The 144179-nt window shown below is 43.6% G+C and overlaps 1 protein-coding gene across 1 annotated transcript; it reads left to right on the top strand.

The window, feature by feature from the left end:
- Nucleotides 1–32426: 32426 nt before the first annotated feature.
- Nucleotides 32427–111440, top strand: HTR7 (5-hydroxytryptamine receptor 7). The gene is made up of 3 exons (XM_083149031.1): nt 32427–33511; nt 98104–98853; nt 111215–111440. The coding sequence occupies exons 1-3, from the start codon at nt 32985–32987 to the stop codon at nt 111273–111275; spliced, it is 1338 nt and encodes a 445-aa protein (XP_083005157.1). The 5' UTR covers nt 32427–32984; the 3' UTR covers nt 111276–111440.
- The last annotated feature ends 32739 nt before the right edge of the window (nt 111441–144179 follow it).

Consider the following 144179-nt stretch of genomic DNA (forward strand, 5'->3'; position numbering starts at 1 on the left):
TACCTTCTTGATTTTATAACGGTATCCGGTATGTGTATGTGTAAAGGTGTCCCCCTGCTCAAAGTAGCCACAGGTCACACATCCTATGCAACGACAATTGCCCGGTTTTCTCGTCAGAAAATTACCTTTTTTTGCTGGCCCAAGTTGGTTACATCAGTTTTAACCAATTTGCATATATACATATATATATATATATATATATATATATATATATATATGGAAGGGGGGTGTCCAGAGTGCGCTCAAGTGATACCACTTAGCCACAAAACTAAACTAAAAGTCCCAATTAGATGTGATCCTGGAGTCACTTTTATTCAAACGGAGTATTCATGAACTTCAGAAATGAAACCGAAGACCTCGAGTATAAAAACCAATTCTTTATTGGAAGCCCAACGCGTTTCGTCTACACGACTTCATCAGGGGCATGGCATGGCCTAGTACGGCCAGAAATCCAGAGAGTAATGGCAGTAATGGACAATTTTCCTTTTACACGTATAGTCAATTAAAATCAGAATAGGTAGGAACGAAGAATGAAACCCAAGGATAAAAGTCCAAGACCAGGTATCCAAAAGACACTTCCCAGAGCATGAGATCCAGAAATATGGAAATGACCTACAAGTTTGGAGGTAGGGACTTCCGTTCTCACAATCAATTAAAAATAATGGTAAAATCCGCAGTAGAGGAGTGTAGATGCTTACTCCACTGCAGCTAGGGTATATATATATATATAGAGAGAGTAGAATGTTGCGGCACTAAGCTGTGCAAAGAAATAGACGACAAATACTGTGTCGGTTTTCAAATCAACGTTTCAGTGCTCGTTTATTGTGGCACTATCATCAGGATATAACAGAATACAATACTTACAAAACTTATATAGCATCACCCGTGCATGGAAGGGGAGGAGACGCCCTGCACTCTGGACCATCCGGCGGCTGCTGATGACCTAATGGGGTATTCACTCACACATGTGCACCCATCACCAAAATAACAAAAATACAATATACAAAAATGCAATATACCAAAAATATATAAAGTATATATAACAGTGTAAAGTGCAATAGTGCATAATTGAAGAATAATTATAAGGAAGGAACAATGTAACACAAGGCATGCGGATATATATGATCAGCTCAAGTTTTAAAAAGATGCGAATTATAAATATTAATTTAATCCTTTTGGAGAAATTAAATCAAGTCGATGAATCCATTCTGCCTCCCTTTTAACAATAATCTGCCACGGTCGCCGCCACGGTTTGGCAACCTGGTCAATCATACGGTATATTAAACTTCTGAGGGGGTTGATTTTTCTCAAAAAAATGTCGGGCCACCGGCTGATCGCTGCGTTTATTAACTAACGTAGCTTTGATGGTAGACCGATGGCCCACCATCCTCTCCTTGAATTTGCACTGCATCTTACCAATGTAAGTAAGACCGCAGGGACAGACAATTTGGGAAATGACATAAGTACTATTGCAGGTAAGATGTTGCCTAAAGTAAATTTTGCGACCTGAATGTGGATGATGGAACACATCACGATTCAAATTTTTAATCACGATTAATGACATGAAATGTTTGCGATTAACATTGTTAGGCAATATAACTGCCACTTACTTACAATCTCATTGCTAGGGGTTCGATGCCCATTGCCAGGGGGATTACATGTTCGTTGCCATAGGGGGTTCCATACTAATTTACAGGGGTATCATGCTCGTTGTTAGGGGGAATTACATGCTTGTTGCAAAGGGGGATTTCATGTTCATTGCCATGGGGGAATACATGCTTGCTGCCATAGGGGTTTAAATACTTGTTGCCCAGGGGGATATAAATGTTTTAATTGCAGGGGAAGGGGGGCAAATCGACGCTGTGGAGGTGCAGACTCTCTGACAGCATTAGAGTCCCTGCGTCCCTCAAAAGATGCCCCTGCTACAAAGGAGACAGATACTAGAGATTCAGGAGTACTTCTAGCGTGTCTTCTCTGTGGTGGTGGCTATTTTTGTAGGGGTGCAGGGTCTCTGTAATACTGTCAGACTCTGTGCCTCTGTGACGCAGCTCCTCCCAGCCACCATGCTCCCCCTCCCCCGCGTTAACTGCATTACAATTTTTTATCTCTTTTAAAGTACTGGCTCGTTAACGCGATATTTACGCGCCCAGCACTAATCTCCTATATACTGTATTTAGCCAGATCTGTCAATCACCGGTGTGTATAACGCTGGGCAGAGTTACATGGGTGATTGACAAGCCCTCTGCTAGCGTTATACAATCAGGGGGATTGAAAGACTGCCTTAGCATATTCTGCCCCCGCCCAGCGTTATAACACAGCTGAATGACAGACTCAAGTTACGACCCCCGCCCAGCGTTATACACAAAGAGGTCCGTCCCCCCAACCTTATGCACATACACAGATCTGCCCACCCCCCGCACAGCATTACCACCCCAGCCACTGCCACTCCCCCTGTCCAGTGCCCAAGCAGCCGGAAGTCCCGCGGGAACACAGCCTGCAAAGTCCTCACCCTATGCAACATGAGCGCCGCCACCAACATCCTCCACAGCCGCCGCCACTACTCCTGGACTAACGGAGCCTGCGGGAGGAAGGACCATGCATCCTACAGGTACCAGCGAAGCCGGCTATGGGATGTGGGGAAAGCAAGGCCAGCGCTGTGTACAAAACTTGCAAACCAAAGTGATATTTAGCGCTGATTAAATTTATTCTGTACTGCAGCTGCACCAAAAAGGGGGATTACCTAAACCCCTTTGATAATTGAATAGACAAGAGAAAAAAAGAAATATGGAGCAGCGCTGTACTGAATAATAGAACATTTATTTAAAATATAAAATATAACGATAATGTGGCCAACATTAGACAAACATGACTTACAACATATAGATAGTTAGTCCAATTCTCATCCCTCAGGACTGGTTAGTAATTATTAGCATGCATGAAAAGTGATTAGTAGTAATTGTAGCGGAATTAGTATAGTAACAGTCCCAACACTTGTTGTGCACATACAAGGTTTTTAGGTTTTATACTTAAGTTATTCAGGCTTGTGAATAGTGATGGGGTTTATCAGGCTGTAGATACCGCGATGTTCTCCGACCGATGTTTCGTTTGGTTAGACGGTCATATCCGAGAATTGATCGTTGGTGGTGTCTAGTGGTAGCCACATAAGTTCCCCCTCGTTCCTCTACGCGTTTCTCCGCCTCACGATACTTGTCAGCGGCTTCCTCAGGAGTGGTTTAGACCAGGTAGATCACTTCCGCCTTTTATTGTGGTATTGGGCCGACTGCGCATGCTCCCGCTATGCACGTCAAGCCTCTTTCTCTTATCTTCCCTTACGCCGGTAATATTGCCGGCTCAGCGTGTTTGGTCACGACGGCGTTTGCGCGTCAAGCCTCGCTTTGATTTGCTTAGCGCGTCACGCGGTCGGACCAGCATATGAGTATCATTGAAGACTAGTTGTCTAGGCAACTTAGACGCTGATTCTGACAGGTCTCATTCTCTGTGACGGAAGGAAATGACAAAGTTCTTTGTGCTTATTTGTACGGGGTTATCAATGAAGGTCGGCTTCCAATGGGGATTTTGACATACAACATTTAACATGTAACGAATAACATAAAATATATTCATTTTAAAATAGTAATTCATATTTTTATATATATATAATTAATAGAGCGAGATATGTTTTCATGTGTACAGACATTCTTTGTTAATATATTAATTGTCCATATATGACACTAGATATGTATATTTTTCTCTCATCTAGAGCAAAGATATATAAAATCATAATAGATAAATAGGGAACAAATAATATAATATATATAAAATAAAATCAAAGGAAAAAAAAAACATATAAATATATATAAAAAATATATATTAAAAAAAGGAAAAAATTCATTTTTCAAGTTGGAAAGAGATTTCTTCAGTATAATTCATAGTTTATTATATTACACAGAAATTCATATTTACTATACACTAGAGGGACCAAGAGGTATATAGATAGCCCTGCATGATGATGTCATTTATAACAGTAATGAAAATACAATCCAGGGATAATTCTTATAAATGTATACAGACAGGGACCTCTAACCTTTCCAAGAAGAAAGGAGGGACCAGAGATATGTCCATATCAATCAGATGCATTTGCAAATAGAAACCCAATAACCACCCTCCTCCCCCTATCCCTCTTCCCCCGGGCAAGCAATAGCCCCCACCCGCCTCCCCCCAAAAACCCAATAACAAGATCATGGACACTGTTGACTATATAAAGGAGTCATATAGACAGCTTGATGATGGAGAGTTTTACAGTGTCCTTGGTGGCAACCCCACCACCCTATATCAAAAAGAACTTAAAATAATGCTAGATTTAGCTCTAGAAGATGGTACCATATCGAAGGATACTTTTAATTTTTTATATATTACACATCCCGTCACCCCCACTTTTTATTTTTTACCTAAAACTCACAAAACACTTCACAACCCACCTGGTCGCCCCATAATTTCTGGTGTAGGGTCCCTCACTAATAATTTATCACTTTTTGTTGATCACTATTTACAAGGCCATGTAGTGAAACTGAGATCCTACATTCGTGACACTAAACATTTTCTAAGTATGATAAACCAAATAGAATGGAAAAATGAATATATCCTCCTGTCCTGCGATGTAGAATCATTATATTCAAATATTCCACAGGACCAGGGAGTAAAAGTAATGGACCAGTATCTAAAAGGAGATGCAGACCTCTCGGATTCACTTCGTGGCTTAATTTCACAAGCTATTACTTTTATTTTGAAACACAATTATTTTTTATTTGATTCACGTTATTATTTACAGACACGGGGGACTGCCATGGGGACCAGGTTCGCCCCGAGTTTTGCCAACCTATACATGGGGTCCTTTGAGGACCAACATGTGTGGGGAGGGGGATTCGGGGCGGATCTGGTCCTCTATGGCAGATTTATTGATGATTTGTTTATTATTTGGAGAGGGGATTTAAATAGTTTAAATAATTTCACTGATTGAAATTTAAAAAAACAATTAGTACATAGCCACTTTGATAATAAACAACAAGAACCCCCCAAAAATATGAATCCCACAAATTGGTTGCCAGAAAAACCACTAGGTTTCCATAAATGTGGAAATTATAAGTGCTTGACATGTACAAATTTAAAACAAAGAAAAATCTTGGACTTTAAGTCCTTCTCAACAGGTGAAACATTTCAAGTAAAAAGCTTCCTAAATTGTAAAACTGCGTTCGTTATTTACATTATTGAATGTGGCTGCGGCCTACAATATGTGGGTCGCACCACCCGGTGCCTACACACCAGGTTTTTAGAACATAGACAAAATATTTTAGGAGGAAAAATGAACCATCCCCTGTCGAAACATATATTCAGTTGCCAAGGCGCCTCATTGAAGAACATAGAAGTAAAAGCCATTGAACAGGTTTCGAGCACCAGTAGGGGCGGTGATAGGTTCAATAGACTCTGTGGCAGAGAGGCCTATTAGATCTTCCGCCTGGAGACAATGGTGCCCAAGGGTTTGAACGACACCATCGAACTAAACAACATTTAGGTGCTAACCATCTTATCATAAATGCCATTGTTAGCCTTCTGCTATATACTCTGTTGTCTCTCTTGTTATTGGGTTTTTGGGGGGAGGTGGGTGGGGGCTATTGCTTGCCCGGGGGAAGAGAGATATGGGGAGGAGGGTGGTTATTGGGTTTCTATTTGCAAATGCATCTGATTGATATGGACATATCTCTGGTCCCTCCTTTCTTCTTGGAAAGGTTAGAGGTCCCTGTCTGTATACATTTATAAGAATTATCCCTGGATTGTATTTTCATTACTGTTATAAATGACATCATCATGCAGGGCTATCTATATACCTCTTGGTCCCTCTAGGTTATAGTAAATATGAATTTCTGTGTAATATAATAAACTATGAATTATACTGAAGAAATCTCTTTCCAACTTGAAAAATGAATTTTTTCCTTTTTTTAATATATATTTTTTATATATATTTATATGTTTTTTTTTTCCTTTGATTTTATTTTATATATATTATATTATTTGTTCCCTATTTATCTATTATGATTTTATATATCTTTGCTCTAGATGAGAGAAAAATATACATATCTAGTGTCATAAATGGACAATTAATATATTAACAAAGAATGTCTGTACACATGAAAACATATCTCGCTGTATTAATTATATATATATAAAAATATGAATTACTATTTTAAAATGAATATATTTTATGTTATTCGTTACATGTTAAATGTTGTATGTCAAAATCCCCATTGGAAGCCGACCTTCATTGATAACCCCGTACAAATAAGCACAAAGAACTTTGTCATTTCCTTCCGTCACAGAGAATGAGACCTGTCAGAATCAGCGTCTAAGTTGCCTAGACAACTAGTCTTCAATGATACTCATATGCTGGTCCAACCGCGTGACGCGCTAAGCAAATCAAAGCGAGGCTTGACGCGCAAACGCCGTCGTGACCAAACACGCTGAGCCGGCAATATTACCGGCGTAAGGGAAGATAAGAGAAAGAGGCTTGACGCGCATAGCGGGAGCATGCGCAGTCGGCCCAATACCACAATAAAAGGCGGAAGTGATCTACCTGGTCTAAACCACTTCTGAGGAAGCCGCTGACAAGTATCGTGAGGCGGAGAAACGCGTAGAAGAACGAGGGGGAACTTATGTGGCTACCACTAGACACCACCAACGATCAATTCTCGGATATGACCGTCTAACCAAACGAAACATCGGTCGGAGAACATCGCGGTATCTACAGCCTGATATACCCCATCACTATTCACAAGCCTGAATAACTTAAGTATAAAACCTAAAAACCTTGTATGTGCACAACAAGTGTTGGGACTGTTACTATACTAATTCCGCTACAATTACTACTAATCACTTTTCATGCATGCTAATAATTACTAACCAGTCCTGAGGGATGAGAATTGGACTAACTATCTATATGTTGTAAGTCATGTTTGTCTAATGTTGGCCACATTATCGTTATATTTTATATTTTAAATAAATTTTCTATTATTCAGTACAGCGCTGCTCCATATTTCTTTTTTTCAGCGCTGTGTACACACTGGAAGTGGAAAGTCCCAAGTGGGACATTTCACTTCTCAAGCATGTCTCCGCTGCCGGCCCCTGTGCTGCCTACACTGATCCCAGAGCCCCAACTGCCCCACTCCTGGATTGGGGGTAAAGTGGGTGTGCATGTCAGTGTAGAGGCCTGCCAGTGCCAGGGAAGGGGGGTGACACATGGGCTGGGCGGTGCCCCTGGGGTGCTGCTGCCTGTCACCCTCCTGCATGCAGACCGGAAAGCAGTTGTAGAATGGGTTCCACTGGGCCGCAGACCAGGGTATGGGGCACAGACACTAAGACCTGTTGCATATAGTGCCTGCCGCACTGCATCCGCCACTCCCCTACCACACTATCTGCGCACACGGACAACCTGCCGCACTGCCCCTGCAGCACCCACACTAACCTCACACATGCCCCTACCCTACCCACTGCACCCACAGCTCCCCCACCAGCACCACCCCCAGGCACCCTCCTGCACCCTTAGCATCACAGCACCCACCCATGCACCACCCGCAGCACACTTGCACATGCCACTTCCCCAGCCGCACACATTCATACTAACTGAAGAGGCTACTCCCCCTTCACAATCACATGCCCTTCACATGATCTAAAATACAGCATGTCACCTCTAACTAAAGCAGTGGCAGCTATAACCAGGTAGGAGGGTGCTGCTCCACTGCTGCTGCCCCCGCCACGATACTCACACCATCCCGGCCGCCAGTTCTCTGCACAGGGCCAGCGCTTGTGCAGTAACTTCATACATGTGCTGGCCCAAGCCTCCAGGGGCTGCCTTTGCCGGTTCCCGGGTATGACGCATGCGCAGTATCGTCTGTGGTACTACGCATGCGCATAACCCATTTTGGGGGCTGCCGCGCATTTGTGCAGAGAGAGGCATCCCGGAGGGCGGGAACACCTCCCAATGGGACTGCCTTCAGTGACTGGCAGGTCGGACTTCCAATAGGAAGTCACTGCCAGTCACAGTGAGCCAGTGCAGTCTCACAGACTGCATCTGGCTTCACTTTAGGCAGAGACAGTGGTGGATTTTACCTGGGGGTGCTGCAGCCCTGAAGCCCATAGTTAAAAATTGCCACTGAACTAAAGTATAATAACTGGTTTATTGCATGAAACCATATTTCATGCAATAAACCAGTTCACAGGTTAAGGGGGCGAAGCCCCTTATGACGGTGTGAAGAGCGCCCATAGGGCGCGATGAATCACCTAGTATATACTTTATATCTGATAATAAAAAGTGCAGCTCTACCACTGTTTGACAACCTTATGATACATCGCACACAAATATGTGTGTATGCTTAATATTGTTAACGGTGCACTCTCCCGTGCCGCAACGTTAACAACCCTCCCTGTAGTCTGTACTTGCAGCTAAATCTGACAAGATCATCAGCAACTGTATGTACGGAGCAGGGGTCCTGATGAGGCCACTGATCCATATCATTAATAGTATGCAATATGCGATTCTCTTGTGGCACCGCCCACATAGTACCCAGCTTAAAACGTGCCTGGGAAAATTACAGTACCTATACCTATGCATGCGATATATCCCATGTAATAATTCCCGGGGGCTGAGAGTATTCTCTCTCTCAGCCAATCAGTGGCCTTGCTGCCTTGCCGCTGATTGGCTGAGAGAGAAAGCACTCTTTGCCAATTAGCGGCCGACCTATCTTTTGAATTTTTTTTCTAATTCTGCCCCAGCTGTTTGCAGTGTCTGCTCAGCACTTCACAGACATTGAGTACTGCCGCCCCACCGCAATGCTGCACCCACACCTCCCGGGCACTTCACGCAGCCCGGACTTCAAGCTGCTCACCCTTGCACATAGGTGTATGCCAGCAGTGCTTCACCACTGGCACACACCTATGGATTGGACCAACACTTCGTGGCTGCTTAAAAGCACCCGCGATGTGCCGCTGATGGGTCTGACCCAACAGATTGAACCTGCAGCAGGGACCCCGCATCGGGTCATATGGGATGTCAAACACATCCGATTTGGGCCGATTTCTCAACTCGATCTGTCGGGATCGTGTGAAATTGGCCCAAATCGGATTAGTGTATGGGCACCTTAAGATTATTGATTATTAATAGCTAGATAGATGTGTACACTTGATGCCCTGAACGAAACGTTACAGTATTTCAGACAAAATCTACAACACACCATCAAGTTTAAATTGTTATATTTATTGTATGTTCTTTTAACAACTTGTTTTCAATGGGATTTATAAAACGTTCTTTCCATGGATGATTAGGGGAGGGAGGTCAAATTGCTTTTTTGTTATAACTTGATGTATCTGTGAGTGTTTGTTAGAAATTGACAGCAAGCAATTGCTCTAAGGCGCAAAATACTGCAAAAACAGTTTGTTTACTGTAATAAACTTTGGAACCTTATCTTGCTCCTGACCTGCGATTCTCTCTGTCAGATCTTTTCTCTCACTGGTAGAGAAGAATGCTGAAGTTGGAGGGCAGTGCCAGTGGGGATTATGTTAGGGCTACAGAGAGAAGAGTTGGGGAGTTTAGCTGCAGGAAGGTACTGTATGTGATTAAGCTTTATAGGAAATGGAGTGAAACCTTAGCCATTTCCTATATATGATTATATTTTTGGCCCATTGGAATACCTATAGGTGCAATACCAAAGCTACCCGGTCTTACCAGATTATGCTTTGAAGGTATTGGGGAAATTTACTAAGATGTGTATTCTACTTCACATGTGATGTTGCTATGGGCCACCAATCAAAATCGACTTCTTATTTATTTAGCACCCTCTAGAAGATAGTAGAGAGGATCTGAATGGTTACACATAGCAACATCACATGTAAAGTAGAATACACAAGTAAATTCCCCCCATTGTCTTGTGTTTTACAGAAGAGGATAAAGTTGCCTGCACGGAGGGGGTTCCATCTTATTGTTTATATAATTGTGTTTATATTGGACATTTCTCTTCTTGTGGAACTAGAGTATTGCTCGTGCACACTGGCCAATGGTGCATCAATAGATCGGCCAGTGTGTACGTACCTTAACTCTCTCTCTGTAGGTTACATCTGCCCCATCTGCAGTTAGGGTTGCCACCTCTCCTGGGTTTCCGGGATTCTCCCAGTTTTGGTGGCTTTTCCAGTCACTTGGATTCTGGGATTCTCCTGGTTTTGGTGGCTTTTCCAGAATTCAAGTGACTGGAACAGCCTGGAAAGCCTCCCGGAGTAGTTGGTGACCCTGTTAAAATGTAGTAGGGGTGGACCTCTAGTGTATGTCTCTTTCAAGACGGTGGCCATTTTTGGAGGGGCCCCCGCCGACAGAATGTGTGCGCGACTCGCTCTGCTGTGAGTTGGAGGCTGCCCCCGGAAATGGAGAGGAGTGTGGCTCCCTGGGCAATGAGCATCTAAGTCTCCCTTCCCAGTGGTGATGTGACTGCCCCTCCACATGATGTGAGTAGTGACTGGTCCCTGCCCATTGGAGCTGGTTCATTCTTCTTATAGGGGTTTAAATAAAGTATCCGTGCATTACGTTGAGTATTATGCTTAACGGCATTATGTGTAATGAGCATTATGGTGTGCAGCATTATGTCTAAAGGGCATTATGGCTAATGGACATCCCGGGTCGAGATCATAGCCCCGCCCTCTTGCTGAATTCACAGCCCACTCACTTATTGTCTGGGGGGGGAGGGGAGATTGTGTTTTGGATCTGAATTGGTTTTGCCAAAGCCACACTTTGGAATTTTTGGTTTTGGTTTTAGATCTGTTATTTATTTTTTACAAAAAAAAATTCATAAAAAAAGCTAAAATCATAGAATTTCGTTTTGTTTTTTTTTGTTTCATTTCCAGTCTATTCTGAACACCTCACAATATTGTTTTTATGCCAAAAGATTGCACCAAGGTAACACATGGCAGCACTGGAATTATACGGCATAAAAGGGTGGTACCCCTGGATTTATATGGCACACATGTTGGCACCACTGGAATTGTACAGCACACATGGCGGAACTACTGGAATTATATGGCACACATAGCGGCTCCCCTGGAATTATACGGCACACAAGGCAGCACCCCTTGAATCATATGGCACACTTAGTTAACAGCACCCTTGCAGTAAAGCAAATGTATTGGTTTTTTTTCCTGTTAATTAAAAATAAAGGCAGCTTCCCTGGATTGATACAGCACACATGGCGGCACCTCTGGACTGATACGGTGCATATGGCGGCACCTCTGGAATTATACAACACATAGCGGCACCCATGAAATTATACGGCACAAAAATTGTGAAACCCCTGGAATTATAAAGCACACTGTCACGCTAGCAGTAGCACCAGCTGGAGTGTAATGGAGGCTATGTGCCTTGATGTAAGGTTTTTGCATAGACGACAGAAGGGAGGGATGCAATTGGATAAATGAAAACCAGTTTTAATAAAGATACTGCGATACAGAAGATAAACTGTGGCACAAAGGTAATACTGAAGATATGAAATAACCAGAGTCAATGATATATAAAACTTATTGTAAAGTTCGTAGTGGATGGATAACGAGGTTGAAAACTGAAGATGACTTGAAGTGTAGATTTGAAGAATAAACGTAAACTTGAATAGTTGATTTGAAGGATTTACTTGAAGAGATGATTGAATTGAAGATTGAATGATTAAATGAAAGATTGGATGATTGAATGGTTGAACGATTGGATGATTGGACGATTGGATGATTTGATGGTTGGATGATTGGACGATTGGATGGTTGGGTGATTGTAAGATTGGATGATTGGATGGTTGATAGGATGAATCCGGGAAGTATTGCAGCAGGCCTGAGTAGCTGTGACCAGGGAGAGTTGCAGTGGAAGTAACCGTCAGGTGAGGAAAGGGTGATCCCCTTTGGGGGGCTAACCTTGTCCGGATCGTAGAGGCGGCAGCAGGGTTCTGCAGGTGGATGGTCTTCACAGCAGGCGAGCAGGAGTGGATTCAGTCTGGAGATAGCTGACAGGCAGCAGCGCTTTCAGCAGGAGTGGTAGTCAGATGCCTAGGGAAAGGACATCATTGTACTGACTGACTGTTTGGCCCAGCTGGTCAGTATTTAAAAGGAAAGCTGCACTGTAATTGGCTGAAGGTAATTGGTAGTGCAGCCTGGTTGGAGAAACCAACAAGATGGCCGCGGCCAGGGAAGGCAACAGGTTTCAGAACCAGGAAGTGTGTGCAGTACACTCCAGGCAGCGTGTCCAGCAAGGCCCAGGCAGAGTTCACAGCATCATGGCGCCTCAGTGTGGGAGGCATGGGTGGCAGACATGGTGGTCGTGACAGCACCCCCTCCTTTACGAGTGGCCCCAGGACACTCCTTAGGCTTAGCTGGACATTTCCTGTGAAAATCTTTGATCAGTTTGGGTGCGTGTACCTCTGTGGCATTGGTCCAAGATCTCTCTTCTGGGCCATATCCTTTCCAGTCGATCAGGTACTGGTGTCTCTTGTACCTTATACGAGAGTCCAGGATGCGAGCCACTTCATATTCCACGCCCCTGTGAGTAAAGACTTTAGGGGTGACATTCTATGGATTGAGATAAATGCGCATGTTTTTATATCGCACCACATCGCACTTTTGAAAATCGCAAGATTGGCCCGTTTTTTGAATATTTAATGAGATGCGAAAAACGGGCCAAATAGTGTGAATAGGTGCGAGTTGGTGCAATTTCTTTAGTCCTGAAAATGTGCGATTTTCATGTCTAAAAATCGCACGTTTGCAGGAAATCGCATTTTAAAATAAAAAAAAACCAGCGCGGGGTCCCCCGCCAGAGCATAACCAGCCCCGGGCTCATTGAGCCGGTGCTGGTGACATAAAATCAGGGTCCCCGACAAATAATGGTCCCCTTGATTTAATGAAACCAGCACCAGGCTCAAGGTCCGGCGCTGGTTCCCGAAATACGGGGGACAAAATGACTAGGGGTCCCCCGTATTTTAAGAACCAGCACCAGACCCAACCAGCCAGCAGGGTAATGCCACAGCCAGGGGACACTTATTATATAAGGTCCCGCGGCCAAAGCATTATCCCCCTGGCTGGTCAGCATGGGCAGGGGTCCTGGGGAAGTGGGGACCCCCCCAATGAAGGGGTCCCCCCCCCTCCAGGACTTACCAGCCCATGCTGAAAGTCCGGGGCTGTCCCCAATGCCCCTGGGCGGTGGGCATCGGGCTGATGCAAAGTGTAAAAAATAGAATAAAAACTATTGTTTTCTACTGTAGAACTATGAGTCCCAGCAATCCTACCCCACATGCTGGGACTTGGAGAACCACAAGTCCCAGCATGCGGGGCATTAAAGGGCCCGCTGGCACTTGTAGTTCTACAGTACAAAAAATAGTAAAATAAAACACACTGACACCCTGAAAAATAAAAGTTTAATACACACATAACACACACACTGATACTTACCTACCTTGAGCCCGTAGGTCGGTCCCTGGATCCTGGGTCCGGGGCTCCTGGACAGAAGAGTCCGGTTCTGGGGCCTTGGTCCTGGTTCCGGGGCTGGTCCGGGGTCCTGGGCTCCAGGGCTGATGTCTCCGGGGACCAGGATCCGAAGTAGTCCAAAAGGGGTTCCTAGGGAAGGAAATCCTACTCACCTGGTCCCCGGCGACGACCTCGGCATCCTCTCCGGCAGACGCGCTGCTCCCGGCTGGTACCCGCTCATGGACTGGAGAGGCGCAGAGATGTTCATCTTCCGCGCCTTTCCTCCGAATGATTCTATTGGCCGCCTAGCGGCCAATCAGGAGCCGAGAAAGTCGGCTCCTGATTGGCCGCTAGGCGGCCAATAGAATCAGTCTGAATAGAGGCGCGGAAGATGAAACATCTCTGCGCCTCTCCAGTCCGTGAGCGGGTACCAGCCGGGAGCAGCGCGTCTGCTGGAGAGGATGCCGAGGTCGTCGCTGGGGACCAGGTGAGTAGGATTTCCTTCCTTAGGAACCCCTTTTGGACTACTTCGGATCCTGGACCCTGGAGACATCAGCCCTGAAGCCCAGGACCCCGGACCAGCCCCGGAACCAGGACCAAGGCCCCGGAACCGGACTCTTCTGTCCAGGAGCCCTGGACCCCGGACCCAGGATCCAGGGACCGACCTACGGGCTCAAGGTAGGTAAATATCAGTGTGTGTGTTATGTGTGTATTAAACTTTTATTTTTCAGGGTGTCAGTGTGTTTTATTTAACTATTTTTTGTACTGTAGAACTACAAGTGCCAGCGGGCCCTTTAATGCCCCGCATGCTGGGACTTGTGGTTCTCCAAGTCCCAGCATGCGGGGTAGGCTTGCTGGGACTTATAGTTCTACAGTAGAAAACAATAGTTTTTATTCTATTTTTTACACTTTGCATCAGCCCGATGCCCACCGCCCAGGGGCATCGGGGACAGCCCCGGACTTTCAGCATGGGCTGGTAAGTCCTGGAGGGGGGGGGGGCCTTCATTGGGGGGGTCCCCACTTCCCCAGGACCCCTGCCCATGCTGACCAGCCAGGGGAATAATGCTTTGGCCGCGGGACCTTATATAATAAGTGTCCCCGGCTGTGGCATTACCCTGCTGGCTGGTTGGGTCTGGTGCTGGTTCTTAAAATACGGGGGACCCCTAGTCATTTTGTCCCCCGTATTTCGGGAACCAGCGCCGGACCTTGAGCCTGGTGCTGGTTTCATTAAATCAAGGGGACCCCTATTTGTCGGGGACCCTGATTTTATGTCACCAGCACCGGCTCAATGAGCCTGGGGCTGGTTATGCTCTGGCGGGGGACCCCGCGCTGTTTTTTTTTATTTTAACTGTTTAAACTTTTTTTTACACCAGAACCCTGCACAGATCATTGCGATCTGTGCAGGGTTTTGGCTAATTCGCCCATCAGAACCTGGTCTGATTTTTGGGCGAATTATAGACACAGTTTATACAAATCGCATACCATTAAATATGCGATTTGTATACTTTTTCATGTGAAAACATCTGGATGCGATGTGCTGCAAAAAGTAGCCATCGCATTTCCAGTGTGTCCAACTTGTTGGCCAAAATCGCACTTTTTTCACATTTTCGCAGCTCATTAAATATGCGAAAATGGAAAAAAATGCGATTTCGGACGTTTTTGCGAAAAAAATCGCCAAAGTCACATTATCTCAATCCATAGAATGTCACCCAAGGAGATTTGGGGAGAATTGCTTGATATTTGTTTAGAATCAATGGTTTGAGTAAGGAGACATGAAAAGAGTTGGGAACCCTTAAATAATTAGGTAATTTTAATTTGTAGGCAACCGGGTTGATAATATGCATGATTGGAAAAGGACAGATGAACCGCGGTGCAAACTTCATTGAGGGGACCCGAAGGCAAAGATTCCGTGTGGACAGCCATACCTTATCACCTACTTTTAAATTTGGAACTGCTCTTCTTCTTCTATCTGCAAATTATTTGTACCTTTGAGAGGTGCTGACCAAGGATTTCCTGACCTTTCTCCAATGGTGTTCTCCAGTTGCTGTAGAGTCAAGGTTACCGCTGGCACAGATGTTGAAGGAAGCCGCTGGAAATCAGGAACCTTGGGATGGAAGCCATAGTTAATAAAGAAAGGAGTAGAAGAAGCAGACGAGTGATACTGATTGTTATGGCCAAACTCGGCCCATGGCAATACCTCAACCCAATCATCTTGAGAAGAGGACACATGTAAATGTAAAAATGTTTCTACATCCTGATTGACTCTTTCCGTTTGGCCATTAGATTGTGGATGATAGGCTGTACTAAAGTTGAGTTGAATCTTGAGGACTTTACACAATGCTCTCCAGAATTTGGCCACAAACTGAACCCCTCGATCGGACACAATCTCTTCGGGTAGTCCATGGACTCTGAAGATCTCTTTTATAAACAAATCAGCAAGCTTGGGAGCTGAAGGTAACCCCTTCAGAGGTATGAAATGCGCCATTTTCGAGAATCGATCGATAACCACCCATATGGTACTATAATCATCTGAGGATGGTAGATCTGTGATGAAGTCCATCGACAAATGAGTCCACGGTCCCCGTGGGATCGAGAGTGGCCTCAATGGACCTATTGGCGCTATATTAGATGACTTATGTTGGGCACAATGAGGACAGGATGCAATATACGGTACTTGTTTCCTAGCACGGCCACAATCTGGAGTAATCGTGTCCCTTAATTAAGGGACACGATTTCCCCCGATGGACCCGATTTCTTTTGAAATCAGGTCCATTTTGCCGGCTAGGATACAATATCGGGGGCATTGCGTCGGTCGGGACCATTAACATTGGTCCCGACGCGACCGACGCGATGCCCCCGATATTTCCATAGGCTTCAATGTTAAAAAATATTTTAACATTGAAATCTTGTCGGGAAAGTTAAAATATCGGGGGCATCGCGTCGGTCGGGACCATTAACATTGGTCCCGACGCGATGCGACGCGATGCCCCCGATTTTTGCATAGGCTTCAATGTTAAAATATTTTTTAACATTGAAATGGTGAAAAATTGTGAAAAAATGTGAAATGGGCCAATATGACCCATTTCACATTATAGAAGTCCCCGTCGTCACCCCACGATAGACGCCAACCCGAAGCGTGGCGAGCGCAGCGAGCCCGCGAGGGGCGGCGGTACGCGTCCTCCGACCTTTTCATGCCCTACTATCCACTAGGGCGTGGAGTGAGAATATAATAGTGTGGCGAGCGCAGCGAGCCACCGAGCCCGAAGCGTGGCGAGCGCAGTGAGCCCCGCGAGGGGACGCGGATACCTTCACAGTTATACGCGTCCCCTTGCGGGCTTCACAGGTGTCCGTGGCGACGCGGACACCTGTGAAGCCCGCGAAGGGACGCGTTTACCTGTGAAGGTATCCGCGTCCCCTCGCGGGGCTCGCTGCGCTCGCCACGCTTCGGGCTCGGTGGCTCGCTGCGCTCGCCACACTATTCTATTCTCACTCCACGCCCTAGTGGATAGTAGGGCATGAAAAGGTCGGAGGACGCGTACCGCCGCCCCTCGCGGGCTCGCTGCGCTCGCCACGCTTCGGGTTGTCGTCTATCGTGGGCTGGAGTTTACGCACTTACATTTGGGGGGGTTGGGAATTTTTTTCATTTAATCCAATGTAAAATTGGGTCCCAGGGACCCAATTTACATTGGATTGAATGAAAAAAATCGGGTCCAAAATCGGTCGGTCGCGTCGATCGCATCGCATGCGACAAAATCGCATGCGATGCGATCGACCCGATTTTTCCGACACGACCACCCCGATCTAAATCGGTGTGGCCGTGCTAGGAAACAAGTACCCAATATACTCTTGCACATCCTTTTTTAAAGCAGGCCACCAATATTTTCAGGACAATAATTCATAGGTCTTTTGAACCCCTGGGTGCCCGGAGAATTTTTAATTGTGGGCCCACCGCAAGACTTGACTCCTTGAATTAGGTCTGACAAACATTTTACCTGGAGGCACCGATACTTGCACTGTGGTAGCAGCAAAGGCACTTGGATCCAGAATTGGACTTCCTTCAAAGGATCTGGACACCTCCTCTGTTTCCCATGACCTAGAAAGAGCATCTGCTTTGCGGTTCTTTACTCCTGGAGAGAAAGACAATTTATAATTAAATCTGGCAAAGAATAATGCCCATCTGGCCTGCCGAGGATTAAGACATTGTGCATTTTTTAGATAAAGCTAAATTTTATGATCGGTAACAACATTAATAATATGAACTGCCCCCTCCAATAAATAACGCCATTCTTCTAGTGCCATCTTGATAGCCAATAATTCCTGATCCCCTATGGCATAATTTTGTTCAGCCGATGAGAATCTTTTTGAGAAAAACCCACAGGGGTGTAACTGTCCATCACTCTTTGCCTGGGAAAGTACAGCTCCTACACTGATGGAAGAGGCGTCAGCCTCCAATGTGCTGTGATGAATTTTCTCTTGAGAGTGATAAAAGCCTTGGAATCTTCAGGATTCCATTTAGAGGGTTTGGCACCTTTACGAGTGAGCGCATTGATGGGGGCAACAATTGTAGAAAATCCTTTGATAAATTTTCTGTAATAGTTTGCAAATCCGAGGAACCTTTGGACCCCTCGGAGAGTATGAGGCTGAGGCCATGACTGAATTGCCTCTACTTTGGCTGGATCCGTTTCTAGATCAGAGCCTGACATGATATATCCCAGGAAGGGTATAGAAGGCACCTCGAAAATGCATTTCTCCAACTTACAGAAGAGAAGATTTTTTTTCTAAGGCGTGACAGTACCTCTCTGATGAGTTCTTGATGCTCCTGACGACTGTTGGAAAATATAAGAATATCATTGAGATAAACCACAACATGTTTATACAGAAGGTCTCTAAATAGCTCATTCATATAGGACTGGAAAACTGCGGGAGCATTACTCAACCCAAAAGGCATAACAAGATACTCATAATGTCCATCTCTAGTATTGAAGGCAGTTTTCCATTCATCTCCTTCCCGGATGCAGATAAGATTGTAGGCTCCGCGTAGATCTAGCTTAGTAAAGATGGTGGCTCCCTTAATACGATCAAACAATTCTGTAATAAGTGGCAGTGGGTAATGATTCTTAATGGTGATTTTATTCAGGCCATGGTAATCGATACAAGGCCGCAACCATCCATCCTTTTTCTTAAAGAAGAAAAACCCAGCCCCAGCAGGAGAGTATGAAGGACGAATGAACCCTTTGGCGAGGTTTTCTTTTATGTACTCTGACATTGCTTGTGTCTCTGGCACGGACAATGGGTACGTATGGCCTCGTGGAGGATTTTTGCCTGGTAGCAATTCAATGGGACAGTCCCATGGACGATGAGGAGGTAATTGGTCAGTAGCTTTCTTGCAGAATACGTCAGCGAAGTCTCTATATGAGGTAGGTAACCCTTCTGGGATTTGGAGGGTGACTTGACGGGATGGTGTCACCATTTTAAGGCAGGACTTGGTGCAGAATGCACCCCACGCCAAGACCTGGGACGAGGCCCAATTGATACTAGGGTTATGGGCACGTAACCAGGGGAGGCCCAAAACAATTGGGTATGTTGACTTGGGTATGACAAGAAACTATATTTTTTTATACATGCAACAGACCGATTTGTAGGGTTAAAGGTTGGGTTTGCAAAGTAACAGTCTCACCTAATATATGACTCCCATCCACAGCTGTTAGATATACTGGACGCTGAAGGGAAACAGTAGGTAATTGCCAACGTTGACGACATCAGCCGTGATGAAACTTTCCGCTGCTCCTGAGTCCAGGAGTGCTGTTAAATGTCGGAGCTGTTGTTTGACTTGTAGTGATACTTGAAAAATACAGTCTTTAGTATTTGGAGAGGTAGTAACAACTCCTAACCTGCCCTCTCTCTTACAGGTTAGGTTCTGGCGTTTCCCAGTCTCTTGGGACAAGAATCCACGGAATGCTGAGGATACGCGCAATAGAGAAAGAGATGTTCATCATGCCGACGTCTTCGTTCGGCTGAGGACAACTTGAAACGGTTAACCTGCATAGGTTCTTCCGTTGGTAGTGGCGGAGTTTTGGGTATAGGTAGATGCCGACTAGGAGATGCTTGACTTTTCTCTTGATATCTCTCTCTGAGTCTTAGGTCGATCTTAGTGCATAAGTAGATTAAATCCTCCAACTTGTAAGGCAGGTCTCTAGCCGCTAGTTCGTCTTTAATTTTGTCGGCGAGGCCATTCAGGAAGGCTGCGAGGAAAGCCTCCTCATTCCATGCTAGCTCAGCTGCCAGAATTTTAAACTGGATAAGGTATTGACCCACTGTCCTGGAACCTTGACGTAGGCATAGTATCTCAGTGGCAGCAGAACTAATTTGACCTGGCTCATCGAAGATAATTTTAAAAGTACTGATAAATCGAGCATAGTTTGACAGCAGTGGATCTGCTTTTTCCCAAAAGGGAGATGCCCAATTGAGGGCTGGGCCGGTAAGTAGCGATATCACATAGGCAACCTTGGTCCGGTCTGTAGGGAAATACGAGGATTGGAGTTCAAAATTAATTTTGCATTGATTTATGAAACCCCTACAGTTTTTGGGATTGCCGTCGAATTTGGTTGGAGTAGATAACTGGATATGAGCTGTGACTCCTATCGTTGAAACTATGGGTCTGGGCGATGGCGCTGGAGTAGGAGTTGACCCTTGATTCAAAGTGGTCTGTATATTGTCCAGTCTTTTAGACAAGTCCTGGAGGGCATGAAAGACCTGCTCCTGGGCAGCTTCCTGGTGATCCAGGCAGGCCGCAAGTTGTTGAACAGGGTCAGTTCCTCGCTCCTGACCTGATGCTGGATCCATGCATTCAGTAAAAACTGTCACGCTAGCAGTAGCACCAGCTGGAGTGTAACAGAGGCTAGGTGCCTTGATGTAAGGTTTTTGCATAGACGACAGAAGAGAGGGATGCAATTGGATAAAAGAAAACCAGTTTTAATAAAGATACTGCGATACAAAAGATGAACTGTGGCACAAAGGTAATACTGAAGATATGAAATAACCAGAGTCAATGATATATAAAACTTATTGTAAAGTTCGTAGTGGATGGATAACAAGGTTGAAAACTGAAGATGACTTGAAGTGTAGATTTGAAGAATAAAAGTAAACTTGAAAAGTTGATTTGAAGGATTTAGTTGAAGAGATGATTGAATTGAAGATTGAATGATTGAATGAAAGATTGGATGATTGAATGGTTGAACGATTGGATGATTGGATGGTTGGATGATAGGATGATTGGGTGATTGGATGGTTGGATGATTGATAGGATGAATCCGGGAAGTATTGCAGCAGGCCTGAGTAGCTGTGACCAGGGAGAGTTGCAGTGGAAGTAACCGTCAGGTGAGGAAAGGGTGATCCCCTTTGGGGGGCTAACCATGTCCGGATCGTAGAGGCGGCAGCAGGGTTCTGCATGTGTATGGTCTTCACCGCAGGCGAGCTGGAGTGGATTCAGTCTGGAGATAGCTGACAGGCAGCAGCGCTTTCAGCAGGAGTGGTAGTCAGATGCCTATGGAAAGGACATCATTGTACTGACTGACTGTTTGGCCCAGCTGGTCAGTATTTAAAAGGAGAGCTGCACTGTAATTGGCTGAAGGTAATTGGTAGTGCAGCCTGGTTGGAGACACCAACAAGATGGCCGCCGCCAGGGAAGGCGACAGGTTTCAGAACCAGGAAGTGTGTGCAGTAAACTCCAGGCAGCGTGTCCAGCAAGGCCCAGGCAGAGTTCACAGCATCATGGCGCCTCAGTGTGGGAGGCATGGGTGGCAGACATGGTGGTCGTGACACACACATGGCGGCATCCCTGGAATTTTATGGCACACATGGTGGCATCCCTGGAATTTTATGGCACCTCTTGACTGATACAGCACATTTAGCATCACCCATGGAATTATTTATCACACTTGGCAGCACCACTGCAGTAATTTTTATTTCCATTTTTTTTAATATATATATTTTTTTTAAGTTGCCCCATTGTAGTCCTCCACAGTAATCCCCATGGCAGGTTCCCCTGAGTAGTCTCCCATAGTAATCCCTCTTAGAAGTTCCCCATAGTAATCCCCTTTAGTCATCCCCCATAGTAATCTCCCTTTGTAGTCCTCCACAGTAGGTCCCCCAAAACTGCTCCCACTGCTCTCCACACCCCTTAACCCCCCCCCCCCAAAAAAAAAAAATTGGTGCGGCACTTCACACCAAAACTCAGGACTTACTCTGTGCTGCAATGAGAGGGCAAAACCATTTGATGGTAAGTACTTTTAAATGGTTTTCCCCTAATGTACACAGCTGTGATTGCATTCGTAACTGTGCTGCACATGGGAGGCAGTGCTGTGGTGAGGCAGCGTTTACCTGATCTCTGGGCTCTGAAATCCTGCAGCCCAGTGATCAGGTCTGAATCGGGTCCTTAGTCCCTGTGCTACTCAGTGTACCTGTCTAGGGTGTTGCCACTGACTGAGGAGCTATATCCTGTCTACCATTGGTCATCTGGTTTTGTATACTATCGGTCACTCGATGCTGCATACCATCAATACAATAGATACCATCACCAGCACCCATACCATCAACAATTGGTCATACTATCGATATAATCCTCACCAGTGGTCATCTGGTTTTGCATACCATAAAAAGCATTAGTAACATCAGTCATCTGAGCCATTAATAGCACTGATATTCATCGGTGTCAACTGTCATCTAATGCTGCACACCACGGCCCCTTCGATACCATCAAAACCATTCCAGCTGATTCTGCTCATACTCGGTTCCAGCCAACCCTGCTTACCATCATTCCATCTAATCCTGTTAATCATTGGTTCCAGAATATCTTCTTTATCATCGGTTCCAGCTGACCCTGCTCATTATTGGTTCCAGCCGACCCTGCTGACCATCGGTTCCAGCCAATCCTGTTCACCATTGGTTCCAACTGATCCTACTCCATCGGTTCCAATCGATCCTGCTACTCACTGGTGTCATCCACACCTCTGGACTGAAGTATATTTCCAGATTCCATGATATTTTATTTATTTGGACTTTATTTACTTTGTTTATTTCACTGCTACCCAGGGAACTCTAGCAGGTGACTGCAACCTGTCTGTCGGTGCCGCTAAGTCCAAAATCCTTTGCAGGGTTCACAGATGGCTTAGATTTTGCATCCCGCTCAGAGTACGACATCTCCTATTTTAGTTCTGATTTTCCTGCTGGCTTTGCTGTATTCAGTATTTCATTCCTACAATTGTATTATTTTCTGTATTTCTTCAACATACCACTGGTCTAGTGTCTCCGCAGCCAGTCTCCAGTGCGGAAACATCAAACACCCAGTTTCTGACAAATTGCTCATGTTGACCTGGGCTTTTTGTAACATCAGGTTCCCAGAAGAGCTAAAGCTCTAAGTGTCAGGGCTTGGGTCTCTGGTGTTCCCGGCTGTGGCTGCAGTGGGCCAGTGGTAGATGCTGGGAACTGGAACACTGAGGGTTTGAGATACGGACAGTTCATATATCACTGGCACTGCAGTCACAGCTAGGTGGGGGAGTTGACTAGACTGATTAGAGGTGCGGAGTATAACACCACCGACGGTTTTCACCATGGACCCCCGTAAGGAGGTTTGGACTTTGCTGCGTTCGGTGGTGAGGTCGCGGCCCTCTGACATGAGTTCCCACACCTAACTGGCCAGTCACAGGAGTTGGATGATGACTAGTGCCAGTGAGCTTGGAGCTGAGGAACTTGGAGCTTGGACCAGATGTACTTGGAGCTTGGTAAGTGGACCTCGTTGGCCTGGGAGGCCGGATAGATGATGATGGCTTGGGAGCCAGAAGGATGGCAATGGCCTGGGAGCAGACACAGAGTGTTGACGACCTGGTAGTCTAAACAGTCTGTGGACGGCCTGGAAGCCGGAGGGGTGTTGACGACCTGGGAGTCGACACGGTCTGTAGACGGCCTGGGAACCGGAGGAGTGTTGATGGCCTGGGAGCCGACATGGGCTGTTTGACGACCTGGGAGTCAACATGGGCAGCTGACAGCCTGGGAGCTGACATGGGCAGTTGACAGCCTGGGAGCCGGAGGGATGTTGACAGCATGGGAGCCAGAGGGATGTTGACAGCCTGGGAGCCAGAGGGATGTTGACAGCCTGGGAGCCAGAGGGATGTTGACAGCCTGGGAGCCAGAGGGATGTTGACAGCCTGGGAGCCGACACAGTCTGTAGATAGCCTGGGAGCCGGAGGAGTGTTGATGGCCTGGGAGCCGACACAGGCTTTTTAAAGACCTGGGAGCCGACATGGGCAGTTGATGGCCTGGGAGCCGATATGGGCAGTTGACAGCCTGGGAGCCGACATGGGCAGTTGACAGCCTGGGAGCCGGAGGGATGTTGACAGCATGGGAGCCAGAGGGATGTTGACAGCCTGGGAGCCAGAGGGATGTTGACAGCCTGGGAGCCAGAGGGATGTTGACAGCCTGGGAGCCGACACAGTCTGTAGATAGCCTGGGAGCCGGAGGAGTGTTGATGCCCTGGGAGCCGACACGGGCTTTTTAAAGACCTGGGAGCCGACATGGGCAGTTGACGGCCTGGGAGCCGATATGGGCAGTTGACGGCCTGGGAACCAACATGGGTAGTTGACAGCCTGAGAGCCGACATGGGCAGTTGACAGGCTGAGAGCCGACACGGGGTAGACAGGAAACTGTAGAGTTGACGTGTCGACTTAGGAGTCAAAGGTGGTTTGGCCCTTTAAGAGCCAGTAGCAAACTCTGCTGAGGGATGCTGGAGTGCTCTATCCTCTTCCCTTGTGAGCTGAAGATGGTAAACAGCTTGGAAGGTAACCTGGCAGGTGGAGAGTACCAGGGAGCTTAAATAACAGCAGGTAGCAGCAGCAGATTGCACAGGAGAACCACAGGGACTCTGGACAGGAACCTGGAGCCTAGAATGCTGATGACTGGATGAACACAGGGATCAGACCAGTTGTTCAAGGCAGGGAGGATGGACCTGAGGCCTCAGCTACATCCCTCCTGCTAGCCTGTGATCGGCTGCAAGTCACAGCACCAATCAATTCCAGGAAGTACCGTATTTTTCGGACCATAAGACGCACCTGACCATAAGACGCACCTAGTTTTTAGAGTAGGAAAACAGGAAAAAAAATATTCTGAACCAAATAGTGTAATAATTAAGATGAAGATTGCAATATAATTCTTCTGGTCAGTTTTTACGAACATGAAGTTAGCAGGGGTTTTGAGTACTGAAAGTGGGTATATTAAAGGCAGGAACAACTGCACTCCACTTATCACTTCTAAGTGAAAACAAAGAAATTCATCAGTTATTTATGTACAAATCAAAGTGTGGGCTGAGTGACATTAACATTGCACTTTATAGAGCATACACATAGACACATACACACATAAGAGCCAGCGTACACACACACACACACACACACACACACACACACACACACACACACACATACTGTAGATAGTATTGTAGACCCAGATCCAGTGGTTCCCCGCATCCAGGTTCTCCGTTAACGCTGCCCGCGGTGCACTCCTGGAGCAGGGGAGTCACATGGTGCCGGCTCTGCTGCTAGGCTCTGAGATGCGGGCGCTCTGCTGCCGCGCTCTCAGATGTCGGGCTTTGCTGCCGCGCTCTGAGATGACAGCGCAGCAGCAGCAGTATCCAGGACCCGGCGCTACCCGCACACTCTATCTGGGCTCTCCCACCCAGCGCAGTGGGAGCGCTGCCCCTTACGTAAGCTCCATGTAAGCTCCAGCTGTCTGCTTCACATGTCATATTCGGTCCATAAGAAGCACATAGTTTTTCTCACACATTTTGGGGGAGAAAAAGTGCGTCTTATGGTCCGAAAAATACGGTACATGTGCACACCTCATATTTTCCTACCCTCCTGCATTCTGCAGGAGACTCCCTGAAATAAGAGCAATCTCCCTCTCTCCCTCATTAGTCTAGCAATCTCCCTAATTTCACCTAGCCCACATTACACATTTTAGGGATAAAAAAGGAATAAGAGATAGATACATTTACATTACAGTATAGTATACTTTACTATCTGCTTTGGGACTCATCTACATTTGGATATAAGTAATGTTGGTACTTGTTTCCTAGCACGGCGCCAACGATATTCAGTCGTATGGCATTGTATTCAATTTAAAATTGTATACCATTGTATATGGCATACAATGGCATACAATGCAATGCGATGCGATTTTAAATTGTATATACAATTTTTAATAGGTGCTTACAATGTTAAATGCACCCCCACGCCACCACCACTATCAACACCAACCTGAAGGGTGGCGAGCGCAGCGAGGTGCGGCGGTAAGTGTCCTCCGACCTTTTCATACCCCCACTATCCATGTCGGCGTGGAGGTGATCTTATATAGTGTGGCGAGCGCAGCGAGCCACCGAGCCTGAAGCGTGGCGAGCGCAGCGAGCCCCGCGAGGGGACACGCATTACTTCACATGTATTCCGCGTGCGCTCGCCACGCTTCGGGCTCGGTGGCTCGCTGCGCTCGCCACACTATATAAAATCAAATAGTGATCAAATAGTGGGGGTATAAAAAGGTCAGAGGACGCGTACCGCCGCCCCTCGTGGGCTTGTTGCGCTCGCCACGCTTTGGGTTGGCGTTGATAGTACAGGTGGCGTGGGGGTGCTTTTAACATTGTAAGCACCTATTACAGTGCTTATACAATTATTTATCTTATAGGGGACACATTTAACATTGAAAACACCCATTAGGGTGCTTACACAATTTAAAATTGTATACCATTGTATATGCCATACAATGGCATACAATTCGATGGTATACAATTTAAAATTGTATTACATCGGCTAACATCGTATCGCATCGCATCGCATACCATTGTATGCCTTATGGTATGCGATGCGATGGGTGCCGTGCTAGGAAACAAGTACCGTAATTTTAAAAGATTCCTCTCAGATGTAGCAGTACACACCCAAGCTTCTAGGTGCCATGTTCACAGTCTCTTTTCACAATCTCTCCATATATGGAACTAGATACGCCCTGGGTGGAGCATGACACGCCTCCTTAATGGGGCATGGAGCACAATTCTACTACCAACTACAGTAAAACCTCCCTGAAACTAGTTTTCAAAATTAGGCAAGTATGGCACACCTTGATCACATGGGTCAGTGCACAGGTCAGAGTATCAAGGCCACAGGAAAACTATTGGCACACAGAGTCATGTGATCACAGGTGTCATGGTGAGGCCCATGCTGCGTGGGGCTGGCCAGGGACCATTGTGGGACGCCGACCAGAATCCAGGGTAATGCCACCTAGATCTTGCCATGGAGAATACCTGGGAACAGAGCAGGATAGGGACCTGTGTTCAGGACACACCAGGGAGCGGGTAATGAATGAATGGTTGCAGATGCCAACGTGCACCGCGATTTCTGACACTAGGCATTTGAGATGTAGTTTTCCTGTGTGCCATTAGGTGCAATTAATAACACAAGCATGAGTAAAATCTACCTTTGCTGATAACAGCCTATCTGACCTCATAGCTATTAAATTAATTCATATAGAATATATACAGTAAATGCCTTATCTGAGTTTAATGTTCAAATATATCAAACGGAATAGTGTAAATCAAGATCTATTGAATCATTTGTAGATTCCATGTGTACACAGTAATATACAAATTATGTAAATGTTTTCTATCATACTGTATGTGGAGAAATTCAGGAAGGTATAAAGCTCTGTCTGGCCTCGGATGCAGAGATTATATTTAAATAACATCAGCTTGACACAATGAGCTTCCAATAGAATTTATTGCTTAGTTCAATGTTAACATCCTGTCTCTGTTAGTGCATCCCTCGCTCACACATTTATTTCAAGTGTCACAGGATACATTTTTTTTTTTCTTTCTTATTTTTTTTTTTTTTTTTACAAGTGGATAAAATTTGTCATTTATTATTAATTATGTATTTTGCTTGAAATTACGTTAGTTATCACTACACTGCTTGACTCCGGGTGAGAGTTAACATTTTCTCAGAATTCCCCTAACCAAGATATATTTTATGATTATATAGAGATCACACGCTTGTTCTGTGTTACAAACGGGGTTATTCAGTCCTGATCGCTGATGGGTGATTTTGCAGATCAGTTAGCCGCTGTGAAATCCTGCCCTGTGCAAGTCTGCAAATGGCTAGGGAAAATCTCACTGATTGGCAGAAATCTGAAAAGCCATACGCAACTCACTCACCAGCGAATAATGTTTCCAGTCTGTGCATAACCCTGACCATTCCACATCTCTGCCATAGAAACAGGCTCCCAGAAAATGGCCGGGTGACACACACAAATGGCGCTTCCACTTGTGAACAGCTTGCAAATACTAATCACTGGATTTTGTCCCTATTTGGCCTGGTGCATGACCCATATGAACGCGCAGTCATTTGATAATCAGTCATTTTTATCTATGATCACCATCTGTACATGTACATGGGGCTCTATCATGCTGGAGATATACAGTATTACCCGGTCCTCATGCCAGGTTTCCTTGCACTTAGCTTACTGTACCGATAGAGAGGTCTCTAGTAAGCCTGTAATGACTTGGATTCCAATGCATGTACTTAGCAGCATGAAACAAGGTGTAAGTAAGAACTTTGTTCTAAACAGAAATGCATTACCGGGGGCACTGGGAGGGAGAATAAGCGGTGACTAATTACTAGGGCCCGGGCCTCTTGGGGGTGTTGTTGGACAAAGGCTGCTGTATAAATAAAATTATTATTATTATTATAACTGTGCAGCCCAAGCAAGCTACTGAGGGGAAATTTCTCCTTTACAGTACAGTGCACAGCATTTTGGAATTATTTTTTTACCAGAGGGGGCATGTACCTCCCGATCAGTGTCAGAGTGGGAGGGTAAGGCCCACCTGGTGGCTGCCTGCCATGTGTCTGTCCATCCAGTATGACCCACCTGGTGCTGTTTTCACCCGCACCCCACCATCCTGCTGCTGAGGCTCCTGGATCCCTGCTCTGACTCTGCCGCTCCTCCCCGTCTTCGGTGCTCCAACTTTGTTGCTGCTCCCCCGCTCTGGCTCCTGGCTAGGTATCCGCCGCTGCTCCTGGTACAGACTGTTTGCTCCACTCCCCAGGTAATAAAAGTTTCCGCCAGACCTCAAAAAGTGGGCGGGGTAAAAAATCACCAGGGCCTACCAGTGAATCCACTGGTCCCCCGCCGGGCCAGTCCTACTCCTGATACAGGTGCATCTATAATGGGTGCAAGGTGTGTTGCGCACATGGGCCCTTGGTCCAGTCCAGTGGGCCTCACACAGTCCACCCTGTACTCATATTGTACTACTCCTCCAAGTACCATGGCTTCCAGTCTCCTCTCTTAGAACAGCCCTGCCCCCAAACTTCTCAAAGTCCCACTCAGCACCTGGGGCCCTGCTGCTGTCTCAATTGCTTGTGCAGTACACATGTACCTCTGTGTGCAATGAAGGCCAAATAAAGTGAGGTGTGCCATAGCGCTAACAGGACCCAGATTATCCACTTTAATAAATTACATAGTTCTCTGGCAATTGTAAAAGTTTTGCGGACTCCATAGCATTGATGCCTTTCAGGCTATTATGATGCACTGAGCAGTTCTCCAATTACTGGACTGTCTCACTCAAAACATCAAACCCACATGTAGTGGCAAAAACCTTATTGAGAATGAGCTACTCAGATACAATTCTGTTTCCTCGGAGACAGTGGTTATTGACATTTGTAATACTGCCTCCTCTGTGTATTTCTTCTGTACTTATGTAAGAGCAGATAAAATATAGGTACAGGGAGATACTGGCATGAGATTCAGATCCAGTGCAAGGCGCTGGCATTGTAATGTGATGTGTCTAAAATAGTAAGTGCTGGATATTAATTGGGTGTTTTAGAGAATATTGCTATACACAGCTTTCATTTCTGTGTAGTCTACATTAAAGTTGGCAGCTGGCATGCCGTCAACTCTTATATTCACAGACATCTTGAAATATTGTTACTTTTAAATCAATTTAAAATAATTAAAACAGTAAGAATTAGCAAGTTACAAAGAAGCCAGGCTATGGAGTATGTACACACAAAGGCACAGGTGCAATTGATATGCACAGTATATGCATACTTGCCTACCCTTCCGAAATGGCCAGGAGGCTCCCAAAAAACAGGTTCCCCTCCTGGCCCCCCAACACTGGCGTAACTATAGCACCGCAGCCCCCGCCACCTCGGGGGGGGCGCTGTGCATATGGGGGCGCCGGGGGCTGCGGTGCTATAGTTACACCTCCCCCCAATCCCCCGCAGGCTTACCTATTTCGCTGGTCCCGGCGGCTCCGTTCTTCTGCTGAGGACCACCACAAAATGGCCGCCCCCATATAGCACACAGTTCTCTGAAACTGTCTGCTGTATGGGGACGGCCATTTTGTGGTGGTCCTCAGCAGAAGAACGGAGCCGCCGGGACCAGCGCGAAAGGTAAGGCTGCGGGGGATTGGGGGGGTTTGAATGGGCGGCGGAGGGGGGCGCCCAAAACGTAGCTACGCCGCTGCCCCCCAGGAAGGTTGGAAAGCCTCCAACATGTGCCCAGAGATACTTCACCATTGGAGCCGATAATTCAAATGCCGGAATTCACAGCTGTTCGGGGAGTGGAGGGACTAAATGGAGTAAATCACATAATTTTGCGTTATTTAAGCCCTGTCCATGGACCTGCAAATCACAGAGTTTGTGTGGGGTGGGGGCCAGGTTTGGCGTTCAACACATTCCAGGCAAAAATGGTCCATTTCATGGGAGTGTTATAGTAGTGTTGCCCAGGACAAGGCTGTGTGGCCTGCGCAGTGTGACCTCTGACCTTGTCACGCAGCTCAGAGCCGCACTGCCGGGGATGGGAGAAGCCGGGCAGCGTCTGAGCACCTGCTCAGACACTGCCCGGCATTAAACTGCGCATGTGCAGTCTAATCCCGACAGCTCAGAATTGTAAACTCTGATCCCCGGATTGAATTCCCGGCATTTCAGGGGCCAAATCCCGGGATCCCGCCGATCCTGATCCCAGGATTGACTATCCTACTTGCAATACAAGGATGCTGTGGCTGACTTGTGTCTGCCATCACCGAGGACAAAGATACTGCCGTGCTGGCCTCATTTTAAGTAGATGCCAGACTGACCATGGCCCAGTTACAGAAGGAGATACCCATCGAGATCCATCCGTTTGCTACTCCACAAAAAGCTTGCCATTAGCAAGGTTTCTGCAGGAAGGTTATCGCGAGATCTCGAGAGCAGCCTGAGCCAGCAGCAGGCCCTGCAGTGGGAATAGGACAACACTAGTCCTGGGCTGGTGAAGCGCCCAGGGCTGCTAACTGGAGGTGTATACCTAGGACGCTGGTCATACATCGCCCGCGCTGCTTATTACTGTGTGTGTGTGTGTGTGGGGGGGGATTGAATGGGACAGCCGCACCGAGCATTAGTTGGCAGGCTGTCCCTGGTGCACGATCCCCCCAGTTAACTAGCGTTAAATGCAGCATATGCTCTTATCGCTAGTTCATATATCTGCCCCAATGAGCCTAATTCAGACTGAATAGCAAATCACATTTTTCTCTTACAGAAAATTTTTTGCACTGGGGGGGTAAGGGTACTATAACATGCACACGGTAGGAAGTGGATCTCATGGATACTTGCATATTGATGTTCCACTTCCTGCACAGACGCAAAAATCAGATGGTACATTTGGGTGGTACTGTATTTCACTTGTCTGTGAATGACCTGAATAAGTCTCACCTCACTCAGACATGCAGACGCAGGTGGCCTTGCAAAGGCCAAGGAAACTGCTTTCGTCTTGCAATGGCCAGGAAATCGATGCAACCCCCATACCTCCCAACTTCTTGGCAGCTGGAATAGGGACACTCGGACGGGACCTATGCAAATGAGGGCGTGGCTTATGCAAATTAGCCGCAACCCCATTTTCGGCCGCGAATAGACGCTGTGCGCATGCGCACAGCGTCTATTCAATCAGCTTGGGGGCTCCCAACTGCCACCCCCCTCAGCGGGACATCGGGGTGGTCGTGTCGGAAAAATCGCGTCAGTCACATCGCATGCGACCAAATCGCATGCGATGCGACCGACGCGATCGACCCGATTTTACATTGAATCAAATGTGAATAGGGTCCCTGGGACTATTTTACATTGGATTCAATGTAAAATATTCCTCAGACCCCCAATTTTATCCCCTCAACGCCGCCACCCCACGATTGACGCCAACCCGAAGCGTGGTGAGCGCAGCGAGCCCGCGAGGGGCGGCGGTGCGCGTCCTCCGACCTTTTCATACCCCTACTATCCAACTTAACTTTAAGGTACACGATGCCCGCGATTGTGGCCGTTCTAGGAAACAAGTACCATATTTTATTATGGCCCCTTTAATGAGTCCAATCTACCAATGCTTAGCATTTGTTTCTAGAATAAAGTTAAAATTATAACTTTAAAGTTCTCATTAAAAGGTTTCTGCAATAGTATAAAAAAACAACAACAAACAAGCAAACAAATACAACATTATTGGCCTTATGCTGCCTGTGGTTGATCTGCTGTAAAAGTACAAATGCCTACATGCTCTGACAGCCAGAGGTTGGAACTTTTAGTTTAACAGCAGCTGGAGAAATAGTGTTTAGCATAGCTTAGCTGTAGTCTCCAGTAGGAAGAATAACATCTTCCTTCTGTGGTTCCTTTGATTCGGTGCCCTGAATAATAGTATAATAATGTGTACAGCTATCCTCAGAAAAGTACTAAATCCTTTCGGATTTTAAAATTTGGAGCCAACAGTACACAAGTATTTCCACTAGATGTCGCTATTATAATGAAACATTCTAGTACTCTCACTCTATTGCAGTATGATGGAAAAGATGGGATGCTTTCAGCTTCAATACAGTAACTACACACACTGCCTTTGAGATGCTGCGAAGACATGAAAGGACTCAGGAATACACTACAACCATAAGGCAGCCAGAAGTGAATGTTTTTTATTTTTTTATTTGCCAGACTCAACATAGCATCACCTGATGAAGAAGTGTTAAAGAGAGCTCTCAGGATGTCATTTCATTTTCTGGAACTTGAGAATGACAGTATATTTTGTATTTCTGCTTGGACAACTGAATGAGAATTTATCATATGGATTCACCACTTAAATGACCAACTAAGGCAGCTTGATCTTTTCTGTATCTGGACTACAGAAGAATGGACACAAATAGCTATCTGGAGGAAGTTGGATCATTGAGAATGACTGTGAGACTACTCTAAGGTCAGTTCTTTGACCAAGAATGTGTATCCATCTAACAAGCCTATGCTACTGTATCTACTTCAACAACAGATGGACCTGAGAAATGAAAACCCCTGTTGTTCTATCACAGTCACTATAAAGTAACTACTGGACCCAAGTTTTTGGCGGTCTACACATGGGCTCCACAAACCACAATGGTCATCATTGTCAACAGCAGCCACATATACCATGACACCAGGTCCTATGTTCTAGAAGATTTGAAGGACCTCAGCACCTCTATAATGATTTCTGGTTCTTTAAACCCTCCTCTACTGAAGATCATCCAAGATGACATGACTAGCAGTCCCCTGCCTACCTCCAGCTTCCTAAGTGACAATGACACCCGGTGTGGGGAACAGATCCATAATTATGGTCACCTTGAAAAATTAGTCATAGGAGCCATCCTGTCTCTCATCACCTTGCTGACCATTGCAGGGAATTGCCTAGTAGTCATATCTGTTTGTTTTGTGAAGAAACTTAGGCAGCCCTCCAACTATCTGATTGTGTCCTTGGCTTTGGCTGACCTGTCCGTAGCCATCGCTGTCATGCCTTTCGTTAGTGTCACTGACCTCATTGGGGGGAAATGGATCTTTGGACACTTCTTTTGTAATGTGTTTATAGCGATGGATGTCATGTGCTGCACAGCTTCTATTATGACATTGTGTGTCATTAGCATTGACAGGTAAGACCCTCCAATTAATATATATGTATTGCATTATGTCATGTTGCAGAACTTTCTCAGACAATAAAACGTGGTTAGCAAGAGATCTGTTCTGATAGTAATTCAGCAATAAAATAATTACTTTATATAAATCGTTATTTGTTATGCATAGAGAAATTTGCATTCATGGTTATGGAAAATGAGAGTTGTGGTTAATTAAATACTATAGTGCTACATGTAACAAGGTTACATACAGGGAACTTCTGCCTTGGTTTTATAAATACAGTATGGTACGGTGAAATCCTTAGTACATTTGTTGAGTCACAAGCTATTTTCATAAGATACTGTAGACTACAGTATTAGTCATCTCTGCTGGTATGTTAGTAGGTGGGAATAATAAAGGCTTCAGATGAATGAATAATGAATAATAATATTTTTTTTTTTACCAGTAATGAAAATAATTTATTTTGGATTATGATGTTATTACTATTTTAATTATCATATTAAACCAAAATATGTTTGCATTGCTTATGCTCTCTATGGCATTAAAACCAAATTAATTCTAAAATAAATTCAATTAATTTGTTTTGTTAATAATAATAACAACAACAACAACAACAACTTATTATTATTGTTGTTATTATTATTATATTCCATTAGGAATTGTTCCCTCTGTAGGTCATGACTTGTGGAATGTTCATTTTGCTACTGAGGCTTCCCAGGAGATTTGAACAGCACTGATTAAAGGCTCAGAGTGACTGTGGTAGAATTGAAAGCAAATCAACCATACTGTACTAGCACACACAGAACTAAATGCACATTTTTGCCTGAATGATTTTGCTTTAGGGGTTTCTTTTATAAATGTTATACAAAACTGCATACTGAGTGTTAGGGGTAAATTTGTGAGTTTTTAGAAGTGCGAGGTGTTGCCCATAGTAACCAGTCATATTCTAGCTGTTATCTTTTAGAAGGTGCTTGATAAATGATAAATATAGCCTTGCCCAAGTTTGTTTGCTTGCAGCAACTACAAAATCTGAGTTACACTAGGATGTGGATAATACACAGTTGAGTCACATTATTATTGGCACATGCCTCTGCAACCATGCTGACTGATGTACATCCGACAAGAGCTGGAGAGTGCAAGGTGGAGGATCCATAAAGCGAACACAATCAAGGTGGTCCCCATTGAGCTAATCTCCAGGGAATTAGGGGGCCAGAGAAGTTCTTGGAAGTATTGTTCATGCTCGTCCAATCACTGTCAGGCATTTGATGGCACATTGTCTTGTTGGAAAATCCCACCCACCCCAGGGAAGATAATCTGCATGTATCGGTGTACATTCTCTGCATTCATAGCCAATGGGTGCAGAATGTTTGTTCTCACCTGATACGCTAATGTCCATCCATTCAATGAATCAGAAAATGGGAATCATCAGAGAAGGCAACCCATTTGCCAATCAGTGGAGGTCCAATTCTGATACTAATGTGCAAATTGAAGCCTTTTCTGCCGATAGACCTTCGTTGGCATAGGTGCAGTGACCATCCATTTGCTTTAGAGCATTTGGACAGCAGGGTTTCCTGAACTGTCATTTAAGACACAAGTCTGGTAGCACCCAGGTTAATTTTCACTGTGAGGTCCTTCGTAGCTGATGCTCATTTCTCGCATCGTGGGCAAGTGGTGATCTGCAGTTTCCATGTTGGTTATTCGCAATGGTGTCATTTGTCCAGTCACGATGTACCTTCACCATAGCAGCACACAAACAGCTTCCAAACTGCGCTTTTTGGAAATACCGCCACTCTTGGTTTGAAAACCGATTATCATCACTTTTTGCAACTCGGATAAATTACCCATTTTACCTACTGTATGTCAACTAAGAGTTATATGTGTGCAGATGGCCTATCGCTCACCTTATGTACCCACCTAGCCAGCCTGACATGTGACATACTTCATGGGCTATGCGCTGCTTACGTCAAATGTAGTTATCTGGGCACTGTGGGAGAGGGATGCTAGTGTAAATTTTACATCTAGTTATTGACAAGTGATGACACACTGGGAAATTATCCGGGCACTGTGGGAGAGGGGTGCTGCTGTAAATTCTACATCTAGTTGTTGACAAGTGACGACACACTGGAGAGTTATAAGAGCACTGTGGGAGATGGGTGCTGCTGTCAATTTTAAATCTACAGTAGTTATTAATGAGTGACGACACATTGTAGTGGGTGTGTTTTGAAAATGTCATTTTCACCGACAGTTGCCGGAGAAATGAAAGAAGGAACGTGCTATGTCACGTTCCACTTGAGCTGACAATTTACTTGCGCCTCTGCAGATTTGTGTCCATCAGAAACAAAGATATGGGTTTACAATACTTGGGATTAAGTACAGTGGCCAAAATACAGTGATCGGATTTCAACAGATTGACCACCCTTTTCAGGTCGCTGACAGCTTCTCCTGCATGCCCCCGTCATTTTATGAAATAAAATTAGCCTCCGCTATCAGATAAATTGTGTCAGATAAACAGGACTTTTTGGAATTTGCAGTTATTTGTCTCACAGCATAAATTATCCCTACAATGAATGTGTTTGCATACAATACATGTGGTAAGGGAATACGGGCTTTAAGCTCCACTGGGGATGTGACTGACGTGAACATAGTGTACAAATTGTCTTTGTTAACCACTGCGGAATACGTGTGTGCTATATTTCCCAGGCAAGTCCAAGTGGGGTAAGACATTGTGCAATGACGTCCCTCAGTTTCTCTAAAAGTTTTTCAGCTTTCATATCTTACTGAAATCAGTCATACCCAGCATAGCCTGCCTAGGAATGAGTTGTTGTTTGTGAGATGCTGCTGCTGCTGATGGTAGTGGGCTGTCACAGTTATTTAGTTCATACTTTCTCCTGTTCCACTTGTCCACATGTTGGTGGTTCAGTGGACAGTGGGAACAACGGCATTTCTGAGTGAGGACACTAACAAAATTTTTTTAAACTGCCCCTTGTACAGTCTGGGAATTGCTTGTCTAGTGAAGTGGAATCTAGAGCGGGTACACAGTATGTCAATCAACTATGTAAATCCTACTGCACTAATGGTGGATATTGGATGCATGTCTAACACCAGCATAGTAGCTATAGCCTCAGTAATCTACTTTGCGACTGGGTGACTGCTGTCATACTTCATCTTCCTTGTTCCTTGTAAAACTAAATAGTATAGTTGTATTTGATATACTGATGTATTTTTCAACCACGCAAACCATGTCACTATGAGTCAGTCTTGCCTATGACATTGCCGACAGGACTACTTCCCATCTTGATTGAGAAGGCAATTGATAATAAGAGTGTTGGTGGTGTGGATTGCTGGCACTTGGATCCAAAAGAAAAAAAGGGAGCTATGTATTGCTGCACTGATTACACTGTAAGCCAAAGTTTTTAAATTTGACAATGACTTTTGATGAATGCGCTGCAAGTGACGTATAAGGGAGGATGTTCTTAAGTTTATAGGTGGTTGATGTCATTACCCCTGCTTACTATAGCTTTACAATGGCTACATATGGCTTGACAGTTGTAGTCTGGATTTGGGTAGAAATTAAATAAATAATTCCAGGCAGAAGACGGGGAATTTGGGGCTTTTTTCATCCCATGGGCAACAACTGTCTACAATGTTGCATTATTTGAACAAACCACATCCTCTCTACTTTACTCTACACTGCAATCACCCCATGTTGTGTCATTTCTTCTAGGGGTAACCTTTTCTACCCAGGGTAAACCTAAACAGTGTGCCTCACCTAGCACCTTGTTAGTGAGGAATACACAAGTGGTTGAAGTTATTATTAAAAATGCCTTCACCAATACTGCATTTAGCTTACTCTCAAGGTTTTCTCTTATGTCTCTGTGACCTACCTATTGCTGTACTACCCAAATCCTATGTATTGTGTGCATTGTTTTCATGTCTGTAAAGTACCTTGTAATGCGCTCTATAAATAAAACTTACTTACATCCCCATCATCAGAATCCTCGTTGTCAACATTCTAATGAGTGCCAGCTACACCAATATCCTCCTCATCCTGGTACAGTAACATCCTCAATCTCAATGTCAGCATGTAGACTAGCACTACTCTTGCCAATACTTGCAGAGGATGTGCAAAATCTATCCTCTCCGAAATTGCCACCATCAGTATTGCTTTATATCTCTGAATGCCTTTCTGCCATTGCATCATGGATGTCATCTCGCCACCTTAAACTCAACTTTTCCAAAACAGAATTATTTTCCCACCAGCCAAGTGTAGTTACAGTGCAGTATTGGTAGGGTGAGGCCTAGACTTTGCAAACCGTGGACACACTTGGGGATTTGTGATATCTGAATGCATAGTTACTGTAGTTCCTGTGCTTTACCTAGCTTTATTTTTTTTTATTTTTTTTTAGAGAGAGATTCTTCATGAGAAGCTGAACCACCATTCATGAACACAGGTCAAGGCCTTAGCCTTTCCTTGCCTGGTCTTGTAAATAGCATGATTCCAGTTTAGCGTTTCTCTTTAGATAGTTAAAATAGTTTTGGGTTATATTATTATTACACTTAGGTTGTTGGACTTTACATTCCCTCTATGAAATTGTGCATCGGCCTGAGCAGACAATGTTGATGGACTTGCATGTCAGTATCATGACTGGTGCCAGTAGCTTTAGCACTAGTAGCAGGAATTGTTTCCTGATATTTTATTGTTTGTCCTCTATTCTGTATACTAAAACGTGAATGTGACAGAAAAAATTCCCCCCATACTTAAATGGATAGGATGGAGGCAAAGTCAGATTCGCAAAGCTGTATGCCCTTACGCACTGCAGTAAATCCACTCCTCAATGTCTTAATGTTACTTTCTAGTTGCTTTGCTACCCCACGGGGAGCGATCTTTTGTGTCTGAACTCATTTTTCAGTCGTATTTTGCAGAAGCCTACACAGATCAGTCAGATACGTGCAGACTTCAGTGTAAAGAAATAGAAAAAAAAAATGTGTGGGGTCCCCCCATGGGCATAACAGGCCCAGGCTCAAATAGCCAGTCCTGGATTTAAAAAATCATGGGGCAAATTAAATAGGGGTCCCCTGGAATTTTTTTAAATAAATAGTATGTATTTCAATGTGTGTTCATTTCTTTCAATACTAAATTTTAGGCTAATGAAGAACTTTAAAGTTAGAGATAAAGGCTACATTTTATTTGCTTGATCCTGTTATGTAAAAATACCTAGGTTTAAGAAGATTTTTTTTTAATCCATATTTAAAACCATAATCAGGGGCTTGCTGGAAACTTTCAGTCTCAGGTCAGACACATTTGAGAGACCCTAATTTATTTCTTTGTTTTTTTTTTAACAAATGTATTCAACAGAAAATGTGGTGTGGTTTAAATAGCTATTGAAATAAAATAATAAAAAAATGCCATAACTAAGAGCTTTAAACACATATGTCATTGACCAGCCCCATCTGACCAAGCTGGGACTATTGTAGTGGTCAATACACAATACAGGGACCACTCTAGTCACAATTAAACAATTTAGGAACCATCCTAATATAATGCAGGAACCATTCCACTCTATATGTTAAAATATCTACTACATAAATATTTCAAATGTAACATGTATAATAACATGATAATTCATCATTACCACTAGTATTTTTTGATCCATTTAAATGGATTCAGTATGAAATCCCGGCGGTCGGGATCCCAGCGTTCAAAATCCCGACGCCGGAATCCCGACCGCCGAAATCCCGCCAAGGGGGGGACGTAGATCGCCCCCCCCTTGCGGGCTCACTGCGCTCGCCACGCAGCGGGCCCGGTGCCTCGCTACGCTCGGCACGCTAATTGATTCTCCCTCCAGGGGTGTCGTGGACACCCACGGAGGGAGAAACTGTCGGGATTTCGGCGGTCGGGATTCCGGCGTCGGGATTCTGAACCCCGGGATCCCGACCACCGGGATTTAAACTGCATCCCATTTAAACTCAGAGCCCAAATCTTTCCTCCTCCCCTAACGCATAGGAAAATGAGATCCAGAATTCGCACCCCACACCTCCCTCACCGAAAACCAGATCCTTAAACTGATCCTTTTTGGCTTCTGTAATAAACAAAAATATGCTGGGTATATCTCTCCAGTCTTCAAGCTTGTGTGCCCTCTTGGGTATAGGCTGTATGTCTCATAAAACCAACTGCAGTGGTATTGCAACTTATACTGTATTAGAGTAATTTCTTTCTAACGGGGTTGGTCGGCATTGGCCAGGGGGTGGGGGGTAGCGGCGGCTGGAAAAAAATATTCATAAGGCGCAGCACTGCCATGGCATGGCGGTCAATTCCACAGTGCGATAGGAACAGTCGAGCTGGGGCACCAGGGGAGATGGGAGAGCTGGATAAAAGCAGCACTTCTAGAAGCTTAAATATCGGTGCCTCCCAAACTAATTTAAATGTTACAAATGACTAAAATAATACAGAAAACGTGACATAAGTATATTCTTTGTACATTCAGAATTTCCGAATCACAGGGGAAGCACTGCCTATCGGGGTCACAGACCCCTACAAGGGAAAATATCCCATATAAGTCGAGATTCCGACTGCCAGGCTCCTGAAAGTCAGGTTTTCAATGTCAGAGAAACAACCGTCGGAAGTCCGAATGTCGTTGAGTCATCCGGCACCCCTCAGTTACCGAGGGTAAAATCTAAACAGGGATTGGTATGTTAGCCACACCTGACTGGACATTTTATAGCCTTAAATGAAAGCGGCCATTATAGCAAAAAATAAAAATCAGAAAAGAAATACAGTATGCCTTTACCCATATTGTACATTGTACCCACCATGTGGCAGCATTAATGCCATATACTATATGTATACCAAACAGAACAACTCAATGTAATCTACAGCTGCCAATTGAATTCCGCCATAAATCTGCTCAGTGAAAGATACAGCGTGAACGCAAGTCCCATGAGTTCATATTTCTTGATGTAATGCAGTCATTGCTCCTAAATGCAGTTTTAGTACATAAAACCTGCTGTCATTTGACATCCACCTGTTTCAATCTCATTTATTCTTGTAACTAACTATATTTAATGAGTCATTTAATTTTCCTTCGCAATCATTTCTATTTTTCAGTAATCTGATTGCTTTTCTCAGCTGTTAGTTCCAGTCTTCTTCACCCTGACAAGATGGCCCTTGTCCCTTGTAACTTCAACAAATCAAATGCTTGTCTCTTTCCATCAAGTTCTTTCACTGTCTGTTTATTTAGAAGCATGGCTTTTAAATTTGCTTTCTTCTCTGTCTATTACCAAGGGGATGGAACTATCTATTTGTATGCATTGTGATATTCTTCCCAGTCGAATAGTACATGTTCTGTTTAGTTTGGTGCACACATCTTCAATAGTGTCACAATGGCCCTTATTCTGATCGGTGCGGATTTCTCCGCATGCGGTCGTACCGCCGATGTTTTTGGACTGCGCATGTGCAGAGGTCACTCTGCGCATGTGCAAGCGGTTTTGCCGCACGTATTCTTTATACGCCGCACAGGGGGCGGAGAGGGGCGTGAGGGGCTACTTAGCCTCATTACCCTATGCATATGCCCCGCGTTTCATGGGCGTTCCCATGCAAACGCGGGGCGTATGCATGGTAATGAAGCCGTGACACTTGTGTAGGGGGCGGGCATCTGACATCGCTGGATGTCAGCTGCCCGCCCCCATACATGATTTCATACGGACAAGTGTCCGTGTGGTCTAGGGTGGCGGGAGCTGGTGGAGCGTGCGGCCCTGCATTCGATGTTCGGCGACCATCGAATGCAGGGGCTGCTCCCAAGATGGAGGAGGCGTATCCCCGTCCACTTTCATGCGGACCGCCACATATCCGCGTACGGACGGAGGTGGCGATCCGTATGGAAGGCGGGGATTCGCCTGCACGGTCCTGGCCGCATATTCTGATCGGGCCGCACCGATCAGAATAAGGGCCAATATCTTTTCAATGTTAATACATCAATCCCATGGCCATGTGATTTTTAGCTTTATAGAAATTATAAATATTAGAAGACAGGCAATGACAGAGCAGATTGGCGATAATCATTTATCACTGATTTATTTCTTCAAGCTTTTACTAATGAAAATGATATTTTGCAGATTTATGTGACTACCAGGGGTATGTTTTGTGTCCAATAACAACATTTTGAATGGGCCCCTGTCCCAATGATTCTAGAAAGACAATTTCTCTCTGCACATGTTACATCTGCCCCCCCTGCAGTGCACATGGTTTTGTCCATCTAAGAAGGATTTTGTCAGAAAGAATGAACCAAAATAAGGCCCTCAGAGACTGATGCAAATGAAAAAATGTATTCAATAATCACAGGTGAAATATATATATATATATATATCACAAAACAGTCCAATTAGCGCGCAAGTCCTGATCCTATCAATGGGATTTAAATCAGTCCTTTTCAGGAGAAGAGAATTTCCAGCACTTCAGGTCGAATATGAGACCGGCAGCTCCCTCTTTATTACCCTTGCGGGCACCTGGATTCTCAGGTATAGGATATTCTAGGAGAGGAAAGAGGAGCGCTCCAAATAGTGCTTTATCTTTTTATTTCAATCACAAAAATATAAAATCCAACAGGTACATTTGAATTGGTGTCACGTACCACAATTGACAGTTAGGCACAACCGCGGGTGAATTACAGCATGAATGGGGCTGTCTCCGACAGCGATCGAATTGGCAAACGGGTGCTCTCACCACTCTCACATCAACCATGGAGTTCAGACCGACGCCAGGCGTCGAGAGCACCCGTTTGCCAATTCGATCGCTGTCGGAGACAGCCCCATTCATGCTGTAATTCACCCGCGGTTGTGCCTAACCGTCAATTGTGGTACGTGACACCAATTCAAATGTACCTGTTGGATTTTATATTTTTGTGATTGAAATAAAAAGATAAAGCACTATTTGGAGCGCTCCTCTTTCCTCTCCTAGAATATATATATATATATATATATATACACAGTGGTCGAAGTGGGGCGGTATACGGGGGTATGCCATACCGCCACTTTAATCTGAAGATAAAAAAAACAAACTTTTTTTTCCCCCTCAGGATGCTCTCTGATCACTCACCAGCGCATATTGTGCTTTTGTAATACTCCTGTACAACGGGGCAGTCTGGCAGGGGACGTTGATGGACAAGGGGGTGTCCGAAGGTGCGCACTATATTCACTCTTTACTTTTCCATACCCCCACTTCAAAATTTCCATACCCCAACTTCAAAATTTCCACTTCGACCACTGTATATATATATATATATATATATATATATATATATATATATATATATATATATATATATATGTATATATATGGAGAATACCAGAAATGTTTGTACTTTTGCATAGTGCATCTCTTATAATGCTTTCTCTGCTTGGAACACATTAGTATGTTTTGGAGACCACTCCTGTGAGTACCACCTACTGTAAAATCACTGGTCCAACACTGATTTCTGTTGCCAATAGGGTGTGCTAACAAGTCAGGCCATTTGTGTTGTGCAAATTCTACTGTATATGTGTCTTCGTCCACCCATCCTGGTGCAAGACTCATGGAGCTGCTCAGGTTATTTTGAAAAAGCTGTAAATCTAAAAGAAGATAAATGCCTTAAGAAGACTTCTTGCCAGAGGCGGATTGGCCTGCCGGGAAACCGGGCATTTTCCCGGTGGGCCGGCTTATTTGAGGCATATTGGGGCCGCTCACCTTCCCTGCTGGGCCGCGGACCACCATCTACACAGTTAGCGGCTGCGGCCGCAGCACTATGCCCTCATTAATTATGGCCGCGACCATCCCCGGGTTACCCAAACTTAAAATGGCCGCGGGAGGGCTGGCGCGCATGCGCGGTTGCACACAGCTTCTCCCGCGGCCGCGGTACTTGTAGGAGTGGACTGATGCCTGAGCCGGGGGGTCGTGGCCTCACTCCACCACCTTTAGCCCGAAGCTAAATTTCCTGTCCCCCCGCCGGAAGTGTCCCGCCGGAGGCTAGCTAGCTGAGACGCTGGGATTCCCACTTCTGGTGAGTCCCACCTCTGCGCTGTGTCCTCTGTTTTGCATGTTTCTGTTCTCCTTTCATCTGTCGGAATAAGACCTCTCCTGTATAAATGTGATGGGCTGTCTCCGTTATCTGCTAGCATAGCACTCACAAAACTATATCAAAGGTCCCTTGGAGATTTGCTGTATCAGATACCTTACACAGTATAAAAAAGAATTTATTTTCTTCTGTAATTGTTCAATCACATCCATTTTATGAATTTACTTAGAGACATCATATCATAGCAGCTTGTGTTAGTGTAATACAATCTGAGACTATGTGAAACAAATATCAACACTTACAAGATAAGTCCTGGTGCCAAGATTTACCTCTCACTCATTTCTCTTGTGTATCTGGGTATCTTGGGTAGTTTGAGACAAATCATAAATTGTATAAAGCATGGAGAATCCACAAAGTACAGATCTGTGTCGCTCCAACAAACGAGTGTAAATATTCTTTAAGTTTGACAGTTAAACAATTTCCATGGGATGCAGAGCATACACTTCATTTTAAAATGTGTGCCCTGGGTATGGGTTTAAAAGAAAATTGGAAAAAATAGCTATATATATGTTCTCCTGCCATGGCCCCCTGCCCTTAACCCACCCACACAAAATGGGGAGTGGTGGCCCGTAGCCGAGACTTGGACACAAATGACATGTGAATCTGTGTTTCACGTCACCTGTTGACACTGCATGGAGGACCGACCCCCTATCACCCCCTTGTCTCTATCTCCTCAGCCCCACAGGCTACAGAATAGATACTTTGCGCATGAGCGTATTCTGCAGCCTGAGGGGCTGGGGACATAGCCAGCAGCTCAGAGAGCCACTAGCCACTAGCCATGCCCCCACAGCTCAGAGAGCCACTAGCCATGCCCCCACAGCAGCGGAAATGGGGCGTGACCTTGTTAAAATAGGCCACGCCCCACATCGCTAGGCTACGCCCCCCCCCAAAATCGGGCACGCCTCCGGCGCGCGACAGCTCATCCCCTCCTGTCACACTCAGCCGCGGTGGTGCGCGGCGGGCATATTACTCACCCGTCCGCGCCCGCCGTCGGCTAGCGTGTAGTGGTCTCCGGGTCAGCGGCAACGGGCAGCGACAGTCTAGTGGGCAGCAGGCAGCGTGGGACGCCGACAGGTGTAGCAGTGTGTGCTGTAATGGTGCCGGGAGACCGGTGCCGCCATCTTGGTTAAGGGCAAAATAGCAGATTGGCCCAGGTCTGAGGTTTCCTCCCATACTGACCTGACAGCCAATGGCAGCCGCCCTCTTGGGATATAGGGGATCTGCCTAGGGCTGTTCAGGGTCAGTGCAAAGAGTCTCCAGAGGCGTTCACAGCTCCCAGCTGACTCCGGCTCTCTGACTCACCTCTCCTGACCTTGGTGCCTTGCTCGTGCTCTGTGTTGGTCTAGGTTACTGCTTAACCCCATCGCTGCCAGTTCTCTCCACAGTCTGGTCTCTGCCTGTATCCCTGAGCTTCCTGGCCTAGCCCTTCAAGTCTCCTGCTTCCAAGCAATTCTTCAATCTTCATTCATCATTCATCTTCTTCCAGTCTTCAAGGATCCTTCATTTACCATCAAGTACATTCTCTTTCCGGATCCTCTTATTCTTCAAGACCCCAGCCTGCCGTCCTATGCTATTTGAACTGTCATTATTCAAATGAACTTTCTTCTTCTAAAGTGCCTTGCTGGCTCAAGTATTGTTTATCACTAACTGCCACTTTAAGAAAGTATTCAAGTGTGTATTGTTCCCATTTATGAATTCTATTATTAAACCTGCACGATTTAATCCTTCATCCTCTGGTCCGTCTCCAGTTGCTACACACCACACGAGAAAAAAAAGGGGGGGAGGTGATCAGTGCGCTACTATCTGCAGCTGGTACTAGGACTTGTCAGGTCCTCAAAACGTATAGGAAAAAAGGGGTGTGTGTACCAGCACGGGCTGAAAAGAATATAATGAGCAAAAATTTGCAGAACGGTATCCTTTACAATATAGAATTTATTAAAGATAAAATTTAAAAAGCTGTAATAGCATATGAAATTTTGCAAGTCATAAAAGGGGGTTACAATGTTGTATAAAAATGTAAACCTGTGGACATTCAATTCTCAGCACAATTTATAATTTAGAGTATAGCATGTAATTTGCATATTACCACACTGACATCTGAAGGTGTAGTCCCATAATAGCAGGTGACCAGGTGGCCAATGGCGATCCCAAAACAGAGTCCAGATGGAGAATTAGGTGTCTCTGATGGGAAAGATGGTAGAACCTGGAGGATATGATGATTTCCGTGTCTGCCTCGGAAAATGAGTCCGGATGGGATGGTGCAATGCACAAGTAGATGTCCTGGTTGGTGTGGATAAACTCAGGTTGTAGCGGTGTGCTGGAGGTAGAATGGTCCACTTGATAAAAAGGCTCAACGCGTTTCCCTGGGCCAAAACACCCAGCTTCTTCAGGAGCAGGATATAACTGAGTCCTTATGCTGGGCTGTATAAATACCCCAGTAGTGATTGCTGAAGTGATTACAGCTGTACATTTGTGAAAGTGAATATAGGATACCGTTCATAATAATAATAAAATAATGTCATACTAGAAGGCAGAACTGACTTATTTCTTAGTACATGAATGTGAACATCTAAAATTATGTATAGAAAGCACTTTAAATTCATTTTTCTTATTTTATTATCACTGAATACGCGTCATGTGACCTGTCATGTGACCTGTCATGTGACCTGTCATGTGACCTGTCATGTGACCTGTGTGTCATACTCGGAAGTCCCAGTGCAGGTTTACTATTTTTTTTTTTTTTTGTACAAGTGTCTACTAGTATTCATTTTATCAAAGGCCGGTCACATGCACGCTCTGTGCCAATCGGGGCTTGCTGCGTGGTGTATAGGGTGTGTATAAGCATTCATTCAATCAATGGCCGGTCACATGCACGCGCTAGGCCAATCGGAGCCTGCCACGTGGTGTGTGGTGTCACAGGTCACACGGAAGGTCCCTGTCTTATTCATTAGGAACATACACTTTGAACCAATGGCTGTGGTTCATTTCTAGGTAGTTATTCACCACGTAGGGATTGTTTGTAAACAGTGTTAAAAATCGTCATTCAGTCACATGTGTATTAGTAACCAATCCTGGGTCAATCTCATAGAATATGTTCAGAATCACGTAAATAGTATTAGGAACATTGTCTCATCGTCATAGAGACCAGATGTTAATTTATAACAAGAGTAAAGTTTAATCTTCTATTGCGTTTCTTCAAAATAGGAGATAATGTGTTTTTTGCAAAAACGATATGATGAGTCTTATCCATCGTATTAGTCATAATGGACATTTAACAATGTGTCAAATTAGTTGTGGGATGGATGTCTCACAGTCATGGACCGCCACTGTCCCAGTCCAGTCGTGATTAGACGCAAAGGCTGGGGCAGTCTCGGAGGTCCCGACCGAAGAGACATTCACCCCAACAGAAAAGGGAGCAAGAGAATATATTTTAATAATTATTTATAACAATAATATTAATTAATGTACAATATGATGGTAATAGAGAGAATTTTAATGAAGGGAGGGTTGGGGGAAATAAGAACCAAATTCATTATACTGGTGTAGAGAGGCTATGAATGTTATATATAAAAACAAGGGGTTATACACGATGATGCAGATGTCATTGGATTATTGAATTCAACTCCATACTTTCATTCAACCCATCTGGGTGCATGGAGTTAAACTTCAGCATCCAGTACACTTCCCGTTTACAAAGTTTATTAAATTGGTCACCTCCTCTTTGTGTTCTTTCAATAAGTTCGAGGCCCACTATTGTTAAAGAGGAAGGATCATGGTTGTGGCTTTTTGAAAAGTGTCGAGAAACACTGTGTAAATTATTTTGATTGATAATATTGCGTCTGTGTTCCATAAATCGGACGTGGAGGGGCCTGATCGTACGTCCGATGTATGGGAGATTGCATCCACATTGAAGTAAGTAAATAATGTAATTGGAATTACAATTCATAAATGATTTTAGGTTATATTGTTCACCTGTAATGGGTAAGTTAATTGTATTGACCCTTCGAGGGATATGTTGGCACATCGTGCACCGACCCTTTCCGCATTTAAAGAAACCTTTCGGTTTATTTGTTAGCCAGCTGGTTCCATCTGTTCCTGTGGTGGTTTTTTGTAATGTATTAAGATGGCTAGGTGCCAATAATGACTTGAGTGACCTATTTTTCCTATAGACCACCCTAGGGTTTTTGGGGAGAATTTCGTTAAGGATTTTATCCTGTTGTAGTATCCTATAATTTTGGGATATTATTTTCTTAATTTTGGGGGCTTGGTTGTTAAATTTGCAGATGAAGGTTATGTTATCAATCTCTTTGGATTGTTGTATTTGGGGGGCTCTTTTGACGAGGAGTTCTTGTCTATTCATTTTTTGGACTTCCTCTAAGGATGCCTCAATCAGTGTATTAGGATAACCCCTATCTCTGAACGATTGTTTAAGGTCATTAGCCTGTTGTTCAAATGTATGGTTACACGTGCAATTGCGTTTGAGACGCATAAATTGACTCTTTGGAATGTTCCTCTTCCAAGGTAAATAATGTGCGCTGGTGTAATGCAGGTACGAATTAGTGTTGACTGGTTTGATATAATTTTGGGATACTATATGGTCATTATTGGAATGGAGAGTCAGGTCCAGAAAATTAATGGTGTGGGTGTCAAAAGTGTGGGTAAAGGTTAAATTAAACTGATTATTATTATTGATGTGAGTGACAAATTGTGAAGCAGAGTGAAGGTCCCCATCCCAAACAATAAAAAGATCATCTATGTAACGGCCATAGAAGACCAGGCTGTCACCCCAGCCGCCGCCCCACACATGGGTGTCCTCGACCTCCCCCATGTATAGGTTGGCGTAGCTGGGCGCAAACCTGGTCCCCATGGCCGTCCCATTCACCTGAAGAAAGTATTGATCCGAGAAAAGAAAATAATTATGGGTGAGTATGAATTTAATGGAATCTTCCGATCTTCGGTCGGGACCTCCGAGACTGCCCCAGCCTTTGCGTCTAATCACGACTGGACTGGGACAGTGGCGGTCCATGACTGTGAGACATCCATCCCACAACTAATTTGACACATTGTTAAATGTCCATTATGACTAATACGATGGATAAGACTCATCATATCGTTTTTGCAAAAAACACATTATCTCCTATTTTGAAGAAACGCAATAGAAGATTAAACTTTACTCTTGTTATAAATTAACATCTGGTCTCTATGACGATGAGACAATGTTCCTAATACTATTTACGTGATTCTGAACATATTCTATGAGATTGACCCAGGATTGGTTACTGATACACATGTGACTGAATGACGATTTTTAACACTGTTTACAAACAATCCCTACGTGGTGAATAACTACCTAGAAATGAACCACAGCCATTGGTTCAAAGTGTATGTTCCTAATGAATAAGACAGGGACCTTCCGTGTGACCTGTGACACCACACACCACGTGGCAGGCTCCGATTGGCCTAGCGCGTGCATGTGACCGGCCATTGATTGAATGAATGCTTATACACACCCTATACACCACGCAGCAAGCCCCGATTGGCACAGAGCGTGCATGTGACCGGCCTTTGATAAAATGAATACTAGTAGACACTTGTACAAAAAAAAAAAAAATAGTAAACCTGCACTGGGACTTCCGAGTATGACACACAGGTCACATGACAGGTCACATGACAGGTCACATGACAGGTCACATGACAGGTCACATGACGCGTATTCAGTGATAATAAAATAAGAAAAATGAATTTAAAGTGCTTTCTATACATAATTTTAGATGTTCACATTCATGTACTAAGAAATAAGTCAGTTCTGCCTTCTAGTATGACATTATTTTATTATTATTATGAACGGTATCCTATATTCACTTTCACAAATGTACAGCTGTAATCACTTCAGCAATCACTACTGGGGTATTTATACAGCCCAGCATAAGGACTCAGTTATATCCTGCTCCTGAAGAAGCTGGGTGTTTTGGCCCAGGGAAACGCGTTGAGCCTTTTTATCAAGTGGACCATTCTACCTCCAGCACACCGCTACAACCTGAGTTTATCCACACCAACCAGGACATCTACTTGTGCATTGCACCATCCCATCCGGACTCATTATCCGAGGCAGACACGGAAATCATCATATCCTCCAGGTTCTACCATCTTTCCCATCAGAGACACCTAATTCTCCATCTGGACTCTGTTTTGGGATCGCCATTGGCCACCTGGTCACCTGCTATTATGGGACTACACCTTGAGATGTCAGTGTGGTAATATGCAAATTACATGCTATACTCTAAATTATAAATTGTGCTGAGAATTGAATGTCCACAGGTTTACATTTTTATACAACATTGTAACCCCCTTTTATGACTTGCAAAATTTCATATGCTATTACAGCTTTTTAAATTTTATCTTTAATAAATTCTATATTGTAAAGGATACCGTTCTGCAAATTTTTGCTCATTATATTCTTTTCAGCCCGCGCTGGTACACACACACCTTTTTTGCTACACACCACACGACTTCATCCAGCCCTTCAGTTGTGACAGTTTGCACTGACCAGATGGAGTCGGGTGAAGTACAGGCTTCCATGACGGACGTCTTTCAAGGTATCGTGGCTCGTCTTGAACAAGTGGAAACTACCCAACGCCAAGTGGCTCAATTTCTTCAGGCCTTGTCCCCGCCCCAGGCGGCTCCCTCAGTGTCGGGAGCTCCAGCACCAGAGATTCCAGTTCCTGTTTCCACACCAGGATCCGTAGTTCCTCATCACATGCAACTCCCTACTCCCAGCAAGTATGATGGTTCGCCAAAGGCATGCCGTGGGTTCCTGAACCAATGTGATGTCCACTTCACCTTGCAGTCATCTCACTTCCCAACCTCCAAGGCAAAGGTGGCCTATATTGTGTCTCTCCTGGCAGGGTCAGCTCTGGACTGGGTGTCCCCTCTCTGGGAACGCTCTGACCCCCTGCTCAATGACTATGAAGCTTTTATTACCTCTTTTCGTCGCATCTTCGATGACCCTGGCAGAGTGTCCTCTGCCGCTACTGAAATCCTGAGGATTCGCCAGGGTAGCCGATCGGTGGGACAGTATGTTGTGCAGTTCCAGACCCTGGCCTCAGAATTAAAATGGAACGAAGAGGCTCTCCTCTCCGCCTTCTGGAATGGGCTGGCAGGTCGTATCAAGGATGAATTAGCTACTCGTGACTTCCCGGCTACCTTGGTCGAGCTCATCTCTCTGTGCAACAAAGTAGATCTACGGATGCAGGAACGCCAACTAGAGAGAAATCGCTCTGATCGCCTTCGCCCTCGCTTCACTCCAAATGCTGTTCCTGTTCCTAGACCAAGTCCTTCCACAACTACACCACCTGATGAACCTATGCAGATCAATCGTTCTCGGCTCTCACTGGAAGAAAAGTCCCGTAGACGACGGGAGAATCTCTGCATGTACTGCGGGTCTTCTGCCCATTTGCTGTCCTCCTGTCCATTGCGTCCGGGAAACGGCCGCTCCTAACCTCCCCGAGGGAGGCCCGGTTAGGAGTTTTGCTTTCATCTCCCTCCTCAACTGTTTCCACCATTCCAATTACCATTGTGTGCCCTCAAGGGGAAAATAAAGTCCAGGCCCTATTGGATTCCGGAGCGGCAGGAAACTTTCTTTCTTCATCTTTCGTCTTTCAACACTCCCTGGCAGTACAACCCTTGACCCATCCCCTGGTTCTCACTGCAGTGGATGGGAGTCGTATCTGTAGTGGGCAAATCACCCTTCAAACCAATCCAGTGACAGTGCTAGTGGGTGCTCTACATCAAGAGACTCTAGAGTTCTTAGTTCTTCCTCAGTCATCACACCAGGTGGTCCTGGGTCTACCATGGCTCGCTAAACACAATCCTCATATTGATTGGACCAGCATGGAGATCAAGGCCTGGGGTACGAACTGTTTAACCACTTGCATGACTCGTATCATTCCACTCAATCAAATGAATCCTCAAGAAGAGGGAGGTTCCAGTCTTCCGTCTTCACCAGCGTCACCCTTGTCTATACCCCCACCATACCATTCTTTTTCTGATGTCTTCAGCAAGGGAGGTGCCGATTCTCTGCCCCCTCATCGTCCTTGGGACTGTCCGATAGAGTTGGTACCCGGGAAATTTCCACCACGGGGTCGTATCTACCCCTTATCTCTACCCGAGACCAAGGCTATGTCTGACTACATTCGTGAAAACTTGAATAAAGGCTTCATTCGTCCATCCACCTCGCCAGCCGGAGCGGGGTTTTTCTTCGTTAAAAAAAAAGATGGGACTCTCCGGCCATGTATCGACTATAGGGGTCTCAACGATATCACAATCAAGAACCGCTACCCATTACCCCTCATCACCGAACTCTTCGATAAGATCAGAGGGGCGTCTATTTTTACCAAACTGGATCTGAGAGGGGCGTACAACTTGATCCGAATCCGTTCCGGTGACGAGTGGAAGACGGCTTTCAACACCCGGGATGGCCACTACGAATACCTGGTGATGCCATTTGGCCTTTGCAATGCCCCGGCCGTCTTCCAACAGTTTGTAAACGACATATTTCGGGACTTACTGTATCATTCCGTCGTGGTGTATCTCGATGATATCCTCATATTCTCTCCTAACCTTCATCTCCATCGTCAAACTGTATCTGAAGTCCTGCGCCGTCTACGCCAAAATCAATTGTTCTGCAAGCTAGACAAATGCGTCTTCGAGGTCACTTCCATTCCATTTCTTGGCCACATCCTCACCAGCACTGGGATAGAGATGGACCCAGAGAAAGTAAGAGCCATCCAAGACTGGACAGCGCCTACCACGCTCAAAGGTATCCAGAGGTTCCTGGGTTTCTCAAATTATTATCGTCGCTTCATCCGGGACTTCTTCACCCTTGCTGCACCCCTTACAGCTCTAACACTCAAGGGAGTTGATCCAAGTCAGTGGCCACCCGAAGCCTCGTTAGCTTTCCAACAACTAAAGAATGCATTCGTCTCTGCTCCAATTCTTCTTCAGCCGAACCTCGACAAACCCTTCATTATCGAGGTGGACGCATCCTCAGAGGGAGTCGGGGCAATCTTGTCACAGAAAGGGGAGGACCAGGAACTTCACCCCTGTGCTTTCTACTCTAAGAAGTTTCTTCCAGCGGAGAAAAATTACCCCATTGGGGAGCAAGAGTTACTAGCTGTCAAGTTAGCGTTGGAGGAGTGGCGGTACCTCCTGGAGGGGGCACGACATAAGATCACGGTATACTCTGACCATAAGAATCTCTCATTTCTCAAACATGCCCAATGTCTTACTGCTCGTCAAGCCCGCTGGGCCATGTTCTTCGAACGATTCGATTTCCAGATCAGATTCAGACCCGGGTCGATGAATGCCAAGGCCGATGCCCTTTCACGCTCCTTCGAGACTCCGGCCGACCTAGAGACTCCTCCTCGACCAATCCTCGACCCTCTGGTTTTTGCTCAAGTTACGGTCCAACCTTCACCTCCTCCGGGCAAAACCTTTGTTCCCCTCAATCTTCGCAAAAGAGTGCTGTCCTGGGCACACGCTTCCCGTTTTGCAGGACATACTGGTGCACAGAAGACCCTAATGTTCCTGTTACGTTCATATTGGTGGCCCACCATTCGTCAAGATGTAACCAGCTTCGTCGCTTCCTGTGTAAAGTGCGCCCAGCATAAGTCCTCCAGAACATCTCCTGCCGGTCCTCTTCTACCTCTAGCCATTCCTACAGAACCATGGTCCCACTTGTCTATGGACTTTATCTGTGAACTTCCTCCCTCCAAAGGGCATACGGTAATCTGGGTGGTGGTTGACCGGTTCTCAAAAATGGCGCACTTCTTCCCATTGAAAGGTCTTCCATCCGCTCCAGTTCTGGCTCAGCTCTTCATCTCCACAATCTTCAAACTTCATGGGTTGCCCAAAGAGATTATATCTGACCGTGGAGTGCAATTCGTTGCGAAGTTTTGGAGGGCTCTCTGTTCCGCTGTACAAGTCAAACTCAAGTTCTCCACTGCATTCCACCCACAAACCAACGGGCAGACGGAACGGGTCAACCAAGACTTGGAAGCCTTCATTCGTTTATTCATCTCTTCTTCTCAAGACGACTGGGTGGATCTTCTGCCTTGGGCGGAATATGCGCACAATAATTCTTATCATTCATCCTCCGGCACCACTCCCTTTTTTACTGTTTTTGGCAAACATCCCCGATCTCCAGATTTCTCAGACTTATCTTCATCCGATGTTCCTGCAGCTGCTGCTTCTTTACAACGGTTTGCGAAAATCTGGTCAGATGTTCATACCGCTCTCCTCAAAGCATCAGCTCGATACAAAAGGATGGCGGACAGGAAAAGAAGAGCGGCTCCCAAATTGAAGGTTGGAGATCGAGTGTGGCTGTCTACCCGCCACATACGCCTTCGGTTACCATCCATGAAGCTGGCTCCCCGATTCATCGGACCGTTCCCAATCACGCAAGTTATTAATCCTGTTGCATACAGACTACAGCTTCCTTCTTCCCTGAAGATCTCAAATTCTTTTCATGTGTCTCTTCTAAAGCCCTTGAGATTGAACTTATATCAAAAGAAGGTGCCCAAACCGCCCAAGATTGGTTCTGAAAGAGAGACTGAGTTCGAAGTGAGACGCATCATCGACTCACGTTGTCGCAATGCCCATCTGCAGTATCTGGTGGAGTGGCTTGGATTCGGTCCTGAGGAGAACTCCTGGGTTGATGCGGCAGATCTCCATGCTCCCCGTCTGGTGAGGCAATTCTTTCAAAGGAACCCACATAAGGTGCGTAGGTGTCCTGGGGTCACCCAGAAAAGGGGGGGTACTGTCACACTCAGCCGCGGTGGTGCGCGGCGGGCATATTACTCACCCGTCCGCGCCCGCCGTCGGCTAGCGTGTAGTGGTCTCCGGGTCAGCGGCAACGGGCAGCGACAGTCTAGTGGGCAGCAGGCAGCGTGGGACGCCGACAGGTGTAGCAGTGTGTGCTGTAATGGTGCCGGGAGGCCGGTGCCGCCATCTTGGTTAAGGGCAAAATAGCAGATTGGCCCAGGTCTGAGGTTTCCTCCCATACTGACCTGACAGCCAATGGCAGCCGCCCTCTTGGGATATAGGGGATCTGCCTAGGGCTGTTCAGGGTCAGTGCAAAGAGTCTCCAGAGGCGTTCACAGCTCCCAGCTGACTCCGGCTCTCTGACTCACCTCTCCTGACCTTGGTGCCTTGCTCGTGCTCTGTGTTGGTCTAGGTTACTGCTTAACCCCATCGCTGCCAGTTCTCTCCACAGTCTGGTCTCTGCCTGTATCCCTGAGCTTCCTGGCCTAGCCCTTCAAGTCTCCTGCTTCCAAGCAATTCTTCAATCTTCATTCATCATTCATCTTCTTCCAGTCTTCAAGGATCCTTCATTTACCATCAAGTACATTCTCTTTCCGGATCCTCTTATTCTTCAAGACCCCAGCCTGCCGTCCTATGCTATTTGAACTGTCATTATTCAAATGAACTTTCTTCTTCTAAAGTGCCTTGCTGGCTCAAGTATTGTTTATCACTAACTGCCACTTTAAGAAAGTATTCAAGTGTGTATTGTTCCCATTTATGAATTCTATTATTAAACCTGCACGATTTAATCCTTCATCCTCTGGTCCGTCTCCAGTTGCTACACACCACACGACTTCATCCAGCCCTTCAGTTGTGACACCCTCCGCTAGGGCTGCTCCAAGATATTTCCCGGGCTGCTTTTAATTCCCAATCCGCCCCTGCTTCTTGCCACCCTATTGGACTGGACAACCATCTCTATCCTCTTTATATGTGATTGGACCAGCTCCGACTGCTATTCATCAATCTCCTGTGATTTTTTTCATGATCTCCTTCCGCATGGAGAAGACTGAAGGGCAGAAGACCTAGGTAAGCTTAGGGACATATAGGGAAACCTAGGTTCTTCAATCTAATGCCAGACGCCCAACCACTGGTCTGACCCGCGACCCCAATCAATTTGCTCACACAGAGTTGTAAACATTGTTTTAAGCCGAAAGACAAAGCACATTTTATTTACCCTTGTATATTTTTTATTTTTCGCATTTCACATTACTTTCAAGCGCTGTTAAACTAACCTATAAAGCTTGCATTATCAAAAAAGCTGCTTTATTGAGCGCAGAGCACACTTCTTTACTTATCTATAACTCTTCCATGTAAGTAATGACCCTGGTGCCCTCCAGACAATAAGCAATGCAAGAAAAAATGGTGGCACTCCAGGGAACTTTTTTTCAAAGAAGTGTATTAAAAGGCAAATACATGCGACACCTGTGACACATGCGATACATATGCCCTCCAGAAACGCTGCCTTCCTCCAGAGCCACCATCGGTGCCTGCCTCCTGAGCTGCCATCTGCCTCCTGGTCGACTGACGTTGACTGCCTCCCGGTCCGCTGATGCTGCCTGTCTCCCGGTCCACCGATGGTGCCTGCCTCCAGGGCCGCTGCCGAGTGTACAGTGGCTGCTGCACTCGTGCGCCAGCTACTGATAGTACCTTAGATAATGTTATTCTCCATAGTAGAGGCCTAGGTTATTTCAAGAACCATCATAGTTCACAGATTCACATTATGTCAAATTGTAGGGATGCCAGTACACATTATGTAACACAGTATCCTCAATTATGGCATACAGTGTCCCCAGTTCATATAATGACACACTATTATAACTCTACTTCCTATTATGCCACATTACAATGCCCCAGTTCATATTATGCCAAACTATACACCTTATACACCAAACTATAGAGTAGGGGTGGCCAAAACGGTCCTGGGGATCAAACTATATACCACACAAGTGCCTCCCTTTGATTTTACACAAACTGCCACAACCATCATCATTAGTATTGCCATCTGCACCAGCCCCATGCCAGATGCAGGAGATCCCTCAGAGATATGGACCCATTTTCTATAACATGCAATACCTCGGCAACTCCCCGGTGGCTAGGATCATATAAGATAGATTGTATGTTGTCCTTCTGCATACATTGTTTTGTATGTGATGCCATTCGCTGCACCATAATGTATCCTTATGGCAGCCATGACGATCTTAAGAATTATAGTTGGTTCAGCCCACAGTGATACTATACATGAGAAGATGTGAATTCAATCCATTTTCATAGGTAGCAATATACTGTAGCAATATTGTTTGGTACAATGTCAATAAGGAGCAATACCATGTGGTGTAATGTTAATAAGGAGCAAGTTGATGCGTTTTCTGAATATGGTGCAATGTATCAGGGGTGTAACTGGTGACAGTACTAGGGGGAACCAACCAAAATTTTGCCTAGGTTTGCTCTTGAAATATGAGTTTTATTTCCTTGGAAAACTAGCATTATGTGTTTGTTTTAAAGGCATTTGACTATCCGGCTAGATGATTTATTGGTGATAATTTGTGCAGCTGTGCTGTCTTTTCTTCTCTTATAACAAATTAAAATCATCATGAAGATAGTTTGTGTGTTTGACATTCAGCATCTGAGAACAAATGTAACAGTCTGAAACCGTAAATCACTGTCAGCTTTGCATTGTGTATCTGTAATGCCTTATGATTATAGCTCTAACCAACCTGATGCAACTACTGTAAATCACAGATGGAATATTATTTACCGTATTATAAAAATAAAGCTCCATACACATGGAGCAATATATTGCTTAGTGTCCTGTTTTCATCAGTGACCAGAGATGGTCACTGATGAAAATAAGACACTGCCAGGGGAAGAGGCAGGGAAACAGCTGATTGCAAGAGCATGCTCCTCTGACCAGGGCTGGTCACGGGAGCGCGCTATCGGCATTTGTCACCCCACACACACAGACATATGGTCACTTAGCGACCATATTCCCGGCGATTATTGCTAAAATCGCACCGTGTGTATGGGGCTTCACTTCTTACATTGTGCTTCACAAACATTGACGTGATCATGATATTGACATAATTATTATTAAATTGTACTGGTACTTGTGTAGTTTCACGGCGCCATCATGGCGCCATGCGTCTGAGTACCCTTGCGGGGCTCGCTTCGCTCGCCCATGCTGCGGGCTCCAACATGGATAGTGGAGGTATGAACTATCCATGTTGGCATGGAGTTAAGTTACTTTTTTCAACATAGTTTGTGGCGAGCGTAGAACCCGGAAGTAGCACGCGCCATGCTGGCGCCGTGAAACTACACAAGTACCATTGTACTTTTAAGCACCCAAGTGGTTCACAGCGCGGTACATACAGTATGGCACAAATTGGAACAATACAGGGTACACAGAACTAAACATTACAGTAACTGAAAAACTATAAAAGAGCACAGGTAACTAAAATCAGCACAATTCTCAGTACAATCCAGCTGATATGCAGGGAAGCAAAGGATTTGTCCATGTACCACCAGGGCGGGTTGTCATTGGTAGAGATGAATGATTACCATTGAGAATAGCTGCAGTTGTAGATGTAAGCTGAGTGGCAGGGAGCTGTAATTGAAGTGCAAGAGAAGAGGACCCTGCCCCAAGGAGCTTACCATCTAGAGAAGGGGGTGGAGACAGAAAAGTGACAGTAGGTGTAGGGAAGGAAGTCTGAAGGCAGGAAATCTGCGTGGCAGGGGTGGTCAAGACATAATGCCACAAGTAAGGATATGAGGTTGGAGGTGTAGGGAGTGGTGGATTTAGTGCTTGTCAGAAGTGGAATGGGGGGAAAGGAAGATATATATATCGCTGTAGAGTTGAGAACAGACTAGAGGGGAGCGAACTAGTAGCATAGGAGACAAGTGAGGAGAATGTTACATTAGTGAAACTGTGAGATGAGCAGTGTGGGAATAATAAGTTTAGTCACAATCTGGGAGAGAAACTGCCTGATGCAAGTGATGTTACATAGCTGGAACTGACAGGACTGAGCCAGAGATTGGATGTGAGGGCCAAAAGAGAGGGAAGAGTCAAGAATGACACCCAAGCAGCAGAGTTGGGGAACAGGGGAGATGATTGTGTTGTTCACAGTGATGGAGATAATGGGGTGGGAAGCTCTGGATGGAGGAAAGATAATGAGCTTAGTTTTGTCCATGTTGAGCTTCAGTTAGTGCTCAGACGATCATTAGGAGATGGCAGAGAATCAGTTGGATACCTGAGAGAGGACAGAGGGGGAGAGTTTAGAGAGAGGTATACTGTAGTTGTGTGTTGTCTGCAGTGGCGTAACTATAAATTTAGCTTCCCCCAGCAAAAATATTTTCTGGCACTCCCCCCCCTGCCCACATCTTAATGCCAATTACACTATATGACACACAACATAATGCCAGTTACACTATACACCACACATCGTAATGTACCTTACACTGTGCGCCCAACACCATAATGTCACTTATACAATACACGCCACACTATAATGCCCCTTACACATTATTTACAGAACAACACTATACATATACAGTACATTATTAAAAAACAAAACAAAAACATAGCATTGCAGACTCACCCCCTCATCACCACACTTTGGTGCAGTACAGGGCGGTAGGGAGAGAGTGGTGATACACTAGGCAATAGGAAGTGGATAGAGAGATGCAGGAGCAAGAGGGAATGGATAGAGAGATGCAGGGTGGTAGGGAATGGATAGATAGAAGTGCTGCAGTAGGGAGCAGAGAGTGACGCAGGGTCGTAGTGGGATGAACAAAACAAGTAATCTTTGAAAACAATAAAAAAACAAAACCAGTCACAGCATTCAGGTAAAAACAAAACCAGACATAGAATTAGAACTACAGTAGAGATGTGTAGACTCGGATTCCAGAGATCAGAGCCCCCACGAACGTCATCATTCCGAGCCCGGTTCCGAGCAGCGCTCGGAGAATGCCGCCTGACTCGGGTCCGTCCGCGTGGTCAGAACGTCATCTCCCGGCGCCGGATTTTGCGGGGCTTTAAATAGCGCCTGCTGCGCCCGCCATCTTCACTCCAGTCTAGTAGTGGGTTGGGAGAGGGTGTGTTGGTGCTGCTGCTGGGGCTTAAACTTGAGCTTGAGCTTGACCTTGAACGCAATATTTTTTATTCGCTGGGGCTGTCTCTCAGTGCTGCTGTGTAGTCTAACTGTGTACTTGTAGTACTACTGTCTCCTCTGTGCAGTCTACCTCTGGTGTGCTGTGCTGTAATTATTTTATTAGCTGGGGCTGTCTCCCTCAGTGCTGCTGTGTACTCTGTTCTCCTCTCTGCTTAGGGTGGGCTCTCCCTAGTAAGGAAGACAGTCTAACTGTGTACTTGTAGTACTGCTGTCATCTCTGTGCGGTCTACCTCTGGTGTGCTGTGCTGTAATTATTTTATTCGCTGGGGCTGTCTCCCTCAGTGCTGCTGTGTACTATGTTCTCCTCTCTGCTTAGGGTGGACTCTCCCTAGCAAGGAGGACAGTCAAACTGTGTACTTGTAGTACTACTGTCTCCTCAGTGCAGGGGCCTACCTCTGGTGCTGTGCTGTAATATTATATATTATATGAATAAGCGTGGCGAGCGCAGCGAGCCCCGCGAGGGGACGCGGATACCTTCACAGGTAAACGCGTCCCTTCGCGGGCTTCACAGGTATCCGCGTCCGCTCGCCACGCTTCGGGCTCGGTGGCTCGCCACACTATTCTATTCTCAACTCCACGCCGACGTGGATAGTGGGGGTATGAAAAGGTCGGAGGACGCATACCGCCGCCCCTCGCGGGCTCGCTGCGCTCGCCACGCTTCGGGTTCGCGTTGATCGTGGGGTGGCGTAAACTACTTTTGGGGGAACATTTCACTGTTCAGCGGGTTTTTTGGGGTTTCTGGCCCATTTACCAGTGTTCCCTATGATGATTTGGGTCAATTTAGCCATTTAACATTGATTCCTATGGGAAATCGGGGGCATCGCGGGTAAATTGATGCATTTAACATTGTTCCCTATGGGGAAATCGCGGGCATCGGTACCATCGCACCCGATTTTTTAGTGCATGCGATGGCCGCGATGCCCCCGATTTTTCCTCACGATGCCCACGATCATGTTCGTTGTGGCCGTGCTAGGAAACAAGTACCACCTTTTGCCCTAAAAACAATATTGTGAGGTGTTCAGCATAGACTGGAAATGAGTGGAAATGAATGTTATTGAGGTCAATATAGCGTAGGAGTAAAAAAACAAAAAAATTCTGCGATTTTAGCAGTTTTTATTCTTTTTTAACAAAAACATCAGAACCCAAAACCCCAAAAATCCAAACACAAAACACTTAGGAGATGTTTTGCCAAAACCCATTACAACCCAAAACCTCAAGGTAATCAAAACCCGAAAAGTGGCCGGTGCACATCCCTAATTAGAACCAAAACCAGCAAAAATGGTCTGGCGCACATCTCTTTCTGTGATATTTATCAATGTTGCTTGTTGCTTGTATTGTTTTCACTCACCAGCGTGTTGTGGCAGTACACTTTCAATATCTAGAGTACTTTGGTATTTTTTTATTGTAAATAGAAATACCTTGAATAATAAATCAAACTGAGGTTAGCATAGTGGCAGGGAGGCTTGGCAGCCATTCAAGTTATCAGCAAGCAGATTGTGACCACGAAACAAGTAGTGGATGAGCTCATACTAGCAGTGTACCCACAACAGACATCCATTGGCTTTGGAACGCTCGTCATCCCAATTTACAATCACAAATTTCCTTAAAATAAGGCATGCAATAGCGGAATTTGGGAAACTCTGAAACTAACCCTTTACTTTTGGCTTTGGACATGACATTCTTATTACGCATTTCAGAGATTGGCAGCTCTTGCAGAAATATTACCTTGGAACCCACAAACCCTGGTTAGCTGTGAAGGTTCCATGATGGGATTGTATCATAATGTGGACACATACATATGTAACACCCCAATAAGGGTTAATGTTTATACATAAACTAAAATGTTATATAGTTGTGATACAGTAAATGTAGCAGATATCAAAAGTAATATTAGTAGTTAATGAATTATTTAGGAAAAGTATTAATGTGTTAATACCCCTTATTAATAGAATATTGTGGACTGAACACTGTTTACCCCTTTCCTGAAATGACAATGGACTTGTCCTCCTAGCCCATGAGGGTGGACTATACCATATACCCTGCTTTAAAGGGGAGAACTGGGAGGAATATTCCAGAAAGGAAAATATACTCTGACAGTTGGCAGAGCCCCTGCACATCAGGAAACCCCAGAGCAGGGACTATAGAGGTGCTCAGGGGAAAGAGCGTTAGGTGTGTTGTGGATAGGGATTGAGGAAAGCTGAAGTGCAGCAGAAAAGACACTGTGTAGCAGTGGTGGAGAGAAAGTTAAGGCAGCAGAACTGCGCAGCTGGAAAGTGTGTGATGCGTTGCTGTAATTAGGAGAATACTTACCAAAAGGGCTCCGGTGATTTCCCGAGGTCCCCTTGAGCAGCGGTGACAGGCGGTGACTGATCCAAGCTGTGATTGATAAAGAAGTCGTCCTTAGTTACAAGTTAGGAGGAAGGGAGTAGTGGCTGCTGAATCAGCCCCAAAGCTGCATATTACAGAAGTGGACTGACACTTATAGAGACACTTGTGGCAATTATGCTGCTAAGGGAAAATTGCTTATATCATTCTACTCAGGATATTCCCAAAAGATTGCTAGCTTCTGTCATCTATTATCAGATTATTTGACGTTCAAGTTAAAAGTCAGCAGCATTATTACGCAAGACTTACCTTATGTATTCTCTTTACTTTGGATTACAAATACACAGAGAGTTGACCTTGCAGCGTGGGACCTATAAAAGAAAGAATATTTGTTATAAATAAGCGCTTAAAGAACAGGTGACTGCAGTCATAATAGGGTTAACCCAAGACTATTGTAGACATAAACAATTATTGCGCAATGATAATCTAGTCCTGGTAAAACGCTATAACCTGTTTTGATATTGTAACAGTTTGTTATACATTGCAGGTGAATGGATAGTTGCTTATTTGTTTGTTGCAGAATAGTACAACTTATGCTCTAAGTAATATTGTTATATATCAATATCTCACCAATGTTACGTGGGAAGAATCTCTGATGTTTGTATTTATATATTGATATTTTGTGCATAATAGTATCCTTGATTTCCATCAGTTCCTTTAAGAAAAACGGAGTTCCAGCTTAATAAAATTACTCTATTATTTTTCCTCGTGAGTTATTGTGGTGAGCTGTTGATAATTGCTGTTGCAAGATAACCTGTAAGGATAAAGATACTTATCTGTGAGAGTATCACATTTGGCGTCCGCGAACAGGATACGAACAAGATGTTGGATATCCAGACTCCTGTGTTAACTTTGAGACGGAGATTGGGTACTTATGTATTATCTGGGCTCCCATGTTAAATGCACCCCATTTTTTCATACCCCAACTATCCAACTACGCATGGAGTTGATTTTATATAGTGTGGCGAGCGCAGCGAGCCACCGTGCCCGAAGCGTGGCGAGCATAGCGAGCCCCGCGAGGGGACACAGTCTCATAAGAAAAATGGGAGCCCAGATATTACATAAGTACCGGAGATTGTTACCCATGTCACCCAGACAAAGAACAATGGCATCACCAATCACAATGCCTTACTACCCTGGAGCCCCATGGCTGCCAACTTATTCTGGGAAAGCATGTACTCCAGGTAACAGTATATTTAAGGACTTCAAGTCAAAACTGCTGTCACTATTTTGCATAGGTTCCCTTAATGAGCCACAGAAGGTGGAAATATTGATCGGACAGTTAAGAGGCCTAGCCCTTCGGGAAGTAAACTCTTGGTCTACTGAACAGAAGAAGAAGAGAAAAATTGTCCATTATTTTTGATTTGCGAACTTTATCTGAACTTAAAATTAACTTCTATGCAAGAAAGCAACAGCCCCATGAATCCTTAAGAGAATTTGCTCTCAGTTTGCAGGAATCACTCAAAGAACTACAGAACTTTGACCCCCGTGAAAAACAACAAGAGGATGAAACATTGACCAGTCAATTTATAGAAGGAGCTCTCGGGGATGCAGTGCGTACTACATTATGCATGGTGAGATTACAGAATCCAACTTGCCCTTTCCCTGAATTTAAGGAGACTGTTATCAAAATTCTGGGACTGAATACATCTTCTGAAACTACCTCCTCCTTATCAGTGGAAAATTCTGAGGCCGGAAGTCCCTCTAAAATCAGCTATAATGAAAGAAAAAAACCCATGGCACCCAAAGAGGCAGTCATACATCATGCTCAGTTATCCTCCTGCCCTGACCAAAGTGAAGTATTAAAAAGCAAGATTGAAGAATCTATCCAGGGTTTTACAGAACTGTGCAGGGAGGTGGAAAACCCAACGAAAGAGCAACAGAAAGGTTATATCGAAAAGAGAGCCAGTAATTCGAGAATAAAACGGACCTACCAGTTTGACGCACAGGGATTGCCAGTATGTCAATGCCGTAGACAATAGGAACATGTTCAGTTCAACTGCAGGCAACATGAGAATTTAAACTCAAACCCTGAGGCAGAGGATCAGTGCTCAGGAAGCACAGCAAGAATTGACCAACCTGTGGATGACAGACAAGATATAGGTCCAGAAACAGTATTGCAAAACCAGGCTAAAAATGTTGGTGTACCTAATGCAGGCAGTGTTCTGCCAGCCAGCACAAGGAACATTTTGGGTCGAGTATTATGGTTTAATGTCCAACGGGGTTATGGCTTTATAAACCGTATTGACACCAAGGAAGATGTATTTGTGCACTATACTGCCATTAAGAAGAACAACCCCAGGAACTTCTTCTGCGGTTTGGAAGAAGGAGAGTTGGTGGAGTTCAATGTGGTGATTGGAGAAGAGGGCACCAAAGCTACTAATGTAACTGGTCCTAATGGTGTTTCAGTACAAGGCAGCAAATATGCAGCAGGTCGCAGTCCATATGCCAATGTCCCAGTGCAGAGAAAATCAGTTGGGAGGACAGTTGAACAAAATGTAGAGCAACAGAGTGAATTGGTGCAGCAGAACCTACAGGATACTAACAAACCACAATCTCTTCCAGAGCCAGAATAACAGATTAAACCTAGAATGGATGACACACATGCTGGTAAAGTTCACTACAACCAGCCAGATTTAAAAATTGTTGAATATAAGGAAGACATTGAAAGAGTTGCCCACTCAACCACAGCAGAGAGGTTGGGTTCCCATGAAATTAATTGCCTTGGTTCTTTTATGCTAAAGTCTGAATCTATTTTATGTGAAGAACCATATATTTCAGTTAAAGAGCCCTTAACTTCTGTTCCATCAGAGTACAAACTTCCAAATAGTAAATATATTGAGATAAGTTCCAGTGAAACAGCATTAATTATGCACCAGGTTTTGAGAAAATATGGAATGAGAAACAGAAGTGCCCCATTTATACAGTATAGGCATTAGATTGAACATAAATGTCAGAATAAGTACTGCTTTTGTCAATATTAATTGTAAAAAGTGTGGTTTTTTTTGAGTGCGTGTGTGTGTGTCCACAAATATTAGACTGTTCTATATTGGATGTTGTCTGTTGTGTGAGGACACACAACGTTCCAGCGGGGAAGTAATGTAACACCCCAATAAGGGTTAATGTTTATACATAAACTAAAATGTTATATAGTTGTGATACAGTAAATGTAGCAGATATCAAAAGTAATATTAGTAGTTAATGAATTATTTAGGAAAAGTATTAATGTGTTAATACCCCTTATTAATAGAATATTGTGGACTGAACACTGTTTACCCCTTTCCTGAACTGACAATGGACTTGTCCTCCTAGCCCATGAGGGTGGACTATACCATATACCCTGCTTTAAAGGGGAGAACTGGGAGGAATATTCCAGAAAGGAAAATATACTCTGACAGTTGGCAGAGCCCCTGCTCATCAGGAAACCCCAGAGCAGGGACTATAGAGGTGCTCAGGGGAAAGAGCGTTAGATGTGTTGTGGATAGGGCTTGAGGAAAGCTGAAGTGCAGCAGAAAAGACACTGTGTAGCAGTGGTGGAGAGAAAGTTAAGGCAGCAGAGCTGCGCAGCTGGAAAGTGTGTGATGCGTTGCTGTAATTAGGAGAATACTTACCAAAAGGGCTCCGGTGATTTCCCGAGGTCCCCTTGAGCAGCGGTGACAGAGGCGGTGACTGATCCAAGCTGTGATCGATAAAGAAGAGGGTGTGGTGAGTGATTGTCCAGCCCCAAGGCAGCACAGTACAGCCTCCTGCATATCCCACAGATCAGCCCAGAGATAGTCCAGCCGGAGACAGCCTACAGGATGGCCCACAGATAGCTGTAACGCCCCTGCAGTAACCTCATAGCCAGCCTAACACCTCTCCCGGCTAAAGAAAGCATTGTGTGTAACATTCACCTCATCCAGGCAGCAATAAGTAGTACCTACACTGGCATTTGGGGAGAGACTCTAGTAGTTAATACTGCACACAATACCCAAGTCGTCCTTAGTTACAAGTTAGGAGGAAGGGAGTAGTGGCTGCTGAATCAGCCCCAAAGCTGCATATTACAGAAGTGGACTGACACCGGGGGCGGGATGCTATATAGCAGAAATGCGGTAAAAACCCCGTTTTCGGGGTTTCTACCGCATTTCTATATGCTATATGGCGCCTCCGCAGTGTCAGCGCTGCGGAGGGAATCGCCAGCTAAAGCTGGCGAATCCCTGCAGAAGCCTATGGGCTTCTTACCGCAGCGCTGTTTGAGGGATCCGTCACGGATCCCTCCCAGCGTGCCCTGCGGCCGGCGCCGGGGTCTGCGCATGCGCAGATGGACTCCCGGGTCACAGACCCGGAAGTCCAGTGCCGGCACCGCATCGCAAGGGACAGCTCTTACCGCAAGAGCTGTCCCTTGCATGAATAACGGCATATGTTATAGCATATGCCGTTACTAATAATGCGATGTCCGGCGAAGGGGGGCCGCGGATGTTATAACATCCCGCCCTTATAGAGACACTTGTGGCAATTATACTGCTAAGGGAAAATTGCTTATATCATTCTACTCAGGATATTCCAAAAATATTGCTAGCTTCTGTCATCTATTATCAGATTATTTGACGTTCAAGTTAAAAGTCAGCAGCATTATTACGCAAGACTTACCTTATGTATTCTCTTTACTTTGGATTACAAATACACAGAGAGTTGACCTTGCAGCGTGGGACCTATAAAAGAAAGAATATTTGTTATAAATAAGTGCTTAAAGAACAGGTGACTGCAGTCATAATAGGGTTAACCCAAGACTATTGTAGACATAAACAATTATTGCGCAATGATAATCTAGTCCTGGTAAAACGCTATAACCTGTTTTGATATTGTAACAGTTTGTTATACATTGCAGGTGAATGGATAGTTGCTTATTTGTTTGTTGCAGAATAGTACAACTTATGCTCTAAGTAATATTGTTATATATCAATATCTCACCAATGTTACGTGGGAAGAATCTCTGATGTTTGTATTTATATATTGATATTTTGTGCATAATAGTATCCTTGATTTCCATCAGTTCCTTTAAGAAAAACGGAGTTCCAGCTTAATAAAATTACTCTATTATTTTTCCTCGTGAGTTATTGTGGTGAGCTGTTGATAATTGCTGTTGCAAGATAACCTGTAAGGATAAAGATACTTATCTGTGAGAGTATCACACATACACTATACTTCTCATAAACATGGAACTCAGCAGACACATGGAGGTCAGTAAAGTCGCAGTATACTGTAAATTCTGACTAATTCTATTTTTATTTTTAACTGATCCAATATATTTCTGAATTTGTACTAATTAAATCAAGAATGTTCTGTCCTAATGCTCAAAGTGAACTTTTATTATTTCTACAGTGAGAAGAAATATTTTGGGCATTTCCGAGCACTAATAAAATGAAATGATTTATGAGCATGTACTTGCTCATTTGTGGTTTATCTGCTTCGACAGATGACAGCTTTGAACAAATGTTGCCTGATAATTGCCTCTTCTTTAATTTTTCTTTGATATTTCTACAATACTGTGGGTGAAATTTAATAGGATGAGAGATTCAGAAAGTGAGAGATTTGGTAAGAAATCTCAATTTTTTTTAAAGCGGTAATCACTTACACTTAAAAATCAAACTGGTTTTGCAGTATAAATGATTGCCGATTTAAAAAAACTGGAGCTTTCTTACCAAATCTCTCACTTTCTGAATCTCTCATCCTATTACATTTCACCCTTAGTCTTCTGTAGAAATGTATGCTTGGGTTCTTTAATGTATTGTAATTATGCAGATGGAGTGCCATGTGGAGTGCCGTGTGGATAATAGGTGTGGATATCTGAGTTAACAATCAATAGGTTCGACATCAAAATTGACATGCAGAAGATCAACATTGACAAAAGGTTGATATAAGCAAGAGGTCAAATTGGAAAAGGTCAACAATAGTTTTACATATGTTTGGTTGTCAATGTCGACATCTGAGCTCGTGGACCGCTCCCCGATTAGTCAGGGCTGATGCAAGGTCTCTCAGCACCCTAGGCAATTCCATCAAAGCACCCCTCCCCCCCCCCTTGTAGCGGAGGATGTAATGTGTGGTATTGTGCAGAGGTGTAAGTTAATGAAATACATGTTGGTGCCTGTTTCACCTATGGTTCCCAGACCCTGTGTACATCGGATTGAATCCAGGGATCGCAAATGCTGCACATAAAATGTGTTGGATCCGGTAGGGTCTGTCAGCACTTGCTGCGGGTTACATACTGTACAATACATCGTATGCTTAAGGACTGCATACAATATATCTGAAGGCATGGTGGGCAGTTGCCGAGGTATCGCATCCAAGGCTGCATATGATCCCTCGGATAAGTGTATGGGGGCCTTTAGTCTCCCACTAGTGGCTAAATATAACCCCTTCTCCGGCTGCCTGCTACTTACCAATTGGAATGCCAGCTGTTGAGATTCCAGTGTTGGCATCCTGATCACTTTCAAGGTTTTGGCACCAGTCTTCTGATGGCAGTCAGGATGATGGCGTCGGTATACTGAACGCCAGTATCCTGACCACCAGGATGCTGGCCACATCCCATGACAAATTAGGCCGTCAGTAACTGTATAAGGTCCTACACTGCACTCTTCTATGCCGCAGCACCAAATAACAGTATATGGAGCATACAGGGAGCAGTGTATGACCTGCTCAGCAGCAGAAAAACAAAGTTTTACAGTAGTAGATGCCTTTACCTGTGCAGGGTGCTGACCTCATGAAGGGTCAGCGAGCAGGGGCAGGGGGCTACTCCAACTTGTCTTCTGTGTGACTGGGGTGCATCATGCTGCTGCTGCTGCTAAAAGCAGCTGAGCCTGCATCCTCTGTCCTCACACACGTGGCTGCAGTGCAAAGCAGCCAGCAGTGGGTCCTCTAAGGGGCTGCTGAGCAATAACAGTGGGGTTCTCCGCACATCTCAAAAGTGATCTCCAGTCACTGTTGTCGATGCTCAGCAGACCCCCACATCCCCCACGGAGTGCACAATTGCTTATCAGGCAGTGCTGCTGCTGAGCTTCAGAGGGTGTCAGGACTCCCGTCCAGTGACAGCCGCTCCGCCCCCTCCCTGCACTCTGCCCTGCACACACTGTCTCCCTGACATCTCAGCCAGCCAGGGTCACAAGCATGATCAGAGGAGCAGAGTCACTTTATCACAGCAGGGAGGAGATGGGACCGGGACAATGGAACAGAAGCCCCCTACAGAACAAGGAGCCCATTGTCGCCGGGACTTCCACCCCTGGTATTGGAGCTTACAGTTACCGCACATAACTCCTCCGCTCATCTCCTCTCCAGTACAGCAGCTCCGGGAGTGGGAGCATTTGGCAGATGAGCGTTGCCCCTCCTGTTACGACGTGTCCGCCCAGTATGTTTCTCCCTGTTAGGGGAACCTGCCGTTGTGCTCAAGTCCTTCCGTGGGTGGGTGGAAAGCTTACTTTTCACTGACGCTAGAGAACTGCCTGGCTGGAATGGTTAGTTAATGGGCGGCTGCACGTGCGGTTTCCAAAGAGCTCAACTCGGTGCTGCCCCCCAGTGGCTGCGCCCATAGGCAAATGACTTAAGCTGCCTAGTGGTGGCACCGGCCCCGCGATTAGTGTAGCACTTACTCAGTGTTTACTTTGGTGTGTTGTGTTTGGTGGCACCCCAGCTGGTGCACGCTCTCCGTTTTTGGCTGAGTGCCGCTAGGTAGGGTGTTCCTCCGAGATAGCACCAGTTAGCTAGATCTCCTCCTGGCCCTACCTCTGATGGTCACCGTAGTCTTGTTATCACTTAAAACCTGGTTGCATCGGGTTAAAGCGGGCCTAACTCGCTCCTTCGAACATGGCAACTACAGGAGAAGCCTAGCTTCCCACAGACTACAGTCACCTAACCGAGGAGGTCAACAGAGTCAGTGTAGTGTGCACACCATGACCGTCCTAAAGAGCGGTCCCAGCTGTGGGTTCACACCCAAAACCATAACACTGCAGGGGAACACCAAGCATTTTTATGAGGACGCCTATAAAATGTTGGGTGCTCTGCTGCTGCCGCCCCCTGCCCTCCCCCTTCCCGCCCCTCCTCGAGCTAACACTGCGGCGGGTGTGAAACTCACTGAAGTTGTTTCCTATGGTGGTTTGCGCATGCGCATATTCACACGCGTAAACCCTGAACATTGAGGATGGGGCCAAATTCGGACTCTAACAAACGGGTCTGAATGGGTCCCATAGTTTTAACACATTTTCCATTTTCTGTGGAAAATAATTACTTACTGCAGGTGGTTTTATTCTTGGCTAAAATATATGTTATCTCCATGCCATGCGTGTGTTATGCTTTTCATCTTACCACCAATACAGTAGGTGTCTTATTAAACATCCAATTAGCTGCTAAATATTGCTCATCAGTACATTCTAATTAGTTGCTGAATGTAGATTATGAACCACTAGATAATAGACAAGAAACCATCTCTGCTGCATGTCTGTTTAATGATCTAAAAGCTGGAAAAAAAATAACCATCTTGTTTATTACAGCATCTCTATTTTTGTATCTACGTGTATTATTTTTCTATCACTGATTTTAGATTAATCCACAAAACACTAGTCCAATATGGGCCAATTTCACCTGATCCCAATGGATCGGACCAAGAAATCGCCCAAATCAAATGTGTTTGACAGCCCCCGATGTGCGGTCCCATGCATATTTGACCTGAGCTGGCGGTCAGTAGTGTATGGCCTTCTTAAGTTATATGGGTACCTGTGGAAGAAAACCATACTCATGGGGGTCCTCCAGCATAGATCACGTCCTCTTAATTTCCAGTAGGCATCCAGTGTACTTCGCAAAAAAAAAAATCTGTACCCGATACCAGCATGGACTGGGGAGAAGCCGGAGAATGTGTGTTTACATCCTGCGGCTCCTCCCCCCGAATAGCACTATTGGACACCCAGTGGCCTAGCGACTCCTGATTGGCTGCTAGGCTGAATATCACATATTGCGCTGTGGAGAAGTTTATTTTTTCACAGGTGCCGCTAGGCGGCCAATAGCGCTATTCGTTATTGGAATTACTTTTATCTATTTTGCAGAACATATTGTTCAGCAAACTTAGCAACCAGAATTGTACTTACTGTATCCCCACTCCCCACTTGCATAATTTTCTTATTTATATATACAACTTGGCTTTTATGAACTCCTTGTGAACCTTTGATTTACTTAGTCACTGTTTGGTATAATATTATAAATTATGCTTTGCACTTTAATGGATGTAATTCCTGAAGCATAAAGGAGTATAGAAGATAATAGGTATCAGGGAAGTGCAGTGAGGTAAATGGCTGAAGAGTCCCTGTCACGTACCAGAGCCAGATTTGCACACAATATATGAGCCATGGGTCATGCCAGCCAGCATTATACACATGTGCAGCAGTATACACTGCTGGAGATTCCCTGAGTTTTGATAATAGATGTGCAGAAAAGGTAGCAAGGTGAGGCAAGGCCTCACCTGCCATAGACTTTTTACTCCAGAGTTGTGATAATAAAAATATGTTTTTTTTTATATATTCCTTGTATTTTTGACATACTTTATAAATTCAAAATGCCGGCATATACGCTACTATGACAGAAAAGGCTGTGCCTCACTTGTCTCACCCCACCACATGCCACTGATAGGTATCAGAGAAGGACTAGTGCACTATTTAGTTCTATAATAAAAATAGCTATTTCCTGAGAATGTAATTTTTGTGTATACAAATACTTATACTTAATATGTTAATGGTATAACATTTTATTGCTTTCTGTAATCCTTTAAGAAATTGTAACCATAGAGATACTTTAACTGGCTGCATATAGGTTGTACAACCATAGGCTGATTCAGAGGGGATGCTAATGTGCATTGGCAACATCTTTGTATGCCGCGGCTGTGCGATATTATGCAATAGCAACAGGAGGCACCGTAAGTAAAAATATGCCTCCTGACAACTTCTGTGATCCACTGCTACATTTGAATTTGCAGTGTTGGAACATCTGCATGAACATTGTACATCTGAGGTACCACAAGTGACAGGAGCCTAGCTTACATAATGTATGGCCTTGCAGCAGAGCCAGCCTTGCTCTCTTTTTGTGTGGATTGGCCAATCAGGTTGTAGGCCCTTCCGTTATTTGCCCGATGTGCCAAACGGCCAGTGCAGCCCAGGGTATATCAAAATGAAAGAGATATACCCCTGATCTATCCAGTTCACAAATGATCAAGCCAGATCGTACTGTATGGGGTAAATTTACTAAGATGGGAATATCATTTAAGATGGGATGTTGCCAATAGCAACCAATCAGATTCTATTTCTTGTTTATGTAGCACCTTCTAGAAGATAATAGATATATTCTGTGAATGTAGGATCTGAGGACCTGAAATGAAAACTAGAAAGACAAATGTGAGCAGCAAAGTTCGGACCACCAACTGTAGTAAGAATTGAACTGAACCATAAATATTTGTAGCCATTTCAATTATTGTGACCAATCAAAATATGTCTTAGCAAGCACTGATTACGATGGGGGTGATGATTATAATGGGATATCAAAAGAATGACATTTGCTGAATTTTGTGGTTGACTTACACGTGTATATTCTACGTTTTTAAAACGATCTTTCCGTTAAATGTGCTGCCACCCAAAACTAATAATATTTCATGTCAGTCCGGGCATGTAATATCATCTATCCTGAGAACGTCTGTCAGGGGGATGTAGTGAAATCCTCTGCATGTATTAATGCTTCATGCACAATACAGATGGAATTGGCTTTCTCCAAAATGATCTGTCAGCCTGGGGATGAAGTGTTATGAAATCGTTACAAGTTAGATCTCTGACAGAAATGTCATGATCATTCTCTGAGGTATTACGACACGGGAAGCCATCGCAATTTTCTGTTTAAAAATTTAGAGCATTTATTCATTGCAACATTTTAATGTATTTTTATACAACTGTCTGTTCATTGGGGAACTAGTAGATCCGCTGGGAGTTGATTTGTACAAATGTGTTAAATTAAATCTGAATCCAAAGAGATTTGGTAATAGCAGATAGATTATGGGAATATATTTTATACTTTCACAATAGAAAATTGCTTGTCTCATAAATGCATACAGGTTATTCCATAAATACGGCAATAGTTATGAAAATGTTTTTTTTCTTTAACAACTAGGAAGCAAGTCTTAAAAACTGATTAATTAGAATTTACATATAAGCAATAAACTTCACAAAATACAGAAATGCTTATAGAGTATCTTCAACTCATAGATGTACTCATAGGGCCAGATGTATCAAGATTCAACATTGATAAAGTGGAGAGTGATAAACAACCAGCCAATCAGCTCCTACTGTCATTTATCAAAACCAGACTGTAACATCTGGCCCTGAACAGCTGACAATTCTATGCAATTCTATGCATGTACGCAACCATATGCTAGATACTTTCCACTATGAACAATGGTGACTGGCAGGGATGGACTGACCAACAGCTGCACAGGGGAAACCATGATGGGCCTTAGTGCCTGGGGGTTTTCCTCCTACTATAGGGTTTAAGTTCTAGACTGTGCATTTGAATTAAACATATAGATGTCTCCCACTTAGGGTGGCCAATCACGGGACATTTTTTCAATCCCAGGAGTCTACTACACATGTGCAGGTCTCTGGGAACATAGGACTCGCACCAAATTCCCGAGGACGGCCATTTTCGCAAGTGAATTTGTGCTGCTGGCACTGGATTGATGGGAGATGAGAATAAATAAATGAGTGCACACTTTTCACACACTATAGTTACACCAGTGAGGATCGGATTGTATATGCATTGCATTGCAGCCTGTTGCATCCACATGTGTTACCAGTGGCTCCCAATTAAATGAATGCACAGCGGAGTGTATGTCCTACTATGCTTTGACTTATGTGCAGTGATGCATGTGCATTGCAGCCACAACAGAAGTAAACATCTGTATGACACCGTATAGTGCATGTAAGATGTATGGTGTATGTGTGACACTCATGAGTAGTATGAAATGGAAACTGTGTGGCTTTACCTGGTAACCGGGGTTTCCGGGCATGGCTCAGATTCTCTCCACTCTTCAGAGAGGTAAGGAAGATCAGTCGGACAAAGAATATGTCAAACAGTTTCCTCCACAGAGAACAGATTTATTTTAGACAATTGCAATTTGGTGAATACTGATTATCGGATACTACATGCAAGCTGTTCACTAAAATACTCAATTAAATTGCTCTGCAATATCAGCTGCAAATAAAATAATACATCAATTTAAGTACCTTCACCTCAGGAACCAATTAAATTATTTGCTAATACTGTAAATATTCAATAGTTAATTTGCATTTAGTTTAAAAAAATATTACCATACGAACAATACTCTGTAACACAATATATGACCAAATATAGAACAACATTCAACTGTGCATAATATAAATTTTACAATAACCCTGTATTCCTTCACAGTGCATCCAGAAACAGTGTCACTACGTCTATTGTACAATCGTGTTGGGGCCCAATTGATAATATAGTTGCACTGTAAACATAAATAAATCCTTTGCAAACGGCTTGGAGAACTGCTGCATATAGAAAATAAATGACTCCTGCAATACTGGATCCAACTACAGCGGTGTAAAAGGGACAGTATTATAGTTACTTTCAGGTGCTAATAAACTGTACAGGACAGTCATGGGTTCCAGCAAATAGATGAAGCCAAAGTCATGTGGCAACAAGTGTCTATGGGTGATGCAAGTATAGAATAATGTCTCACACTCTGAGGCCTGCTGGCTTCTGTATGGCAGAATGGTGTCTGTGTTAATAACTTAGTAGCAGGGTGACCTCTCACTGCTGGGGCTCTCTATGCAGCTGCTGTGGATAAAGCTGATTATGTGCTTGTCTAGATAGGGGCTCTCTCCGCTGAGGCTATAAACTGTCATAAACAGGGCTGTAGTTATAACAGAGGTCTCAGAGCTCCCCTTTGGTGCCCCGCACAAGCCTCTGCTGCTCCCTGTTTCTGTACCTGATGCTGCACCCCCGTCTCTGTGACTTGATTCATACCTCTTGCATCCTATGTTGCATCTTTTCACAGCTCAGGGTCCAAGGCTTGCTCCAAATACAGCACTCAGCACAGCACTGCCTGGGACTCTCTCTTCCCAGATCCTCAGAGCAACAGCATGGTTCCTCCTCACAGACTTCCTGTCTCAGGTCACACTCTTTCCACATGCGCTTTCCCCTGCAGGCAATGCTAGGTCCTAAAGCCCTTCTTCACAGCACATTGCAGTCTTGTGCTGTTCACATATAAGGGGCTGCCAGGGAGTTAACTCCTAATATGCACATTAACCCCTTCAATCCCTTATTAACTGTTATGGGGGTACCACATTTTTCCACTTAAAGGTTGCGTGTCCTCACGCAAGGATAGAAGTTGTCAAAGTTCAGTATATATATAACAGTCTCTGTTTTTATGATTGAAAAAAAAATCAACAACAAAAATATATTATGTACATTTATCATTCAGTGCAAGAATACAGTATCAGGGAGAGAAAGCTATTTTGAAAATCACATTTCACTAAACTTCACCAGAAACATAGCATGTCAAGGAGATATCATTATTACAAACAGACATCTAATGAACAGAAATCCCCTGCCTTATTCCTGGTTTTCTTGTTACTTGCTCCAACAGTGAGATAAAATCTTCACTACTCATTGAAGTGTACTCGCAATCAGGGCAATGCCACTCTGGGAAAAGCCATTTCACATCCTGTTTAACTGCACTTGGGGATTTTACAGGATTGTGAGGTTTAGATGATGACACCACTGAATATGATGCATTGGAATTAGAGGATCTTAACTCTTCTGCTGTGGCCTCAAGGGGTCCCTTCTTCAGAGTCTCTTACTTGTATGCACTATTTGAATCAGCCTCATTAAGGTAGGCTGTATTGGAATTACTTTCATTTGTGGTATGTCTGCAGTCAGATAGTAGCTCTTGAGGAAGTTTTGGCCTGACAGTATCTTGCAGGTACTATTACATATATCTACTTGTTTTTTCTAGAATGGCAGTACTTTTCATTGAATCATTCTGCACTCAGGCATGAGAATACTGTTGACTGCATCCATATGATCTCCAAATAGTGTTTCCTTCCCCATTTTCTGCTCCTTCGAGATACATATTATCTTTCAGGGATTGATAGAAATGCATAGGATCTCTGCGACGTGGGTAGCTCCCATAACACTTGCTTTTTGCTGCATATATGCTGCCCTGAACTGGAACACCACCAGGATCAGTGACATTGATGTTATCAAATTGTCTCTCCAGTCCCCAGGATTTGATAATATTTTGTTGAGTTGTTCCACTGGATAGCTATATAATGAACAATAATATCCTGCTTTGTGTGAACACAATTGATGAACCCATATTCACGTTGCACATGAAACCAGACAACTTTTCCCAAAATTTTCTTTGTGCGGACTGGAGGAGCATTATATAATTTGGCAAATAACATCCCCACGGGCAAAAAATCCTTACCACCAAATGATTTTTTCCCATTCACAAAGGAGATGGTCGAAAAGGTGGGGTGTGTGTGTGTGCTGACATTTTTTGACATCAGCTGACCATTCTGAGCAGGCATCGACCTGCTTCCGTTTGCAGAGGTACACACAGTGATTTCCTCTCATCTGGCAGTCCGAACACCTCGGCAAGTAAGATACTTGCTGAAGGTGTTTGCACATGCATATATTTGTGCATGTGTAGACCGTCGCCAACGGAAACGGGGGAAAATTCAGCCCCTGAATCAGTACACACAGCTCCCACATATTACATTACACACAGCCACCATATTACACCCAGTACACACACTACTATATTACATTACACAAAGCCCCCCATATTACACCCCAGTGCACACACCACTATATTACACTACACATTCTCCCCCATACTACTCACCTCTATACTACATTGTATTTACACACCGCCCCCTGTATTACACCCAGTACACACCACTATATTACGTTAGAAAACCCCCCATATTACACACAGTAGATAAGTACATACAGCCACTCCCCTATCTTACAGCCTACTACACACCACTATATATTACACACAGCCCTCCTCACATTATGAAGAGCCCTCACTCTCCCCAAGTATATGTAACACTCACAGTTGCTTCTTCCTGGAAGGTACAGGGACCCATTAGTGTGGTGAGTGAGGCAGCTCAGCAGGCAGAGGAGCAGGGAGAGTTGGCCTGATCCACAGAGTCAGAGCCTGAAGGGAAGTAGCAGAGCCCCGGCTGCTGGTTCCCTGACTGAACTCGCACCACAGACTTTCTGTCAGCACAGCAGGATAGCCACTGCTACCCACAACCACACGGTGGCCGGCTGTGACTTCCCATGTGCATGTCCGACCACCAGCATTCTCAGACACGCACACATGCTCAGTCTTGATTTCAATGGAGGGGTTCAAAAGGTCTGATGGGGTTTGCGGGGGAGAGGGAGGCTCATGCAAAAGTCAGGATCCTCCTGCTGAATGTGGAAGGATAGGCAAGTCTCATTCGGGTGTACATTTATTGTGTGTATACTACAGACTTGACTACTGTTATCTACTCCTAATTTTCATCCCTGACAAATGCCTCTCTCCACTTCAATCTATCCTCAATGCTGTAGACCGGCTCATCCTCTGCACCAAACGCCCTACACCCATCTCTCCTCTCCTACAAGCCTTTCTCCCCTCCCCTTCCCTTGCAGAATCCAATTCAAGATTATTACACTCACTTACAAAGCCCTCACCCACTCCTCTGCCATGTACATCCCTGACCTCATCTCCCTTTACACTCTTGCCTGGGCCCTCTTCTTTCATGCTCTATCCTTCTCTGACTGAACCCTTTGGGTGCCAATGTTGTTGTGAGCGATCCTCAAAAAATGCCAGCATCGCTTACAGCAACTGTTCTTTTAGTATAAATAAATAAATACAAATGCAGCCAAGTCAAATAATTGAAGTTTAGTTAAATATTGCATCAAAAAAAATAACAGATGCTGTGTGCAGCATATTTTGAGGATCTCTTTTTTTGAGGATGTCGTTGGCACTCAAAGGGGTTAAACCATCTTTGATGGTATAAAATCCTGCGGTGTTCTCAGCAGCATAACTAGAGATAAAGCTCCCCCCTTCCAAAAAAAATTTGGTGCCCCAAAAACCCCACCCCCACACAGGGACAGCGCAGGCACACAATGAACAGTACCTGCTTTTATCCATCTGGAAGGACAGCATCCTGCTCTCTACATCAAGCAGAGAGGAAGGGGGAGCGGTGGCCGGCCACAGTAAAGGGGGAGAGGTGGGCAGGGTGGCAGGGGAGCTCTCTGGCTGTCTGTGACTGTGTGGGGATGCTCAGTGACCCACCCCATGGGCGGTTCATGGGGTGGGTCACTGAGCGTCCTCGCACAGACAGCCAGAGAGAGAAATACAAAAGATAATGAGCGCTGATTAGGATATTCCACACTGCAACTGTACCAAAAGGGGAAATTAACTAAACCCCTTGAAGTAAATCAAGCAAAAAGAAAAAAGAATATGGTACAACGCTGTGTTGAATATAAATGTAATTTATTTAAAAAGTATACAATTTCATGGCCACAATAGACAAACAAGACTCACAACACATATATAACTGTTAGTCCATTCCCATCTCAACAAAACTGGTTAGTAGTTTGCTGCATGCATGCAAGCGTTTTGTTAGTTGTATATCCAAAGCTTAGATTGATTTTAGCTTGAGAATTAATTTTTGTTATGCATATGCAAAGATATAATATACTTAGGTTTGTCACCAGTCTTGTGGCAGGGATGGGGTGTTTCTTTAAGGCTTTTGTAGAAACCACGATGTTGTCTCTACGCGTTTCTCCGCCTCGATAACCGTGTCAGCGGCTTCCTCAGGAGTGGAAATCCACTCCTGAGGAAGCCGCTGACACGGTTATCGAGGCGGAGAAACGCGTAGAGGATAGAGGGGACATCTTCTTGGCTACAATCAGATACCAACTTACTGTTCTTTGATATGACCGTACAATAGGACTGCACCAACGGTCGGAGACAACATCGTGGTTTCTACAAAAGCCTTAAAGAAACACCCCATCCCTGCCACAAGACTAGTGACAAACCTAAGTATATTATATCTTTGCATATGCATAACAAAAATTAATTCTCAAGCTAAAATCAATCTAAGCTTTGGATATACAACTAACAAAACGCTTGCATGCATGCAGCAAACTACTAACCAGTTTTGTTGAGATGGGAATGGACTAACAGTTATATATGTGTTGTGAGTCTTGTTTGTCTATTGTGGCCATGAAATTGTATACTTTTTAAATAAATTACATTTATATTCAACACAGCGCTGTACCATATTCTTTCTTCTTTCTTTTTTCTTTCTTCTTTTATCTTTTAGCCAGAGAGAGAAGTCTGCATATTTTATTGGCAGCTGCTGCAGACTTCTCAGGACTTCTGGCACGCTGTCTGGCAGCCTATGTAAGCACCGTGATCCTGCGCCCCAGTGGCGCCTGCACCCCCGCCACTGCTAGGGCTGCAAAGTGGTAGTTACATCACCGGGTGTTCTGCCACCCTGGTACTTATCCTCTATTGTATTCAACTGTAAGTCACTGTTTTGCTTATTTGTTTATGTACTCTGTAATTAGGTGCTGCAGATCCCTTGTGGCACCATATAAATAATGGATATAATAATATATATTTGTGTATATATGCATCACTGCGTTCTTAAAGATATGCAATTAGTTTATATCTTAATTAGTAAGTGACACTGTGTAATACCAATCATTGCACACATTATTTTGTGTATGCTTTGGAAAGCCAGCAAATTGATTGATGTGCTGACTTTAATGCACAATCTACAACTGTGGGCCTGATTCACAGATGGAAGCAATTACGATATTCTCGCAAATTAATCATTTATTTTTGCCGAACATGCAAAGGTTGTGAAAGAGTGATTGTAGGACAAACTACCATTTGGGGAGATAACAGGGAAGTGGCGAATACTATGCAGGCCTGTCGCCACCTTTTTGTGGGCATGTCACAGCTAGCAGCAATGTCTTTTTACAAAGTGGTTGCGATGGATATTCTTTGCAACTATTTTGCGCAACCTCAGATGCATGTGGTAGGCGTCTCTTTTCAAAAGACGGCTATTACGGCATATGTGTATTTTCTCAGATCCACTGCATATGAAGACAGGGTAGATTTTCATGTTTATTTTACTATATGTTTATGTTAGAAGGGGCAAGGTAGTCACAGTCCCAAAATGTTACTTTTTACCAGAGCCTTATTCCTGGCCTAAAGGGCCTGAAGCTGGAAATATTCAAGGGAGTATTATGATAAGTGGAGGAGGTGAGGTGAGGCCAGTGCCATGTAGGCAGGTAGAACCCATACACTATACTCCTCAATATATCCCTTAATATATAAAAGCACAAACATTTTAACACTTATGATGTATGGCCCACCATGTGGCTAGCTGGTGTCTGGTGATCATCATGTTGTCATGGTGATGGGCCTATTTTTATGTGGAGGCCTTGAGTTGCAGCTCCATCAGCCCCATTGTTAATTTGTCTCTGCTCTTATAGTTCCTGAGATTGTAAGCGTGGACCCTCTTTCCTATATATCTGTTAACCCTTTATTTGTTACATTGCCTTTGTGCTTTAAAAGTTAAAAAAAATTCCCTGTGGCTGCAGTACTCAAATTTTACCACCAGATGGAGCCAATTGATAGTAATGGTTGGTCTGATGTTGTCAAATGGCCGCAAAGTCTGAACTTCGGAATATTTACAGCAAGATGACATTTAAAAACTCCTGATGTAGTTGTAGCCATTTGGCAACACTATCAATAAAGGTTTAATACTCATTCTTGTTTGTTCTAATTGTAAAGCTGTAATATATACACTGCCATTCAAATGTTTGGGGTTACTTAGAAATGTCCTTATTTTTGAAAGCACTGTTTTTTTCAATGAAAATAACACTCATTTAATCAGAAATACATTGTTAATGTGATAAATGACTATACTAGCTGAAAACAGTTGTTTTTAAAAGGAATATCTACATACTGTAGCTGTATTGAGGCCCATTTCAAGCAACCATCAACACAGTGTTCTAATGGTATATTGTGTTTGCTAAACGCGTTAGAAGATTAATGGATGACTAGAAAACCCTTGTGCAATTATGTTAGCACAGCTGAAAATGGGTTTGCTCATTAACAAAGCTATACAACTGGCCTTCATTTGAACTAGTTGAGTATCTGGAGCATCACATTGGGGGTTTGATTAATCTCTCAAAAATGACCGGAAAAAATAACTTTCATATGAAACTTGACAGTCTATTCTTGTTCTTTGAAATGAAGGCTATTCCATGTGAGAAAATGCCAAGAAACTGAACATTTACCTCCAGAGAACAGCACAAACAAGCTCTAGCCAGAGTAGAAAGAGAAATGGGAGGCCCGGTGCACAACTGAGCAAGAAGACAAGTACATTTAGACAAGTATTAGTTTTAGAAATAGATCCCTCACAGGTCCTCAACTTGCAGCTTCATTAAATGTTACTCACAAAATGCCAGTGTCAATGTCTACAGTGAAGCGATGACTCCGGGATGCTGGCCATCTAGGCAGAGTGGCAGAGAAAAAGCCATATCTGAAAATGGCCAATAAAAGGAAAATATTAATATGGTCAAAAAAACACATGCAATGGACAGAGGAAGATTGGATAAAAGTGTTATGGACAGATGAATCGAAGTTTGTGGGGTTTGGATCACACAAAAGAAGATTTGTGAGACGCAGAACAAGTAAAAAGATGCTTGAAAAGTACCTGACACCATCTATCCAGCATGGTGAAGGCAATGTGATGGTCTGGGGCTGCTTTGGTGCTGGTAAAGTGGAAGATTTGTACAAGGTTCAAAAATTTGAATAAGGAAGGCTATCACTCCATTTTGCAACACCATGCCATACCCGCTGTGGAAAGCGCTTAATTGGAGCAAATTTCCTCCTCCAACAGGACAATGACCCAAAGCACACCTTCAAATTATGCAATAATTATTTAGAGAAGAATCAAGTACTGTAGCTGGTATTCTGTCTGTAAAGGAGTGGCCAGTGCAGTAACCAGATCTCAACCCCATTGAGCTGTTGTGGGGGCAGCTTACAAGAAGTGCCCATCAAGCCAATCCAACATGTGGGAGGTGCTTCAGGAAGCGTGGGTTAAATTTCTTCAGATTAGTTCAACAAATTAACAGTTAAAATGCCAAAGGTCTGCAATGCTGTAATTGCTGCAACAGGAACATTCTTTGATGAAAGCAAAGTTTGAAGGACAAAATTATTATCTAAAATAAAATCATTATTTCTAACCTTGCCAATGTCTTGACTATATCTTCTATTCATTTTGCAACTTATTTGATTAATAAAAGTCAGTTTTCATGTAAAACAAAAAAAATTGACTGGGTTAACCCCACACTTTTGAACGGTACTGTAGAATATATTATTGTTATTACTACAACAATAACAATGTTTTATCTCCATACACTACATTCATCCTATCCCTTCCTGTAGTAAATACAATTCAAGAACAGCTGAGTGTGTAGACATCACAATAATTAATAGTCCTCTGTCTTCCTTCATTTGCAGAATATAGTAGTTTGACAAAGATCTGTCTTTATAAGAAACATTGTGCGAGAGCAAAATGAAAGCATTAATGAGTATTTTTTCCTGATTTACTAAATGCCGCCAAAAAGAAAATGATATTTGTAATATTTCATAGCTTTTAAAGTTATTAGCATTTACTAAATTGTTTTTGATTTTTTGTGCGTGTGTGTATGCATGCTGTAATTAGTATAAGCACTAATTTGCTAAGTATATTTAATACAATTAAAACAGTTGTGGCTATCTAAAGTTCAATAGCCATACAGAACAAAATATAATATTCTGGAAAAAGAGACCAGCATTTTTTTCTGCACCAGACCCTTCGGTCATCTACTTCTTTGATGGCCATATTATCTGATCTCGCTCAAGTGCCTTGGGCATCAAGTTCTATATTCTACAGGACAATGGCTGAATGCGCCAAGTGAATGCTTCTGAGATCTTGAAACTGATTACTTCATTTCATGACAGCACTTGACAAAAGTCTTTTTCCCAAATTAAATGTCAATTGTAAAATTCTTTCTTAAACCTGCTAAAAATTGAAGTTGAAGTTTTTTATGACTGAAGAGTTAATCAAAGTTTATTGCAATCAAAAGGAGATCATAAAGTAGGTTAATAAGATGAGTACGAAAAATGAATGAGCTCTTTAGTCAATGGGTAAATTATGCCCCAACATAAGATGCTCTTGAATTAATATAGCTGCATTAAAGATTGTAGGTAATTAGCTAACTGGCACTAATGAATTCAAAAGATTAACAAAATGCTTGACAATCATCATAGAAGGTATAATGGAGGTTGGGAAATTCAGCTCAACATTGAATAACTGTCTTTTCAAACATAAATATTTAGGAAATGTTGAGTTTTGATCTCGAAATATCTTTCTATAGAATATGTATTCAATTCACTCTAGTTCAGAATCTTTCGTTGGAACTTTTGAAAAGCCTATAAGATATTTATCTTTTCTGTTTATGACATTATAATTGACATTTTTGGGTAGGATTAATTCTCCACAGGAAGAACAAACCAATGAATAAATTCAAAGAATGTACACATTTACAGTGCCTAATATGTTGCCCTATAGTCTAGAGATATTAAATCACATTAATTTGGTCAATTTATGTACTGTATGTTTTTTAGTCTTGTTATCCAAAATTCTAATTGCCTTACATTAATAAATATATAATCACCTTGATTTATTAGTAGTTTTTTTTCCCCACTGTATAATTATATCTCCCATGATAAGAGCGGAGAAGATGTATGTATGTATGTAAAGATAAGAGGAAAAATAATGATTTTGCTGATTTCTTCTGGGATCTACAGAATTACAAATATTCTTTCAAACTTTTATTTGTCAGTGTAATTAACTAATAAAAGTACTGTATTAACAATTTGTTTATTTTTCTGTGTACAATATATTTTTATCTATATACATAGAAAAAAACAAAGGAATTATATCTACTGACTTGTATATTAAACCTACTGATAGATATGTGTCATTATGTTAATATTCCTCAAAGACATTGGATGGTAGTCAATAACCTGCAATCATTGTGTCACCGGGAGGATGGGGCTGGTAACTGTGTCACGGGGGTACTATTCAATTAGCCCTGATAAGCCAGTGGGAGTGAAAACGAATCCCAGAAAACAGCCCCTTTTTGGCTGAAAACGAGACTGTTTCTAGTGAAAACACAAAGGTTAATTGTGTTTAGGGGAGACATTGTATTGTTTTTTTGAGTGACCAAATTGGATAGTCCCAATAAATATATTGGAGAAACATGAAAAAACTCAGTAAAAAGTACATTTTTCGCACCCAATGCACTCTATCTTTGGGGGCGATTGAATACTGGCAATTGACTGAAAATTTACAAAAAGGTTAGATAACGCAAGTGAGAATAGTTAATGATTCTGCAAATAAGGATTAATCTTTTAGCATAATTAATAAATGTACCCAGAGAAGATAAAATTGCTAGAATTGAATTGAATTGAATTGATAATTTAAACCTGAGTAAATTAAGAAATGAAAATAAATTACCTTGACAATCATGTACATAACAGGCCAAATATAATGCTGCCCAAGTTCAGAACTTTGACTTTTCTTTTAAAAGGGGCAATCAATTAAAAGGTATGGGTTTGCCCCTTTAAAAACACATCCGCGTTCGGCTGGCATCCCACACATCCGCCGAACTCGGGTGGCTTTCCATTTGGCCCAGGTGACAAATGTACAATGACATAAATATAACAGAAATAAGTTTACCAAAGATGACAGCGATGTCAGTAGATACTTGTTCATTTACAAAGTCATTTTTCTGACTATACACAGTAGTGTTAATAAGGGAGTTTATGACCTGAACATCTTGCAATAGATAATTACCTTGTATTTATATTGAAATGATTGTAGTTGAATGAAGAGTTCACTGCATGGTATATCCTCAATGTCATTTATTTAACAACACAAAGGAAATGCAAGTACCGTGATCTGGGTTTGTACTGTGTAAGACTGCTTTCCATTTTTCCGTTACATTAAGAAATTCTTATGGCCCAGTATACAAAAACAAATTATTATGTGAAAAGATTTTAATTCCATATGTCTCTATTTAATAATATGGGTTTGTAGAACTTATATCTAATTTGATTTAAGTTGTATTTAAATTAGTGTTTTAATGATTGTACAAGAGTTTTACAATTTAATTATACTACCGCAATTACATGAAAAAGTGTCATATACTCACTTTTTTAGAGTCAATTTACTTCTATAGGAGATTGTTACATCATCTGACTGAGCATAAACTTCTTGGTTACTTTGTGTATATCACATTCTATGCAGTGAGAAATTAAGGTTAATATGGGTCCATAACTTGAAAAGAACTCACCAAATACAATTGTCAAAATGATATACTGGTAATTTTGCATAAATACTCCCATCACTATAAATGTGTTACACTGTAGTGTAGTACGGATGGTGTAATGGTTAAGGTGAGTACACACGGGTGCAATTTTCTGTGAAATCGCTGGGAATATGGTCGATGAGCGACCATATTGCCAGTGATTTGGAGCGCAGCTGCGCGCTCCCGGGTGCACTGCCTAATGGTCGCTGGTCGCAGGAGCATGCTCCTGCGACCAGCGGCTTTCCCCGGTGATCGCTGTGCCGGGAGGTCAGCGCCGGGGAGATCAGCGTTGATCTCCGCAGCCCCGTGCCGCTGCTCCCTCCCTCCTCCCATCAAAGTGACAGCAGCAGCGTCTGCTGCTGCTGCGCTCCCCCTCCGCCCCGTAGCAGTGTCTCCTTTTCATCGCTGATGAAAAGGAGACACTGAGCAATATGATTGCTGGGGATATATTGCTAGCAATATATCCCCAGCAATCATATTACCCCGTGTGTACACAGCATTAGAATTGCTGCCTCACAGCAATGAGGTCATGGTTTCAATAATTCCCACCATGGCCCTAACTGTGCAGAGTATGTATATTCTCCCTGTGCTTTCATGGGTTTCCTCCGGGTGCTCCTGTTTCATCCCACAATCCCAAAAGAAAATATACTGGTAGGTTAAATGGCTCCCAATAAATAAACCCTAGAATGAATGTGCATGCATGTACATGTGGTATAGATTGTAAACTCCACTGGGACAGGGACTGGTGTGAATGTTAAAATAATCTCTGTAAAGTGCAATGGAATTTGTGTGCGCTATATAAATAACTGGTAATAAATAAGTCAGAATGTAGCACATAGTCCCATTTCACATTATGCCACAGTGTCCTGAGTTTTTATTCTCATAGTACACTCAGTTCACATTATGCCTATTGAAACATCATTTGTTGCAGCCTGCTCACTGCCCCCACACAAAGCCTGATGAATGGGATGAAGCTATGTTTGGTCATCCCTCGTGTTGTTGGTGCCCCTGATCAGTTCCCTTTGCCATCCTGTTGTTAATCCAGCACTGATTCCCTACATTTTAGTCTTTAATATATAGTATATTGAACAATGATGTTCTGTAACCTGCAAACAATCACTGACAATTTAATTCACTTTTTATTATAAATTTCTATATACTGTAACTCTGTGGGGGTTTTTTGTCTAACATTTGCATTGCCTATTTTATACTATTTATCTTTCCTGACAGTTTCCTTAGCTTACCATAGTTATTAACTGAAGAAAAATGCGTAATAAATAGTTTTCTTGCCTTTTCTAGCAGAACAAATACATAAACAGTTCCCATTACATGGAAATGTACAAAATGTAATCATTTGATTAAAATACCTTAATCAAGACAAAATAAATATGTATCCATTGATCTGAAAGAACAGAAACTTCAATTACCACTAATAATATTTGTAAACAAAATATATGAGGGTGTAATTAAGGTAAAGTTAATGTTACAGGTTTTCAGTGACTATATTTTTATCACCTATAATAAACTTGAACAATTGATCAATTGCATATTTTTATTTAATTCCTTTTTTTTTTTAATCTTTCTCAGAAACCTAGGGTTAGGTGCCATTGTAGGGAGAATGGAGCAGGAGGTAGTTTAGGTAAGAGAAGGAAAAGCACATGATGCTTATGAGAGCTTATATTCTAGCGGGGAGGGGTAGACAGACAGGGGTGACAAAGATGGAGCAGACAGTGAGCAGGGAATATGTAACCTAATACGTTTTGCTCCTGAAAGTACAAAACACAAATGTGAGGTTATTACCAAACACTAGATACAAAGCAGGGATTGATGCAGAATTGGGTGGCCTAAAACGTGCACAGAGGGCCTAATTCAGACCTTATGGGTGGTGGTGGGGGGGTTTCTGGGTACTCGGAACACCCACCCCCCCCGTGTGTGCTACTGATATAAGTCATGAATTGAAAATGTTTCTACAGTTCTTATTATTTACAAGAATACCCCATAAAGTCTTCCTTCTAAATACAGTAACATACCTTTATGAAGGTCATGTTCTATTTCTGTTATGCATGCCCTGCATTGTTGGCCCTAATCCTGTACACTGAGTATTCAGTAATATTTCCTAGCCCTCTTGGGGCTCCCCACTGTCATCCTGCCAGGTGGAAACAGAAGAGAAAATGTATATGGTAATGAGCATTTTGTTCAGACATGACGTTGATGAATTGGCCAATGTTATTCTTGTCAGCTGTAAAAGAATGAACAAATGTTGCAAGTTCACACTCTTATTGTGTATATCAACCTGTTAAATCACTAGGGTAAATTACCATGCAAAACTCATCATTTATATCATTACATATATTACATATATTTCATTGAATAGACTAAGATCTCATATGTAATGAATATACATTTTTAGCTCTTCACATTTTTAACCCCTTCCCGACAATTGACGTACATTTACGTCATGGTCGGGAAGTACTTCCCGACACATGGCGTAAATGTACGTCATGGCTTGTAACTGTCAATAGACGCGGTGACAGTTTCAACATGTCTGCTGTCCCTGACAGCAGACATGTCCGTGCATGCCCAGGGGGGGCTGCGATGCCGCCCCCCCGTCGGCGATCGCTGTGATTGGCTGTTCAGTGTGAACAGCCATTCACAGCGTTTTCCTGTGTCACCGGCGAATAACGTTCGCCGGTGACACGGGATCGGAGGTGATTGGTGCTGTAAAGTACAGCACCAATCACCGCGGGGTGTAAGGGTGACACTGGTGTCACCCCACCTCACCCCGCCCGCCCCCAAAGGCCGTGATTGGTTCGTCGGACCGACGGACCAATCACAGCCAAGGAGGGGGATTTAAACTAACGGTGACTGCACTGCAGACGCCATTCCGGTCTGGAATTGCGTGCAGTGCGGTCACCGTGCCTAGCTGCCGCAGTATACTGACCTGAACCTTGCCAAATACTTACCTGATCCTTGCAAATACCTTGCCTGATCACTGCTTCATCACTGCTTGTAGTGTGCTGGATGCTTCCTGGATCCTGTTACTTGTGACTTCCTGTGTTGTAAACTTGTGCTGCTGCAGTGTAATAGCGTTAGATAGAGAGAGATAGAGAGAGATAGTGTCAGAGAGTGCTATATTTTGTGCTGCTGCAGTGTGATATAGTTATAGATAGAGACATAGAGAGAGAGATAGAGAGAGATAGAGAGAGATAGAGAGAGATAGAGAGAGATAGAGAGAGAGAGATAGAGAGAGATAGAGAGGCCTAGTGACAGAGAGTGCTATATTTTGTGCTGCTGCAGTGTGATAGTTATAGATAGAGAGATAGAGAGAGATAGAGAGAGAGAGAGAGATAGAGATAGTGACAGATTGTGCTATATATTTTTTATATAACTGACTGCTGCCCCCCCTTTTGTGCTGATCAGTATAAATTAACTGATCAGCAACTTTTTGGGGGCGCAGGTTTTTTTTTTATATATATATACCTGTCACTGCTGCTGCTGCAGTGTCATAGAGTGATAGATAGTGAGAGATAGAGAGATAGAGAGAGATAGTGACAGAGAGTGATAGAGAGTGCTAAATTTTGTGTCTGCTGCCCCCGCCTTTTGTGCTGATCACTATATCTGAGGTGATCAGCAACTTTTTGGGGGTGCAGAGGTTTTTTTTTTATATATATACCTGTCAGTTGCTGCCAGTTGCACTGTCAGTTGCACCAAAGGTTGTGCACCTGCTGCCCCTCACTGGTAATCAGTGTCGCATCACTGATCACCTTTTTTTTTTTTGTGGGTGCTGTGGGGTCTTTTTTTAATTTTTTTTTACACACACTGTGATTTTGTGGGTGTCCTGTGGCCACTGTGCGCTGATCAGTGACGTACATCACTGATCAGCTTTTTCGGCACAGGGTTGATCTATTTTTTTTTGATCAAATTCCTGTTGCCTTTGAGCGCTGTTCAGTGACGGATGTTACTGACCAACATCTGTGCTCAATTTTTGGCGCAGGAACTTTTTTTTTTTTTTAACCCCTTCAATTTATTTTTTTTTAACCCCTTCAATTTTTTTTTTTTAACCCCTTCAATTTTTTTTTTTTTTGTATAAAGTATTTTTTTTTTCTGCACTACATACACACTACACACTACATACCCCCCGGGTTGAAATAAAGTTTGTACCCCCCCCTACACTATACACGTGTTGAAACATTTCACTACCAGTAACACAAAAATAAAAATGGCATCCCAAATGTCATCCCAAATGTCATCCCAGTCATCCAGAAGAATGTATTCAGCGGAGGAGGCATATGCCATGCTTGCCTCTGACTCTGACACAGCCAGTGATGCAAGCAGGGAATTTGAAGGCTTCGTCTTAAGCACCTCTTCCTCCTCTGGTGATGAGGGACCCCCTCAAAGACGCCCCCGTAGAGCAGCTGAGACCCCCCCCCCAATAATTGATCTCGTATGGACCCCACCACCAGACAATTTTGAGCCCCAGGTTCCTGAGTTTTTGGCCATGCCAGGAATCCAATTTGATTCCACAGGTCTCAGAGAAATTGACTTTTTCAAATTATTTTTCTCTGATGATTTTATAAATTTAATGGTGGACCAAACTAATTTATATGCCCAGCAGTTTATTGCTCAAAACCCCACGTCATCATTTGCTAGGTGGACCCCTGTAGATGCAGTAGAGATGATGACGTTTTGGGGTCTGGTGTTTCATATGGGCATAGTAAAAAAGCCAGAAATTAGGCAATATTGGAGTACAGATGTTCTGTACAGCACCCCATTTTACCGTATGGCCATGCCCCGGGCTCGATTTGAGACGATCCTTAAATTTTTGCATTACAACGATAATGCACAGTGCCCACCCAGAGATGATCCCACCTTTGACCGGCGATTCAAAGTCAGGCCGGTCATTGATCATTTCAGTGCCAAATTTGAAGACATGTACATCCCAGATAAATTCATTTGCATAGACGAGTCCCTTATACATTTTAAAGGAAGGGTTAAATTCCGCCAGTACCTTCCCAGTAAGAGGGCAAGGTATGGCATAAAAATGTATAAGCTGTGTGAAAGCACCTCAGGGTATACTCACAGGTTTAGGGTATATGAAGGGAAGGATTCAAGAATTGAACCGCCAGAATGCCCCCCCTCCCTCGTAGGTGTTAGTGGAAAAATTGTCTGGGATTTAGTGCACCCCTTCCTGGATAAAGGTTATCACCTCTATGTGGATAACTTTTACACTAGCATCCCCCTGTTTAAGGCCCTTGGTTCAAGAGGTACAGCAGCTTGCGGTACTGTGCGCAAGAACCAAAGAGGCCTCCCAAAAACGCACATTGCCCAAGTAATGAGAAGGGGTGAAAGCAGGGGAATATGCACCGAAAATATGTTGTTGGTCAAATATAAGGACAAGAGGGATGTCCTTATACTGACAACAATTCATGGAGACAGTACCACCTCCGTCCCTGTACGAGGTACCAGTACCCACACCTCAAAACCTAATTGTATCCTGGATTACAATAGGTACATGGGCGGAGTGGATCTTTCAGATCAGGTACTGAAGCCGTACAGTGCCCTGCGGAAAACAAAAATCTGGTACAAGAAGCTGGCCGTGTATATCATCCAGATGGCACTGTATAACGCTTACGTGCTATTCCGTTCTACCGGCCAGAGGGGGACATTTATGCACTTTCAAGAGGAAGTCATAAAGGGCCTAATATTTGGGAACCAGCAGGCAGAGGGCCCCAGTACTTCTAGTACTGGCCCCCGTATTGTACCAGGGCAGCATTTTCCCGATGAAATCCCCTCCACTGGAAAAAAGGGCAGGACACAAAAAAGGTGCAAAGTTTGCTATAAAAAGGGAATAAGAAAGCAAACTATTTTCCAGTGTGACACTTGCCCCGACAAACCCGGCCTATGTATAAAGGAGTGTTTTAAAATATACCACACATCTATGGATTATTAGGTTCATAATTTCACCGTGCTTCGGGGGTCTTGCTAATGCCACATAGCACCCACCATTCATTCCACCAGAATCTGAGCCGCAAAATCCAAAAATCACTCCTTCCCTTCTAAGTCCTGCCATGCACCCAACTGGTATTTTTTGGTCACATGTGAGGCATTGCCGTACTCGGGAGAAATTGGGGCACAGATTTTGGGGTGCTTTTTCTCCTTCATACCTTCTGAAAATGAAAAATTTTGAGCCAGAACTGCATTTTTGTGTAAAAAAATGTAATTTTTCATTTTCACTGCCCACTTGTATCAAAATTGGTGAAACCCCTGGGGGTTTGAAATGTACACTATACCCCTAGATGAATTCCCTGAGGGGTGTAGTTTGCAAAATGGGGTCACTTGTGGGGGGGTTCCACTGTATTGGTGCTTTGGGGGTCTTGCTAATGCGACATAGCACCCACCATCATTCCACCAGAATTTGTGCTGCAAAATCCAAATATCACTCCTTCCCTTCTGAGTCCTGTCACTTTTTGGTCACACATGAGGCATTGCCGTACTCGGGAGAAATTGGGGCACAGATTTTGGGGTGCTTTGTCTCCTTCATTCCTTCTGAAAATGAAAAATTTTGAGCCAGAACTGCATTTTTGTGTAAAAAAATGTAATTTTTCATTTTCACTGCCCACTTGTATCAAAATTGGTGAAACCCCTGGGGGTTTGAAATGTACACTATACCCCTAGATGAATTCCCTGAGGGGTGTAGTTTGCAAAATGGGGTCACTTGTGGGGGGGTTCCACTGTATTGGTGCTTTGGGGGTCTTGCTAATGCGACATAGCACCCACCATCATTCCACCAGAATTTGTGCTGCAAAATCCAAATATCACTCCTTCCCTTCTGAGTCCTGCCACTTTTTGGTCACACATGAGGCATTGCCGTACTCGGGAGAAATTGGGGCACAGATTTTGGGGTGCTTTGTCTCCTTCATTCCTTCTGAAAATGAAAAATTTTGAGCCAGAACTGCATTTTTGTGTAAAAAAATGTAATTTTTCATTTTCACTGCCCACTTGTATCAAAATTGGTGAAACCCCTGGGGGTTTGAAATGTACACTATACCCCTAGATGAATTCCCTGAGGGGTGTACTTTGCAAAATGGGGTGACTTGTGGGGGGGTTCCACTGTATTGGTGCAACATAGCACCCACCATTCATTCCACCAAAATCTGTGCTGCAAAATCCAAAAATCACTCCTTCCCTTCTGAGTCCTGCCATGCACCCAACTGGTATTTTTTGGTCACATGTGAGGCATTGCCGTACTCGGGAGAAATTGGGGCACAGATTTTGGGGTGCTTTTTCTCCTTCATACCTTCTGAAAATGAAAAATTTTGAGCCAGAACTGCATTTTTGTGTAAAAAAATGTAATTTTTAATTTTCACTGCCCACTTGTATCAAAATTGGTGAAACCCCTGGGGGTTTGAAATGTACACTATACCCCTAGATGAATTCCCTGAGGGGTGTAGTTTGCAAAATGGGGTCAATTGTGGGGGGGTTCCACTGTATTGGTGCTTGGGGGGTCTTGCTAATGCGACATAGCACCCACCAAAATTCCACCAGAATCTGAGCTGCAAAATCCAAAAATCACTCCTTCCCTTCTGAGTCCTGCCATGCACCCAACTGGTATTATTTGGTCACATGTGAGGCATTGCCGTACTCGGGAGAAATTGGGGCACAGATTTTGGGGTGCTTTTTCTCCTTCATACCTTCTGAAAATGAAAAATTTTGAGCCAGAACTGCATTTTTGTGTAAAAAAATGTAATTTTTCATTTTCACTGCCCACTTGTATCAAAATTGGTGAAACCCCTGGGGGTTTGAAATGTACACTATACCCCTAGATGAATTCCCTGAGGGGTGTAGTTTGCAAAATGGGGTCACTTGTGGGGGGGTTCCACTGTATTGGTGCAACATAGCACCCACCATTCATTCCACCAAAATCTGTGCTGCAAAATCCAAAAATCACTCCTTCCCTTCTGAGTCCTGCCATGCACCCAACTGGTATTTTTTGGTCACATGTGAGGCATTGCCGTACTCGGGAGAAATTGGGGCACAGATTTTGGGGTGCTTTTTCTCCTTCATACCTTCTGAAAATGAAAAATTTTGAGCCAGAACTGCATTTTTGTGTAAAAAAAATTTAATTTTTCATTTTCACTGCCCACTTGTATCAAAATTGGTAAAACCCCTGGGGGTTTGAAATGTACACTATACCCCTAGATGAATTCCCTGAGGGGTGTAGTTTGCAAAATGGGGTCACTTGTGGGGGGGTTCCACTGTATTGGTGCTTGGGGGGTCTTGCTAATGCGACATAGCACCCACCAAAATTCCACCAGAATCTGAGCTGCAAAATCCAAAAATCACTCCTTCCCTTCTGAGTCCTGCCATGCACCCAAATGGTATTTTTTGGTCACATGTGAGGCATTGCCGTACTCGGGAGAAATTGGGGCACAGATTTTGGGGTGCTTTGTCTCCTTCATACCTTCTAAAAATTAAAAATTTTGAGCCAGAACTGCATTTTTGTGTAAAAAAATTTAATTTTTCATTTTCACTGCCCAGTTGTATCAAAATTGGTGAAACCCCTGGGGGTTTGAAATGTACACTATACCCCTAGATGAATTCCCTGAGGGGTGTAGTTTGCAAAATGGGGTCACTTGTGGGGGGGTTTCTAAATTTTAGCATCTTATGGTGCCTAGAAACCTACATGGTGCCTAAAAAATAATCTCATAAAAAGGAGGCTCCAAAATGAAGTAGGTGCTCCTTCTATTATGAAGCCTGTGGTTTGGTCAACGTGCACACTAGGGCCACATATAGGATATTTATGAAAACAAAAGAATTGGGGGAATCAATTTTTAGTCACATTTCTCTAGTAAAATGTACTGTGTTCCTTAGAAAAATGTATTAAAATTGCAAATCTGCAAAAAAAATGAAATTTTGAAATTTCACCTACACATTGTTTTAATTCCTGTGAAACACCTAAAGGGTTAACAAACTTCCAAAATGCTGTTTTGAATACTGTGAGGGGTGCAGTTTTTGAAATGGTATCATTTATGGGGGTGTCTCACATACAAGTCCCTCAAAGTCACATCAGAACTGAACTGGTCCCTAAAAAAATCAGTGTTTGAAATTTTCTTGAAAATTTGAGAATTTGCTATTCATATTGTAAGCCTCCTAGTGTCCAAAAAAATTAAAAGGAAGTTGAAATAATGATGGAAACATAAAGTAGACATATGGTCTATGTTAGTTATTAACTATTTTGAGTGGTATGATTATTTGTCTCACAAGCAGAAAATTTTCCATTTTGCAAATTGCTAAATTTTCCATTTTTTTACGACATTTTGGTATTTTTCACAAAAAAACACAGACTGTATCGACCCAAATTTACCACTAATTTGAAGTACAATGTGTCACGAAAAAACAATCTCAAAATCACTGGGATAAGTAAAAGCAAAAAAAAGTTATCCCCACTTAAGTGAGACATGTCAGATTTGAAAAAAAGGGCTCTGTCAGGAACGCAAAAACTGGCTCTGTCAGGAAGGGGTTAAATGTGTAATGTGTAATGAGAAAATTTAAAGGGATAAAATTACATATTTAACATTCAGTCATGTTATAGGAACTTTAAGTTATATACAATTTATGTAAATATTTCAGCACCTATATATATCATATAAGAAAACTTGTCTTTTAGGTTTAATCATGTTTTAAATAGCAACATAAATATAAATAAATATATATATATATATATATATATATATATATATATATATATATATATATATATATACTGGTATATGGAATGTCAGTCTCTTCCCTTGTTCACCCCCTCTACTGTTTCATCACACACTACATCACTACTCTGTCAGCCACTCCAACTCAATCCACCCAGCTCTGTCCCAGCACACTCCCCCCCCCCACTCCCATACTAAATTGGTGGCAGTCTCCCTCTCCCGACCTCCACTCAACTTCGCCCCCTCTCTACCCTTCTGCCATACCCTCTGCTCCATCAACAACCCCCACTCCATCCCCCATGCTATGTCCCAACTCTCTCCTCCACTACACCTACCCCCACACTCACTCCATTTAGTTGGTGTGTACTCCTCAGACAGTCAGCTATGGTCTGCCACAGTGTAAACCATTGGGGGGTGTACCCGGGCATTTACTGAGCGCATATTGAGGAAATGGGAGAGACCTGAAAGTATTATATGGATTTTGGTGGTTTAGCATATTCTTTTTCGTAAATTATACTTTTTAACTGCTCTAAGATAATGTTAATGGACTCACTGAGAACATAACACAAGTACATTTTAAGGCACTTGTGGTGGTAGCAACAAATGATTTTTGTTAAAAAAGCTACAAACAAAATGTTCTTTAATGATGTATATTGTACATTGCACATTGCAAGCACAACAATCTGTAGCATTTTTTTTAAACAATAAAAAGTGGAAGCTTGGAGGCTACACGGCATAAAAGGAAAACTATAACTGTCACGATCCTAGTAGGCTGATTCTCAAGATATGCCAATCTGCGAATCCCAGCCACGTGACACGATTTACTGAGTACCCCAAACGTGTGTTTATTTGACCATGATTTTCCGCTTGCCACCAACCAAATTACCTTTTTAGACCTGGTCCATGACAGCTTTGGTTCTGCCGACACCTCAAATTATGAATTACACGGTAGCGCTCTGGAGAATGTGTCAGAGGCTTGGGCTGGATAACAACAGACACTGGGGCAGATGTATCATAGCGGCGCTTATCGCGCCGCTATGATACTTCCTGCTTCGCCTCAATAGCGAGGCGAAGCAGGAAGGGACATCGACAAGATGTATTAACATCTTGTCTGCCGAAGCGGGGGAGCGTTAACTCCCCCCTTCTGCGATGTCCCTTTCTGGAGATAGCGCATCAGTTAATACTGATGCGCTATCTCCTGTCCCCCGGCCGGCCGCACTGGGCATGCGCGAGATCTCGCAAAAACCGCGAGATCTCCAGCGCAGCCCAAGCCAGACGCAGGGCTAGCGTTGTCCCCATAGTGGGGGATAGGACAACAAAATAGCCCTGAGCTGGCGAAGCGGCCGGGGCGAATTAACGCCTTGAAGGCTGTTAATACATCGCCCCGGCCGTAAATCCCTGGGGGGGATTGCAGGGACAGCCCCGCCGAGCGTAACTCGGCGGGCTGTCACTAGCGCATGTTAGGTGCGCTAGTAATACATTAGCAAAATCGTAATCCCCCCCCAGTTAACCAGCGTTAAGTGCATTTTTGCACTTAACGCTGGTTAATACATCTGCCCCACTAAAACTAAATTATGATTTTTAATTTAAGTGAAATCACTACAAGGCTTACAGTATATTATAGAAAACATAGGTTACAAGATATATAGTTAAAAGTCAAAAGTCACACGTAAAACATTCTCAAGCAAAATAAACAGGGAAAGAAAAACCAAGTACACACAGTTTGGGACAGTGGAACCGAGTGGAACCTCTCCGATTTTTCATCTGGATCATTATGCAGACAAGGTCCTAGTCCTGTCTAGATAATGACAATTTTTCTTGTGTGCCATACTCTTTTAAAATCTGCACTGTCACATGGGGTCTCCTGGTGATATACGCAGGGGCTGGCTTATTTACTTTCCTTTGAAGCTGAGCAATTAGCTATCAACAGCAAAGTTCTGACACCTAAGGTTCTGAGGGGGGAGACCCCCTTATTGTGCCTCCTAATTCTTAGCTTTAATAAGGCATCAACCTAGAGTTCTAAGGAAATTACTTTCCTGCCATCTCCTTGGAAGACATTTGCCAGACCTCTATGCCTTAGATCCTTGAATTTAGGACAAGTTTTATAGATGTAGAGGGGAAGGAGATAACATCTGCTTCCCTGTTTCACCCACAATTTCTTCATAACAATCCAGGGAAAATGCAGGTCACATATCAATAACATGTTATGTACAGTTAGGTGTCTTCAGAATGGCGCTTAATCATTAAATAACTATCAGTGGTGGGAAATGTGATGTGATGTAACATTGTGAAGTGTTCCAAGTGTTCCATTGTGAAGTGTCTACACTGCTGAGTAGACAAACTGACAGGAATAATTAAGATTTTGACTCATTGGGGTTATTTATTAAAATTGGAGTTCTAATGAAGATGGGATGTTGCTATGGGCAACCAATCAGATTCCATCTATTATTTTCTAGAACAGGGAAGAGGAACAGTTGGCCCCCAGCTGTTGAAGTACACATCCCAGCATGCTCTGCAACAGTTTTAGCATGGCCAAATAGCAAAACTGTCGCATGGCATGCAGAGATGTGTAGTTCAACAACAGCTGGGTGCCAAAGGTTCCCCATCCCTAGTCTAGAAGGTGCTAAATAAAAAATAACTAGATTCTGATTGGTTGCTATTCCATATTCAATAGAATTCCTATTTTAGTAACTAAACCCATTTTTCCAAAATTCAATAAATTGGAAAGCATACTGCTGTAACTGTTAATAATACAACTGCCTGTGCCTTATGTTTTGCCTGTTACATACTATACAGTATATGCTATATTTTGCTATAAACTAAATGGCGTTCTGTTTATTTACAGATATCTTGGAATTACCCGCCCTCTGACGTACCCTGTGAGGCAGAATGGGAAATGTATGGCCAAAATGATTCTCTGTGTCTGGTTACTTTCTGCTTCTATCACATTACCTCCCCTGTTCGGCTGGGCTCAGAATGTCAATGACAACAAAGTTTGCTTAATTAGCCAAGACTTTGGCTACACTATTTACTCTACAGCCGTTGCCTTTTACATACCAATGTCAGTGATGCTGTTCATGTACTACAGAATATTCAAAGCTGCCAAGCGGAGCGCAGCCAAACACAAGTTTGCTGGGTTCCCGCGATCGGAGGAAAGTGAAGGAATGATATCTGCAAATGGGGTTGTGAAAATACACAAAGAATCAGACGAATGTTCAAATCTTTCAAGATTACTTAGAAACGACAGGAAAAACATTTCCATTTTTAAAAGAGAACAAAAAGCAGCTACTACCCTTGGGATTATTGTAGGGGCTTTCACTGTATGCTGGCTACCTTTTTTTATACTTTCCACTGCAAGACCTTTCATCTGTGGAACGGAGTGCAGTTGTATTCCCTTGTGGATGGAGAGAACATTTTTATGGCTGGGATATGCAAACTCCCTGATAAATCCTTTCATTTATGCCTTTTTTAATAGAGACTTGAGGACAACTTATCGAAACCTGTTGCAATGCAGGTACAGGAACATCAACAGGAAGCTGTCAGCTGCAGGGATGCACGAGGCTTTGAAGCTCGCTGAGAGGCCTGATCATACCATGTAAGATTGCAACTGTTAACATATGTTAATACTCACGGTAAAATTAATATTCGTTGGTAAATTCTGTGTGATGAAACGTATACTGAATTTTGTCAGTGCTATAATTGATGTAGAACTGGTTCCTTCAATGTACTGGAAACATTGAGAATTAATTACAATTTACATGTTACTTACATAGAATGAAGGAAGTTATTAAGTTACCCAATACAAAGTCTATGAACTCAGTAGGAATAAGTAACATCACTAAGGCATAGACAATGCTGGATTAAGGGCCCCATGGGCCTTGAGCTGAAAATGTTCAAGGGCCTATTGGGGCACATGTATTAAGCCCGGCGAAGAGATAAAGTGGAAGGAGGTAACGCACCAGCCAATCAACTCCCAGCTATCATATTTCAAACACAGCTGATTGGCTGGAGCGTTATCTGCTTCCACTTTATCTCTACTTATCTCCGGTTTATCTCTTAACAAGGCTTAACAAATCTGCCCAATTATGAGAAGTGTAGGAGGATGAGGCCAAAGCCATGTAGGCAGATAGAACCTTTACACTGTATGCCCCAATGTCTTCCTTCGGCTTTGGCCTCATCCTTATATTGTAGGAGGATGCGGGCAAAGCCATGTAGGCATGTAGAACCCATACACTAAACGCCCCAATGTCTTCCTGAATATTTAAAAGTGCAAACAATTGGAGAAGCTCTTCCAGTAGTCAGTGGGGACTTGCTGAAATTCTGGAGATTCCAGGAGAATAGGGGAGTATGGCATAGACCAGTGCTAGCCAACTATGGTCCTTGAGAGCTACCAACAGGTCACATTTTCCAGACAACCTAGCTGCTGCAAAGGTGCACTCATTACTAGCTGAGACATTTTCAAAGATCCACAGGTGGAGCTAATTACTTCACTTGTGATTCTGTGAGGAGATCTGGAAAACATTAACTGTTGGTAGCTCTCGAGGACTGGAGTTGGCTACCCCAGGCATAGACTGATCACTGCACTAATGGTTTGACACGTGACCTTTGACGCGCGTGTGCACATGCCGGTTGTGGGCATGAGCGTGCACACATCCACCACACACGCACACGCTGCCTCTAACAGTTTGCAGGAGAGAGGGGAATAATGACATGTGATGCCCCCCTCTCTCCTGGACCTCAGCGGCGCACAGAAAGCGCCAGTGACTCTCTCAGAGCCTCCTCCTTGCACAAACAAATCGGCCACCTGGCCCCTTTGTAATTTGCCAGAAGTGCCAGATGGCCAGTCCGGCCCTGCACCCTGAGAACTACTACCTCCACTGTCAGTATAATAGGTATGTGTACAATTTAAGTGTGTCCCAACAATGCTGAGGACATTCTCATCCCAGGAGAACAGTTCTATTATCATACTGTGGGAGAAGATTTGCCCAAGCTGCATCCCAGTGCCTTGGGAACAGTCTACAGTAAGGTCCCATTGCATTGTACAAGGGGATAAAAACAAGACAAGTATTCCTGATCCACTGATTCTGCCTTCTGGCGAATGATACATTTACCCAATATAATACAGATGCATGGGGGCCAATCCAAACTCTATCAAACAAATCTGAAAATATTAGCAGGAAGGAGCTGGGGCTGCAAGTATCTGCTCAGAGACCATCCCATAAAGCCTTAGGTCTGCTTATATCTGCTATAGATCACCCACCTTGCATACTGTACTAAATGACAAGCACTTGCATTTGATTTCAAAGGATGATATTCACCAGAGCCTGATTAAACATCCCAGGTGCCCTAGGATTATACACATGTAGCTCCCCTTATAATGCTGCTAAACCCATGTGTATAGGTGATCAGGGGCTTACCAGTCATACTGCCCATGTGCATGTAATGAAGGAGGCTTTGGCTTTAGGGTTACTAGCTGGCACTGTAGCACAATGTACGGTACTCTTTACCTAGCACCGCGCCCACGATTTTGATCGTGAGCATCGCAGGTAAAAAAATCGCAGGCATTGAATGCACTAAAAATCGGGTGCGACGCGACCGACGCGATGCCCGCGATTTCCCATAGGGAACAATGTTAAATATCTCAATTGACCCGATTTTACTATTCAATGCCTCAATTGACACGATTTTTCCATAGGAAACAATGTTAAATGGCCCACAGAGGCCAAATAGCCACCCTGAAGTGTGAAATGGCCCCCACAATTGTTAACGCCACCCCACGATCAACGTGAACCCGAAGCGTGGCGAGCGCAGCGAGCCCGCGAGGGGCGGCGGTACGCGTCCTACGACCTTTTCATACCCCCACTATCCACGTCGGCGTGGAGTTGAGAATAGAATAGTGTGGCGAGTGCAGCGAGCCACCGAGCCCGAAGCGTGGCGAGCGGACGCGGATACCTTCACAGGTAAACGCGTCCCTTCGCGGGCTTCACAGGTATCCGGCTACGCTCGCCACGCTTCGGGCCCGGTGGCTCGCTGCGCTCGCCACACTATTCTATTCTCAACTCCACGCCGACGTGGATAGTGGGGGTATGAAAAGGTCGTAGGACGCGTACCGCCGCCCCTCGCAGGCTCGCTACGCTCGCCACGCTTCGGGTTCACGTTGATCGTGGGGTGGCGTTAACAATTGTGGGGGCCATTTCACACTTCAGGGTGCCTATTTGGCCTCTGTGGGCCATTTAACATTGTTTCCTATGGAAAAATCGTGTCAATTGAGGCATTGAATAGTAAAATCGGGTCAATTGAGATATTTAACATTGTTCCCTATGGGAAATCGCGGACATCGCGTCGGTCGCGTCGCACCCTATTTTTTAGTGCATTCAATGCCCGCGATGGGCGCTGTGCTAGGTAAAGAGTACCCAATGTACATAAAGTAATGGTCCCATCAGTAAGTTACACTGGCACAGCCATCTGGTGGTCACCTTTAGAATTTTAACCTACACAGTTGGGTGATTGCTAATATGTATGGAATTAATTAGGCCTTAACTTAATCAGATACTGATATTCACTAACATTTACACTATGGGTTTGTAATTAAAAAAAGATCTGACTTTTGCTGAATGCTATAAAATACATGACTGTTTCTCATGCTGAAATGACAGCTTTACCAGGAACAAATGACAGTGCCATTGGTAAATTGTTAACTCCTGCTGAATAATGCATTTGACCTGACATAGTAAAGTGTGTGAGAATGACAGCTACCTGATCTCTTCACATTTAGAGCTCACCCATGATCACAGCACTTTCATCTCTTTTTCCTGTATTTCCCTGTCATAATCTGAGCTCAGATTCAATATATTATTAAAGAAATAACAGTATGGGTCCTGTTTTCCATAGTAATTGTGCATTCTGCTGATGGGCTTTTATTGTTAAAGGGATGTCAATAGAATGTATTAGAATGCAGTATTTGTCTTGTGCGTTTACTATATGCTAATGCTTATATTTTTTGCTGCTGAGTACATTATTTTATGTCATAGGTTCCCAAACGTGGTCCTTAAGAAACCCTAATAGTCTAGTCCTGGGGTAGCCAGCCCTAGTCCTCGAGAGCTACCAACAGTGCATGTTTTGCAGGTCTCCTCACAGAATCACAAGTGAGCTAATTAGCTCCACCTGTGTATCTTTTAAAATGTGTCAGTGATTAATGAGTGCAGCTGTGCAGCAGCTAGGTTGTCTGGAAAATGTGAATTGTTGGTAGCTCTCCGAGGGCTAGGGTTGGCTACCACTGGTCTAGTCCTTAGGTATAGACATGCTTGGTCACAGGTGGCTCATTCCCTTGTAATGTATGATTGCCGTCACCTGTGGGGAGCTAGGTAATTGATAAGAAGGGTGTTTCACCACAGGTGATGGCAATCATACATTACCAGGGAAGTCCAGGAACAGAGCATTTTCTCCCTAAAGGAGAGGGTCAGGTAGGCAACACTGCCTAATAGCTGCCACAAGGATCAGGGACATGCAGATGGAGCCGTGCTTGTTCATCCCGCCGGCGCGCCAGAACATTTCGTCTTGGCGAAAGAAGGTAATGCACGTGCGTGTGAGACGCGTTTGCGAGACATGATCACATGTCCCCATCTTGGCGAATGGCACGCTAAGACCAAACGCTCTGGCCTGCTGGCGGGATGAACAAGTGCAACTCCACCTGTATTTAACCATTCGTGCTGAGCCGTGCATGTACTTAGAAAATGGAAAGTAAGGGTGCCTTGAGGATCACATTTGGAACCTCTGATTTATGCTATTTCCGAAAACTTTAATAAATATATTTTTTAAATGTATAAGGATTAATATACTGATATTACCAATATTTAAAGGCTACATGGAGATTAATATGAACAAAGTACGTTCTAATAAAAATGGAAGAACTAATATACTAACAAAAATATATGTTTCAAAAATATGTTTTTTTACAGATGTTTTTATTGCATATTATATTTGTAGATTGCAAGCTCTTTAACTGCTTTGAGCTTCCATACTCTTTTACACTGTCTAAAAAGGCTTCCAAAATACTTTGTTGAAAGATTAAAATACTACAGCATATAATAGTTCAGAAATTCTTACAGATGGTTCTTGAGGTACCCATAGGCTGGTTTCACACACTCCGGCTCCTGCAACCGTGCGGCCGGGCCGTGGCCGTCCCGTGTGAATGGACACAATAGTGTCCATTCACAACTAATGTGTGCGGCACGGCTCCCTGGCCGTGCGGGATTTCACCATCCGCAGGAGCCGGAGTGTGTGAAACCAGCGGTTTCACACACTCCGGCTCCTGCCGGACGGTGAAATCCCGCACGGCCAGGGAGCCGTGCCGCACACAGTACTTTATCATGGAGGGGATGGCCACAGCCCGGCAGCCGTCCCTTCCAGTGGCGGGATCCGGCTGCAACCGTGCGGCCGGGCCGTGGCCGTCCCGTGTGTGTCACAATAGTGTCCATTCACAACTAATGTGTGCGGCACGGCTCCCTGTCGTGCGGGATTTCACCGTCCGGCAGGAGCCAGAGTGTGTGAAACCGGCCATATTGTCCAAGCTTTAAGGATACTCACGCTTGGGTACTGACTTCATTAGGATATCCGGACTGATCATAGACTGACTCATCACTAATGGTCGACAGTCAAAAGGTGGACAGGGTCAAAAGGTCGACAGGGTTTAAAGGTCGACACAAAATAGGTCGACATGGTCTAAATGTCGACATGGAAAAGGTTGACATGGTTTAAAGGTTGACCGGCAAAAGGTGGACATGGTCAAAAGGTTGACATGAAAAAGGCCGACATGCATTTTTTTACAAAATTTTCAGCCGACATGTGCGGACAGCCAGTATTTCATGCCCTACCATCCACTAGGGTGTGGAGGGAGGATCAAATAGTGTGCCGAGCGTAGCGAGGCATGGCAAGCGTGGGGGAGGTGGTACACTTAGATAGTGTCCATGTCGACCTATGTCGACATAGGCACGATAAAAACATTTAAAACGCATGTCGACCTTTTTCCATGTCAACCTTTTACATGCCGCCCTTTTACCCGTCGACCTTCTGAACATGTCGACCATATAACATGTTGACCTTTCACCTGTCAACCTTTAGACCCTGTTGACCTTTTGACCCTGTCGACCTTGTGACTGTCGACCATTAGTGGTCGACCATATGACTATGATAAGTCAGTCTATGATGCATACCATAACCCTTCATTAGTACCTCAGTCAATTTGATTTTACGAGCCGTGCATATGTGTTAAAATGCCTAAAACCTGGAATGTTATAGTGATTTGAGAACCGAGTTTGGGAACCCCTGTTCTATTTTATATACCAATCCTCAACATTCTTGCCATTACTCATTTTATTTGGGTATGAACATAATATTTTAAGTCCAGTTACATAAAATCAATGAGCTTGATGGACCATTCTGAAATGGACCTGTGTATTGGGCATGGCCAAATCCAGGAGGCATGACCCTGCACCCTCTGTCCCCTCCAACAATCCAGGCCAGGGTAATCAGTGCCCTCCCCTTCTATGGGTGCCCCTGATAATAAACACTAACATAATACACTTATGATGTAGCATGTTTATTACTTTAGTAAAGATCTTACAATTTTGCAATTCAAAAACTAAGCATAACAGTATCTATAACCGTATAATATTGAGTCAAGCTCCATAAGTGTTGTTCTTCCAGTAAATAGCGTCTATGGCCCCCTGCCAATCATCACACTTAGCAGGGTATTTAATCTTGGATGATATTTCCGAAAGGCAGAAATATCGGCCATTGGTATTTAATCCCAGGCATTTTCTTCTGGGACTCGGCTTTCAGTGGCGTAGCTACGTTTTGGGCGCCCCCCCGCCGTTAGGCCCCCCCCCCTGTCGCCCCCCGCCGAGCACCCCTACCCCGCCGCCCCGCCGAGCACCCCTACCCCGTTGCCCCGCCGCCCATGCAAACCCCCCCTCAATCCCCCACAGCCTTACCTATAGCGCTGGTCCCGGCGGCTCCGTTCTTCTGCTGAGGACCACCAGAAAATGGCCGCCCCCATACAGCAGACAGTTTCAGAGAACTGTGTGCTATATGGGGGCGGCCATTTTGTGGTGGTCCTCAGCAGACGAGCGCCAGCGCGATAGGTAAGTGACAGTCTGCGGGGGATTGGGGGGGGGTTTAACTATAGCACCGCAGCCCCCGGCGCCCCCACATGCACAGCGCCCCCCCGCGGTGGCGGGGGCTGCGGTGCTATAGTTACGCCCCTGTCGCCTTTGTTAAAGTCGAATCTGCACTGTCAAAAACGGCCACTGGATTGTTAAATCAGCTGCCATTTCCGACCATCAGTGGCCGTTTTCATTGATCCACAGACTTTCTGACTGTTGTTATCTATTTAGACAGTTGGAAACATAGACCCGACATTGAATAGGTCGGATGTCAATCTGACCTAATGGACGATATTTCTGTTTGTCCCAAAAATATCAACCGGGATAAGAAGGGGTGTGGAAACTAGGGACATGCCACTCTACAAAGCATTGTAGAATCTAGAATATGGAGTACAATTCTGTACCCCGCTGTAAAAGAGACGATTAAGGGGATGCATGCTTAACATGTACAGTACAAATACAGTATATCAGGGGCCAATATAAGGAACAGTCAGGCACCCTTTTTGCTTTGAGGAAGGATTCTAGGACACATGGGCATGCATTTAGACTAGAGGAAAAAAGATTTCATACCCTAATGGGGCCCATACATCAGCAATTAATTGTGACAATCCTGAGATCTGGAGATCTGTGGGCAAGTCAGAATGTAGAATCCATTTATCTGGCCAAAAAATCCCTGGATCTGAAAATCCATTAATTGTGATTGCTGATGTTTGGACAAAATAAGGTTGGACAAACATCTATTGGGTAAAAACAACAATCATGAATTGTCTAAAATTAAATCAGAATACATGTTATATAAATGAATGTAGGGAATAAATAATACACTCTAACCAGAGGTTGAACTCGATGTACGCACGTCTTTATTCAGCCTTAACTATTACGTAACTATTTCATTATGAATACCCCCCCTTTAGCAGGCTATAAACCTTTGTGATCACTTGGCTGATCTTGTTAAATGCTCCTTAATAGCTGAGTAGTGTGTACCCAGCATAACCACCTGTGACCCCACCAGGGCCGGTGGGAGGGGTGCCCCGGCTCTCAACTGCTGGGGGGGTGCGCATGGTCTCTGCCCGGCCGCAGGGGGGGTGCGGGGTGTGCCGGGGGGATTGCGGAGTCTCTGCCCTGCTGGGAGGGGGGTGCGCGGTGTGTCTGCCCGGACGCAGGGGGGTGGGGCGGTGCGCGGTGTGTCTTCCCAAACATGCGATATGGTCGCCGTGCTGCAGGGGGGGGGGAGAGAGTGTTCTCTCACCGAACACCTGCTTCTCCCTCCGGCTCTCCTGCTCTGCTGCTGCTGCGGTGGTAGAGCTTTCCAGCTCACTACCGCCCTCCAGTAGCCCTCCAGTAGCCGGCACCCTAGGCAAATGCCTAGACCTGCCTAGTGGTAGTGCCAGCCCTGGACCCCACACACACTGATCTAGCAATAGCTTAGTGTGTATCGCTTTCTATGCACGGCCGGTGCTAGGTTTCTTGGCACCCTAGGCAAAACTTCTGACACCTCCCCTCCCCAGCAATCACATTAATACAATATCCACTCATACATATTAATACAATATGCAGTCATCCACTCATACATACTCATCCACTCAATACACTCATATTGTTGGCATTGAGCTAATAAAATACTCTTAAAAAGTCATCATTATGTCAATGCGGCGGGAGGCTGCTGCTTCCGGCATCCTGTAGGCGGCCCGAGCCACGGCAGCAGAATGTCACTCATAACAGCTGTTTAAAGTGCTTCTGCCTAAAATCTTTTATATACTTCAATCAGCAAATCTTGTGCTTTCTCAACTCTTGCCCTCTTTACCCTTAAATAACACCATTGTGCTTTGGTGTGTAGACAATAGGTTGGACAAAATTATTACTCCTGGAGAAGTGATAAAGTAGAAGGTGTAACACACAAGCCAATCAACTCCTGCTATTTTTCAAGCCCAGCCTGTAACTTGAAAATTAGGAGCTGATTGGCTGGTGCATTATCTCCTTTCAATTGATCACATCTCCAGGCTTAATATCTCAGCCCCTGTATTCCTTATTTTACAGCACACTGATAGCAATAAGATTTGTCCCTAGATCAGGCACAAATAATACATTTTCTTCATCTCTAATATGTGTTCTGCCTGTACAGTACAGTAATTGCCCCAATTTAGTGGCATTTAGGACTGTATACACTATTCCTGTGATGGTCACTGACTTACATGGCTTTAATGACTTCAACAACTTGCGTTGATGCTAAAGTGGCAGATGCATAAAGACTATTGAAGTGGTAAAATGGTGATAAAGTGGAAGGTGATAATGCAGCAGCCAGTCATTTTGCAAACCAAGTCTGTAAAGTGTCCGTTAACAGCTGATTGGATGGTGCATTAAAACCTCCCATTTTATCATCATTTTATCACTTCATCAGGCTTAATACATCAGCCCCAAAGTGTATTTTTGCACCTAAGTCCAACAATCTCTGTGGTAACTGTCTGCCACATTCATTTATTATTTATTTATTTATTTACAGTTTCTTATATAGCGCAGCAGATTCCGTTGCGCTTTATAATAGTAGACAGTGATAAAACAAACTGGGTAACAACAGACATATTTGGAGGTAGGAGAGCCCTGCTACAAGCTTACAATCTATATGATATCATGCTTATATGATCATTGATTAGGTACCACTTGGTTAACACACTATATACTCTGAGGCCTGGTACACACCAGAACGATCCTGATTGTTAGTAGATCGTTAGCAGATTGTTTGATGCTCGCACGATCTGTTGGAGCACACAATCTGCTAACGATCTGCATCCAATCTGATCCCAATCCGATCTGAGTCTGTATCCAGTTGAATGGATCTTTTACAGATCCTCACTGCAGCAGGTAGGATCTGTAAAACGACCAAACGACAGCGGGACGCGCATCGGATTGGAATCGGATCGAAATTGGACCTAAACATGCCCAATCTACATACAATCTGCCTCCAATCGGTCGGAATTGGATCCAGCTTGATGAAATTGAGCCCTAATCGTTCTGGTGTGTACCCCCCCTGAGACTTTATGTCCTATTTCATAATATTTTATGATATTTAGAACATCTGTATGTTTTAAGCTTTGTGTATTTTACTGAATAACATAATTCTCAGCAATAATCTAATTAATCAGGTTTAAAATCTTGACATTGCAGTAGCTACAATTGGGGAGTCTATGTTGAGAGCATTGTAGTACAAAACTATGGGTGAGATGTACTAAGCCTAAAAAGTGATAAAATGGAGAGTGATGAACCAAAAACCAATCAGCTCCTACCTGTGATTTTTCAAACCCAGCCTGTGACATGGCAGTTACGAGCTGATTGGTTGATGGTTTATCACTCTCCTTTTTATCACTTTTCAAGCTTAGTACATCTGGCCCTAATTCTTAAAAATCATACTATGGCATAAGGTTTTGCAACATCCTGTCACACCACGCCCCCTTCCCTGTCCTGCCTCTTCTAGAGGGGGGCAGTCAGAAAATCAGCAAGGAAGTATTAGCTAAATATTAGTGTTATCTGAATGAACAAAAATGGGAAACCAGTATATTATTTTTACAATAAAAATGTAATTTATTTCTCGCACAATACCATCAACCCAATGCACCTTGACAGCTAATCATGTTATCTTAAAACTATCTTTTAGGCATTATTAATGGACTGGAACAATGGACAAACACAGGAGATGGAGAATTATGTCTCCCTGAATTCACAATGAGATGCAGTCTTTTAACGTACCTGTTTTATTAATGGATTTTTGTTATTATTTTAAAAAGGTTTTCAACTCTTGGCTACTTTTGCAGTGTATATTTATCATTATAAAACTTTGTAGGACATTCAAATAACCCCAACTTAATGCAGTAAAAGTAAAATGATTAATGTTCAAGGATAAATGCTATACCCTTTAATAAGGAGAGGGATTATGTGGCGTGAATGCCCCATTCAGAATTTGATTTGCACTTAATTTATTAAGCTGACATTTATAGCCTTAAATGGACAGGATGCTTAAACAAATTACACATATTTGAATAACTAACAGTGTTGGTTATGAATATGAAGGTGGGTTGTAGGTAAACAGAATATGCTATTTATGTTACATTTACAGGACTAAGGTCCTCATTCAGCATGCAATGCAAATGCATACCAAATTATTCCTGCATTTACTATTGCTAAAACTGCCATGCGATCAAAGTTTAGGATGATCTGTGAATGCAAGCCTGAGCAGGGCTGCCATTAGAAATTGTGGGGCCTGGAACTGACAAAATAGGCCGGTCCCCCCTTGCCTTTCTCAAACACCTGCAATGCCTGGTGGGACCTGTGTCTGCAGCACTGGCCGCACTATTCAACCTCTACATTGTTTCAAGCTAATTATACTTTATAAACTCCAGTCCAGGGCCCCTTTTTGGTATTGCAACGCTTGCCCGGTATATGGGAGCAACACACTTCTGTATTTCCGAATGACGATCATCGATGCACCTGTCCCTCCCTGCGAATGCCTCCTGACAGTTAATAAGTGAGAGGCGTAGCATTTTTCATATGCAATCACAGGAATGGGTCTTGTGCGTGCATAGTTTGCTGATGATTGGGAAACTGCAGGTTGAATTGCTTATGGGATGCAACCAGAATAAACCCCAAAGGTCTCTAGCATTGCAACATTTACTTTTATAGGGTAAAGAGATGTATTGACTATTCTGTTACATTGTATAAAAATGTTAAACTTCTGATTTATCTTTGTTTTATCCATTGATTGAATGTGTGTCATTGTCTGTTTAGATATGCACATTTGTTCATTATCAGCAAATACCATGGAAATGCCTGAGCATTTACAAAGATACAATAAGGGGGGTATTCAATGTTTGACGTGCTCCTGCAGCCATCTCCCGACGGGGGAGATGGCTGCGGGGCCCTCTTCAATGCTGTCTTCCCCGACAGCATTGAACAGGGGTTCTCGGCAGAATGAGCCCGACATCACAAGCTGTCGGGCTCGTTCTGCCGAGAAAAGCCGGAAATAGGTGAGCTCCCGGCTGGAGCTTGTCTATTTCCGTCCTCAACTCGTGGCCACACCCCTTTCTCGCCACTCGCCGGCCGGGACATTGAATCCCGACCGCCGAGCTCAAGTCGAGCAAAGCGAGAATGGGACAGGGGCACGGCTGTCGAGCTTACTAGACAGCCGTGCCCCTGACATTTAATACCCTCCTTAGTGATACAACAGCATACCTCCAACCTGCCACGACTTTCTCTGACTGTCCTTCATCCCACCTAGGGCCAGCAGTGTCCCACAATGGGGGGGCAATTGGGAGTCTGCCCCATCACAGCGGTGAATAGAGAGGGACAAGGGGCATGGCCAGGCACTCTAAGAATGCTGGCCATGCCCCCACAGCAAATAAATGAGGGAGTGGCCTAAAAAATAGAAGACATCCCCATGAAGCCATGCCCCCATTTCCGGAGCCACATGGGAGTCCCAAGTATAGATACAAGAATGTTGAATGGTATGCAATGAGGATGTTCAACATGTGGAACTCCAACTACTATAGATCTATACATCCCAGCATACACTGCCAAAGTTTTGCTGTATTACAGCAGCTAAAATGCATCATGGTAAATAGATCTGCCATACAGTATAGTTATATGTTAGTGCTAAATAGTGTATAACAAAAACTGACAATCTCCTGGACCCCAACCACAACATTATTGTAAAGGAAGCATGATAGTTGCATTCAGATCTAAGGTGTAAAATATATCTGTATAATATTTCTATTTTACAATATATGTTGTTTATTTGTTTTTCAGAAAAAACTGTTCTCGAGAAGATCTACTACACGAGCAATTTATCAGCAGACTACGCACATAATCTTTGATTACACTCTACTCCCATTCTTTGATGGCAGCATAATATTTTTAATCTTTAAATTATATTTTCCACTATATAATGATGCATCATACTACAAAGCCTAGAGAAAAACAACAATGGTGTATAATTTAATAGACATTATAATTTAATAGAAATGTTTTTCATTCGTGGATCTATAACTATAATGTCTATGTACTGAATAAAGTTTTTAGATATGTATATTACGTTCATCTGTGTTTCTTTTCTATGAGTAAACATCATGAAGATATCATTTCATTTAACAAGGGGGTTTTACGGCCATCGTAAAAATGGCTAACACATATTCAGGGCCATTTTAACAGCATTGTGGGCCCTAGGCATAGCAGTGCATTGGGTCCCCTATTGAAGTTTAAAAAAATCAACACTTTCTGCAGTGTCTCTCCACCTGCTATCAGCCATCCAGCAATTAGCAGCTTACAGCCAATAACTGTTTGTCTGCAGGCTGTAGAGAATGATTCCCAGACAGTCGGGATTCTGACAGTCATTAGCCAGTCACCGCCGACTGCGGTGACTGAGACAGCGGGGGAGTGCAATGAAGCCCCTTGCGGGCACAGTGGCTCGCTGTTCTTTTGCTGTTCTCTCCACCTATTTTATTCTCCCTCTATGGGGGTCATGGATCCCTATGAGGGAAAATAGCCATTGCCCGTCTGTCGGACTTTTAGCAGTCGGGATTCTGACATCGGTGTAATGACTGTCTGAATTCCGACTGCCGGTCAGTCATCCGGCACCCGCTGATTTTGTCTCACAAAAAATGCAGCCAGGCAGCAATCTTTATTAGCCCCACATGAAACTCTGTTGCCACCAGCAGACCCCTGATGGAAGGCCCATAGAATTGTGGGACCCTAGGGCAGCTGCAAAGTAAGACCATGCATTAAGATGGCCCTTCAAATATTATCCTGAGAGGTAAATGTGTATTTTGACTTAAAAGAATGAATAGAATAATACAAAGACAATATTTATAACTTATAATTATAATAATTATAATGTATTATTCTAATCATTTTAATAGTTAAAATGTATTGCTAAATCATATATCTGTGTGTATAAATTTGGCTCTGATTCTAGCAACTGACTTCCCAACCATTGAGCTCCCCACTCCTCATTATGTAAAACATATAAAAAATGTAGTAGAAATATTTTCTGCTATTTCTAGCCAAATCCATTTTAGTCTCTGCATAGCTCTCATGCACTTAATTACAGCCTGTGGGCCAGATGTATCAAGCTTCTATAGTGATAAAGTGGAGAGTGATAACCAACCAGCCAATCAGCTCCTACCTGTCATGCTATAGGCTGGGTTTGAAAAATGACAAGTAGGCCCTGATTGGCTGGTTGTCAGTCACTCTCCACTTTATCAATCATTGAAGCTTGATACATCTGGCTCTATTTTTTTTCCTTCAAAGATTTCTTACAGTAAATATAGTAAAGATACTTATGGGTAAATGTACTAAGATGGGAGTTCTATTGAAGATGTAATGTGGCCCAAAACAACCAATCAGATTCTATCTACTTCTTATTTATTTAACACATCCTGAAGGATAATAGTTAGTATCTGATTACTTGCTATGGGCAGCATTCCATTATCAATAGAATTCCCATTTTAGAAAATCTACTCCTTAGGGGAGAATTCAGTGGCCACAATGGATAGGAGGTGTGAGGAAATATTAGTGATGACAACCTACTGTAATCAGTGCCGTGACAGTTACAGTGCAACTGGAAAGTGTTCTCAGCACTTTTCTTTTTCCACATTTTGTTATGTTACAGCCTTATTCCAAAATGGAATAAATTCATTTCCCCTCAAAATTCTACAAACAAAACCCTATAATGGTAACGTGAAAAAGTTATTGCAAGATTTTTGTCAAAATTATAAAAAATAGCGAAATCACAAGTACAGTACAAAACTGTTCACAGCCTTTGCCATGAAGCTCAAAATTGAGTTCAGGTTCAACCAATGAAAGGTCATGCTTGAGATGTTCCTACAGCTTAATTGGAGTCCACTTGTTGATTGGACATGATTTGGAAAGGCACACACCTGTCTATATAAAGTCCCACACTTGACAGTGCATGTTAGAGCACAAACCAAGCATGAAGTCAAAGGAATTGTCTGTAGACCTCCGAGACAGGATAGTCTCGAGGTACAAAGCTAGGGAAGGGTAAAGAAAAATATCTGCTTCATTGAAGGTCTCAATGAGCACAGTGGCCTCCATCATCTGTAAATGGAAGAAGTTCTGAACCATCAGGACTTTTCTTAGAGCTGGCTGGCCATCTAAACTGAGCCATTTGGGGATAAGGAAGGACCCTAGTCAGGTAGCTGACCAAGAACCCAATGGCCACTCTGTCATAGCTACAGCATTCCTCTGTGGAGATAGGAGAACCTTCCAGAAGGATAATCTCTGCAGCAATCCCCTAATCAGGCCTGTATGGTAGAGTGACCAGACAGAATCCATTTCTTAGTAAAAATCACATGGCAGCCTGTCTGGAGTTTGCCAAAATGCACCTTAAGGACTCTCAGACAATGAGAAACAAAATTCTCTGGTCTGATGAGACAAATATTGATCTCTTTGGTGTGAATGCCAAGCATCATGTTTATAGGAAACCAGGCACAGCTCATCACCAGATTAATACCATCCCTAGAGTGAAACATGGTGGTGGCAGCATCATGCTGTGGGGATGTCTTTTAGTGGCAGGAACTGGAAGACTAGTCAGGATAGAGGGAAAGATGAATGCAACAATGTACAGAGACATCCTGGAAGAAAACCTGCTCCAGAGTGCTCTTGACCTGGGGCAATGGTTCATCTTTCAGCTGGACAATGACCCTAAGCACACATCCAAGATATAAGTGGGTCCAACTCTGTGAATGTCCTAGAGTGGCCCAGCCAGAGCCCAGACTTGAATCCGATTGAACATCCCTGGAAAGATCTGAAAATGACTGTGCACCGATGCTTTCCATCCAACCTGATGGAGCTTGAGATGTGCTGCAAAGAGGAGTGGGCAAAACTGCCCAAATATAGATGTACCAAGCTTGTGGCATCATATTCAAAAAGACTTGAGGCTGCAATTGCTGCCAAAGGTGCATCAAAAAAGTGCTATGAATACATAAAATCTCTTAGTTTTTTATTTTTAATAAATTAGCAAAAATCTTCCCAAAACTTTTTTTTACATTGTTATTAGTTTTGAAGGACCTTTACTCTCAGTCATATTCTCACACTACCTCCATCCCACCCCAGTGTAGATATTACCCATCACCCAATCTGCAATCTGGAAACAAATCAGTCCATAGTTAAATCGATCCCCCAGGCAGCCACACTTCAAAAACTGAATAAACCTATTGTTCACAATACAGTATGCTATGACCTAAAGAGGAGGATTGTCACCCATTTTATTTAATAAGGGGTTCAAAATAAAAACTCTTGAAACAGTAATTGTAATGCCCATGTGAATGCGAGGACTGTAACTGTGAATTGACAATAGAGCCAGTGAAATCTGATAAAATTATAACCCAGTTTAAATTTTCAAGCATCACTGTTCTTGCCATAAATGAAAAAGACACTGATCATAGTGCAAGAAATGATATCACAGAACTACCTGTACACAAGTAGATTCAACTAACTTTTTGATCATCAGAAGCAAAAGTGATATTAGCATTATGTGCCAACTTTACAGTATTGGTAAGCTTATGCTAGAGGAGAATTGGAAAAATATTTTTTTCCAAGACTGCGCATGACTGCAAGAACAAATGCGAGAATCCTGCTACAGGAATGTTTTAAAAACGTGGTAGCTATTTGTCTGTTTGCTATAGACAATCTCAGACTGCTTGTTCCTGACGTAGGTAAGGCGATAGATTAAATGTGATTGAATTTTTTTCCTCTTAAAAATCTATAAGAGAATAAACCTAATCCTTACTGCACCATACTATGTAATAGATTTTTCGGGAAAATATAGACATTTACATACCTGCTGTATAGGAAAATGGCATTACAGTGCGAAGATAAGCCATAAATATAACTATAGATATTAAGATGGAGACGAGTCAAGCCTAGTGTCGGACTGGGACATGAAGAGCCCAACAGGGAATGCAGTGATAGGGGCCCTTATTTAAGGGTGTGTCTAATCTCCAAAGGGGGTGTGGCCAGCTGCCACAGAGGTCTGGCTAATGCTTAGAGAGCAAAATCGATGAATATATAGTAAATAAAGCTAGTGCATACATGATAATGTACCCGATTACTAATTAGAATTCACTGTACAAAAAGACACCATTGCTGAATTACAGTATGAGGCAAGTTGCGACAAGTATATGATAAATAAAGACAGTTGCTTTTCTAGGACACCAAAGCAATAATTATGGTGGAAGAGATATATATTCTAAGAAAAGCACATGAGTAGAAAGGGCCCTGCTTGTGACAGCGTACATTCTAAAGGATTATTGTAGTATTTTCCCCCAGAATGCAATCTGGTCCTGTACTAGCTGGAATGTTTATAGGTTCTAAAAAGCCTACAAATAGGCAGAACCCATTCCTGGTTACTCCCATCTCATGCCATATGTATGGTATATGTGTAATGAATGATAGATTTCCATTTATATTAGGTACAGTAGACTTATGGTGGAGTTTTGCATTTTGCCTGTTTTCTTTGTAGTGCTTAGTATCAGAGCAAATCACTAATAATGATCAGTCAGATTTAGATCCCATCATTACGGTATCATTGCGGTAGTTTTTAGCTCACAGATGCTTACATTTAGATCTGACTGTATGGCCACAATGTTTCTAACCAATTTGATTCTTCTTAGTACACTTCTGACAAATGTAGCTAAGGACATATGGAAATTGAACAGAGCATCCTACTGTACATAATACTACTATCTATTTTAAAGCTTAAGTATATTGAAACCTGTTTGATACTTTATGATCTTAACAATTTAATATTATGTTTATTCCAGTGGTTCCCATTTTTTTTAATCACTGCACCCTATAGAATCAGAATTTTATCTATGGCAAGGTCAAAAGTTTCTTATTGAGAAATTAAGAAAAATAAAAAAATGTGTTTAAATGTCATCTTTAGGCTTAATTATTTAGCGAGGAACAAGATTAGCTTCTGTTTGTCCAAATATATTATGACTGGCAGCCACAAGCACTGGTTTTGCCTATTACATCGTACATAACTAATTTTAATTGGCCCTGGACCCGAGACAATTGTAAAAGAGTTCATAGTCCCCCTGGGTGCCGATGCACACAGTTTGGGAACCACTGGTTAATTCCATAACAAAAGTGTGAATAAAGAATACATTAAGCTAAAAAGAATTCCATTCAATATTTTTTATTACTTTTTCCATTATTTGTCCAAAAGGTCATTTTTTGTGTCTTATACTAAGAAGACAGATTTATTGAAACATTTATTAATTTAGTGCTCAATGATACCACCGATTTGAAAAAGTCATTTGAATGCAAACCTAATTTTATGATAACAGAAAGAGAAGTTTTATGTCTGCAAGTCATTCTTTCTCTTTTGAGCAGGTTAAAAAAAGACAGAAATGAAAAGAAATAGTAATATTGAATCTATGAATGCTAACGCATTATGTCATTTCGTGACAGGTTGAACTCAATGGACTAACGTCTTTTTTCAGCCTTAATTACTATGTTACTATGTACCCTTAAAATAAATTTTCGAAATCAAGAATAATTTTGTCATCATTAGAAACAAGAATGAATGTAATTTTCTTTGTTTTATAATATGCCATATTTCCATTGATTTCTTAAAATCAGGCCATATCTTGGAGACTGTTTAATCACACGTACAATTATTTATTTATTTATTAACAGTTTCTTATATAGCGCATACAGATTCCGCAGCGCTTTACAGAATATAGGTGAACATTCACATCAGTCCCTGCCCCAGTGGAGCTTACAATCTATATTCCTCACCACATGCACACACAGACATTATAGGGTTAATTTTGTTGGGAGCCAATTAACTTACCAGTATTTTTTTGGATTGTGGGTGGAAACCGGAGTACCCGGAGGAAACCCACGCAAGTACGTGGAGAATATACAAACTCCGCACAGTTAGAGCCATGGTGGGGTTCGAACCCATGACCTCAGCGCTGTGAGGCAGTAATGCTAACCATTACACCATCCGTACTGCCTATACAAGACATATACAATTTATCCGGCAGTGCACAAGTCATAGTTATGGATTGATATGCCTTTTCTTTCAGATCATATAGTATCTAGAGTAATTGAAGCAGGAATACATTCTATAATGATATTAGATCATCCATCAGTTTCTGTAACAATTCCTGACTGGTAAATGGCGCTTTCCTGCTCATTTATATAAATGGGAACAATGTAGAGATTTCTTACTTGTACAGTGGATGAATTATCAAGATGGTAATATTGAGATGTGGGATACCCAAGCAACTTTTTGGGGTGTATAAAAAGTTGTCCTTAGGGCTCATGTTATCGATGATATGGTTAGACAGTGTCAAGAATCATATTCACAGGAAAAACAGTTGCCAGATACTCACCGGTTGTCCCAAGCAAAAAAATATATTCTCTTTACTAAACTTTAGGATAGCATGTCTAGACCAAGGCATAAGAGACAATAGGGGAAATTTACTAATAGGAAAGTTTTGTTTCACATGAGATGTTGCTATGGGCAACCAATTAGAATCTACTTTTTATTTAATCAGCACCTTTTAGAAGACAATAGATAGTATCTGATTGGTTTCCCATAGCAATATCCCATGTGAAACAGAACTTCCATCTTAATAAATTTCCCCCAATATATTAACAGCTAGGAGTGGAGGCACTCAATATCCTCACCATCATGTTACACCGGAGATCGAATATGGAGGAGCCTGCACAGCTCGGTACATCAGAGACACCATGCACTGTGTGGCATCTATAGCAGACCGCTGAACCCCTGCCTTGCATAGGAGACCCTGTTTGTATACGGCATCCACAGCAGACCGCTGAGCCTCTCATTACATACAGCTGCATTCCGTTCACATGCCCAGATCCCGGTACAGAGAGACATCACATTGGATTCCTCCATATTTAAGGAGAGGTAGCTGTGCTTTTATCGTATATTTACTTACCTTCTGCAGTGGAGAGAGGATCATCACCCTGCATATATGGACATATTTACGTCTTAAAGCATCCCCCGTTACACGCTTATAAATGAAAAGTAGACACTAATTTATTGGTGCACAAATTATCAGTAATTGTTTTGGTACTTGTGTAATATCTGGGCGCCCGATTTTTTTATCGCATGCCTGTACTTAAGGCATGCGACGCGATTGGACCCGATTTTCTGGGTTTTTGGACGTTCCTGGTACAATGTAAAAATCGGTCGCATCGCATGCCATTATAATGGCATGCGATGCGACGCGACCGACCCGATTTTTACATTGGAACCAATGTTAAATGGTGCCTCAGACCCGATTTAACATTGGACCCAATGTTAAATGCCCCCCAGACCCGATTTTTTATTGTATACCCACCCTGATGGTTAATTATGAGGTCAAATGCCCCCCCATTGTTAACGCCACCCCACGCTCAACGCCAACCCGAAGCGTGGCAAGTGCAGCGAGCCCACAAGGGGCGGCGGTACGCTTCTTCCGACATTTTCATACCCCCACTATCCACGTCGCGTGGAGTTAATTTTATATAGTGTGGCGAGAGCAGCGAGCCACCATACCCGAAGTGTGGCGAGCGCAGCGCGCCCCGTGAGGGGACGCGTAATACGTGTGAAGTAATGCGCGTCCCCTCGCGGGGCTGGATGCGCTCGTCACGTTTTGGGCTCGGTGGCTCACTGCGCTCGCCACACTATATAAAATCAACTCCACGCCGACGTGGATAGTGGGGGTATAAAAAGGTTGGAGGACGCATACCGCCGCCCCTCGCGGGCTCACTGCGCTCGCCACGCTTTGGGTTGGCGTTGATCGTGGGGTGGCGTTAACAATGGGGGGGCATTTGACCTAGTAATTACCCATCAGGGTCGGTATGCAATTACAATTCGGGGTCTGGGGGGGGGGGGGGGGGGCATTTAACATTGTAATCAGCCATCAAGGTGGCTGTACAATGAAAAATCGGGTCAAATCGGTCGCATCGCATGCGATGCGACCGATTTTTCCGACCCAATGTCAAAATCGGGCGCCCAGATATTACACACGTACCATTGTTTTTTATTTTATGCATAACACCTGACCATCTCTCATCCTAACCTGTTTATGCCCACTTCTTCGCCTTCTGTGTCACCCCTGTCTGTCTAACCCTCCCCTTTTAGAATGTAAGCTCTCACGGGCAGGGCCCTCTCTCCTCATGTGCCTTTCTTAGAATATATAAACCACTGCCACCCTGATAATTGCTTCAGTGTCCTGTCCCCTGATGTAACTATCTGTATTAACCATGTACTTGTCCTAAACTGTCTTGTATTGTAATTTTGTTTTGTGTTTGCTCATAACTATGCTCTGTACAGCGCTGCGGAATTTGTATGCGCTATATAAGAAACTGTTAATAAATAATAAATAAATAATAATAATTCCACCTTTCTAAGAGGTGTACCCAATTGAAAAGGAGACTTTTGCTGTAGTGGCTTTGTATCTAATTGCAGTGAGTTAATGTGTTGCCGATAGATGGCGTGACATTTTTCCCAGTTGTGAATGTGTAGTAAACAGCTTCGCCTCAGTTTCTTCATTCCTGGAAAGTTGGTTTGCTCGGTCATAATGGATTCCTCCAGATCATTGCAAAGATCTGTTATCCAATTTCTTTGCACAGAAGCCAATGCTTCAGATATTTTTCACAGGATGAAGGCCGTGTACGGAAAGCAGTGTCTTGCACGGAGTACCATTTTCCGGTCGTGTCAGCGTTCTGAGGCAGGATGCGAAAGCATCAAGGACTTTCCACGTGGTCACCAACCCTGCCACGATTTCAGCGGTGGAGCACAGTGCGTGACACTACTCTTCATACACCTCTTTAATCCAGCGATAAATGCCCTGATCTGGAGGAATCCATCATGCATCAGACCACTCAAAACATCTTTCCAGAAATGAAGAAACTGAGATGAAGCCATTCACTACACATGCGCAACTGGGAAAAACGCCACGCCATCTATCGGCAAACACATTAACCCACTGCAATTATATAACGCTGCTATGGAAAAATTCTCCATTTCATTTGGGCGCACTTTATATAAGAAATATAGCCATTTATTTGAACCTTTATCATATGTTATTATCTTTTTTTTTAGACCAGTCTTGTTTAACCCCTTGAGTGGTGGGATTTGCTGGGGCAGGACAAACCTGGTAGGTTTGTCCTGCCCCAGCAAACCAGCAAAACCCACCACAGAGCTGTTCGCCACCCTCCCGTCTCCGCCCCTCCTGTCCCTCTCCCTTCCCCTCATCTCTGCTCCAGCGATCGTACACCGGAACTCCTGGGCTCTGCTGCTGCCCCAGCTGCCGATCGTAACAGTTGGCAGGCTTGGGGATGTTCGGGGCAGCTCGGGAGGTCTCGGGCACCCGAAATCCCAAGTCCCTCCGAGCCGTGCCGAACATCCCCGAGCCTGCCGCCTGCTGCCTGCTTACTAGAACTAATGGCGGTGGGGGCAGGGGAGCTCCGGCATACACCATAGAGGAGAGGTGAGGGGGAGTGATGGGAGGAGAGGGGAGAGCAGAGCGGCCACTGGGGGGTGCCCGGACAGGTGATGGCCAGTGGTGCACAGCTGCAGGCACCATTGGGTCACACCTTCATCTTAGTGGTATGCGAGGAAATTTTCTGGGACAGCCCGCTGCGGCAGCGCAGCTAAGCCCAGAAAATTTACGGGCATACCACTCAAGTGGTTAATAAATGTGTTACATTTCATATAAGATTGTTGTCTTTTATCCATGTCAGCCCTATGTTTAAATACCGCAGAGTAACAACCATATTTGAAATATATTACCTCTATAAGGAACCCTTCTATTAAACTGTTACTTACCGCTACAGAGCATAATATTAAATGGTTGGAATAATATTATATAGACTTGTATTCCTTTTGAATCTAAAGGGGGAATTTACTAAGATCGAATGGCTACAAATGCGCTAATCCATAACCATTTAATGTCACATACCTGTACGTCCGATATTACCACATCAGCAAATTTACTATAATCTGAATTCCTATAATTTGCTGTTTTTCTGAACAGCCAGCTCATATGAATTTGGGTGTACGAATGAGTATACAATTGATAAAACTTCATATATGCACATGAGTTCTACTGTGGTGTGCTCATTTACTAACAGTTCATATGCTGAAATTGTAAGTGATTTCAAAATACGTATGGAAAATACGATGCACTGTTGATGCATATCTTGCTGAAGCCTGCACAGATTAGTCAGATGATGGACTCTAATGAGTACTATAAATTATTACAACAGTTGGCCCCAGCTTTGGTAGAGCTGTAGAATGATTTCAATGATTTAAACACCTCTCTCATTTTCCCTCAATTTACACAAACCACTATCTATGATCTTTCCCTCTAAACCACAAAGAGACCCACAATTAATAGGCTCATGTAGGCCGATTAGTCTAAATAGCACTGATGCCCAGGGGCGGATCCAGAAAAAAATTACAGGGGGGAATCATTATTGGGCAAAGGGTTTGGTTTCACTGCAAAGGGCATGGCCTCACAGGATAGTGGATGAGGGAGGTAGAGAATGACAGGGAAAGGCAGGTCACAGGTGGTGTTGGGGATTGAAAGGGTGACAAGCAGAGGGTGACTGACAAGGGATATGTGACAGAAAGAAGCAGTGGGTAAAAGAGAGAGGGTGACCGAGAGAGGATGATCAGCAGTAGGTGACAGGGATAAGGGTGGAAAATGGGTGAAAGGTATAGCAGTGAGTGGCAGTGTGTGAGAGGTAGAGCGTGAACAGTAGAGGCAGGGGTTATCTAGTCTCTATATGAGGGAGTACAGGGCATACATTGGGCTTAATGGGCTCACTAAGATATGAAGGGAAAGTATAACTGGTGAAGACAAGCAGAACAACCTTGTGGGTTTAACAAGAGCACTGAGAGTAGTGAGAGAGATGGAGTGAGAGAATAAGGAATGGAGAATAAGGGGAGGTAGGCAGAGAGAGAGAGAGGTGGGTAGAGAGAGGGAGAGAGAAAGAGAGAGGGGAGAGAGAAAAGAGGAGGGTTCAGGGCAGTGCCCCTTTATTTTTCAGCACACAGGACAGCGCCCCTTTAATTTTACAGCATACATGGCAACACCCTTTACAGCACAGCACACAGGACAGCAACCCTGTATTATTATTTCTAAGGCACACACAGGATATAACCCCTTTAATTACTCCACACGCAGGGCAGCCTCGCTTTATTTTTTCAAGACAGGGCAGCGCCCATTTATTTTTACAGCACACAAGGCAGCGCCCCTTTATAGAAACAACACCAAGGATAACAACCCTGTGTTATTATTTTTATGGTGCACATACAGTAGGACAGCGCCCCTTTATTTTTACAGCACACAGGGTAGCACCCCTTTACAGCAGTAGTACACAGGACAGCAACCCTGTATTATTATTACTACGTGGCACACAGGACAGCGCCCCTTTGTTTTACAGCACACAGGGCAGCATCCCTTTATTTTTACAGTGTACAGGACGGCACCCCAGTACAGCACAGGTAAGCACAGGAGGACAGCAGCACCCTGTACAACACAGGACAGCACCCCAACACTGCACCACAATACAGCACTCCAATACAGCACTCCAAGACAGCACTCCAAGACAGCAGCCAACACCCGACCCATGCCACCCACACAGCTGTCTTCTTCTCTCTCCAATGCTGAAGTGAACATGGCGCTGATCAGCAGTGTCTTATATAGGATCCAAAACACTACGAGAATCCAATGGTGGGACGATGATGTTCTGGGACAACATTAGGAAAACATCAGGAAAACCCAGTGGGAAAACCCGAGCCGGAATCGGATCTCGCCTTGGATCTGGAAGTTTGGGGGGCTCAGATCTCAGAGATCCCAACCTGCTCATCCGTATTTTTAATTAACATTCATTATATACTTAAGAACAAGTTTGGATATGTTATGTTCTGTAACTTCTCTTCAGCACTTTAATGTAACGTGGGTAAAGGAGGGCTACACATACTGTATTAATTGGAGGTTTAGATACCCTGTCAAATGGCTTCCTTTCCATTACATGCTTACCCTATTAAAGCCATTCTCTTGTTCCTAACCTTAAAAGACATACAAAAATTAAATGGTATTTTCTGAAAATTTGTTTGGCATTACAAAAAGGCACAGAATAAGTCTTTTGAAACTGTAACAGCAGAAATCAAATGTCAGATTGGGCTTTTCTGATATACAGCTGTATAATAGAGCAGTCATATTGAAATCCACAATAGCAGCATTTATGCAACAAGAAATTGTCTCAGACTGCTGCATTTGCGGTCATTTTTTTTTCTTGCATATCCTTTCAATACAATAGAAAATGTAATGTATTCTTAGTGTCTCTTTTTGTAATCTATTAAAGTGAGTTTGGAGGGTGCAGCCCTATATCATTGTTGAAGAATTATGATATTATAGCATACCAAGACTCTAGAGTTTATTCTGGCTGACACGCAGCCCCTCTCGCACAGGCCCCCACCTCCTTCGCAGGGAAGTTACACGCAAAAATAAGATACTCTCAGGTGTCTTAGCTTTGCTTGTGTTCTGGAGGGTAACATGGCGGCAGCTGATAACTGGGGATGTCAGCTGCCTGCCCCCGGCACCCGTGTCACTGGGTCATTGGGAACCCCCAGCTTTTTCATGTGAACGCCCATAAAATGCTGGGCTTTCCCATGGCCACATGCCCTGGCCTGCCTAACCTCGCCCCCCGACAGCAGTGTTGTGTGCCACTGCCCGACGAACACTCTGTTGGCCATCTCCACTTGCACACATTGCATGTGCACATACAGAAATGCACATGCATAGTTGCGCACCCATGTGAATTTGCGCATGAATCTGATTAAGGTCCTATGACTGTGGTTATATAGAAGGTACTGATAATAATTGATTAGTGTGGGATTTAGACAGCCTGCCTCTAAATTGCCTGCTGAAATTAATTTTTTATTTCTTCTATCCCCCTGCAGCGCATGGTTGTGTCTTATTAGAACCTTCTGTATGGATTTACACATACATTTAAACAAGTTTCAGGCCTGTGGAGGCATATGTCTAGAGCCACCACTTACTGGGGCACAGCAGACAGCCCCTCCCCATCAATGCCCACTGCAGGAGCTACAGATAGAGCCATCCTCTTCTAACCCTTTCAGGGGCAAACGCAGGATTTTCAGAAGGGGGTTTCCAGATGGGCGGAGAAAAGCACGGAGATGGAAACTTAATTGACCCAGTATATGCCGGGTCAGCTAAAGTATTATAGATAGACCAAATGTATATAAATAATAATAATAATAATAATAATAATAAAAATATATATATACATACATATATATATATACATACAGGGGCGTCAACAGCAGTGTAGACCCCTGGGCATAGCAATGTATTGGGGCCCCTACCGATCCTCCAGCGGTAGGGGTGGGGGAAGCTTTGATGTCCCGCGGGTGGTAGGGGGTATTATATCAACCGCTCAGCATATAGGGCCTGGATCAGTAATTTCCACTAATTACCCCTTTACTGCACAGATGGTGGGAGATGCGGTGGGAGAAAGGGGCATTGGGCTGAATGAAGGGGCCCTGATACACAACTTCCAGGGTGGTAGAGGATGTTTAATATGCAGAGGAGGGGTGTATAGTAGAGTGGGCTTATTATTCATAATTTCCTGGTGGGAGGACAGCTTGCTTGACTGCAGATATCTCCAGTTCCCGGAAATACATTTCTTAGATTTTAATGGAATTAATTAAAAACTAGAGAATCCCACCTACGAAATGGTACTGTGGACTAGGGGATCAGAGTTCAGGAGGCAGAGCAATCTGCCAATGAGTATATAAAACTACATACCAGGTGTGTGGAGCTGGAGCAGTAACCAGCTGCTGGAAGGCTGATATCTCTGGTTCTGGGAACAGTAGAGACAAGCTACTAGTGTTTATCAAAGAGGGAGAGTCCCAGCTTTTGGAATGTACCATATTAAAAACTCTAAGTCTGACAGAACCTGAAGTATCTGACTGGGAAGAGCAATTAACAGGCTTGGATGGGGACCACTGCCTTGAAGTCAGATATCTCCGGTTCCCAAGGGCCGATTTTTAAAATTCTTGTACCTATGGAAAGAGGGGACCCTCAGCTTTCAGGGTCCTTAGACTCCTGGGGGGGGGTTTCTGGGTACTCAGAAACCCCCCTTGCGTGCGCTACTGCCTTTAACAGGATTAAGTGAGCCAGAGCTGTCAGACTTAATCCTCTGTTAATCCCCTACTGTATTGTTCTATGTAGTGTATTGCAGCTGAGAACAATAGAATATAATAAACCTTGGTTCACCATGGCTCACCATGGCTTTCCAGAAAAGGCTAGTTGAAGAAAGCTTCATCTGTGTATGTGCAGCTGGCAGTAGCAGAAATCAGTGTACCAGAAGATGTGGGTGGCTGCTGTCAGCCAATGCAGCCAGTGAGTGTGTCTGCAACTGGCAGCTGCAGCTGTGTAGGCAGAAGGGCAGTGAAGCTAACAGCAGGGAATCCTTGAGATAGTATGACATCAAGGACATCTAAAATGGGGAGGAGGTCTACACACTGAAGGTCCTTAGAGATTCTCCTGCAATTCTACCAATGAGAGGAAGGAGTCAGGGGAGCTGCTAAGACCCAAATGCTTGTTATTGGTTGAAAATACCTGAGGTCTGTAACAGGAGGCTCTTGTGAGCAGAGGGTGGGGCTACATGGTAATGCGTTTGATACCATGTGAGTAGGGTTACTGTCAGAGCAGAGCTGTTGCAGATCCCCAGCCAGCCAGTTTTCTTAAAGTCTGTAAAAAAACTTCAAGGGCATGTGGATGAAAATAGACTGAGAGGGTGCTGTATCAGGCCATGGAGAAGGTAGTGTATCAGGTCATGGAGAAGGTAGTGTATCAGGCCATGGAGAGGGTGCTGTATCAGGCCATGGAGAGGGTGCTGTATCAGGCCATGGAGAGGGTGCTGTATTAGGCCATGGAGAAGGTAGTGTACCAGGCCATGGAGAGGGTGCTGTATCAGACCATGGAGAGGGTGCTGTATTAGGCCATGAAGAGGGTTCTGTATCAGGCCATGGAGAAGGTAGTGTATCAGGCCATGGAGAGGGTGCTGTATCAGGCCATGGAGAAGGTAGTGTATCAGGCCATGGAGAGGGTGCTATATCAGGCCATGGAGAGGATGCTGTATCAGGCCATGGAGAGGGTGCTGTATCAGGCCATGGAGAGGGTGCTGTATCAGGCCATGGAGAGGGTGCTGTATCAGGTCATGGAGAAGGTGCTGTATCAGGTCATGGAGAGGGTGCTGTATCAGGCCATGGAGAGGGTGTTGTATCAGGCCATGGAGAGGGTGCTGTATCAGGCCATGGAGAAGGTAGTGTATCAGGCCATGGAGAGGGTGCTGTATCAGGCCATGGAGAGAGTGTTGTATCAGGCCATAGTGAGGGTGCTGTATCAGGCCATAGAGAGGGTGCTGTATCAGGCCATGGAGAAGGTAGTGTATCAGGCCATGGAGAGGGTGCTGTATCAGGCCATGGAGAGAGTGTTGTATCAGGCCATAGAGAGGGTGCTGTATCAGGCCATGAATGGAGGCAAAATGGAGAAGTTGCTCAGAGGAACCAATCAGCTTCTAATTATTATTATTATTGTTATTCAATAGCTGATTGGTCGCTTTGGACAACTTCTCCATTTGGTCTATCTCAAAGGCTTGATGCTGTACTGTATATCTCCCTTTGAACGAGATTGAGAATTACCATCAATCTAGGTATTTTAAATAGTTGTTGTATAATCTCTGATGAAATGATTTATCTTTAATGGAAGAAAAGTGCAATAGAGTGCTTGAGTGTGCCTGAGCAAATCATGCTACATTTATGAAACATTTTGATGAGATTAGGGAATGTGAGGGCCAGTCAGTTCTGTCAGTCTTTTTACATACATAAACATTATTGGATAGAAGTATGGTATATTAGATATATTATTTTGTTGTCGTTATCCCTGTCAAGTTGACATGTGCATATTAAATCTGTAATCAAGTTCAGTTTTAAATTAATGAAGAGTAATTTAATAATGGTAATTTGGTCTGTCTCTGCGATGCGGGGTGTATCTTTGCTATTAGTGTGATATGAGCTGTGAAATGAGCTGGGCATGAGATTTCATTAAATGCCAGCAGTAAAAGGTGACTGGTGAGTCTTTGTTGCAAAGTTTTGTATTAACTGTGACATTATTAGCCTGAGCTCTTGCCAGAGTTGGTTTGGAATCAGGAAGCTACAACCTCTTCATGTAAGAATGACTGCTCTAGTGATTACTCCACTTCCTTTATATATGTTATTATGTTTTGTATATCTCACTGTGTCCTTGATTGAGGATATGTTTGTGAATGATTTCCATGTGCAGCCTCCTCCAGCCGGACCCCCTCCTCTCTGCCAGGAGCAGTGCCCACCCACCGACCTAGAGCAGTAGAATCGGAGCACTAGAACGCTCAGGCACTACTGCGCAAACATGATCTGCCGTAAAAAATGTCATGGCAACCATTTTTCCAGTGATTCCTGCAGCGCTGCTGCCATCATCAAGGGACTCCAGAGGATAAGTATTAAAGAATGGATGCTGTGTGTGAGGGGTGGCCCCCCCTGGGACTCAGGGTTCCATGTGCAGAGTGCACATTGCACCCATTATAAATACACCACTATCTATCACTTATTTAATGTAAGAAATAAGATCTGAGATTTCTCCTGCTACTTGCTCTTGAAATTGTAATTAACCAAGATGTCTACTGTATTTATACTGTATGACAGAATAATTAATCTTGGTTCCTGATTCCATTTTGCCCAATAAATATGAACATCATGACTAAGCCTTTGAGTCAGTATTTTGTTTAATCTTTTTGGATCATGATATATCATGCAACTTACTTCTGACCACCCAATTTTGTACCAACCAAGCTTACAACTCTATAGAGGTGCAAGCACAGATAAGTGTTAACTGTTGTCTTCGGGATGTTCGTGAGTTGATTATGGGTCTCTAAATGAATAATGCTGAGAGAAGAGACCAAACAACACAACCCTTTGCTACTTGAACGTGCTATTATGCATAAGATGCTGGTGAAGTGAGAAAAGTATAGAAATAGTAAGAATAAGAATAGCATCTCAATTCCCAAGTGTTTGAGTCTCCATGTATTGACTAGCTGGTGACATTTGTAGTAGTCACCTGATTCTTAGGAACGCATTAATACTATTGTAAAAAACATTTGAGATTTTTAGCATTGAGTTCAGATTAGTTGAGGATGCATCCTCCAACCAGGATGACTTTTTGGAGTATCTTGACCTGTTGCAATGTACCTGTGAGGAATTGGATCTGACTCTAGTGGGGGTTGGGGGTTTTCCTAAATTCATTGGGATCAAGAATGTGTTCTTTATTTGTAAATATGCAAATATAAATCTTGTCTCTTACACATAGGTTTAAGGGGTTTACACACTGGACTCAGTCCTGTCAATTTGGACTGAGCCCCATGTGTAATAGAGATGTAGTTAAGCCATCAGAGAGATGCCTATCTACATCCTGCCAGACATGGGAGGTGCAGCCAAATATACTGTGCAGACAGTATCTACTCAAACTTTTCTTGTCCGCACAGTCTATTTAACCTGGTGATAGCTGCGCATTGCTATTGCCTGCTGTGTACAAACGGGGCAATTCTGGATAACCTTCTAAGTGATTTTGATGATCTAGTCAAAATAGTGTTAGGAGAGACCAAGTGTGCGTACCCAGTTGCAGCAGTTCCTGCTTGCCACCTACAGGCTAAAGGTTTGCCTATAACAGCTGCATTTGTGAGGCCGAATTAGGTCTGGCTCCAGTCCGATGCCACCAGGTCTTAGGTAGGACAAGGCCGCTCACAGGAGTTTGAGATGCTGCAAGAAAGGGAGAAAATACGGGCACACACAGCCTTCCTATACGTGGGTAAAGGACCCGCAGGTGCAACAATGCATAAGATGTTATCTGGGATAAAATCCAATCTGATTGAATGTGTAACAATACAAAAGCTGACACTCAAAATACTTACAGATCATAAAAACTCCACACAGATATACTGAGAATGACTATCAAATGCAACAATGCAGGAAGATGACACCAGTAGAAAAATAATAAACAGAGGCTGTTAACCCCTGACTTATTTTAGATAGTGACTCACAGACCAGTACATGAGTAGAGCACGGCAAGCTGATAGGCAGGCTGACAAGCTGGCTGGGAAAAGCACCAGAGACCAGGAACATGCTGACTGAGGCACCACTGTAGGAGGGCACACAGGATGTTGGAACTCCAGGAGCTGGCAGACAGGGTATGAGACACTGGAACAACAGGAGCAAACAAACTAGGTAAACCAGGGGCTAGCTGAATAGCTTACAAATGGCTATCACTGGCACCTGGGTGAAAGGCAGCATGGGAGATAAAGGGACCATTCCCAATCAGAATAACTAAGGCTGACAAGCTCCTTTAGTGAGGAGACATACTACAGGTGAGCAGCCTGACACAAAAGGCCCAGAACTAATGAGCTAATTATACAGCAACTGCACTGCACATTGAGGACACAGGAGTCAGTGCCAAAACTATATGCCAGAAAACATGGTATGCAGACAGACATAAATATGTAACAGGAATGAACCACCGCTGTGGCTCATAACATTACCCCCCTCCCCCTTGAGGAGGGGTCAACAGAACCCAACATCCAGACTATCCCAATAAATATCAGAGCCTGGTAAATAATAACAGGAACAATACTAAACAGAAACAAGCTATGGCCCGTAACAAATATCCTGCAAAAATTAAATATAAATCTACTCAATTGATTGTTAGGGATTTTATACAGCCATGTAGTGCTGTAACAATTATAAAAGTACAGCTAACTGTAAATCTACAGTTTGCAGAAATTGGATGCAAAAGGCTATATTTAGATCATTTACAATGTTAAAATGAAAAGTGTGGGGAAAAGATAAATGATGCCTTTTTGCACTCAAAAAAGGAAACAAACTCAAGTTCTTGAGAGCCCACCCCATTCTAAGTAATAAGCAATAATCAATTAAAGGACCATGAAAGAGTAGGCTTTCTCTTTCTGGTCTGCTGAAAATTAGCTCTATTGATAAGTGGGGGTGAAAAACAAACAATCGTCAATAATAAGAAAGTGAAAGAGCAGGTTATAGCTTTGTTGACTGTTCTAAGTAAATTTGTCATCAAAATGGTCAATATACTGTAGTAATTCTCAAAACTAGGCACAAACCTCATTCCTATGGCCATTCCCGTGATGAATTACAAACCTTCGGATCATACAATTTCTAAAAAAAATTGTACAAAATGTTCAGTATCACAAAAGAATGGTTTCCTACATTAGAAACTCTATCTAGAATTTGATAACATGTGCTTTCTCCCAATTGGCTTTGTCCTTCACTTGTATGTATTCTCCGTAATCTGTATTACCACACACATCTGGAAAAAAAAAGGTTACGCTCATGTTGGTAATGCATTAGATCAGTGGTTCTCAAACTTTTTAAAATCACGGCACCCTACAGCATCAGAATTTTTTTGACGGCACCCCTAGTCCAAAAGTTTCTTATTCTGTAAATTGATTTGTATGTCATACATGGGTTTATTTATGGGTGAGGGACATGATTAGCTTCTGTTTGTCCACATATTTTAGTATTGGTAGCCCACCAGCAATGTTTTTGCCTTTTGCAATGACCATAAATAATTTCAATTGCCTCTAGACCACTAATCCAAGGCACCCCTGCAAGTATCCCAAGGCACCCCAGGGAGCCTAGGCACACAGTTTGGTAACCACTGCATTAGACATTTAATGATATTATTATTGGAATGTGATTGGCATGAAATGTACAAAAAAAGTCTTAACAGACGGGTGAGAAAAGCCTCAACAAGGAAAATATTGTTCACTCAAATCAGGTATCATGCAATATGTGTAAGTATTGTAATAAGAACATAACAAAAACTCAGTAATTATCCACCTCCTAAAAGAGAACAACTGACAATGAGCACCTAGGTAGGCAGCACTTATGTGGCATAATATGTAATACTGTAGGCACCAAAGTTTGTGGTATATTATGTAAGAGGCCTTACGGTGTGTGGCATAAAATGCCAAAGGCATTACAGTGTGCAGCATAATATGTAATAGGCATTACGATTTGTGGTATAATATGTAGTGGGCATTACAATGTGGTATAATGTGTAATGGGCATTATGGTGTGTGGCATAATATATCATCAGCATTACAGTATGTGGTATAATGTAAAATAGGCAATATGATGTGTGGCATAATATGTAATGGGCATCATAGTGTGTGGCATAATGTGTAATGTGCATTATGGTGTGCGGCATAATTGTACTATAACACTTGAAGAAATTGTCTATGAATGCAAACAGGGAGAGAAAAAGATTATTTTTTAGGGACATTCTTATGACTATAATTAAGATGTAACTTTAATTTCATAGGTTGCAAATTGTATCTATAGCAACACAAACTAAAATATATCCATACTGAGGAAGCACCAATGCAAAATGGCCATCTAATCTCAGGTAGTCCACTGTTCACAAACGGTAAATGTGCACAACACCGATTTTTCATTCCACTATCCAGCAGGATTGTCAAATTTTCAAACAAATAAGCCTTACAGGTAACTTTCATTTTGCCAGATACATGTCACTCACCAGTATGGTTACGGGGACCCTGCAGTGCATTTGGTAACAAGGTTCTCTTACCACAACTGGAGAACCTCCTGACAATGAGCAAGATCTGTGTGGCAGGAGAACCCCCTGTCAACGTGCAGGTACATTTTGATGGAGATCTCACTGACAAGTAGCAACCATGCTACAATACAAAGGGATCAAATACATTTTAAAAATATCTCTGAAGTATAAATACTGGCTGCTTTTGCATGCAGCCCACACTTGTTAGACAGCTTTATTTTATACTGCAATTACGATTTGAGTTTAGACACACCCCACCCAAATCTAAATCTCTGCCTCAGCTGTAGTGCAACATGGTTTTGTCCAGATAAACAGGCACTTGCTTTTTTACTATGCTTTACTTCCAAATCAGAATAAGGCCAAGAGATAAACGATTTATGGATATTTTAGGTGGGTTAAGTTCGAGGATACCCAGATGGATGGATTCCCAGAAAAGTACTTCCACAAATAACTTAAATAAAAATTCTAAATGTTATAAATGAAAAAAAAGGTACTTATGTAGTAACTGGGCTGCCGATTTTGAAATCGGGTCCATCGCATCGCATCGCACCCGACCAAATCGCATGCGATGCGATGCGATGCGATGCGATGCGATGGACCCGATTTTTCCATAGGATTCAATGTTAAAATGGACTGAGTCCATTTTAACATGGAATTCAATGGGAAAAAGGGGTCCTTTTCATACCCCTACTATCCAAGTGGGCATGGAGTTGGATATAAACCTGTGGCGAGCGTAGCGAGCCACCGAGCCCGAAGCGTGGCGAGCGTAGCGAGCCCCGCGAGGGGACACAGAATACCGTCCCCTCGCGGGGCTCGCTTCGCTCGCCACGCTTCGGGCTCGGTGGCTCGCTACGCTCGCCACAGGTTTATATCCAACTCCATGCCCACTTGGATAGTAGGGGTATGAAAAGGACCCCTTTTTCCCATTGAATTCCATGTTAAAATGGACTCAGTCCATTTTAACATTGAATCCTATGGAAAAATCGGGTCATCGCATCGCATCGCATCGCATCGTATGCGATGCGATGCGATATCGCATCGCATCGCATCTGATTGTATGCCTTAACTTAAGGCATACAATCAAAAAATCGGCAGCCCAGATACTACATAAGTACCAAAAAAAATTATATATACTTATCTACAGATATTAGATTATTTTAGCAGATGTCCAATACAGCAATCCATCCATCAGCAACCTCAGGAGGCCCGCCCCCTGCTTCAAGAGGCTGAGTTATTTTTAGAATTTCCTGGTACTTCTGCAGTCAGTGTTTTCTTCCAGGCATAAGGCTATCTAACACTGACAAAGTAGAGCTTAAATATTTTTTTATAATTTATTTATTAACAGTTTTTATATAGCAGCACACATATTCCGCAGCGATTTACAGAAAATATTAGAGCATTCACACCAGTCACTGCCCCAGTAGAGCTTACAATCTATTTTCCCTACCACATGTACACGCACACAGACATTCTATGGTTAATTTTTTTGGAGCCAATTAGCCTACCAGTATATTTTTGGATTGTGGAAGGAAACCGGAGTACCTGGAGGAAACCCACTTAAGTAGGGGGAGAATATACAAACTCCGTACAGTTAGGGTCATGGTGGGAATCAAACCCACTACCTCAGTGTTGTGAGGCAGGAATATGTTACAAAATTCAAATTGAAATATAATATAAATGGAAAAAAAACAGTAGGGGGGACTGTTGCCATCACTTTACAATGTTCAAAATCTAAATACAATGTACAGTATAACATGGATTATATATTTTATATAGTTTTAAGGCACAAAGTGAATACAATTGTACAGGATTGAGAAGCAAACACTCAAATGGTTTTGTCTCATGTTGACATACTTATCTCTGAAAAAGACTTGTCTGGTTTGGTCTCAAATACATATACCTGTATATATATACATATATACAATAGTAAGACTGTTCAAAGCAAATAAATGTTCGAAAGCTAGTTTGCTACCTTGTGACTGCCTCTGTGTTTATACATATGTGTGAGAGAAACAGATGTAGTTTCACTCGCTGCCAACAGATGGCAGTGTTTCAGAGACACACAATCAGACACCAGACATATATTAAATAGAGTACATGTACTATTGGTGCTAATTTATTTAACATTGTGACAATTTGAGATGTAATTAATCCCACCTCCATGCTTGACTTTAACAAATTTTGCAATTCCTTAAAAAGATCATTCTGTAATTTTCTGTAAACTTGTGTATCACTTAATTGCTAATAAACTTCCGTTGTATAATCATGTGTATTTAACACCACTATTCCGCCCCCCTTATTGGCAGGGCAGATAGTGATGTTCTGATTGTCCGAAAGGGCTTTTAACGCTTTACGTGTCATAAAGGACCTATTACTGGTAGTCTTTATTTTTTGATGTCCTAATTCTTCAATTTTCAAATTCATTGTTCTATTGAAGACTTTGATCGATATGTTATTTGATTGTGGGTTGAAGGTACTTTTTGTTTTCAAGAAAGAAACTCACACGCTTGTGTTTATCAACGTTTCAATACATTTTTCAGAATTTTCATCGGAAGCATGTTACAAGTAAAAAAGCTTACCTTAAGTACCTTCACCACGTGCTGGGCAACTTCCTACCACCCCGTTGTCGTCACAGATGCAGAAGTACAAGTATATATATTCCTAGTCTTGTACTAGCAGGGCCAGATATGATTAAGTCATAAAAATTCCTCTTCTGTTCCACAACATATCCAAAGTGATTACGCAGGAGTTTTAGATCCATGTAAAAAGTACTACACATTCACATGCATATTCATTAAAGCCACTTTAATTCACATGACTATTGAAATGACTTGCTGAGTTCATTTAATTAAGCCTACTTAATTGACTGACAAACAATCAAGCCTCCAAGACCTGGCTGAGCTGACTATATTATAGTGTATATTTTACTTATACCTGTTTCTGAGTTAATTGAAAATATACTGTAGGTGTGCAATGATTCATTGACTCTAGTACATAAATTGGCAATAAACTTCAATGCTAAAAGCAAATCTTTATGATGCATATATCATATCAGCTTTTTATTCTGCCCTCAAGATAAGCAATACTAAAGCTTGAATAAAAATCATTTGCAAATTTGTTATTGGTTGATTGCCAGTTCCTCTAACACAAGCACAAGTTGACTTAAACACGATTAATCATTGCACTGTACCATTTTAAATTAACTGTTAAAATTATGAAGACACATATCTTATTGGTAGCTGTGGTTTAACCCTGCTCCTTTTATAGAATATGTATTAACAGTTCACATATTATGCAGCACTTATAATTAATCATATCAGTCCCTGCCACAGTGGAGCTTACAATATGAGCCAGAGTGGGTGGAATTATGATATAGTATTAGATACCAGCAGAACCGAGATAATTTAACACCGCCTGGTGGCTTAACCATATCTTAAATACAGGTACACCACCAATAATCTGGCACCCTTGGTTCCGGCACTGAGCCAATTATCCATTTGCCCGGTTATTGTTGGTAACAGCCCGGCATCCACAGCAGCCCTTCCCGCGCAGCAGGTTTCAGCTCTCAGCATGTGCGACTCTTCCGACCACAGCCTGCCTTCCCTAGATGCCTTTCTTAGCCCTCCAGCTGCCATTTTAAGCCCTCCTGCTGCCTCTCTATGCCCTCCTGCTGCCCCATCTAAGCCTAACTACCACCTGAATCCTAACTTCCCCGGAACCTGATGTGTCCAGATTAAAAGAAGTGCTGGACCATCAGGTGCCGGTAAATTGGTGGTATACTATATATGCAAAATAAGATCTCTTTATTTCTATTATTATCTAGTATTGAAGTATAGTATAGTATCTCTGTTCCTTTCCAGTGTACTGGGGGCAAATGTTTCTGTTTTTCTGCCTATATTCCATATCACATGGTCACACAAGGGTTACGCTTTTATCAGAGATCAATCAGTGGTAAGTCCAAGGCAAATCCAAAAATGGAGCTTCTTCTATTGGTACTGTCACGCTTGTGGTTAGATCTTGGCTGGAAATAACCACAGGCTTAGGGACTGGCTGGTACTGAAACCTGGGAACCTTGATTGTGCATGCCAGAGTCCCTCGGACAGTAGCAAGACGTGACCACAGAATAAAAGTTAGTCTTTATTGACCACAGAAGATAATAATAACCCGGAAAAATTGAATACTGGAATGGTATTGTAGAAGTTCACAGGCAGTAAAGAATATACATTATTCAGCAGTAGCTAGTAATGGTATTAGCTGCAGTGTATGCACACTGATGAAGTCCAACAACATATAGGGCGGTATTCAATGAGCCTGATTCGCCATGTTTTTATGGCGAATTTGTGCTGTTTGGCGAATTTCTGACTAAAACGGTGAATCACCCTATTCAATGAGCAGATGGCGAATACATTTCAAGGTTTTTTTCACCATGATTCACCGAGTAGCAATCGCTATCTTTTTATGGTGAAGTGGAATGTGAACTTTTAAAATAAAGTGTTTTGTTTTTTAAATTTGGTGTAAAAAAATCAGGAATTTTATTCTGAGGAGGGGCATGCTATTTTTATTCATGTGCTGTAAGCACATGAATATATATTTAATTTAAAAAAAAAATGTTTTTTTTTTTTTTTTTTTTTTACACAGCAGCCAGCAGGGGGCGCCGGAGCCGAGCCGCTCATTACATATTCATATATTCACTGCACCCGATCGTTACGATCGGGTATAGTGAATATACGCTCCCCTGCTGGCACCCCCGGGGGGCAGCCTGTGCTGCCTGGCACCCGGGGAGCCCACCTACCCCCCACAAAGTTCTGGGGCAGGCAGAGAGACTACCATCTCTCTGCCTGGCACCGTCCTCAGGCTCCCTGCGGCAATCGTCGCAGGAGCTCATATTCGCCAGTCAGGGGCAGCGAGCCCCTGATACGTTGAATACCGGAGCCCGCCGTCTCCGGAACGTGGCGAATGTGCAGCGAATCCTAAAAAGGATTCGCTGCACCTCGCAGGTATTCTCATTGAATACCGCCCATAGAGTAGGTGGAGGTGAGTCTGGTGCAGTGCAATAGCACTGATGGAGTCCTGAGCATATATGGTGGAAATGAAATACTGGAGCTGTGTAGGAACACAGAGGAAGTCCAGAGTATAATTGGTTAATGAAGTTGAAGATGAAGTACTGACCACTGTGAGCAGATAAAGACCAGAGGAGATGGGTCACGATATGGAGGTGGCAATGTGCTGGTACCGATGGTAATGAGCATTGACCAGACAATCACCAGGAGAGTAGAGAATCACTGATGCAGCACCAATGATGATGATTATCGATGTAGTTAATCGATGTTGGTGAATTTCGATGTAGGAGGCACCTAGGCTTTTAGTTGTGATGGTAGAGCTTCGATGGTGATGAGGGTGGATTTATAACACCCCAATGAAGTTCGATGGCGGAGCACTGATGGTGAGAGGTACTGATGGCGGAACACCGATGGTGAGTAGTAAACAATGGCGGAGCACCAATGGTGAATAGTGACGATGACGGAGCACCGATGGTAAGTACAGTAGTAATGATGGCAGAGCACCAATGGAACCAGACAGCTGGTTGCAGGAGATGACACAATCTGGAAAGAGCGGAATCCTCAGGAACAGGAACCAAGACAGCTTGTAGACAGAGATATACAAAACAGGAAATAACCTCATGAAGAGATCAGTAGCACTGGCAACTGGCCTTACTTGTCCAGCATAGATATGTGGAAGCGGCTTATTTGGGTAAATAGCCAGACTGAGGGATCAATAGGATTGGCTGTAAATGGAGCATGTGACAGGAAAGACATGGCTGCTCCCATGTCTGTGAAAGGTGGGAAGCCTTGTTTGTTTGGCATGTGGTCTGAGGCCTACTATTACGTCGGCGACGTAGAAGCTGCAGGTGGATGAAGCTGGACAGCGGAATTGACATGCTGCCGCGGGGATAACAGCGCTGGAAGGCTCCAGCTGCTGAACAGTGCAGGCAGAGTGGAGGCAGTGCTGATAGAACCCATGTCTGGAGCTAAGGTACTAAATTAAGGACACACTGGAAACCCAAAGTTGGGATGTACAGAATGAAAGCAAGGTAAAACATAAATATGAGGGAATAATCCCACGTGTATACACAAACTGATATTACTTGTACATTTAAGATTGTTTACTAACCACACTAGCAGGCCTCACTGCCCACCTGCTTTCTTCTAACATGCCCCATGTAGCCCACCAGGTTTTCCCTCACACGCCTGCAGCCAGCTTGTTCCTCATATACCCATCTGCCCACCAGCCTTTTTTTCACAGGACTCCATGGCCATATGCAGATTTATGTGGGGCACATATTCCCCTGTCATTTAGAATTTTGATTTATTGTGCACTGCTAGGTTCAGTCTAACAGCTGTGAGACACCCTGTCAGCCCTCCCACTGACAGCTATGAATGATGAGCTCAGCTCCGCCTCCGGCACTCTGATTCGAGGTCTGGGCTTGTGTCAGCACAGGGACTATTCTGTGTTTCCAGCTGTGACCTTGGTAGGCCAGTGGAGTGCGCTGGATGCTGGAAGCTTGGGGCTCTGATAAGGCGCACAATGGAGCAGCTGGGACAGGGTATTGACTGGTACCAGGAACAGGGGCCCGGGGTCTAACCCACCGATGGTGTTTGCAAGGTTGCCCAGCAAGGGACATTGGACTTTGCTGCTCCTGACGAGCAGTTTTCATCCCCCTGCCCTGATCCATGAACAGAGCTGGACAGGGAGCCAATGGGTACAAATAGTTAGGGGACTGATGTTAGCAAAAATTGGTCTGGGAACCGAAGGTATGGTTCTTAGGCCTGTGAGCCGGTGGTGGTGAAGAACTGATGGTAATACTATTTGTCTGATGGTAATGCTTTGGCTTGGAAACCAATGGTGGTCCTCTGCTTCGAGAATCCTGGTCCGAGCAACAGATACTTCAGATGGAGAGCTGTGGGTGATATTCAGCAGAAGTGGATCTGGCAGCCGGAAGAAACACAGGTAGCAGGTATGCAGCAGCTGGACCCAGAGTTAGATTCCAAGGCTCCAGGAATTCGGGAGCAAGAATAAACCTGGAACCTTGGAAGCTAACTCTGGAGGAACCACAGGGAACAGACAATTGTTCAAGGCAATGAGGAATTCTGGGAGCCTTGCTTATATCCCCCAAGGTAGCTGATGATTGGCTGTTGGCTGCAGCAGAAATTAAGCCACAACCAGAAGGCACGTTACCTGTATTCACCTGTATCATGTGACTAGTGCAAAGGTCAGAGAATTGGTGTTTACAGGTCAGCTGATTGGTGTTTGCAAGTTAGCTGATACCAGGTGTCATGGTGGCACCCATGCAGTGTGGGACCAGCAAGGACCACCGGGCAGGCCTGAGGTGACAACAGGGAGTGACATTGGGCATCCTGCCAGGGATCTCGGCCGAAGAAGTGCGGGTCTGTGGCACAGGATACACCAATGTGCCAGTAGGTGGGGCGGGCATGCACCACAAATCCTGACAGCTTGATTATGATTAGTCTGTCACCCTTTCCCTGAATGCACTAGTCCACAGGATGGTGGGGCAGTCTGCGTAGTGAAGGGACATAGGATGAGGGTCAAGAGACCACCGGGTGATATATATTCAGCATTCAGCATGCAGTGGGGATAGCCAAACCCACTGCTAGAGGTCAGAATCACATCACTGATGGAGTGGGGGACCATGAACTGCAAAAGATGTGGGCAGGAGCACTGGGGAAGATCTGCCGCAGTTCAGTGCTCCCATTACAGTGTCTGCCTTTTAAAGCTTCCTGACCCCATCATTACTGAACCCCATCCCATTGTCTAAATGAGGAAGCTTGCATAAAGGGAGTGTGTATGCACGAGTAATGAAAATAAGGGCAAGGCTTGTGGATACGGAATTTACTTTGATGCCATGCTCTTTTTTGTGAGGCAAAGCCCACTTATTCTGGACTGCATGCACAAAAGATTCCCCATCCCTTCTCCTGTCATTTTGTAACATATGGTGTGCTGTAAAATAATTATACTGTGCTCTGCAGGTTTATTAAATGATGAAGGATATAACTGTAACTAAACCCATTGTGGCAAGTTCTATAATGCTCTGAATCCACTCCTTCCCCAAGTCAATAACCAGTCTGGATCTATGAGCCTGGACATATTGGACATAACAACATGGCATTCCCCCTAGATTTCAATAGTTGGGGGATTATGTAGACACACATACTGTAATAGTGTCCCCCTGCCATAATGGTAACTAGCACCAAACTGGTCAGCCCAGGGCTGGAACCCCTCAGAAAGTTGGGATCCCCCAATAAAAATGTGGTCCCCTCAAATTTGTATTCAACATAAAATGCTGAGTGATTTAATGATATATATATCTTTATAACTGACTATCATTTGGGAGACATCTTTGCGGACAGTCCCCACACCCCAAAAGCAGTATGCTGTCCTACCACATCCTAGCCACTTACTAAAAAAGTTGGCACTACAATAAAGTTGTGATTCAATTGTGAGGGGGTGGGGCCAAAATGACACATTTAAATCATGTTATATTGGCCCAACCCATCATGAGCAACTAGCAAATTCTGGAATTCCCATAAAGGGAAGGATGTAATGATACACAGTACTGGGCTCCGCCCCATCCCCAATCAGCTGGTTCCCTTCTCTGGTGAGAGCTAAAAGTAGGCAACTGGACTGGACTGACTTCTGTTAATTTGTTTATTTTATAATCTTATTATTTTAGCTACTCCCACTACCATGCCCATGACCTGCATACACCTGTCTGTGGTGACCACAGTTTTTTTTCTTAAACCTTATGTCCTCTACCCCCTTTATTTTATGCAACGTTGCCATATCTTGCATCCCTGACCAACTTTTTGTAGTGGCAGGACCACTTTTTGTGCCCCCTAGGACCCCGGTGGTGTCAAGATTCCGGGTGTTAGTGGCTGTGAACCTAATCTGGACCCAATCGATGTCCTCTATCCCCTCTATGTTATGCATCTTTGCCATATGTTGCTTTCCTTAACCACTTTGTGTAGCAGGCAGACCCCTCTTTGTGCCCCCAGCAGGGTTGAAATTGGGGGTCTAAGCGGCTGTGAACCTAATCTGAACCCAATCAACGTCCTCTACCCCCTCTATGCTACACAACTTTGCCATATCTTGCTTCCCTGACCCACTTTGTGTAGTGTCCAGACAAATTTTTGGGCACCCGGGACCCCCATAGGGGTGCTAGAGGTGTCTACTCTTACCCCCACAGTATTTTATTCCAGATTGTAAATCATATGTGTACCACGTTTGGTGTAAATTGCTCAAGGCATTCCAGAGTTATGCTGGAACATACACACTTACATACATACATATATACATACATTTTTATACAGTACGTATGGAGTGTCCTTGGAGACTTTAGCGTTGAATATACAGATTTTGTTTTGTTTTGCTGGTTATTTCCCTTCATTTGAAGGTCATACTGTGTAAACAATTAAAAGATAATGATCAGCTCAATTTGTGTAATTTGTTATTTGAAATGGAGCTAATATGAACATCAAGCTGAATTACACATCACATTATTAATAAGCTTCTGTTACAATGTATAACTTTGACGTTATTTGACGCAAAGTAAAAAATCAGCTCCTTATAAAAATGAATTTATATTGAGCACATTCTCATCACAACAGATTTTGTTTCCACCCAGAATGCCTACGGTAAATGTATATCCCCACAGAGAAAAAAGGAAAAGAAAATGCAGGTGCACACTCTAAATATTAAACAACACCCCACTGGCGTGGTGCCTTGTGTTGGTTGGCTTGTCCTGGTCATACTCTACTTATTTATTTAGCACCTTCTAGAAGGTGATAGATAGAATGTGATTGGTTGCTGTGGGCAACACCTCATCTTCAATAGAACGCCCATGTTAATGAATTTATTCCATTATGTCTGGAATTAATATATATGACAGTCCCCACCATATATAGGGTGGTATTCAATACCAGACGCTATTTCCACTCGGTGTAAATAGCATCTGTTTCCCACATTATTAGGTCGAATGTCATTAGACCTATTCAATGCTTAGACCTATTCAAAGTCTTTTCTTACGGAAAGTCCCGGCATTGGCTAAAACGGGTGCCGATTGTCGGAAACGGCAATACAGGTTTGCCTCCATAGGGTGGTGATTTAATACTGTTGGCCGCTATTTCTGACAGATTGAATATCCCACATAGTAATATCTTCCAGACTTTATGGACTTCCCAAACTGTGTGCCGTGACACCATGGGGTGCCTTAGGGGACTTGCTGGGGTGCCCTGTATTGGTGGTCCATGATCAAATTTAAGTTGTTTGTGGCCAAAGTAATAGCCAAATTGTGGACAAACTGATGTGAAGCCTGATAATTACCACATATCTGACCCTAAGAACGAGCTATAAACATAATTTTATTAACGTATTGATTTTTTTCTGACTTTCTTAATGATAAACCTTTGGTCTAGGAGGGCCATGAAAAACTTTCTGACACTCTGGGGTGCCGTGATTCCACAAAGTTTGGGAACCCCTGACTTAAGGAATGAAAACTGAATTTCATTAGATTTCAAGGAGGAATTTGAACACAAGAATTTTGCATACAGTAGAAACCATATTGCTGGGAAGGAATACAGTGTTTTTTTTAATCTGTTTGAAGGGATACATGCTAAATAAAAGAAGAAGGAAGATCTTTTTGAAAGAGAAATGACATTTTCCCCAGCTTTCATTTGTAAAACAAATGCTGTAGGGTTCACGGAGAGACAGGATATAAAAGCAGCTAATGGATGTGGCAGTCAAGGATATGACAGTGGTGGCACAGTCCCTGTCATATTCTCAGTGCACAGTGTTCTCTGTAACAAATCCTTTTTATGCACAGATCTTAAATATTTACATAGATCCTCTTTCCTCTTTGTTCTAAAATAGATCAGTTAGCACGAGCATTGATGTTTATCTTCTAGCAGTCCAGCTGAATATGTATGCGAGGTAATATACAAAATGTGCTTGAAGGAGTGTTGATGTGCTTGTCTGCAAGAACATAATATTTCTGCCATTCTACCATGTGCACATATTTTATCATTCCTATAACATTGCAGCTTTGACAATCAATCAGCACTGTACTCCCTGTAACAAAGGACCTTATTCTGGTTGACTCGCAAGGCTGCGAAGTCCCCCAGATGCCGCCGGCGCCCTCCCCTCACATGCTGCAATCCTCCGCACAGATTCAAATGCATTATTTGCATAATTGCAGCCTTGGATGACCATCGAATGATTTCTCCATTCTTAGCCTTGGGTGCGGGAGAGAAATCATTTGACTATTGAATGATTTCTCCAGCGCTCACAGATCTGAGACACCTGCATCATCGGGGAATTTCCATGGGAACGCCCATGGGTGAATCCTCAGGCCCACCACACCCTCCCCCCTGCCCCACACCCATTCCCCCGCCCGGACTTCTATGTGTGAGCGCTATGGCCCCTCACAAACTGTGGCTTCACATGCGCATAATTAACTATGCGCATGTGCAGTCGTCAAAAATCGGTCCCCCGTGTGAACCCATGGGGGACTGCTTAAATCAGAATCACCCCCAATATCCCATCATGTCTGCTTGTCCCTTATTTATCTGAATACTCTTGTGAAAATTTGCATTTACATGTGTAATCTTGCAATTTTGTAACAATGGATAGTGAATTATTTGATGGTACCGATGGAGCCGGCTCCATCTTTGCAGTGGATGGCGATTCTACCACCATCCACCTCCAGCAGCTGGTCCCCCTCGCCGCCCGACCCCCCCCCCCCAGAACTGGGCAGCGTCTCCCTGAAGTGGAGACGGGCAGGGAGACACTGCCCAGCCGCTGTGATATTGAAATGCGGGTCCCAGTGTCTATCGCCGGCGCACTCCAGAGAGGAGTCTCTGGCGAGCACCGGGCAAAGATAAAGCCAGCTCCATCTGTACCTTTCCGATATACTGTATAGA

The sequence above is a fragment of the Crinia signifera genome, chromosome 6 (genome assembly GCF_055691185.1).
Source record: "Crinia signifera chromosome 6, ASM5569118v1, whole genome shotgun sequence".
Classification (NCBI taxonomy): domain Eukaryota; kingdom Metazoa; phylum Chordata; class Amphibia; order Anura; family Myobatrachidae; genus Crinia; species Crinia signifera.

What these genes read in the sequence shown, in the direction of transcription:
- HTR7 (XM_083149031.1), top strand. Translation starts at nt 32,985, where the DNA reads ATGGTCATCATTGTCAACAGCAGCCACATATACCATGACACCAGGTCC. An exon ending in TGTGTCATTAGCATTGACAG is followed by an intron (nt 33,512 to 98,103) that starts GTAAGACCCTCC and finishes GTTTATTTACAG; the next exon opens with ATATCTTGGAATTACCCGCC. An exon ending in GAGAGGCCTGATCATACCAT is followed by an intron (nt 98,854 to 111,214) that starts GTAAGATTGCAA and finishes TTTGTTTTTCAG; the next exon opens with AAAAAACTGTTCTCGAGAAG.